The 144,179-nt window shown below is 38.1% G+C and overlaps 1 protein-coding gene and 1 pseudogene across 1 annotated transcript; both read right to left on the reverse strand.

Moving 5' to 3' along the window:
* Positions 1-23,909: 23,909 nt before the first annotated feature.
* On the reverse strand, positions 23,910-28,748 carry LOC149184659 (calcium-dependent protein kinase 16 pseudogene; annotated as a pseudogene).
* Positions 28,749-37,404: 8,656 nt separating this feature from the next.
* On the reverse strand, positions 37,405-111,021 carry LOC149184660 (mitotic checkpoint protein BUB3.1-like). The gene is made up of 9 exons (XM_089417646.1): positions 110,682-111,021; positions 110,438-110,568; positions 65,560-65,642; positions 44,142-44,408; positions 43,000-43,075; positions 38,905-38,982; positions 38,717-38,795; positions 37,878-37,978; positions 37,405-37,657 (listed from the first exon to the last, which is right to left on the reverse strand). Exons 1-9 carry the CDS (start codon positions 110,805-110,807, stop codon positions 37,591-37,593), a joined length of 1,008 nt encoding a protein of 335 aa, XP_089273772.1. The 5' UTR covers positions 110,808-111,021; the 3' UTR covers positions 37,405-37,590.
* Positions 111,022-144,179: the final 33,158 nt, after the last annotated feature.

A 144,179-nucleotide genomic window follows, 5' to 3' on the forward strand; every position in this document is an offset into this window, starting at 1 on the left:
GCACAACAATATTAATAAGGGATACAACTACAATAGTAATGGGGGAATCACTAGTATTATAGGGACCTAACAGACTCCAATTAGAACTACTTTCGTTTGAGATGGCTAGCTCCAACGGGGTTTAAAAGATCCCGTAAACTGTTAAAGGTGTTGAGAGATTGCTTTCTGGAGGAAGACTTCAATTTAAATCAATAAAAGAAATAGCTAACCTATATGTGTCAAATCCTATCTACACTATTTCTAACTACTCTAGTCTAGTCCTAACTATCATAATCTATCCTGCAGGAGCATAACAAAAAGAGGTTAAACATCATATATAGATTCCAAGTTCAAATGAATCAATCATTGGTTCACATAAAAACAAGGTTGTGCTAAATCCTAATTGCGATCTAATTACTTATACATGAATACACATTCCTTTCCATACAAATAAAACTTGCAACTGATGTTTAACAAGGTCTCGAATCAGCAATCGCTCAAGAGTTAACCATGGTAACAAATCATATTTGAACAACCAAGACTAGTCACGAACTGTCTGTTATCAATATGCACGAAACAAATCACATTTATTTCTATGCCAGCAACAACAGTCTGATTCTAAACACATGAAAGAAGAGGCAAATGAATCTAAAAAGGCTCTTTCTCGACCAAACAGTCTTCTTTATTCAAAATAAATCCAAAGTTGTTCTGCCCAAACAAAAGCCCTACTCTCCTATCCGGAGGTAATACTTATGCCACTGGAAATGACTCTCGTTTTTACCTTCCCTTTTCGCCTCCCCGTGTTCTTTTCATTATACAAATCAGAATATACCAACATAGAACAGTCGGTGTAACCGGTGACACGTAGAAGGCATATTTGCTAGAGTGCTTCATTTCCTGGGGAAATGAATAGATGTTGATTAGAAGAGGATGGTTGTGTGTCATCTCTTCATGATGAAACCTGGGACAATTTCACTTTTGGAATACACACGCAACACGTGGAAACCCGACCGAGAACGCCTAAGGCTGGATCTTTAAACGGAACGCATCCGCATACATGAACTCTCTATATCTGCTCATGCATCTTTTACTCCTCGCCTACAGAGATAACCAACATCAGCTATGCTTATGAAAACATGATAAAAATGCTTAAAAACACAAATCTTGCCTTCATTAAAACGTTTATAACATCAAAAGGAACAAGTGTGAAAGAATCACCCTCCGGTTTTTAATTCATGCATTGAATAAGTCCTGCTAGCATAAATCCGATTTACATTGAAAACCGTCGCATAACACAGAACCAGATCCGAAATCCGGACTTGAGATATTATAAACAGGAACCCTATACCCTATCAGGTCCGCGAAACACTATCGCATCACATTGTTTCAGTGGAGAGGACGCGGGCTTATTGGATTGTCGAACTCCGATATTGCGATGGCGGAGGTGGACCCGAAATCATATTATGTTGCGGTTAATAGTCCTGACGAGTCCACAATATAAGACTTCCCTTTGAAAACCCCAGCCCCAACATTTTATCGAAATACACAGGAAAACCCGCGGCCAACCCATAAGGCCGAATTTCAAAAAAAAAATACGGGCGTATAATTATCGTCGGGTCCGCTTAATTGCATCGTGCCTTATGTTTAAACGTTGAACTCTGCCTATTGCGATAAGCGATTGGGGGGGGGGGACCCGAAATATATATGTACCATGGTTAATAAAGCTGACGGGTCCGCCATATCGCATCGCGTTTTATATATAAGCCCTAGCTCCGCCGATTGCGATTTGCGATTGGGCTGCGGACCCGAAAATGTATATGACGTGCTTAATAAAATCGGTGGGTCAGCCATATCGGGGAGCCCCTGGTGTATGGACCGCGGGTTCCGCTGATTTCGATTTGCGACTGGGGAGGCGAACCCGATAAACAAATGTGTTGCGGTTAATAACATCGGAAGGTCCGCCATATTGCATCGTGCTTATGTATATGCCATGGACTCCACCAATTGTGATAAGCGATGTAACGGCGAACCCGATATATATATGGATGCGATTAATCGTATTTGAAGTCCGAAAGGTTCTCGCTTAGTGGATGCGAAAGAGAAAGGCGCAATATAACCGCAGAAATGGAGCAATTGCGATAACAATACAGGCGGGCATTAAGAAATGTATAAACACTAAAAAAAGCGTGGAAAGGGTAAGTTAAGGATGCTTTGAGAAGCGAAAAGGGTTATGATGGGAATAAAGATGCGATGGTAGGTTTTGAGGGGTAACGAGAGTGGTGATTATATGTGCGGGCATAGGGCACCATGAACGTTTATGAGGATTTGAAAGAGTCCCGGTGAAAGATATGAATGAAGGGCTAGACTAGGTTGTGGATGAATCATGCAAAAGAGATTTATTAAAGGGGGGCCTTGACCATTAAGAATTGCATATTTAACTCGGCAAAGAGTTACAATCCCTGCGATAAAACAGATCATTCGGAGAATTGAAGGATCAAACTTCTAGGGGACCCATTCAAATTTTCTACCAAAGCATGTTTTAATAGGGTGGTGGTTGTGGCCACAACAAATGGCGAATCGCCAGGTGAACTAGTGATCTCTGTTTCTGAATAAACCTTGGATCAATAGAACATCAGGGTGTCAAGATAAACTTGAAATGCAAACTGTATAGATGGATAGGCATGGGTTCCACTTCAACATTAATTGCTTCAGGTGGGATAAAGACAAATAGCTTCAACTTACCGATAGGGTTTTGACAGGCATTCTCCAATGGTAGTATTATGGGATTTATTGACCTTCCTTTACCTGTTTTCTACTTTCAAAAATCATTTCGGGGCCATCAGTGGTCTGTCAATACATGTTTAGGTGTGTACCTCAACTCTTTATCACTCATCAAACTTAATGTAGATATGTTTATCTGCACTTTATGTAAGAATTTCAGTGCTATATTTGCGTATGATTGAATGGGGCGCAGTCATGGATCATGCCATATTTTTAAACCACTTAAGTAAGGTTGGGTTTGTTGTGTCAACTGGTACTCTGAGTCCAGCAACGGTCCCTACTCTAACCGACTTCCCAAACAACCTGTCCTTCCAGATTGGCACAAGGACTCAACATTTCATTTTCTTTTACATAAGTCCTTCTAATTTCAGGCACAAGTATTAGAGCACAATTGGACTTGCCACAGGGTATATGACAATGAGCTTAGCTCATGAAAGGAGGTTTACTTGTAGATGACAGGTATTGGAAACTTAGTGTGGTGGACGAGACCGAATGGAGAATAGCTGCAAACCTTACAGGCAAGTATAGGCTAGGTCTGAGTGGGATTTTAAAATGCAGCGTTCCGCCATGCCAATCCAGTTGTGGTTACACATTTTTTTGTTTTATAAAGATGCCCCTACATGCTCCAGGTATCCTGGTTGTCGACAAATCTTACCTAGTTCCCAACAGATGCTAATGAGTGGCTTCGATTTGAATTTCACAGCTAATTTTCAAGTTTTCGTAGGCTCATTGAAAGTTTGTTTGATCTGCAAGGCAACGATGAATCTAAGATCGGCAGACTCACCAACAGGTTAATGAGGGAGGAAAAAGTTGAAGGTGGCAAATGAGGGCAACCTTAAGAGAGTTTATAAAAGTGAAAACAAGAGTGGAGGACTGGAATCCGCTGGCTGAAAAGGGCTAAAAAACAAGGGAAAATAAACTCTGTGGAATTAACAAGAACGGAAATGACGGAAATATAACTAAGCTAACAGAAAAAAACAAAAATAAATCCTAACCTACTCAGGAGGTAACCACCATGTGGTGGTTACTAGAAATATCTCTTAAGATGTTGGCCATTAACAGGGAGTTTTTCAGTTTCTCCTTGTAAAGTTTTCAATATGTAAGTCCCCTGACCAATTTTCTCCTCAATTTGGAACAGGCCCAGCCATAAGTGTTGGAATTTCGTGTGCTTACCTTTTGGCTTCTTAAATTTATCATGCAGGTCATAAAAGTGTTTCAGCTTGACAACTGACTTGGGGATTATATTGGGCTGATCATTTTCCTCATCTTCACTCTCGTTCATAAGCTTGTCATGCTCCTTTTCATCAATGAGTGCATTTTTTAATGTCTTTTCGTAATGCAAGAACTCCATGATTTGTTCATCACCTTCGAACACCTGCCAATTTGACATGTTATCAGGCACGGATGGTCTGAAAATCAATTCAACGTAATATTTATTCTTGTTTAATCTAAGATCAGGCAAAAGTTTTGCAGCCATACCGGCCATCAGATCGGCATCTCGGTTTTTCCCTTGAGGTATGTATGTGATATTGAAAGAATCAAAACTGTCAATTAAGCTCCATACCTCATGTTGGTACCTTACCAGGTGTGGCGAATTGCAATGTATCCTTTTCCTTACCTGGTCTACAATTATCTGTGTGTCACCAACAACTTTAAGACTTTTCACCTCCATATCAATGGCTTTTTTCAGGCCCTACAGCAAGCCTTTGTATTCTGCCGTGTTGTTGGTGCATGCGAACTCCAATCAGCTAGCCATCAGATGTTGGTTCCCTTGTGGGTCAATGAGAATGCTCCCAGATCCTGCACCTTCAAGGCAGTTAGAGCCATCAAAGTAGAGTGTCCAAAATATAGAGTCTAATGTTACATTAAATGACCTGCTTCCTACGCAATTAGTTCTATCATCTACTATATTACAGGATGGTTCATTAGTTGGACTACGGGGAAGAGCTTCCAACTGTGTGTTTATTGCAGTTTCTTCAATTATCTCTGCATGGAATTCCCCAAAACAGGTTTCCGTGGCACAAATATCGAAACTATAATTCCCAAGGATAGAGTTGGTAAACATTACAGGTTCATTGGGGCCATTTAGTTCCGTCACCACATACTTCATGTATCTTTCTCGATCAACTCTCAGCATATCACCCTTCCCCTTCTGAGGCAGCAAGAGATGGGACCAATCAGTTGAGAAATATCCATTGATTTTTGCTGACCAGTCCCTACTAAGCAGCATTCCATAAGCCTCAGGTATGTCGACTACCACTATGTCAATGACTTGTGAATATTGTGGTTTGGTAGCCATCCGAATCAACACATCTTTCAATTCCCCAATTACCTTCACATTCGTTTTGTCCAATTGCATAATTCGAGTTCCAGTTTTCTTGGGTATCGCATGAAGTCTTTTAGTAACAGCGTAAGGCATAACAGTGGACGAAGCATCGGAATCTACCATGCAATTGTGTACGTTCATGTTGAAGATTTCAGATGTGATAAGGAAAGGTGGAGTCATGGCTTTTGATTTCCTTCCTATCATGACCGCACTGACATCTTGGGGGGTTGGATTCATCTTTGACAGAGTGGATTCCATAGCTGATGGTGTTTGGGCTGTACTGGAGCTACTGACATGTCTGGAAACTGACTTCTTGGTTTGGCTGCTCGGGGTGGTGAGGGTTTTGCAATTTCGTTCATTCATAGCTTTCAACAGAAAATCTCTTTGTTGCGTTAACTTCAACAAATCGAAGTATGTGATGTTAGCCCTAAATTTCTTAAGGTCATCCACAATGTTGTAATCAATGTTATAAACAGGGTAGGGTAGGGTAAACATACTGGTTTTTCCATTCTTAGGTGGGAGTTTACCATTTTGAGTCGCCTTTGTCACAGGCGGAGATGTGTTCTCTTTCTCTGGATAGTTTGCAACTGGAGTATTGTTGGAATCATCACTAGGTCTACCCTTCTCAACAAGAACTTTGGGAGCGGATGCCTTCACAAGGCGAACATCTTTCTTTGTCTGGTCTACAGGCTTCATCGCGCCCGCAAGTGGCCCTTTACTTCATGTGTGGATTCATTAGTGTGGATTTCTGTCGTACTATCTCCTTCATCGTCATCGTTCTCATTTGTATAGAAATTCCACAGTACATTGATTTGAGATTCTTCATCCACGGGCTCTTCCACTTGGTATTCTTCCTCATTTTCTTGTTCTGGCTCCAACTCCACTATAGGTTCTTCTTGGTTAAGAAGCGATCCGATAAGAGCCAGCTCTTCTGTATTTAAATTCCCTTCATTGGGTGGAGCAGGCAACGCAAGTTAACCATGACCACCTTCTGTCTTCTTACGATAGAAAGGTTTGAAGGCTTTTCTGTTGTTATACTCTCCTCCATTCCCGCTTGTACTCTCTCCAGAATTCCTTTTCATATCGATGACTGTGTTTTTAGACTTCTTCATGATCCGATGCAAACCTTCCACATCTGCGATATCCTTTTCTTTGATTTCAGCCCCTTTGTTATCACTCCCATTATTCTTCTTGGATGCTTGAGAGGCTTTCTTTTCTCCAGTTGTATGATGGCATGCTGTGAGACTGATCATTTCATTCTCGACTTTTACTGCTTCATCGATAACACCCTGTAAGGTTTGTGCATTACTCCTTTTGACCCACATCGCAATAGGGACAAGGAGAGCAGTGATGTAGAATTCCATGAGCACCTCCTCAGTAGGTCTAGCGTTAGTTGGGATTCTATTAAACAAAGTGTTGAATCGGATGTTAAAATCCTTAACCTTTTCTTTGGTTTCCATTTTCAAACGAGATATTTCTAAAACTAAGGCCGCAGGTGTTTTGTCATCGCCATACTTGTCTAAAAATGACTTTTGAAAGGCAACCCACGAGATGATCGACCCTGTTCTCAAGCTAAAGTACCATGTGGAGGCTGCACCAATCAAAGTAAAAGGGAATAGGCGACATACTATATCTTCATCAGCTACCCCCAACATGAGCACGGCCAGGAAGAAAGAGTGAATATGGTTATCAGCAGTGTCTCCCCACTCAGGGTTGAATTTAGGCAATACTCTTTCTGCATTGTTGGGTAAGGGATGTTGCTGCCCAGGTACCGATATGGCATCCTGAGCGAGCCACGGAGGGAGTGCTCCCGGAGGAGGTGGGAGTTGGTTCCCACCTGGAAGAGGAACGTTAGCCATATTGTGGATAGGGATGTTTTGGTTGAAGGTTTCTTCAAGGCTTTCTTTATTAGGATTTCCCAAATCGGGTCAGGGATTATCTTCAGAGAATGGATCCTCAGGGATTTCTTCCCAAGGAGTGTCGATACTTTGCAAGGAATCTAGCACAATATCTTCAAGAGACGGGGTTGCAGATGTCTCTTCGTTTATGGAACAGATCCTTGGCTTTCTTTTAGTTGTTGAAGGTAAAGAGTGAAAGACGGGGAGTTGAGAAAGGGAACAAGCGTAAGCCCGAGTAAGTATTCTGACTGGTTGTTCCTAAGTGACAGGATACTCCCACAATGTCTCTTCTTCGAAATGAGGCTTTTCCAAATGGGAGGAAGGGTCTTTTCGACCTTCACGATCCATGCATTAATCTTTTCAAGTCCATGCACGAAATTTATAGATGAAATCATAAAAAGCTGTGGACAGCGGTTCAGGCCCTCCTTCTAGCGCCAATTTGTTGACATGGCGAATTTTCGCTATGAAAACAAGGGGAACTAACCCGATCACAGACCCCAATTAGATCTGCTTTCGTTTGGGATGGCCAGCTCCAACGGATTTTAAAGGATCCCATACACTATTAAAGGTGTTGAGAGATTGCTTCCTGGACGAAGACTTCAATTTAAATCAACAAAAGAAACAGCTAACCTATATGTATCAAATCCTATCTACACTACTTCTAACTACTCTAGTCTAGTCCTAACTATCCTAATCTATCTTGCAGGAGCATAACAAAAAGAAGTTAAACATCATATATAGATTCCAAGTTCAAATGAATCAATTACTGGTTCACATAAGAACAAGGTTGTATTAAATCCTAATTGCAATCTAATTACTTATACAGGAATACACATTCATTTCCATACAAATAAAACTTGCAACCGATGTTTAACAAGGTCTCGAATCAGCAATCGCTCAAGAGTTAACCATGGTAACAAATCATATTTGAACAACCAAGACTAGTCACGAACTGTCTGTTATCAATATGCACGAAACAAATCATATTTATTTGTATGCCAGCAACAACAGTCTGATTCTAAACACATGAAAGAAGAGGTAGATGAATCTGAAAAGGCTCTTTCTCGACCAAACAGTCTTCTTTATTCAAAATAAATCCAAAGTTGTTCTGCCCAAACAAAAGCCCTGCTCTCCTATCCGGAAGTAATACTTATACTGCTGGAAATGACTCTCGGTCTTCCCTTCCCTTTTTGCCTCCCCCATGTTCTTTTCAATATACAAGTCAGAATATACCGACATAGAACAGTCGGTGTAACTGCTGACACGTAGAAGGCATATCTGCTGGAGCGCTTCATTTCCTAGGGAAATGAATAGATGTTGATTAGAAGAGGATGGATGTGTGTCATCTCTTCATGGTGAAACCTGGGACAATTTCACTTTTGGGATACACACACAACGCATGGAAACCCGACCGAGAACGCCTAAGGCTAGATATTTAAATGGAACGCATCCGCATATATGAACTCTCCATATCTGCTCATGCGTCTTTTACTCCTCGCCTACAGAGATAACCAACATCAACTATGCTTATGAAAACATGATAAAAATGCTTAAAAACACAAATCTTGCCTTCATTAAAACGTTTATAACATCAAAAGGAACAAGTGTGAAAGAATCGCCCCCTGGTTTTTAATTCATGCATTGAATAAGTCCTGCCAGCGTAAATCCGATTTACATTGAAAACCGTCGCATAACACAGAACCGGATCCGAAATTCGGACTTGAAATATTATAGATGGGAACCCTATACCCTATCGGGTCCACGAAACACTATCGCATCGCATCGTTTCAGTGGAGAGGACCTGGGCTTATTGGACTGTCGAACTCCAATATTGCGATGGTGGAGGCGGACCCGAAATCATATTATGTTGCGGTTAATAGTCCTGGCGGGTCGCAATATAAGACTTCCCTTTGAAAACCCCGGCCCCAACATTTTATCGAAATACACGGGAAAACCCGCGGCCGACCCATAAGGCCGGACTTCAAAAAATATATATATCGGGCGTATAATTATCGTCGGGTCCGCTTAATCGCATCGCGCCTTATGTTTAAATGTTGAACTTTGTCGATTGCGATAAGCGATTTGGGGGGGAGGGGGGGGGGGGGGGGGCCGAAATATATATGTGCCACGGTTAATAATGCCGGCGGGTCCGCCATATCGCATCACGTTTTATATATAAGCCCTGGCTCCGCCGATTGTGACTTGCGATTGGGCTGCGGACCCAAAAATGTATATGACGTGCTTAATAAAATCGGCGGGTCCGCCATATCGAGGAGCGCCTTGTGTATGGACCTCAGGTTCCGCCGATCGCGATTTGCGATTGGGGAGGCAGACCCAATAAACATATGCGTTGCGGTTAATAACATCGGCAGGTCCGCCATATCGCATCATGCTTATGTATATGCCATGGACTCTGCCGATTGCGATAAGCGATGTAACGGCGGACCCGATATATATATGGATGCGATTAATTGTATTTGAAGTCCGAAGGTTCTCGCTTAGCGGATGCGAAAGAGGAAGGCGCAGTATAACCACGGAAATGGAGCAATTGTGATAGCGATAGAGGCAGGCATTGAGAAATGTATAAAGACTAAAAAAGCATGGAAAGGGTAAGTTAAGGATACTTTGCAAAGTGAAAAGGGTTATAATGGGAATAAAGATGCGATGGGAGGTTTTGAGGGGTAACGAGAGGGGTGATTATATGTGCGGGCATAGGGCACCATGAACGTTTATGAGGATTTGAAAGAGTCCCGATGAAGGATATGAATGAAGGGCTAGACTAGGTTGTGGATGAATCATGCAGCAGAGATTTATTAAAGGGGGGGCCTTGACCATTAAGAATTGCAGATTTGACTTGGCAAAGAGTTACAATCCTTGCGATAAAACAGATCATTCGGAGAATTGAAGGATCAAACTTCTAGGGGACCCATTCAAATTTGCTACCAGAGCATGTTTTAATAGGGTGGTGGTTGTGGCCACAACATGTCCTTAAATGTTATAATGGTGTCTCTAGAAACCACCCACCATCTTGAAGCATTTTTTTCTCTTATATTCAATTTCTATTTAGAATCTATTATCTATTTATTTGCTCGATTTCCCTCATTCCTTGACATGGATCAGATTTAACGGTTTATTAAACATAGCCTTGTTATTTGAAAATCGTGTTGAGTCGAATCTTATCATAATTAACTCTAGGATGATCGATTTGTCGTGTAATTGAGTTTGAGATAGATTAGATTTACTAGAAATTTGAAGATTCCTTCCAATATTGATTTTGTTATTATGAATGAACAAAATTATGTTATTTGGCCGCTAGATATAAAAATTGTTTTGAAGAGAAATGGTATCTGGAAGTACACAACAACTATTGTTCCAAATCCAAAGGATGACCAAATTAAGTTTGTTATTGATGGAACTTAAGGATGAGGTTGTCAAGGTCATCGTGACCTATATTTCTCAGGAAATCCATTTTGCATATGAGTGGGATTGACTACCATCATGAGGTCTAGAATAAGTTGAATTTGTTACTTGAAAAAGTTGACAAAAGTCGGTTCATGCAATTAGAAAAAGTATTGATCTCCCTCAATCCGCATTCCTTCAAAAATATTGAATTTCTAGCTCATGTCAAAGAGACGCAGTTGAAGTTGGGTGATTATGGAAAGAACTATCCAAAGAAAGTTGGGAAACTCATTGAACTAGCCCTGATGAATGTGAGGACAACTTATGATGTGTTATGTTCCTCCTTCTCCACCAATTATAGATCACACTAAGAAGATGATTTGGATTACACCTTTTCTACATATTGTGTTTTGTTGATCAAATTGCATAAGAGGTTGCTTGATAAAGGAAAGTGAAAGCTAATGTAGAAGGAAATTTGAAATTGACCTGAGTGTCTCAACCAAAAAACTCAAGGAAAACATGATGGATCTAAATCAACCAATAAGAATCAAAAGAAGAAAACATGTCAATGTTGTGGGAAGGCAGGACATGAAGAGAAAACACGTTTCAATAAGAGAGATCGCTTGGAACAAAAGTTAAAATGTTTTAGCTAAAAAAGAAATCAGTCGATCTATCGAAAACTTTACCTTTTCAGTGAAAACTCAAGTATTGCATGCTCACACTGCAAAGAATGAATGGGTTGTCAATTCTAGTTGTTTCACCCATCATATGGTGAAAGATGTTTCTTTATTTTTCTCCATGGACAAGGATACTAAGAAAAATATCTACCTAATAGAATATTTTTCTCTTAACATTATTGGACACAGTGATTTCCTTTTTCGATGTGGAAAAATACTGAATGTTTATAATGTAGCTAGCCTAAACACAAATATGTTGTCAGTTTCTCAATTGACTAAGACTAGTAAAGTTGTTGAATTATGGCCAAATCAATTCATTGTTAAATATCTCAAGAGGGATCAGTCAATTGTTACCACAAGAATTTTTGACTCAATTGATGGAGTGTATAAGTTTCGCAACATGTCTTGACAGGACTATGAACCAACTACTCTTTTGGCACATAGCAATAATCGGAATCAACTATAATATGAATGACCTAGACATCTGAATTTTCGAAGCATCAAGACAATGGAAACATAGAATATGGCTAATGTCCTACCATAAGTTATTCACATGATGGAATCTATGAGGGATGTGCATTAGGAAAGCATCACAAGACACCTTTTGATCTGGGAAGGCATGTTCGCATAGAAACCACTAGAACTTTTTCATAATGATCTTTGTTCCATAAATAAGACTTTGTTGGTAGAATCAAGGTATACTCTAAACCTTTATTGACGAATTTTCAATATTTTATTGGGTATAATTCTCTTGAAAAATAAGAGTAATGTTTTTAAAATATTCAAAGAAATTTGGGTATTAGTTGAAAAACAATGTGGCCAACCCATTAAATACTTACAATTAGATAATGGTAGAATGTGAATCACCCATTTGTAGATTACCTTACTTAGTTGGGTATCTCTTGGAAGAGGTTTGTTCCTCATACTCCTCGATATAATTGTGTCATTGAGTGAAAGGATTGAAACTTAGTTGAAATTGCTCGACGCCTTTTACAAGCCAAAATAATACCAGCAAAGTTTTGGGCTAAAGTTGTTTACTCTACCAATTATCTTCTTAATCGGATTCTGATATAGTTATTAATTATGTGAATAGTTGAACGTTGGTGTGGCAAGAAGACCTTGGTTATCTCTGAGTTTTTGGATATATCACTTGTGTGCATATTCTTGATGATTATAAAAAGAAATTGGATGCAAAATATCATGCTTGCATTATGATGGAATATTCTGAAGAACGGAAAGTTTATCGATTGTTTTACCTTGTCAAACAAAAAATCATTATCAAAAGAAATGTCTTCTTTCATGAGAATGCTTCCGACATTAATTTATTGAATGCTTCTTCTAGAATGATGAACAATGATCCTATTCCTTTGATCAAAGCCACCATAGCGACTTGACGAAATAGTTACTTCACTTTGGCAAGAGGTGAGACTCCAAAAGGACAATGGTGTATTACAACAACCATCTCAAATTTAAAAATCGAAATTTATCTTTAATTTCTACAATTAGACTGGAAAATTTGTTTGTTGGTTTTACTGTTACATAATTTTAAAAAGACAAAATCTTAAGAACAAGTGTCATAATTGATACATCTAGTTAAGATTTCATACAAGTTTTATCACACATTTGTTTACACTTTATCTAGTTATGTTTGTTACAGGTCTACAGGGTTACAAAGATATACTTCATTTGATATGTTATTTACAACCATCTACAGCAAGTTCTACAGCCATACAAATAAGCCATCTCACTCTAGAACTTTGCATAACTACTCTAATTCTTTTTAAAAGCAATATTTTCAATTTCGTTTAATTTCCAACCAATATTAAGCGTGCAACATAAATCTGGAAATTTTTGGGCATATAAACGCATTGATAATCCACCTAGAAATTTGAAATTTAATTTCGAGTCAGCTGAAAACTAAGTTTCAAAAACGTTTTAGTATAAGGGAGAGGCCCCAAAGGCCTCTACATTAAACTTCTAATCTTTCCACCCCATAGACCAACCCTCTCAAAGTGTCAGGCACTTGTAGGGTGGTTATAACAACTGGTTCAAATTGTCGTCCATGCAACTTATGCAGGCTTTATAGTCTGTCAGATACGACAAGAAGCTGTTATGAGTTGTATCTTCCTAACCAGACACCCAAACTAAAATATAACACCTTTTTTAGTTAGGATTTTCATATTAAACCAAAATCCTTAGGTTGCATGTTATTTATTTATTGAGTTTTGGACACTACTATCTATTGTTTAGAATTATGCTATTACATTGACAATTTTAAAACTAGGCACCAAATACAAAGTGAATACCTTCACCGCTTTTGACTCCATATAAGGCACTAGTCTTCTACTAGAGTTGTTGAGGGTTATTTAGGGACTCCTTCCTTGGTTGTTTAGAAGGTGTTGGACTTAAATAGTGGGGGGCTTGGGACAAGGCAATAGTGGGTACCTACCTTGTGTGTGTCCATCTAGCAAATTTTCTTGGACCTTAACAGTATTGCTAATCTGATTGGTAACATGACCCACTCACGTGCATGTATAAGTAATGCATTCACACACTTTTGCATCTAACTGCATTTTTTCCCAAGAAAAAAAGCGTAATTTTCGTTAGTAAATAAGAAAATTACATATTGTATCATCAGCATGTGTGAAATGGAAAATCACCGGTAAATGGACTAACCATTCTATCCAGTACAGTGTCATATAAGTCCATATTTACAATAAAAGACATAATATTTACACACACACACACACATATATAAAACAACATAGTTTTCCAATTAGAGCATAGAGATAGATCAAAAAGACTGCAAAAATGACGAATGATCAATGCAAATCCATTGATCATTCGGATATAAACCCATCCAATTCAATGAATGGTCGTGGAAAAATTGATAGAACTCTTGATCTCAGAATTCTTGAATCAACCACTGCCCCCTGATTTGTTGTGCGGCCTCATTGGAAAGAAAATCAGCGACCGCATTCCTTTCCCCGTAAATAATTCAGGGTCCCTTGAAAGTGAGCAAGTGACTCGAGCATCAGGAGTCTGGGAGCCCGCTTGTTGAGATGCCTCCACATCCATTCTTTGCCTCGACCGGGGTTCCTCAGTGTTCGGTACAGGAGTTGATTCGGCCTCCGAAGTTGCCTGGGTACCCGCAAAAACAAATCTTCTCGGGGGCTCAGGATGATTCCTGGTGATAAGCAGGAAATCTTTATAAAAGTGTCCCACCTCTTGACACCTCCTGCATCGAAATGGTATCCCCTCATAATCCATAACCTGCCAACGAATAATATCCCCAAGTTGGAGCCGGTAACTCTCCACCAGACCTTCTCTTGTGTCCAAGTGCACTAGTATCCTGGCTATGGCTAGACATCCGGAATCAATGTAGGATCTATCGTGGTCTAGATAGACTCCAAGATCATCCATGATGCGTCTAAAAATTTCCTCAGACCAGAATTGTAACGACAGCCCTGGGAGTCTAACCCAAATCAGTGCCACACCCATTTTTTTCTTCTCTGGGTCGAACAAAGGCGACCACCTCTTGAGAAGCACTGGTGCAATCTCAATATGCAAGTATCTTGTTAGAACCCATCTTACTAGTTCCAGTTGCGTGAAGATGAGTGCAAACCATCCCCTACTCATGGTTATAACCGCTGGCAACTGGTCCATTAAATGACCCTAGATCTCCACAGTCCACCTTTTTAATCGCGCAGGGGTGTAGTTTCAGCCCCAAACTCTTCCAACCAGCACTGTGCTCTCCGTGAAAGCGGCTTGGGCCATGCTGATTCCTTCACCAAAAACCAACAGATGCCCCGTTCGTGCACCTTGGAGCAATTTGATTTTTTATTCCCTCCTGGCCTCTGAGCATGTGTTATCGGTTGTTGCTCGTCCTCCACCTATTGGTTATCATCTGAAGCCCAATTGTCCTCAGGGCCCAATTCTTGTCGAGTGATTCCATCGAAACATCCAGAAATGCGAGCTGCAAGAGCTGGTCTCGAACCTTGGGGATCAACTCCGGATGCACCTGGTACGCTAAATGTCAGATTTACCAAGCCATAAGTGTCATTACCCAAACTGCTCGTGCCTCTGTTTGCCACGAATGATACCCCCTATATATTCGTCACAAAACCTCGTTGCTCGTGTGCCCAATACTGCAGTTATGTTGGCAAAGGGATGTTCAAAAATGGTTGAGCCTGTTCCTCCCTTAGGTTGAGTAAATCCTCATTTACCAACATGCCTAGTTGTGTAAACGTTAAGCCATTTAGGGTAGCCTCCATCTCCTCCATTTCTGAGTTGTAAACTACAACCTGGGCCTCTGGTGAAAGGTATGGTTCCTGTGGAACCCCTTCTTTCGAATGATGTGTCTCTTTTACTCATGTCTGGGATGGCTCCATGGAGTCGGATGAGTAATCCACTAATTCCTCATCCATGCAAATGGTGTTTGTTGCTCACCATTTTATTTTCCATAATTTGTTCTACTCAACCCCCCCCCACCCCCTCGACAAATGTTGGCCCCAACATAACTAACCGACAACCTCCACCCTTTGATTCCCAAGTTGTTGACCCTGATCTCCCGTAGTTCCAATAACTGCCAAAAAAACCGCCGCAGCTGAAATACCTTAACGGTTAGACCTCCCAGCGATTGTCTTCTGTAAACCTCCCTACTTCCATCTAAGTGTTGCCTATGTGTGTATATATCACTCACACACACAAGTGACAACACAATCTCACACAACTGACATGCTCAAGTTTATATTAACAAAAAGAAATAAAGTATAAAATATAAATAAAATAAAATAAAGCTGATAGATTGAAGTTGTGTTTTTACATCTTGTTTAATAAAAGATCGTCAAAATGTTTGAAAAACAATATGTAAAAAAAGTGATCATAAAATTTTCTTTATATAACAGGGGTAGTAAGAGCGAGTGGGGAGGAGGGCACGGGGGGGATAAATTCTTTTCCTAGGAATCAATAAAAACATAGGCATGTTTGTGGTTTAATTCATACTTCCGGCAACGTTGTTGAAGCCTATGCCATATATTAGGGCTAGACGAAAATTATGAATCTGGAAGTTCAGGAGGTGATTATTTTTAGTGATTCCTTGAATATAATTCACCATTTATATTCAGTACCTCTTCCCACAAATACAAAGTTAAGTCAAATTTTCAAGAATATTTATCAATTGTAGTAGTCTATCCTCAAGAAGAAATGTATCTATGTTCTCAGATCAAACAACTCCAAAGCGGATCGAATGGCTAATTTGGGGTCAAGGCTAAACCAAGGTGAACTTTGGTGGCAGGGGAAAGAGGGGTAAAAAGGCATGGATGCCTTGCGAATTTTGTTTTTTGTTAGGTAAATATTAGCAAATGTACAAGTGGAATAATGTAGATATTGTAGCATTTTGTTCAAAAGCTTCAAGGTCATAATTCTATAGATGGTCATTGATACATACTCCATTATGACCATCTCCATTGGTTTCAACTTGATTATGTAAATCATGTATCTAAATTGAGCTTTAGCTCCATGTATTTTAACCTAATAGTTATTCTCAGTTCTTGTTCAAAAAACGAAAAACAAAATACAAAAAAATTATAAAACATATCCATAAAATTCATTCTTTATAGTAATACATTATCATATTTAAGCTTCCAAGATATTACTAATAAGGGATATCATACAAGAAAAAGTTCTGAGCACATTGATAATTCACCCAGAAATCTGAAATTCAATTTCTAACCAACTAAAAATTGAGTTTTTAGACAAATTTTAGTAGAGGGAAGGTCCAAAATGCCTCTACATTAAACTTCTAACCATTCAATCCCCTAGACTAACCCTCTAGGAGTGTTTAGGCACTTGTGGGGTGGTTATGATAATTGATTCAAATTGGTGTCCTTGAAATTTAAACAGGTTTTATTGTGTATCATATAAGACAGCAAAATTTTATGAGTTGTATCTTCATACCTACGCACCCAAACTGAAGGATAACACCTTCAATAATTAGAATTTTCAGAGTAGACCAAGCTCCAAAGACTACATGCTATATCTTTATTAAGTTTTGGCTACTAATATCTATTGTTTTGGATTAAACCGCATATAGTGACTATTGTATAGCTAGGCAACATGTACAAAGTGTATGTCCTCACCCCATTTGACTCCATATAAGGCATCTATCTTGCACCGGAGTTGTTGGGGATTATTGAAGGACTCCTCCCTTAGTCGTTTAGAAGGTACAAGGCCTAAATAGTGGGGGTTGGGCCGAGGTAACAATGGATCCCTACCTTGTGTGTCCATCTTACAAGGTTGCTTGGACCTTAGCAACATTGCTAGTATAGTCGTTAACATGACCCATGCATGCATAAGCAATACACTCACACACTCATGCACCTAAGTGTTGCATGTGTGTTTCTATCACTTACACACAGAAGTGACAATACAATCCCACACAATTGATTTGCTCAAATTTATATTAACAAAAATATAAATAAAGTATAAAATATAAATAAAAAAATTGATACATTGAAGTTAGGTTTTTACATCTTACCTAATTAAAAGTTGTGTTTAAAAAAATTGTACGTAGAAAGAGTGGTCATAAAATTATCTCTATATAGAATATCCATAAAAGTTCTTCTCTTTGATAAAAGACGATATCCTACTTCTAATTCTCAACATATAATTAGATTTACAATTTTGAAGTATATCTTTAAACATCATTTCTAAGCTTCCAAAAGATTACTAACTAGGCATATCATACTAGGAAAATCTCTAGGCATATAAAAGCATTTATAATTCACCCAAAAATATGAAATTCAATTGCTAGCCAACTGAAAATTGAGTTTTCAAGCACATTTTGGTAGAGGCAGAGACCCAAAGACCTCTACATTAAACCTCTAACCTTTCCAGCCCCCAAAATAACCGTTTATAAGTGTCTAGGAACTTGTAGGGTGGTTATAACAGTTGCTTCATATTGTTGTTCCTACAATTTACATAGGTTTTACTGCCTTTCATAGACAACACATTGTTCTAAGTTGTATCTCTCTAATTTGACACCCAAATTGAAAGAAAAAACCTTTGCTGGTTAGGATTTTTTTTTTAACAGGAACAGATAAGCTTTTATTTAGAGATGGAGGGTTGCGTCGAAGCCTAAACAACCTCTATTACATTCCTTTTGTAGTTTGTTCCCAACCCACAGAGCATCAGCGAAAAATCAATGTTGTTGTATTACACAGGACACCTTGCACAGAAATTTAATTTCATTTCACTGTGATGGGGAGGGACGAAGCCTGAAGGCGTCTAGCGACGAGTCCAAGCAACACCGCATCAGCGAATTCGTGTTGTTGTGTTACACAGGCTACCCTACACAGAAGCGTTTAATTTTGAGAAGCGAAACCTGAAGGCATCCAATGACAAATCCATTCCCCGCGTCAACATTGTTCTACGTCTTCCTTCATGGAAATTTTTTGACTAAATCGCTAGTTTATGAACATTCTTGTTTTTGTATGCATAGATAATGCCTTGGGTGAGAAGAAGTAGCCAAACTGAGAGGGACGAACAAGGAATGAGATCCTGTTTGTTATGTTGTAGCAGTGCCAATACATAGGCCGGACAATCACCAGAGATCAGATGTATTGAGTTTTGTTTGTAGCTTGCATTGGAAGAACATGGGGACAGGTGCTTTGCCAATTGGAGGGCTCTGCAAGGAGAACATTGCCGCCATTGTCCTGTTTTTCACAACTCGGGGATCTTCTCTCTTATGGAATAGGTTTCCAGACAGGTGCTTCTTCATTCTTAGAAAGTTCTCCTTGGGCTAAGAGGCAGCCCATGTTTGCCCTTATATCCACTTCCTTGTTTAGATTTCGGAGGATGTGGTAGAAGGAGTTGGTGGTGAAGTTCTGCAACACTTTCCTGATTCTCTGTAGGGTCTTATTAAGCACTGGATTGTTGAGGTAGCCACTTATATTTAGGATTTTTATCAGTATTTCCGAATCCCCAAAGACTTGGATGTTTTTTCCTCCATTCCCTTGAGCAAGCTGGCAAGCTTTGAGCAATCCTAAGGCTTCTGCCTAGTTGTTAGAGCTCTATCCTAGACCCCAACTGAAGCTGTCTTTGTTGTGCCCGTCCAGGGAGTAGATTACTCCCCCTGCTCCTAATATTCCTGGATTTCCTTTGGAGGCTCCGTCGAAGAATATTGTGACTTTGCCTTGTTTCTTCCACCACTTTTGAAAATCCAGTTCAGAGGTCCGGAGCCTCCACTATGGGTTGAAGCAAGGTCGAGAGGGGTTCTTTTTATTGCGAGCACGTCTTAGAGGTCCACATGGCCAGTTAATCTCTTCTAGGAGGAGCTCATTGCCTGACTTATGTGGCCGATTCTCGATAGTTTCCAACATAAATGCTTTTGCTTTGGCAGCCACTACAATGGGGGTGCGCAAACTGTTCTTGAATATGGCTTCATTCCTTGCTAGCCACACTTCCCAACAAATGTATTTTGGTATTGCATACCAGATCTTGTCCCACGTGGATTTTCTCTTCAACGCGTGAGGGGAACGCCCTTTCCAGGAGGCGAATAAGTTAACCACTGTGAGTTGCGTTAGAGTTTGAACTTTGAGCCCGTGCATAGCCTGCGTCCATACTTCTTGGGTGAAGGGGCAGTCAATAAACAGGTGGTCAAGTGTTTCTTGAGCCGAGCAACAAAGAGGGCATCTATGGGGCCCAATAATTCCTCGTTTCGCTAAGTTATCTCCTGTTAGGACCCTTCTGTGCATGAGAACCCAGCAGAAGAAATTTATCTTTGGGAGGCCAAAGGGATCCCAGACGTGCTTCCATAGCGAAGGAGAGTGGATCTGCGGATGTTGTTCTTGAAGTGTTGCAAAGCCCTGTGATGCTGTGTAAGCACCGGTCTTCCCCCAACCCCAAATGTCCTTTGAATGGAGGTGCACAAGAGCCATTCCCGAGATCGCAGCAAGGAAGAGGCGAAGTTGAGGAAGCAACCTATCTGGGAGGCGATGGAGAGCCCATCCGATCCAATTCCCATCAGAGTCCCATGAAGATATATCTGCCAACTTGTGGATGCCTTGTTGAATGAGCCAGTCCCGCAGATCTTCAATTTCAGGGGCGGATTTGAGGGGTTGGAGGCCCATGATCTTGTCTTCCCACAACCCGATTCTTTTCCCATTTCCAGGGATTCTGTACAGGTGATCTTTAAAGAACTCCTAGCCACGGCTACAAAGCTTCCATAGAGTGGTTCCTTTGCAAGAGGCTCCTCCATCCATATTGTTTATTGAGAGTCCACACATATACTTTTTAATGCTAACTTGGCTTAGTGGGTGACGATGATTTGAGATTATTTTCCAAAGAATCCTCCCAAAGCCAGATTGGCCAACCCAGGGTCTCTGACTTGAAGACCACCTTTTAATATTAGCATTTTCACTATGTCCCAGCTAACTAGGTGAATTTTTTTTTATTCCCCTTTCCTCCTTGCCACAGGAAGTTTCGAATTAGCTTTGAAAGTTGCTAAGTGATCATTTTTGGAGCCAATAGAAACAAAGCCTGGTAGATTGGAAGGGAGGAGAGGACAGATTTTACAAGGATAAGCTTCCCGGTTGTGGTGAGCCACTGGCTGCCCCAAGCAATCATTTTTGCCTTGATTTTGCTAATAATTTCCAGCCAATGAGGGGCCTTGCTGGTTCCCAGAGTTACAGGCAGGCCTAAGTACTTGAGTTTATCCCAGGAGGCGAAGCCCATGAAGCCCAAGGATTGAGCAATCCGAAGGACGATGTGCTGATCTATTGCCCAGCCATACACAGCACTTTTCCTTCTATTGACTAGAGCTCCAGAAACTTTGTATAACATCGTTAAACTCCCTTGCTATTTTAATGGAGGGACCTCCCATGAGCAGAGAGTCATCGGCGAACAAGGCATGGTTAATTGAGTTTGTTCCTCTCATCGCCCTGATGCCTGGAAGTGTCCCATTTAACTTCTCTGTTGTCAGCTTTCGGCTTAGGGAATCTACCATCAGAATGTACAGGAAGGGGGACAGTGGGCAGCCTTGCCTAATGCCCCTTGAAGCTTTGAAGTAGTTGGCCAGCCTACCATTTACTAAAGGGGCTATCCATGGCTCTCCAATACATGATTTAATCAATTTTATAAAATCAGAGCTGAAGCCAAAAGTGGAAAGAACTTGGAGGAGGAAAGAGTGCCTTACTCGATCAAAGGCGTTCGCCATGTCCAGCTTTATGAGCATCCCTTGCTCTTTGTGTTGATGGCTGGAATGGATGATTTCCTGCACCATGATCACATTATCCAGGATATGTCTGCCTTTAACAAATCCTCCTTGGTTGGGAGAGATGAGTTTTTCCAGCAGAGGCTTGATTCTATTCGCGAGAAGTTTGGAGAGAATTTTGTAGGATGAATTGCACAGTGAAATTGGCCTAAATCGATCAAAAGCCACCGGGTTGGCTTCTTTTGGGATTAGCGCTAGGAAAGTGGAGTTTGTGCTTCCTCCCACTTTGGCTTTTTGGAGGAAGCCTTTGATCATTCGGAACAAATCAGCCTTGATGATGTCCCAACATATTCTATAGAAATGAATGGAAAACCCATCGGGTCCTGGAGCTTTGTCTGGTTCCATCATCCAGATGACATTGTTGATTTCATCTTCGGTGAAGGGCTTCAGAAGTCTTGAGTTATCCTCCTCATTTACCATTCTTGGAACATGGGAGAGGAAGTCTGTTGATTCCTCATCGTCATTCGAACCTTCTTCTTTGTACAACTGCTGGAAGTGAGAGGTTGCAACCTCTTTTAACAGAGTTGTGCCTTTGAGGACAGTCCCATCAGGGGAGGTAATTTCAGCAATGTGATTTCTAGAAAGACGAGCTTGAATTTGTTTATGGAAGAAGGCAGTATTTTTGTCTCCAGACAGGAGCCATAGATTACGAGATTTGAGCCTCAAGGATTCTTCCTCCACTCTAAAGGAACGAAGAGTGTTGAGTTGGGCTTCTTGCTCATTCTGAATTTCTGAATAGGTAATGTCTTGCTGCTCCATATCCAGTTGCAGATCGAACGGCTGCTAAGACTGGTGGGGGAGTCTGAGGGCTTTTTTATCCATTCTTTCAAGGTTGTTTTGGTGGCCTTTAGTTTTTGTTCCCACACATAGTTGGGTGAACCAAGAACATGGATGGACCAAGCCTTCAAGACTGTGTCCATAAACCCATCCCTTTGTGCCCAGAGGGGGCTGAACCGGAAGGGGATGGGCCCCAGATTTTCCTCTTCTTCGAACATCAAAAGAATGGGTTTGTGATCTGATGTCAACTTTGGCAGAATTTTAGTGGAGATAATCTTCTTTTCAGAGAGGAAGGTGCTTTGTAGTAAAAATTTGTCTAACCGGGCTGAAATGTGCTCCGCCCCAACTCTGTTATTTGACCAAGTGTAGAGCCCTTTTTTTGGCTTGAAATCCAGTAGATCCCATTGTTGAATCAGATCTTCCACGAAGGGAAGGAAATGGTCTCTACTGTTGTTTCCTCCTCTTTTTTCCTTTGGCTCAAGGATTAGATTGTAATCTCCTACTAGAATTATGTTCTTGGGGGAGTAAGCATCTAGAAAATCGGACAGGGTTTGCCAGCAGTCTTTCTTTTCTGCATAGAGGACTGGGACATAGAGATTAAAGAGGGCGAAGGTGATCTTACTTGCAAGGTGACGAAGTTCGGTGTAGATCCAGTGCTGCGTTTGGAAGGAGCTCTCAAGCTGGAATTTGTCTTCCTCCCAGAGGGTGGCAAGCCCACCACATGTACCCCTTGCACTTGCTGCTTTTCCAACTTTTGTTTTCCATTTTGCTTTATAGAGATCGAGAAGGGCATCCCCTTCTATTTTAGTCTCTTGGAGCATGAGGATCTCGGGGGATTCTGATTTCAAAAGGTTCTTCACTACTTCAGCTTTTAAGGGATTCCCCAGGCCTCTGCAATTCCAAGAGACTAATCGCATTATTTACTGGCAGAGGGGGGAGCAGACCCTCCCTTGGGAGGCCTGGTTCTAGTATTTCTGCCGATGGACATCTCAATCGTGGGCTGGCTGCCTTGCATTTTTTGTCTCTCAACCTCTTCTTCCCTTGCCTCCCTGTGAGATTTCCTCCCAACTCTTTTCGAGGGCCTCTCGATTGTCTCATCTTCCAAGGATCTAGAGTTCTTTGGAAGCTTCTTCCTTGTCATATCTGCATAGGGTGGGGAACTAGATGCACCTTTTGGAGGTCCATCTTTTATATGATCTGTTTCCTCCACTCTCTTATCTTCTACCATAGTAATGGGTTGTTATTCAGCCTTTTCTTCGGCTATTGGGACTAGGGGTTCTTCTGATGTGCTGAGAATTTCAAATGGATTGTTGGAGATCTCTACTCTTGGAGGCCTTGTGCTTCCCTCCCCTTGTACCAAGGGAGGTGCTCTGCTCCCCGTGGGCACTCCTTTCCCTTTGGTTCTGTTGTTATGTTTAGCTGGTGTTGTTTTTTGGACCTAGATCCATTTTTCTCCCTTCGAGTTCTCGGCCTCTTCCTCTGTTTTATTTTTGCAATGTCTGGAAAAGTGTCTGTAGTTGTGGCAATGTCTGCATTTAAACGGGAGTTTCTCGTAGTCCATCACTTGAATGTGGGACCAATCAGCAACCGTAAGCTTTATACCTTCAGGGAGGCCTTCCTCCAGATCAACTTCTACACAAATTCTCGCACGGGAGTACTAATCCTTCCTTTCTGCACGATCTATGTATTTGCCGAGCTTATTGCCTATGGTTTCTAGAGATTTCGGGTTCCAGCAGTGTAGAGGTAAGTGAGGCAGGCGTACCCAAACGGGGACAACCGAGGGAACATCCTGAGTCGGGTCAAAATCTGGGGTCCATTGATTCAGGTACAGTCCCTGAGGGCCCATGAAATACGAGCCATTTCTGAATATGAGATTCCTGTCCTCTATCGAGCCGAAGACAAACACGAAGAAGCCCTTGCCTACTAAATGGATTTTGATTCCTTCTTTTACCAGAGATCTCCAGTTCCTTTGCACCCAGGCATCCACAGATTTGGGAGAGGGCCAGAGCCCGGTGAACTGGCCTATGAGCCCTCGTTCTGCTAGGTTTAGAGCCAATCTACATGGTTCTTCAGTCGGTAGGGCAACCGTGGGGATGGTTTCCAACCTTTTGACGAATTTCTGTTGTTGCTCATTGGTTGGGCATTTGTTGCAGGCAGCTACGAGTTTCCTGAATGCCATCAACTCAGGCGGAAGAGGTGGATCGGCCTCGGGGCCCCCTCCTGGGGCCATATCGGCGGAGCAGCACGCGGATGTGCTCTGTAACTGTTCGCCGATGCAAATCGCACGCGCAGCAGCAAAAAAGCCTAAATTTAATATTAACACCAAAAGAAAATTGGTTAGGATTTTTAAAGTAGACCAAAATCCATAAATTGCATGTGCTATGTTCATTAAGTTTTGGCTACTAATATCTATTGTTTAGAAATATGTTATTATAGTGACGATTTACAGGGTAGGCAACAAGTATAAAATGAATAGCTTCACCCCATTTGACTCCATATAAGACACTAATCTTGCATCATAATTGTTGGAGGTTATTTAAGGACTGCTCCCTTAACTATTTAACGATGGTTGGAGATTTCCGAAAGAGAATTGTGTAATTGATTGAGTCCATCCAATGTTTCGGATGATTACTCCATCTATCATCAAGGACCAAAGAGCTTGTGAGTGAACGATTGTTGAAGAACCTTTTTAAAGGAGATAGAGAACCAATTATTCGTTAGAGAATAAACATGGTCGGGTCAAAATGGTAATAAATTAGTAAAAATAATCGTTTAGAAAACCGATTTTTTACTTAATTGATATTTAAGTAATTAAAGGAATAAATTAAAATAACAATTTAAGTTTTAATTTGACCAAAATCACAAAAATAGAATAAAATAATTTTGAAAATATGGAATATGAATTAATTAAAAATACTTATTAATAATAATTTAAGGAATAATCAAAAAAATGAATTAATAATTAATAATCAAATAATATTTAAGAAATTAAATGAATAAATTAAGTTGACAGTTTAAGTTTGAATTTGAGCAAAATCAAAAATTTCAAACTTAAACTGTGAATTTAATTTATTCCTTTAATTTCTTAAATATTATTTGATTTTTAACTCTTAATCCAATTTTTTTATTATTCCTTAAATTATTATTAATTATTACTTTTAATTAATTCATGTTTCATATTTTCAAAATTAATTAATACTCCTTTATGATTTTGGTCAAATTATAACTTAAACTGTCATTTTAATATATTTCTTTAATTGCTTAAATATCAATTAAGTCAAAAATCAGTGTACTGAACAATTATTTGTGCTAATTTGTTACCATTTTGACCCTGACCATGTTGATTCTCTAACAAATTCTTGGTTCTCTATCTCCTATAAAAAGGCTCTTCAACACTCGTTCATTCACAAGCCCTTTGGTCCCTAATGATGGATAGAGTACCACCTGAAACTTTGGATGGACTAAATCAATTACAAAGTTCTCTTCCGGAAATCTCCAACAATATGAATAATTGTCGAAAGTCTCTGATCACTTATGTTTAGAAGATGTTGGACCTGAATAGCAAGAGCTTGGTGCGAGGTAATGGTGGGCCCTTGCCCTATGTGTGTCGATCTAGCAAAGCTGCTTCGACCTTGACAACATTGTTAATATAATCAATAACATGACCAACTTTCGTGCATGTATAAGCAACGCATTTACACACTCGTGCAACTAAATGTTTCCTATGTTTGTATCTATCACTCATACATAAGTGATTCCTATGTGTGTATCTATCACTTACATAAGTGAACATAATCTCACACAACTGATGTGCTCAAGTTTATATTAACAAAGAGATAAATAAGGAATAAAACGTAAATAAATAATAATAATAATAATAATAATAATGAATTGAAGTTGTGTTTTTACATCTCATTTAACAAAAATTGTCAAAATGTTTTAAAAATAGTATATAAAAAAAGTGGTCATAAAATTATCTCTATATAACATATCAATAAAATTCCTTTCCTATAATAAAAGACAATATCTTACTTCTAGAGCTCAATATATAGCTAGATTTACAATTTTGAAATGTATTTTTAAACATCACTAAACTTCCAGAAGATTACTAACTAGGGGTATTATACTTTTGAAAAATATTTTTTTTTGTAAATGTGAAAACTACTAACACCAAATGACTTCAAACATCTTACAAAACATAAAGAATATTGTATTTTCCTCCTTCCACCATTCAAAATCCTAATCCAAATTGTAGAAACCATATTCAACATGTTTTCAAGATACCATTCTAATATATCGTCTACATGACTTTAAATTATATTCCATTTACATATTAAAGAGTACAACCTAAACATCAACAAAATTTAACATTAATAGGAATTACCAATCAATCAAATATTATTTGTTGTACTCAATTGGGTAGGTTTAAAATTGATCATGATTCATTCAAATACAATTTAAGTCTAAACACAATCCAATTTGGTGTTTTTAACCATTTTCAACAAATACTTAGAGAAATGCAATTATAATTTATATAAACTTTGTGAAGACTTACTCAAAAATTTAAAAAGACAACACAAGTAATCTATAAATAGAATTATATTGAAAATTTTACGCAATGGATAAAAAAACGATGATACTTGTATACAATAAAATATATATATATATATAGGTGGTGACCCATTAGAAATGAATAATCCAACGCCCAAACATAGATATCAATTAAGAGACTACCCAAAAGCCAAGATATGAAATGGAAAGTAAGAAATCTACCAACAACTATCTACCTCAACCCAAACCCACACACAATGCTACAAAGTTCAATGAAAATTGAATATCCGCTATGAATCTTCATGCATCTACACATCACTTGATCTTCCCTTTGGACACCTTCCTCTCAACCATTCTCTAAACCTCAAGGAACCCTTATTATATTGATGCTCCCTCTAGAATCCCTCATTTACCAAGTTAGTAGTTCAAGCAGGAAGATTATTATGCACAAATAATTACATTAGAGATGGTTGTCTATTGATACAACTATTGGAGTTTCTCAATAAAGAAAACCATTCGCAAATCCAACAAATTTTGGCTCTCTTGCAGCCCAAAGTAGTTATGATTCACTTTGCATAACCATCCTTCCCAAACTTAAAAATCTCTATTCCTCTAAGACATCATACTCCAACCAAAATTCTCTCAACATAAAACACATGGTACAACATAATATCAACATACAAATGGTAACATCCATGAATACAAATACAACACAGGCACAAACATACATAAAGAGTGATGGAAGACCTCCTCTCTTTAAAGGAAATGAAAGCGCAAAGGACAAGATTAAATAGTATCCATGTTAGGAGAATAACATAGGAACTCCACTAACTAACAGAACCACAACTTAGAAGTACAAATATGATATGTCCCACTTTTCCACTGACTACACTCAGTTCGCCGCTACAAATTCATTAAAATCTACAAGGCCATCTATGTTGTTGTCCATCACTTAGAATCTCAAGGACATGTGACTCCTTTAAGGTCCGAGGTTGATCTTTTGCAAGTGCAAGTTTGATTTCTCCTAGAGTTATTGATCCACTCGTCTATATCGATTGCATCACACTGATCTCAAAGACCTGCAAGCTCTTCTTGTGCTAGTGTAGATGCCAATGCCCTAGGTGCAAGCTGCTTTAGGTGGATGTATTTAACAAAATCACACATTTGGCACATTGATATATCCAGTGGGATTTCTGAAGCAAATCCTCCTCTCACCCATGGATGTGATAGTGCTTGAGTTGCAGCAAGCCTAGCACGAGGATCCTTTACAACAATTTCTTGACAAAATCCTTAGCGCTATTGCTAAATTTTTCCATGGCTTTCCACGAAATTCAGATTTCTTCCTTAGAATCTCTTTAAATATGTCATCCTCTATCTTGTCCCAAAATGGACGCCTCCCACAAAGTGAAATGTATGTTATCACACCAATACTCCAAACATCATATTCAAGCCTAGATTTGTGTTTTAGAACTTCTAATGCAACATAATACACATTACCTACAATGTCTTGAAATTTTGTGCCTAGTTTTATAAAATCTAAGAGGTGAATCTTCCTGTGTATACTTAGAAAGAACAATTTGAGGTTTCATGTCCTAATGGACGACATATAAATGATATTGAGGGAAAACTTTTAGCATTTGTCATACAAATCTTGTTGCATATTTTCCACTCTACCTACTATCCTTCTTTAACAATATATGATCTAGGAGTTCCCCTCCCTCACATAACTCCATTACAATGTAAACAAAATCACCATTCTCAAATGCATTGTAAAACTAAACCATATTCTCATGCCCAATCAAGGCTTGCAATAGGCTTCACCTCTCTCTTAACATCTTCGATAGTAATGGGAAAACCCATCTTTTGCTTTTCAATTCTCTTACAATTGTAACTATTTTGTTTGTAGCCTTGTCTGTAGCGACATAAATGTAGCTAAATTAACCATGCCCAAGCAATTTCCCAATCTAATATTTGCTCTCAAAATCCCTCTCATAACCAAAATAGGTTTGCTTCCCTAGCGAGGCAATCCCACCATTATTGTTCACCTTCTCCTTCACTTTCTCCTTCTTCTTCTCCTTTTGCACCATTAACACAACAAAATCCTATTACCTTCACTTCCTTAACAAGTTGTCTTTCAAACAACATATTCTTAATTTTCCCTTCATCCTTAAGGGGCAATAAAATGACTTTAGATCCATCCTTCCAAAATGTATTTGTATTTTGCTAACCATCATGCATGACTCTTCTCTCATATTGGCATGGCCTTCCCAACAACATATGGCATGCATCCATTGGGATGACATCACGCTATATAGAAAACTTGACCAAACAACTTTTGTCAACAATGAATCCATTCCCCTTTTTAAACTGTGAAATTCGATAAGGATGGGGAAGTTTATCACAGTGTAGGTTCAATTTATCTACCATCTCTCTAGAAACCATCTTCTCACAACTACCACTATCAACAATAACTTGACATACCTTTCCCTCAAAGTGCACCTAGTTGGAAAGATATTCATCTGAAGACAAGAATGTCCATCGCTGCCAGCCTGTCATTATTCCTATTCTAGAACCACCCTTGCTCTCCTCATCATGAGATTCTCCCCCACGTCTGGTGGAACTTGACATTCAACTCCTCCATTCTCAACTTGGACAAAGTTCAATCTTGGTTGCTTTCCTTGTTCATGCTCTTGCATGTTATAATTTGGGCATTCACATGCTATATGACCCTCTTCACCACACCTAAAAGAAACAAAGTGTCTTTGTTGGTTTCCCAATCCTTTTCCACCATTGTAACCTCCACCCCTTCGAAATACTCTTCCTCTTTGTTGATTTGGGTTATTTTATTGAGCATCTTTTGATTTCTCTACTCCTTGAGATGGTTCTCCTTTAATATAGTTTGAACCCACCTGGCAACAAAGATGATGTACCCCTCATTACTCCCCTATTCCTTTGAAACTATTTTCAGTTTTGTTTTTCCTCAACCTTTAAGGCTAACTAGTATTCCTCTTCCATGTTCCTAACTTGTGCATGCTCAATTCATCTTGGATAGAAAAAATTAGGAAGATCACATACCTTGCAACCAATTGCCCATCAATGTCTTGGTGATCCACATGAATGGACAATTCATAAAACAACTTCTTAAGATCTTCCATGGCAGGTTGGTTTTACTTCAAATTTTGAATTCTACGAAAAAGGGTTTGGGAATAGTCCCGAGGAAGAAATTTCTATTTCAACTTATTCTCCATCTTATTCCATATCCTAATTTTGTCTTTTACCTTTTTTGTTCTTTCTTTCCATATCCAGATCATTACATGAGCTTTCAACTTGGTGCATGCGAATTTTACATTCTTTTCATTTGTCATAGGTTTCCTTTCAAAAGAAAAATCCCATGTTCTTCAACAAATCTATTAACTCCTCTACATGCATACTCTCAAACTTCCATTTAGATCCTATCACTTTTTTCTTCTGGAGCCTCGAGTAATCTCTCTTGAAAGGGCAAGTGCTCTAACTGTTCTTCTTCAAGTTTTGCAAGTTCATCTACATATTTTTGGTTTATCTATTCATTAGATGCATCTCCTCTTGGAATCATTCCTTGATTTGCCAACATGTTTGTAAGACCTACTACTTGTCATTAGGGATTATGCATATCTCTACACACCTAAGCAAGACTTGCTCTCCTCTCCCAACCATCTTCCTACTATGATACCAGACGATGTAACTAAAAAATTGGACTACAATTTCTATGTGATTGAACAAACTAGAACAAATTCTATTAATGAAAATTTCTATGTATATATTTCCATAATCCTCCTTTCTCCTTGCCCTAATTACATAATTATAGCCTTCCCTTCTACACTAGTCACCCTCCTCTGACCTCTCCTTTCTCCATCCCCATGCATCATTTTGTCATCCTTACCCACTGACACTTGTGGAACATGACAAGCATGTTCCACTCATGTACATAATTTCATGTCGTTATCTTCCCCTATTATTCTTTCAGCATACAATGATTAAATAGTATCCACATTAAAGAATAACATGGGAACTCCACTAGCTAAAAGAACAGTAGCTTAGAAGTACAAATCTAATATGTCCCATTTTCCCACCAACTACACTCAATTAAAAACATAAGTTTATGATATTATGAGAGTTCATCTAACTCAACAATCATGGACACAAAAATATTGCATACTTTTGTCACTCTTAACCATTACCACACAAGTGGAAAATGACAAACAAATTTTACTCGTGTACATCATTTCATGTCACTATCTTCCTCTATTAATGTCATTATCCCCACTCTTTGTTTGTTACCCTTACCAACTACCATACAAGTGGAAAATGAGAAACATGTTCCACTCATGTACACCATTTCATGCCATTATCTTCCGCTATTATTGTTTCATTATATACTAACACCTTCCTCGCCCCCGCCCTTTTCTTTTGAGATGAGCATTTTCCCTTATAATAATTATTTGTAATTTATCTAAGGAGAATTTGATACATAACACTATAAACCTCTATTTTAAAAGAAAAATAACTTAAAAACACACACTCTAAAACTTGCCCCTATTTATTTAAACCTTAACCTCATTATCCACTAACACCTTCCTCGCCCCCCGCCTTTTTCGTTTGAGCAAGTATTTACCATGAGCATTTTCCCTTTAAATAATTATTTGTAATTTATCTTAAAAGAATTTGATACATAACACTATAAACCTTTTGTTGACTTGAGGCTTTTGTGATCCATATCAAGTTATTTTTTTTTAACACTTTGACTTATTCTAATATTTATATTTATATATTTTTATTAAATAATTAATACTTTTTATAACTAACTATTAACTTAATAATCATTTAAAATTAATTTAATATATATATATATATATATATATATATATATATATATATTTAAAACCCCTAAGAAAATTCATATGTCCCTTTTGACTTTTAATTTAATAATAATATAACTAACTAGCAATAAAATTAACTTATTTTTATGCCCCTGGTCCGTCTAACTGTTCCCCAGTCATATTTAGCCGTTACTCAATATAGTCATTGCTTGGTCAAAAATTGTAGCCGTTGGAGGTTCTACCCGGACTATTTAGCATGCAATGCTTAATCTGATTCTTCAACTTGTCCTAACGATGACCCACACTGGTTAGTTCGAAACGCGTCGACAAATGACATATCATGTGATTTACGCCAAAAAATCTCTCATAAACTATAAACCTCTATTTTAAAATAAAAACAACTTACACACACTCTAAAACTTGCCCCTATTTATTTGAACCTTAACCTTTCATTTTACATCGAGAATGAATGAAATCCCCCGTAATCAACAATGGCATTGTTTATGACATATTACATAATCTATTGTATTACAATGTTTTTGTTTTTCTTTTGGTTAATACAATGAATTTAGGTCATATTAACCCCTCTTTTGGGTCCAAATTGACAACATTGTCATTATCACAAAACATTATTTTTGTTACATTGTCATTAATTATACAACAATGATAAATCAAGGAACTTACTTTAACAATTCAACGATAAAATCATTATAAAGATGATGATAAAAGTCATTTACAGCTATGCTTCTTAAACTCAACCTATTCATAATCCTTTTATTACTTCGTTACAAGACACTATTGCACAATTGTAAAAATACAATGGCAATGTTCATGAACACATTCTGCATGCCAAAATCCAATCACCATCAAACACAAATGCTAATAGTTGTGTTCATGGACATGATGTCCTTCATGTCAATTCCAATCATCATCCATCATAGAAACTAAGGGTCCTCAACAACAACAAGAGCACATAAATCTCAAATGATGAGCATTTATACAAAAAGGAAATCCATCTTAAGATTTCCAAGGATAATAGTTACAAAGAACATCAAGTAATGAAAGCTATCCAAAATGCATGTTAAACGCATCTAGTAAAAATTGAACTTGAAGGCACCTCTGCAGTGTATTTATACTCTGTTTGAGAGACTACTCATATGATTTTCTAAATTTTTTAAAAGAATATTATTGTGAATACTCTTAAACCTCAGTTTTTTAAAAGAATATTATTGTGAATACTCTTAAACCTCAGTTTTTTAAAAGAATATTATTGCGAATACTCTTAAACCTCTAACAACAAGGAATTTCCATTTCCTCAAGTTTGTTAAGGATTCCATCAATCTGACGGAACAAAAGGTGTTTACATGTTTCTTGTCCACGTCTGACAAAACAAAGGGTGTTTACATTTTTCTTGTCCATGTGATTCACACTATATTGATGAAATGGGTTATTCCATCAACATCAAAGTAAAAAAATTCACATGATCAGCATTAATCACAACCATGATCATGCTTCAACCTTCACTAACACTCAAACAAGACCATGTACCAATTTACATTGAAGATACCAAGGTCTTAGCCAACATCAACACTACTCGAAATGTAAATCTAGAAAGGCTATTGAGATTGAAAAACATGACAATAACATAACATGTACCATTATACTTGCTGAAAAACCAACAAAAACTACATTCCAACATTACACCATGCAAGTGAGTCATATTAGGTATCATAATTGTAATGTGAAATTATAATTATGAATATAATTTTAAAAATAATAATAATAAAAGTTTTAAAAATAAATAATATTATTATTACTACATGTAAAAATTAAAATTAAAATCAAAGCTAAACTTAAAATTTAAGATAAAAAATAAAAAACCATTAATTAAACCAACCTTGAGTTTAGAAAATTTAATTAATCCAACTTTCATTATAGATGAAAATTCTAGTTAATCACATATTAATACAAACTTTCACTGGATTTTCTTTTCAAGAATCATACTTAGTGATGGCACACTAGACTGAAATGTTGAATTTAAAAAATAAATACAACATATCCAAAAAAAAATCCCATAAACATTGACGCTACCCCCAAATGTCTCTGTTTTTATTTTTTCTTTAATAAAACAGATTTAAATTATTACAATCACACTATGAAACCGGATTCGTTCCCCAAGCCCCATGTGTCCCGAATCTGGTGAATCGGACACGGATCGGGCGGATTCGTGTCCGAAAATCAGGACACTTCAAATCCAGAACGTGTCCCGATCAGGACACTTCGAATCCGGAACGTGCCCAGATTTTCGAACAAGAATCTGGAAATCAAGAACCCATGCAGCGTTATAAAAGCGTATTTCCCCATTCTATTTGCACATTCACTTGTTTAGTTTGTTGTGGGTTTGTTGTGGGTGTTTGGGAGCAAGGAGCAAAGGGTGTGGGACCATTTTCAAGGAGATTCAAGCAACAAGTGCGTGCTAGATCCTGTCAGATTTGATGATGGTGATACTATAGAGGGGTCATCCTCCACACCAGTAGATGCAGAGATGACTTTGGATACAGAGGAGGAGGATGCAGCAGAGGAGAGCAGTGGTGACCATGATGATGAGGACAGTGATGCTGATTTTGATGATGACAATGAGGATTGATGACTCATGAGTCACGAGCTACCTACTGCCTTGAGGCTTGTAGACTTGTAGTTGTGGTTGTTTTGTATTTGCTATTTCTATTTGCCATTGGCATTGCACTACCTATGTAAACAGTAACACATTTTGATTTTGATGACTTAATGAGAAAACTACAATATCTTTATCTTACTATCTTGTCTTTCTCCTATTGGATCATTGATGAATTGAATATGTATTATAAATTTATAATTTATCATTTATCATTTATGTCACAATTGTATTTGTAATTTTATATGCATAATGTTACTTTGTAAAACTGTTAAAATTGGCAACTAGGGCCAAACTCCATGTGGGTCTTATTTATGGCAGCTCATATTTTTCTTGGATCCCTCTCATCGAGAGTTGTAGGATTGATCTAAAGATCATCCGATTCCGATAAGTATTCATGGAGATGTGAATTTATTTGTGTTATTGGACAAATCGTCAAGGTCGGCCAGCAACCAAATAAACCCCACAAGTGCTCAACGTTTTAGTATAAAAGGAGATGACTTGAGAGTCATTTCACACACTCATCTCTTGTGATCTCTCTCCACTCGTTTGGGTTTAGGTGGAAAGAGAGGTCTAGAAAGGAAAGAGCCCTAGCCGCAGTCCTAAAGGAAGGAGACCTAGTCGCAGATGAAGAGGAGGATATGACCGCAATCCTAGATTGGAGATCTAGCCCTAGCCACAGTCAAAGAAAGCAGCCCTAGCTGCAGTCAAAGGGAGCTCCAATTCACAGCCAAAAGGAGTCCTAATCCGCTGTCGAAAGGAGGCCTAAAACGCAGTCTAGAGAGACCTAATCTAAGGTCATCTATCCGCTGTCAAGAGGCCCTATTCGCTGTCAAAAAGGAGGCCATAATTCCGTAGCAAGGAAAGGCCACATCTGCTGCAAGAGGAAAGGTAGAAGAAGCCCTTAACTGCAGCTAAAGCAAGCCCTAGCCGCAGCAAGGAGAAGTCTGGACAGCGAGGTCATTTGAGGGCTATTTCAGGGGTCCGTTTAGAGGACAGAGTGACTGTTCTTGGAGGCCGAGGCAAGGAGGGTTTGCTGGAGGGTGCAACAACTATTTTAGGGTGACAAGTCCATACGTTGGGCTTGGAACTGCCCTCAAGGAGCAGCGTGGAGGGCAGCATCCTATTTAAGGATAGCCGCAGCAAGAGGAAGCAATTATGGGTTAGCTTGCGGGTTGTTAAGGACTGTGGTTGGTTGCCCTAACCAGTCCAGAATTGCAGCAGCCTAATTACCCTAGAACAGTGAGCTAGTGCACACATCTTGGAATGAATCTTGTATGTGTTGAGTCAGTTTGATGGTTGTAAAGTGCAGCCATAATCCGCAGCAAAGGGAGGGTTGATCAGCAGTGGAATATAAGCTTTATATACAGTTTGAAGGCAGCCCCAATCCGCTGTTAAGAGAGGTCCATTATCAGTCTTGTAAAGACTCTTATTCACTGCCCAAAGAGACCTAGTTGCAGTCACTTTAACTGCTGTCATAATACCACATTGTTGTAGGTGACAGCATGGCCTAATTGTAGACTATTTGGGCATGTTGGTGTAGACTCTATAACTCAGTGTTGCTGGACATATTATGGGACAGCAGCATAGTACATGGGACAGCTGCAATGACACTAGGACAGCTGCAACATGGGACAGCTGCAAGCATGAAGAATCATGGACAGCAGTAGCATGGAAAAGCATGGACAGCAGTAAGCATGGTGCAACAGTGGCACTATGTACAGCAGTGTTAAACACTGGGACAGCAGCAGCATGAGGTCCAGCATTGTGATGATGGTTGCAGCATGGTGCAGCACGGTGAGGTGCAGCATGATGATGAGATGCAACACGGTGAGATGCAGCACGGTGAGGTGCAGCATGATGATGAGATGCAGCACTATGATAGGTGAAGGAGTCACCTTGGAGAATCAGTTGAAGCAGCTTGTCTTCAACTGATCTCATGTATCATCATCCTAGAAGATGATCTATGCTCTTATCTAGATAAGTCAAAGTGTTGACTTCTGTTGTAAATGTACTATCTCTCTCTCTTTGCTGAACTATTGAAGAATTGATCAAGGGTTTCCCGACATTGGGGTTTGTCCCTGGCTAGCGCCACATCTTGTGTCCTCTTGTCTTGGCTTGTCTTCTACGATTTATATTTATGTTCTATCTGCAGTTTACTTTAACGCTGATGTGATTGCTAATCTCGAAAAGATATTGAGCTAACTGTGAAAATTGAAATAAATTGCCCTAGCATAGAACATACCTAAAGTTAACAAAAACTTACATCTAGATGAAGATCTATGTTGGAATCAATGAATTTGTATCATGAATGAAAATTTGTGTAAGAAATATCTAATTTTTAATATTTATATATAACGTATCCGAACGTATCGTGTTCCGAGGGATCAGCGTGTCCGTATCCGACACTCGAATCCCTGTACCCGTCGAATCCCGAATCCCCGTGTCAGGTGACTTAGCAATCACACACTATAGAAAAGGATATGAATGATACAAAAACACCAGCATGCTGCACAATTGTTTAGTATACACTTTAGTAGAATCTGCACAGATAGTGAATGTATTATTTCCGTCAGCAACAGCCTGCTAGACCTATTCCAAGGCTTTGGTTCACCTTACATCAAGGCATGCGTTCAAAGAGAATGAACCCAATAGACAGGTAGCTATGAAAACTAATCAAACAAAACAGATTTGCAGATGAACCTATATCACAATAAAGCACTTTACTTCACTACAGAAAACAGGGCAGGCTTAATCGGTATTAGGTTGAAATAAAGGTTACCTTGACATTGTTACCCTATTTGAACTTGTCAATTTAAATCCCCACGTGACCCATCTAATCCCTGCAAGCTAAAACCTTTCTCGGCTTTCTACAACAATCTGTCATTTAGCCATCGTTTGCTGTTAAAACCTAAAATGCCACCATATATTCGTTTTCCATAATCTTATAAGGATTTCGGATAAACCAGCATGCTCTTTCTAAAAAGAAATGTACGTTACCTTTCCAGCCATAAGTATTAGGCCTCTCTCTTGATTCACAAGCTTTTTATTTCAATGGTAACTTTGACTGACACTTGGGATTTATTTAAATGTAAAAGACGCTTGAAGGTACAAAAATTCAACTGTACAATTTAGTACAAACAAAAACCCTAAAAAAAGTGAGGCATCCCACACAAGCTGTTAGAGAGATGCTCAGTCATGTCCGCAAGGTAGTAGTTTAGAATCAAGAGATTAATCCATAGTATTAAACGATAAAAGAAACACCATAGCAGCCAACAAAAGCAAAGAATCTCGTATCTTATATACCCAACACAGTAACAATGTAACAATCAAGTACATCAGGAAGACAAGGACAGATGTACTAGAAAGCATACTCTACAAAAGAAAGCATAATGGAAATCATTTGGGCTTTGGTTTCACTTCAGCTTCATTTACACTTAGTACAAAAATGGCATCTGGCTCATGCCTGCAAAAGGGAAATTTATTCTGTAAGACAACTTTGTTGAAACTCACTTATTCCAGTGAGTCATGTCACAAAAATATAGAAAATGAAGTTCAGTAGTGAAGAATAAAGCACAATGTAACAAGAACTTTAAAAAGTTATTAGACTGGGTAATTCAAGACATTTGCCACAGAAATCAACCATCTGACGGGAAATTTAAAAGATAAAGGGATTTAGAAATTACGGTTTTTCACCCTCCTCAAATGTGTAGCTTGATGCCACAGCCAACAAATGACCATCTCTACTAAATGATAAAGCAGCAATGCTCGTAGGATATTTTGAATACTGATCAAAACAATCAAAAACCTGTCAGTTGGATTGAATACCCTGGTGAATTCACAAACATTTCCAAAAAAAATGTAAATAATATTTAACTGCTTAGCATAACCATAAAAGCTCTTCTCCTCTAGCAAAACATAATGTAAAAGCCCGTAAGTGTGAATAGAGTTTCAAGAATTGTGCATTTTGACCCTAAATGTAAATATACATATATCCATGGATGCAAAAGAGGTTTCTAATTTATGAATCCTGTCTAGATCATAAGTATAAAGGGGCTTCAAGATATATTTTAATAAAGCATACAGGTGGGTCTTTATTCTAGGCCTTGTGTATCTCAAAAAATTCAGTACACCCTTAAGCAAAAACACAGTAATTGGATTGCATAATCAATAGTACACTGGCTAATACTAACCAGACAGCATGTTTCCTCTTTACAAAGGATGGACCCCAATGCCAAAAACCTAAAGAAATGGAGCCATTGACAGAATCTGACAGGTATAAATGCTAAAAAAAATCATCTAGTGTACGGCATGTACACCATTTGTAACATCCTATCACACCTTCTATCAAATTTGTAACATCGGGATCAAAGGTTGATAAAGCAAAAACTATATGTGCCAGTGACATTTTTATATACAACAGTCAATGTCAAATAACAAGTTACAGATATAGTGCACATACAATTTGATAAAGGCAGAATAATTTACAGGCACCAAACAGAGAAAACAAAACAGAAAGAATTACCTGGTATATCCTCTTTTTGTTGTTGCCATCCCATACATTAACATAGCCATCACAGCCCCCAGTGGCGAAAGTACCATAGCTGCAAAAACATTATAAAACTAACATTCTTACAAGAAATTAAAATACAACTAAAAAAGCAAGCAATAGGCATTAGGGGAGGGAGAAGCTAAAACTATTAAGCAACTTACATGGGATGAAAGGCAATTGCGTTTACTGGATAAGAATCTCCGCCAGCCTCTGACTTTGGATGACATGGAAAGGCATATCTGATATTTCCACATCGATGTCTTGTCAGTAAATTAACATGAAGAAATTGAGTGGCTTATATAGGTTATGATGGAAAATAATAACATTTCAATATTCAATGGTGTACAGCCATAATGCTAGGTTTAATGTTTGCCACTGATTATCCAGGACTTGAAGTTATGTTTAATCAATGTTGTTTAACTCTTATATAGAACCTGAGGCAATCATATAAACGTATTATCATAAATTTGAAAACAGTAATACACATTCCGGAGCTTTACATAATTGCATTACCATAGATGTTAGATTTATTTCAGTAAATGCTTATGTATACCAATGGCTCTAAGACAATGATTTTGGACAAAAAATTATTAAAAGTAGGTTTATAACAAATCATACTATATAGCATAGCGGAGGCAGGAGGAGGAAAGGTTATCTATCGCCCAGATAAAGAAATAGAGATACAATATGCATGCAGCTTGGGGAATGCTACTTAAATCAAGCTGAATTACTAGCTTTGTGGCAGGGATTAGAATTTGCTATCTCAAGGAAAATTGGGCAGTTAACAGTGTATGGAGACTCGATGATTGTCGTTCAACAAGTGCGTAAACTCAAAGAGAATCCACACCAGGTCCAATCCTCTATTCTGCAAGGAATAAGCTTACAATAGCAAAATTTGAGGCTGTTGAGATCTACCATGTCAAGAGGCATCTCAGCTCAAAAGCGGATGCATTAGCAAATAAAGGAGCCTCCTTTGAACAAGGGATCTTGGCTCACGACGATATAAGTGTTGTGTATAAATGGTTACCATGAAAATTCTAAGCATAAATCAGAGTTTAGGTGCTTTAAATTTTTCAAGTAGTTAAAAAGGGAGAATTATTTGGGTGGCGGTCTGATGGCCTTATGACTGACCACAGCCATGTATTTCGAATTTCCAAACTCTTCCCTCGGCATATTGGCAGCCTCTGCTTGCTGACAAGATCCGGGTCCGTGCCTACACCTGGCCTGTCCATGTGAGATCACATGCAAGTCCTGGGGCAGATGGATGTTTGCTCAAAACTTCAATAAATGTGGGAGGATGCGAAGGAGCGTTGTTTCCAAATCCAAGGAGAGGCGGGCATGCTCAGGGTACAGAGGTTTAATGGCGATGGAAAGAATTTACAATGAATTTAAAACAGATTTTGGATGTCTGAGTCTGAAAATGTACAGGGCAGTTAGTTGCATTAAAGATGGCAAGAGATTTGATGACATGGTGGGGGCAGAGATCTCTGGTTATAAGTCGCAGGCATTCAACACCATTTCATCCGCAGTTCAGGTCTGGTTCATCAAAGTCTCTGCAGGGAAGGAGGATTGTTGCATTGGCGTCAACATGAAAAGGTTGTCTGGCTGTGAAAAGGATGATTTTGGTCAGCACCTGGACAATCGCACAGAAACAATGGAATACATTTTGACTTTGTTAACCAGGCAGGGGGAAATGGGGGCCGTCGAGGTTCAAGCTCAATTTGCTCCACTAAATCAGAAAATTGGCCTGGTACAGACCAAGATAGACAGACTGCAGTCAGAAGCTGATCTACTGGAGCTTCATTTGGCAACAATGGAACCCTCCTGTCAAAATGGTGCAGCTACAGTAGGAGTGGAAGAGGTCAGCATGTAGCACTGGAGGCACAGCAGGTCATAGTCGCAGGTATGCTGAAGAGGGATGCTGAGGTGGCGAAAGAGGTCCAGGATCCTGCTCCATTGCAACCAAGGCAGTCTGAAGAGAAAAATGAAGAATTTAACCATGAATCTGATTCAAACAGTGCAGGCTAGTTTGTCTTTTGTGTTAATTCATGTATTGCAAATATGTATTAATTTTAGGAGTCTTTTGTAGGGTTTATAGGCAATATCAGTTTACTATTTAGTAGTGCTATATGTAGACATTGTAGGAAGAAAGCAAGTCCTTTTTGGACGTTTTTGAATTTAGTAGATGAAGATACTGTTGCAGATGTTAGGTTCTGACCTTGAAACCAGATTGAAATTAATAGAAAAAACCTAACCGTTTCATTTAAAAATAAAAATAAAAACAAATCATAATATAACAGAGTCAAATACCAGGATGCGGGTGTTACTGTTGCGCATTAATGAGGATTTATTCCTCGCAGGCAGCTGTCCCTGCACCTGGCTCGCGGACGAGGATCGCACATTTCAATGGCATGCGATATCAATTGGACAGAGGACGGAATTATGGTCGCACAGTTCGTCTTCAATGCGCGCTTGGTTCGAGGGACTATGTTCGAGGTTTTATTCATGGCCTGGTGTCTGGTTTACGCCATTGCCCTCGGCTCTTTCCACCTCCGCCTGATTTTCTTCCCGCACCCCTGTTTCGTTCAGGTGGTTTGGATGCTCGCTTGGGTTCTAAGTCTTGTCTGGTTCGTCTGCGCTCAGTCCTTCCCCCTTCGGCTCTGCCATTTTCCCTTACCTGGTTGCTCTGATAATTCGAAGATGCCTCGCCGTCGTGGAGTCTCTCGCCGTGGAGGAAATACTGGTAATCGAGGCAGGGCCTCTCAGTCTGCTCCTCAGAACATTGTTCCTATTGCTTCTGCCTCCCCGTCCTCTCCGCCCTCTGGCCACGCTAGACCTCTCCCGCACAACTCTTTTCAAACAACCCACTTCACCTTCCACAGCAGGCTCAATAGGCCAGTGTTGTCAGCCAACATCACTGTAATTCTTGCTGAGGAGGAGGATAAGCCCAGTAGCTCGGCCCACACCACCACCTCTCAGTCTCAGGATGACAGTGTCCTTCAAGGGGAGATGGTTGGGGTCATGTTCAATGAAGACAACATACAGGAAGACGGCATTGTTCTTGAGGCTCCTCAGCCTCCGGCAGAATCCAGTCAGCGCGAGGTGCTTGCTTGCGAGCCGGTTCATCATCCAGGTAGCATCTTGAATCTGGTAATTCCTCCAGAGGGCGACATCGAGGGGAATGCAGACAATGAATTCGTCACTTGGATTGCAATCCTTGCACTAGGAAGCGCAAGCCCCTCCAGGACCTTGGGAACAGTGGTAAACTTAGGGACTTTCATTTAATTTGACCGTACACAACCCGAATATATGCATTTGTTACCCGAATATATATAAATAGGGCAGGCGAATCACTTCATTACACCATTTTTATGCTCTTCCTACCCTCCTACCCATCATTTGCTTGTTACCCGGCCTACGGTTACCTAGTCTCTTCTTCCTCTATACCCGGGTACTGGAATGGCCGCTTTCACTGGTTATTTCTCGGACTAACTAAATTACCCCGCATATATTCCTCTTCCAGCCAGGTGGACAAGGATGCGCCCGACTCTCCGCAACATGTCTAAAGATTCTAGTTCAATGCCTACGGGTGGCACTCTTGCCTCTGCTCTGTTTTATTTTATGCTATGTATCTATGTTTTGGGTCTCTGGTTACTGTTCTTGTCTCAGTTCTTGTTTTGTATCGGTACGAGCCAATATAATCCAATGAGCAGCAACAAATCATGGCTCGGCAAGCCTTGTTTTTGCTTTAATTTTGTTCATGGCGGGTATGACAGAATGATTATCAGCAAAGCCATAGTAGGTGATAGTAATGCTGTGCTAGACTCAGAACTGGATTATTTTCTTGTATGTCAGGGTCTTACAAATCATGTTTCGAAGTCTCTCAATCCTGAAAGGGCGGATAGAAGGATCTGTATGTCTCAGAATCTCTGGTTGAGGGCTGGCTTCTGCCCCCTCTGAGGTCTCGACCTCCATGTACATATTTTTTCTCTTTTTAATAGAATTAGTCTTTACGCAGAAAAAAAAAATATAACAGAGTCAAATGCCGCAGATTACTCTAAATATGGCACTTATCAGACAATTCAAATTTATAATCCTATTTTTCCAAAAGAGTACTAAAAAGGCAACAGCTCGTCAAAGCTTCCAATATGGCAAAATAATGTAACCATTCTTTAAAAAAATAAAAAATAAAAATAACCTCTACACTGTGAAAAAGGTGGAAAAACTGTGAAAAAGGTGGAAAAAAGAATACCTACTTTTTAGCTTGACCAGCTTCAGATAAATCAAAAAACTCCATAGCCACGCGACCTTCCACAGAACCAAGGGCAAAACCTGTAACAATGTTCTTTCAGTTTAATGTTCTATGAGACACCCAGTATTCAAATCTTGCATTGTTTACTTATCCTTGAAAAAGACTAAACACCAAGATCAAAACAGGCCCATATACAAATCCCAAGTAACCAAGCCTCTTACTATGAAGTGGAGCGTGAGTCAGATGCAAGGGGCTATACTTTAGATGGCATTTTACTGAAACTATGAGAATCACAATTGAATAATATGTAGAACAACAAAATAACGCAAAGGAAGAACAAAAACTTATGTAGAAATGTTTTTATTAACATTGTTATTTGAGCTTTATTCATACTAGGCATGCAGTTCATAACTTCATACTTTGTCCTCAAGGAATATATTAAACATACATACATAGAAGCAACTAATACTTAAATCAGCTAGAAATTTAAAGCGTTTTCAAGAAACCATGAGGTGTTATTTATGGCCTTACTAGAAGAACCATAAACGAGCATGCAATTTTCATTTTAAATCATCATTGAATGTATATTCAAATTTCAGACTGATGGGAAGACAAAAGAAACTCAAATCTGTATCTGAACATTGCTAAATACTGTAAATGCACAATTTTTAATACTTTGCTTGCATCCACTTCTTTGATGTTAAAGACAATAGAAAATACCATATGAACTATATGAACTACAAGTCCAATAAAAACCAGTATCCATGCATGATCTTTAAGACCATAATCATGGAATTTAATAAATATGTCACAAGAAATCAACTCAGATATATGGCTACCTACTATTAAATAAAGATGTAAGATAAATTCTAACTTTTAATAGTTTCATTTTAAGTTTTTATGCATGTGCTTGAAAGACAGTAAAGTTGGGAATTCTGTATCACCATACCAGTTGAAATTTAAATACAAAGCAATATCCAGACATGATATTTTATAGACTTCACATAATTTGAACACTGCTTCAGATCTTCCAACATTTATTTTTAAAACCATATCGAATACATTAACATAACCACATCATTTTGACTTATACCCAGGAAAAGGATGAGATTCTTACAGATCGAAGTCCATCCAAAGTATATTCACCTGTTCCATTTGGATGGCAACGCACACATCTAGTTTGATACTTCAAGGATGATTCCCTTCGTTGTTCAGGTTGTGACATGTTACGGAGATCATAAACATTTATATGCCTGCCAGCTGTGGCTACCACCAACCGGAGATGAACTAGTGACATAGAATACACGCGCTCCGGTTGTGAATATGTACCAACAAGAGTCTTCTCCTGCCCACTTGCACCTCTAGGGTCCCAACATTTCAATGTCTTGTCCCAACTCCCCGTTATCACTTGCCCTAGAAAAAATACAAATTTTGAGATTATTTAAAAATCTTCAATTCATAAAATGTTACAAAAAATGAAGTAATTTCCCCACTTTGTTTTCAATTTTCAAACATACATGTTCAAAAAATTCCAAACAAAAAAGTATAAGTTAGACAGTTTGAACTTTGAAGCCATTGTTTAGATAGCATATGTTCAATGCATCAATCCCTTTGAGAACCTCAAGCATCAACAAAATGAATAAATCAAGACGTAAAAATTACAGGTATTGATGACAACATAAACAAAAATATGATGCCAAGGATAACAAAGCCGTCAAACAAAATGGGTGCACACTGCACATCTACAAGAACCATACGAGAATGGACAACAGAGTATAAGGAAACATGAAGTGTAGAACCTAGACCATAAGCTAGAAAAATGGATAATCATTAACAATGCTATGGAAAGCTGAAGATGTTACCGGAGATATGTTCAGAATCAGCATTCAGTGCTTCAGGGACAACTTCATTGTCACGCAACTATTTTTGGTGACTCAGGGATCCTTAGTCACTTCATGGGCATCTGGCACTGTTTTCAGATTGCAGCCTTATTGCAATCTGGAAACTAAGATGCAAGTATGCTTTTTCTGATGAGGATAGTTCAACCCAATATTTTTGTCACTTTTGGCAAAGGCTATCCCTTGGTTAAAAATGCGAAAGAGTTAGATACTTTAGCCTAATCTCAGTTTATTGTTTCCCTAGTTGCTCTTATGCTGAGGATACAAGGTACCATTGTATATATCCTTCCATTTTCATTTTTTGGTTTGTACACCATATATTATATGCGGTGTCCAAGGACCAGTTCATGACACCTTGCAAGATGACACCCATGGACTTGCTATGAATGGTCTGTAAACTGCCATGGATATTCCATTGGACAATTCATCACAATAGATCTATTAAAATAAACTGAAACCTATACTATGCAAGGAATAATTCCTTTTAAATTCCAGATTTGTTATTCCAGATTTTGCTTATAAAACAGGTAAACATGATGACTCACAAACCACAATGAACACCACGATATGCTCTTGGAAATCCATACGGGAGAAAACCCAGCTATAAGGTGAGGCTGCTCCACTCTCCTCTTTCTAGAATGGAAATGATGCAAGTACAAAGGAGAAGGCATTCTCTATGGAGTTGCCTGAGACTTGTGGCCCATGGGCTGCTACAAAACACAAACTCCCTCTATTATGCTCTCTCTCTCTATCTACATTCAACTACTCTACTTTACTATGGGACAAAATGCAAGCACATAGAACGGAACTCCTTTTCCTCCTAGTACCTTGACATATCACAACTCAATAACCAACTTGACCCTTCCAGAATCTTCTTCAAAGTACCCGCATGGCTTGCCCCTTTTCCACGAGTGATAGGGGCTAACGTGATATCCTCTCAAATTATGGTAGTCAATCATGATAGATCAGCTTCCATGAGGCATAACTTTTCCATTTGAACTCTGATTGACATGATTCTTCCATCATTGGAAAGGTCTTCACATATAGAACATCAGAAGTTTTGATGCTTAAGCAGGAAAGTTTTAACCCCCCAAAAAAGGTCGTTTAAGGCCTCAAACTGGCCCCAAAAGGTTTCAAACCCCAATCCTCCAAACAGGGCCCCACCAATAAAATTGCTCACGTAAACTGATTCCTTCAATTTTTCCACTTTGAAAGCATCAAGGTGGATGAAAAATTATATAGTGATCCAATCTCAATCAATGAATCAGTTATAGATCTAGGGGGCTTTGTTATTGCACATGTTATTTTGTGTTACCTCCATTGTTTAAGTAACCCTTCGCCAACCTAGGTGACATTGCTATGAGATCACTTGGCAGTATCATTTTTTCATGCTACTTTGCTCACTTCTACTTATCAAATTTATTAGACATATATTGTACCATTAGTGGAGGTTGCATTAATGGTGAATCATGTAAACATAACTATTGTTGATTTTCCAGATTTCCTACACTGATAATAACTTCCAACGATTTTATGCATTAATTTATCTCATATTCATCATTAAGTAATTACATGTAGAAAATCTTCAACAGTAAACAATAACACCGATAAGATCAAGAAGAGAGCCAAACAAGAGGACACAAAATTTACCGTGGGAAAACCCACATGGGGGGAACCCAAACAACCTTTACTGTAAAGAAATTTGTCCATTCAAAAAGGAATACATCTATTCTTTCTAGTCAAAATAAGAAACAGGAATAATCAAAATCAAGCCCCAAGTCAAGATTGGTCAACCAACATAAGAGTAGCCTCAGAAAATTTGTCCTTCTTTCCATTCCTAAATTAGGCCTCAGATTCATCCTTCTTTCCAACCCTAGATTAAGCCTCAGATTAGCCCGAAATTCTGCCTCAGATTGGTCTGAATTTTGTCACAAAAGTGATCTGAATTCTTGCTCTGTTGAGAAAAACAAATGGCCTATATATAGGCATTTCAAGAGCCTGAATGGGTGTTTCCCTTCACTAGGGCCGACTTTACATTTTAGAGGCAAAATTCATGTTTTTGAAATTCAAATTTTCTTCTTATGAAGCCGACTTGAAGTACATTTGTATTTGTCAATTTTGGAGGGCTAATACAAATTATGAAGACCAACCGAAGCTACAAAAACTCCAACACTCCCTCTTAGCTAGGGAGGTATTCTTAATGACTTCCACAAATGTTCTCTTGTTGAAAAAATTCTCTAAGGAAAGGTTGAATGAGCTAGCTATGTTGATGTGTCAATCCACTATCTTTGGAAACCATCCTGCATTAGCATCATGTTCAACAAGTCATCACTTGGAGCAATTCACCAATAATCTCGGTGGTCACTTGGAACTTTGTAACGACCACTAGTCGTATACGCAGTGGAAATATTAAAATACTTCGAAGACAAATACATCCATCATAGGATAGTAAGTGTAAATTGTATATTGTATTAAAGAATTGATATAGGATGATTACAATTGAGAATGGGGGTCTTGTATATATAGCCAGGTAAGTACCCTTTCACGAACAGGCATGTACCTAAGACATGCCTTTCCATTATTAACTAACCATTAGTTAATTTACTTATTATTTATTATTATATTTATATTATTATGATTATTATTTATTATCTATTTTTACATAATATATCTTCATAAAATTGCCTTCTCCTTCAAAAAAGCTTTGTCCTTAAAGCTTACTGATCAAGAATCGGATCCCTTCTGTCTTCGTTATATCTTCTTGTTTCTGAGCTTTTATCTTTGTTGATACAAGACGACATGATGTTCTGAGCAATCGACAGAATTGTCGTACTAAAAACGGATCAGACCATCCTAGATTAATCTTCTGGGGAATCTTCGGATCCTTGGAGAAGTGTGGTGAATAATTATCATATGACCGGATTGAGCTCACTTCAATATCCATTGGAACATAAGTTTGTTTATGTTCTGCGTGATATAGATTTGTAGATTGATTAAGGTGTCTTCTCTTGTGATTCGGATGTATATAACAAATTTTTCTTGTTTGAACTTCCTTAAACGTTTTTATGACAATTTCCTGATTTCCATCAGGCATTGTTGTTGTTGACTTAACTACTAAATCCTTATTTGGTGTCTCCTCTGTTTGAACGACAAACTCTGAGTACATTTTTACTTCAATAGGGTTTGGATTTGCCTAAACTACGAGATTAGTGTTATTGATGTTTGTTTCTTCAGTTTGGATTGTTAATCTAGAGATTTTGATACTTCCTTTGCGACAAGTTCTTTGCACCTATTCGTCAATGATTTCTTTTCGTCCTTAAATTTTTTAATCTGTTTGAGCAGATTTTGTTTATGATTTTTGAGACGTAAGCATTCCTCATTCTCTGAGTCAACTTTATTTTGGCCTTCACACTTTTCGTCTTTTAAACACTTGATTTGTTCTACTAATGTTTGGTTAAGGCTCTTTAAACGTAAAAAAAATTCTTCTTGTTCTAATAAACGCTCCTTGAGTTCATTCTTTGATGTTTTAGCTTTCTTGACTTGTTCGAGTAGTTTTTCTTGGTGATCTCTGAGGCGCGAAATTTCTTTGTCTTTGCCGCAGATGACTTCTTCAAGCTCTTTTTGCTTCTTTGATATAGTTTTTTCGTTAGCTCTAGAATTAATAGTTGATTTGCCAAGTTGATGTTGGCGACATTAACTTCTCTTCCTTGGATACTTCCTTTTAATGTAATTACTCTGTGATTTGTAACTGAAAGACCATTATAGGAAAACCTTTCTTCCTTCGTCATTTTAGAATTGAGCTCCATCATTTTTTTCAATGATTTGATCACATTTTATTTTGTCGAGATGACTTTAGGTATATATTTAAAGTACCTTTGGACTTTGTACTTCAAGCCTCCTTTAAAAGTGCATTTTTAATATATTTTTTCTATAATTCTTCAAAACTCTTCTAATCCAATTTCCTATTATCCTTAATATTTCAAAACTCCTTTGTATTCTTTTTATATATTTCTACTTGCGTTTTTTTTTCCTTTTGTACGGTCAAAGACCTGGATCGAAGAACACAACGCTGTGCAGCGGTTGAGCGACCAAAGGATCAAACAGCTCTGATATCAATGTAATGACCACTAGTTGTATACGCAGTGGAAATATTAAAATACTTTGTAGACAAATACATCCATTGTAGGATAGTAAGTGTAAATTGTATATTGTATTAAAGAATTGATGTAGGATGATTACAATTGAGAATGAGGGTCTTGTATATATAGCCAGGTAAGTACCCTTTCACGAATAGGCATGTCTCTAAGACATGCCTTTTCATTATTAACTAACTAACCATTAGTTAATTTACTTATTATTTATTATTATATTTATATGATTATAACTATTATTTATTATCTATTTTTATCTATTTTTACATAATTTATGTTCATTAAAAAAAAATGTAAATATTAAATAATCAAGTAATGATTATGTTAAGTAGTCATTACTTAAGTGAAAAGGCATGTCTAAAAGACGTGCCCAGTCACGAAAGGACACCTTCTTAGGTATATATGCATATCCTCATTGTAACATTTTATATCACTTGTATATATATACACCTCTTGTGTATTTTATGTTTGAGTCAGCAAGCTATAGGTTTTGTTGCTTAAGTGGTGTCAGAGCCATGGCGCACAACATTATCATGCGAGTCTTTGAACGTTGTGCGACACACAATATGCCATTTCATTCACGTCCTGAATTCATGGAGCAGTTTAGTAAAATTAAAAAAGCATTTCAGCGTTTAAAAAAATCATTTGCAGAAGTTAAAGCATGTCGAAAGGAAATTGATAATAAGGAAAATAATAGTGATAGTGAAGAAATGAAACAAGGTGAAGCAGGAGAAGAAGATTTTGATCAGAATGATGAATATGAAAATAATACAAATCAAGATGAGAATCCAGATGAAGTTGATCTTAATGTGGATGAAGTTGCGGGTGTAGTGGATAGTCTTGACCATAATGAAATTTGCAGTGGTTCAGATTCCCCTAGCTCTTTCTCATCGTGTACATTGTCTGGTCAAGTAGTTAGAGTAAATGCATCAGAGATGAGTCCAACTCAATTTTGGCCCTGTTACCCAAAACACTCTGCCCAGAATTTCGGCCCTACTGCCCAGAAAATGTTGCCCAAAAGTTTGACTTGTGTCCTAGAAACTACCCAGAAAGTCACATGTCTAAAGTCAAGAGAGAGAGAGAGAGAGATACATGCTAGAGATGAATGTGTCCTCCTCTGTCCTTCTTCTTCGCTAAGATGCCTAAAATATTACTTGTCTTGTGTGAAGTAGAAAGGTGTCTTACGGAGGAGGTTGAATGCTCTATATATGGTTTTTTCATGTCTGAATGGATGTGTCTCTTAACTGCAGCCTAAGTCACTGGGTTCAGCGAATTTAATCCTTCGAATTCGAAATTCGTCGAACCTCAAAACAATTCGAACAAATTCATTTATGTTCGCCGAACTTTATGCCGAACACGAACACGAACTTTATGTTGAACATGAACTTTATGTTGAACACGAACACGAACAAATTCCATGAAATTCGCCAAAAATACGTTGAAGTACATTTCAGGGTTTTGCGGTTCGACCATTTTCCATCATTTATAATTAAAAAAAAATGGTAAGTTTGGTAACCCTAATGAACTTGAGGCTAAAACTTGGCGACACGCAAAAATCTAACTCACTCACAGTCACACTCGCTCACCCCACCACCAACCATTGAAATAATCAGGCCTTTGGGAGTTGGATAATTAGCCACCGAGAAGTTGGATAACTAGGTTGTTGGGCCACTGGGGCATTTGGAATCATTGAAAAAACAAGAAAGGTTTTTGATCCAATTAACAAACTTTTCTAATGGGAACGATAATCAATATTCTTCATTGATGTTTTTGTCAACCAACACATTAAGAGGGTTGAATCATCAAGATGAATAATGAATTTTTTTCTAGTTCAGTTAATAGAATTCACCAACTAAAACAACAATTTTTTTTTGTCAATTTATAGCTCTGTTAATCAGCATATAATTCCATTGTCATGTATTGTCGGCGAAATAAATGTATTGTTTGGTAACCCTAATGAACTTGAGGCTAAAACTTGGCGACATGCAAAAATCTACCTCACTCACAGTCACACTCGCTCACCCCACCACCAACCGTTGAATTAATCAGGCCTTTAGGAGTTGGATAACTAGCCACCGAGAAGTTGGATAACTAGGTCGCTCGGCCACTAGGGCATTTGGAATCATTGAAAAAACGAGAAAGGTTTCTGATCCAATTAACAAACTTTTCTAATGGGAACAATAATCAATCTTCTTCATTGATGTTTTTGTCAACCAACACATTGAGAGGGTTGAATCATCGAGATGAATAATGAATTTTTGTCTAGTTCAGTTAATAGAATTCACCAACTAAAACAACAATTTTTTTTTGTGAATTTATAGTTCTATTAATCAGCATATAATTCCATTGTGATGTATTGTCGACGAAATAAATTGTAATTGTTTGTATGGATTTAGTGAAAGTTAATGGTGAATTTTTTCTTTTTATGGGATTAATCTACATGATTTATTTGAGAACTATGGCTAAATGTGTTTTTCAGCCTGCTTAAACTTAAATTTCATATAATATTTCAAATTTTATATGTGGAATTTTATGCTGAATTTTATCAACAAAATTTTAAGCGTTGAACTTTATTCGAATTTCAAGGTTACCGAACTCAAACAAGAACACGAACGCGGTGACTTAGACTGCAACAAACTTGACTTGAAGGAGGGCCGACTTAACAAATTTCAAGGGCTAATCAATGAAAATTACATGAAGAACTTGTCTTACAATGACATAACATATTCCAAGGGCTAAAATATAAATTATGAAGACCGACCATAGCTACAAAAATTCAACACTGTCGCTTAGATAGGGAAGTATTCATAATGACTAGGTAGTTGTTCTTTTGTTGACAAAATTCTCTCAGAAAAGGTTATAACAAATCATCACCATAATTAGGTCAACAAAAATGTGACACATGGTAAACCAGTAGCATCAATCAATTACCATAATCTAGTAGAACAACTTTGACACATGGTAAGTCAACAACATCAACAAGTTACCATAATTCAGGTCGGTACCGACCTATGGTATATCCTCACAATAGTCTTAGTTGGTACTTCAAACACATGGAACATAATTTAGCATCAACTTGTCAACATAATAAGGGTCAGTACCATACACTTTGTATCCAAACTACTCTCAGTTCACCATCATTCGAGTCAATATCTTTGGCACATGGTGAATCTCCAAAGGCCACACTCTAACTTAGTAATTTGAGGCATGATGCTAAACGAACTTGATGCTCTAGGACCATTCTTCCTCATTCGGGTCAACATGCTAGACACGGGAAGAATGATTGTCCTCTACCAATCCATTCTCCCTAATTCGGGTCAATATGATTAACACAAGGAGAGTGTCAGTGCATGATGCTAACTCATCAACACTCCCTCTCACTAAGAGAGGCATTCTCAACAAGTCCAAGCTTGTCCCTGAAGTATACAAATTTCGCTCTGGACAGAGGCTTTGTAAGAATATTTGTTATTTGCTCATCAATAGAAACATACCAGAGCTTCACTGATCCCTTCTACACCATATCAAATATGAAGTGGTACTTGATCTCGATGTGCTTCAACCTGACATGGAAAACTAGATTCTTTGTCAGCTTCACACAGCTTTGATTGTCACAATATATCTTGGTCGGTTCTAACACCTAATCAAATAGTCTTGCGAGTAAAATATGAAACCATACTACTTCAAAACTTGTTAAATTGGCTGCAATATAATTTGTCTCAGCAGTGTTGAGTGCGATAAATGTATGCTTCTTATTCATCCATGAAATCAGAGGGAGCCCAAACTAAAGCAACCTCTGGATGTACTCTCTCCGTCTTTAACACTCCCTACCCAATCTGCATTTGTATAACCCTGCAGTTGTATATCATCATTTGAGACATATTCAAACCATAACCATTTGTACCATGTAAATATCTCAATACATGCCTTGTTGCAATCCAATGATCATGTCTGGGTTCCACCTGGAACTAGCTTAGAGTATTTTCTGCAAAGCAAACAAGTCCAAGCTTGTCTCTGAAGTATACAAACTTTGCTTTGCACATAGGTTTTGTAAGAATATCACCGATTTTCTCATCAGTAGAAACATACCGAAGCTTCACCACTCCCTTCTACACCATGTCACGGATGAAGTGGTATTTGATCTCGATGTGCTTCAACTTGCCATGGAAAACTAGATTCTTTGTCAGCTTCACACAACTTTGATTGTCACAATATAGCATGGTCAGTTCTAGCACCTAATTAAATAGTCTTGCGAGTAAAGTTTGAAACCATACTACTTCAAAACTTGCTAATTTGGTTGCAATATACTCTGTCTCAGCAGTGTTGAGTGTGATAAATGTGTGTTTCCTACTCATCCACAAAAGCATAACAGAGCCCAAACTAAAGCAACCTCTGGACGTACCCTTTCCGTCTTAAACACTCCCTGCCCAATCTGCATATGTATAACCCTACAATTGTACACCATCGTTTGAGACATATCTCAAACCATAACTAATTGTACCACGCAAATATCTTAATACATGCCTTGCTGCAATCCAATGATCATGTCTTGGCTAATGTCTTGGTTCCACCAAGAACTGGGTTAGAGTATTTATTGCAAAGCAAATATCCGGCTTGGTATTAACCAAATACATTAGTGAACCAATCAGCTATCTGTACATGGATGGATCTAACAAATCTGACTTAGAGTCTACATTCTCAAATTTGTCACCATGGGAGTTGCCATCGATTTACAGTCTATCATCCCAATCTTCTGCAGGATCTTGACAATATATTTTCCTTGACCAAGGAAGATTTTGCCAAGCTTATGCCATACTTCTAGCCCCAAATAATAGTGCATCAAACCAAGATTATTCATATCGAATTTAGAGGACAACCTCCTCTTAAACCGAATAATGAGATGCTCCACTCCTATCAAAAATAAGTCATCAACATACAATAATAGAATCACATGTTCATTCTTCTCAACCTTGATATATAAGTTTGAATCGGCATCACTTTTGGGGAAACCAAGTCTTGTCAGGTAGTTGTGAATTCAAGAGAACCAAGCTCTAGGTGCTTGCCTAAGTCCATACAAGGCTTTCTTCAATTTGTAGACATGAGATTCTCTTCCATGATGTTGAGAAATCTAGGGGCAGTTAGATTAGGTGATTTCTCTTTCTTTGATAACTGCTTGTGATGTATTTTTGCTTAACTTGATTAACTTATTCTTTCACTTGATTATTATTAGTGTTCTCTATCAACAAATAGCTACCAAACAATGAAGATCAATGAGACAAGAGGACACAAAATGTAGGTTGCTAGCCAAGGTCGTAACCTCTCCTTTTGAGAGGAAAACCCACAAGAATTCTTCTCTTCTTATAGAACCTTCAAATGACCCAAGACGCTTGACAAAGACCCCTCCAAGGCCAAGTCAACCTTCCTTCTTGATGAGCTTTCCTTACACAACTTACAACAACAAACTTTGACCTTTCCAGCAACAACTTCGACCCCGGCAACTTCGATCCTAACAACTTTTCCAGCAACTTTAACTTGCCCAGCAATTTTGACTTGCTCAACAACTTCCAGCAACTTTGACTTACCCAAAAACTTCCAGTAACTTGCAACAACTTCGACTTGCCCAACAACTTTAGAAACCCTAACAAAAGAGAGAGAGAGAGGTCTAGAACTTCGATCTTTCTTATTTTCTTCTTATCCTTCATCTCTGTCCTTTTCTTTTGGTCTTGCTACTTCTTTCTTCTGGAGATCGAACTTGCTTGTTGTGTGTCCAAATGAGGTCGAGTTCTTTCTTATATATAGGCTTTCCAAGGGTACGAATTGACTCCATGAGGCTGACTTGATCTTTCATGTAGGTTGATTTGTTGCAACTCGTTGACAAGGTCTTGGAGGGTCTTTTATGACTCAAATAAATTTCTTTTACATAATACAAGATGCCCAAAGGGGTCTTATAGGTATGACAATGACTCTTTTGACTTCATAATTCCATGACAAGCCTAGAAGCACTCAATGGGTGCTTGACCTACAAATATATTTAACTTGAGCATGAAACTCGTGCATCAAGAAGGAAATAATAAATTTATTTTTCTCTTTTCATCAAATACATAAAATCATGATTATAATAGCCATTATGAAGACCGAACCTAGTTACACATTTGAACACTCCCTCTTAACTAGGGAGGTATTCATAATCCATACATGGTACTTGGACATACTCATACTGATGAATTCTCATAAGAGTCGTCAAATTGGTAAGCCATCGCATAAGCTATTATTTCAACTTATCTCATTGCATCTCATCATACCAACCAGCATTATCACTTAGCAAGGCCTTGACTAACAGCTCTATCTCTCCATAATATTCGAGCACAATGCTGGTGAGAAAATGACTGATAGACACCATAATCATTATCTCTCAAAGCACATACCCCATCCAAATGTTCACAAGGTATGTCCTTCTAGAACAATTCATGTCTTGGAATAACACATCCTCAAGGAATTTCCTCTTCAACTACTCTTACCTATTGGATGCCCTACCACATCCTCAAAGAGTATCGGAAACCAAATGCTTACCCAATACTCCATTCTTTCTTCATAACATGAAGGCAAAAATGATGTCAATCTCTTCCACATGGTCTTCACTAAGACTTACGGTTGTTAGTCTTGGTCTAGTGCATGACACATGAAGTAGAGAGCCATATACGTCACTCCCTCTCAACCAAGGAGGATCTAATCATTCCTATAAAAGGAATATACTCAAGCTCCCTCTTATCGAGGGACTTGTTACCAACAGCAATTATCTTCTATTCGATGGAGATCATGGTCCTATCATCTGCTTGTAGGGCTCCTCCTTTCATCATCATGTCATGAACTTCATCTTCTTCATCATGGAGCCTTCTTCATAATCACTTTATCGTAGGGCAACAACCATCTTTTTCATCACTTTCCCTTCAATGAACCATAGTGTTGAACCAATAGTCATTTCATCCTTCTCTTCATTGGAAAGTGATCTTCTAGTCCACATCTAGCTTTTATTTACACAGTTACCTCTTCCAAGTCATGTTTATTTCAGGATCTTCCATCCAATCACATGAGTATTAGTTGTAGGTGACTTCTACAACCTTCTTTTGGTAGCCATGTAACAACCCAACCAAATGTTTTCAAAAAATCAAATTGAACATCAAGTCAAACTTACCTTTTTATGATGGCATTTCGTCATGACATCAGTTTCTTGCCACATCAACATCCTACACACGTAGGAATCTATCTCCAAGACACATATTACCAAGGTTTTCTTTTTCCAACATATCTATCAAGGTCTTCATACCTTCTTCTACTATGCAGATGTCATAGGTAATTCTTTTTGTTCTGGGATGTTGATCAATTATCTCATCTATAGTTGCATCTTTCATGAACTCTCCTTCCTTTCTTCACATATTGCTCACCTTAGGATCTTCATCATAGGAACCATGATTGTCAACCACCTCATATTCCATATGAGGTCATATTATGCTCATTTTATCTTATCGATATGAAGAGTTCAAGGTACCTTGTGTATATGCCTTAATGCATCATTCTAATGGAGGAGATCCTTCTTATTCGATCATGCTCATGAGATAAAGCATTCAACCATGTTATTTGGAACTATATGATGACATGACTTTATTTATTAAGTATATACATACCTCTTCCTCCTTTTGGTCATTTATACTTCCTTCTAGCAACTTCCTTTTCTTGCTTGAAGATGAAATTTCTTCAACCAATTTGACACGCTGCACTCCTATGTCACCATATCATCATTCTTCTAAACAATGGATCCCACAAAAGGTGAAATGTAGACAATAAGTGAGACACTTGCTTCTTCCAAGTAGAGGTGAACCTTCTCATAAAGATTCCAGTGGAGGATCTCGATGACCCTCATTCTACAAATGCTCCTTTCTAATAATGATGATGATGACCTTTCTTTATCCTTCATCTTGCTAGATGACTTTCTTCCAACCATATGTACTTCTAGTTCGGTTGTCCTTATATGCTTTCAATGGAGATGACATGAGCTACTTCCTTTCTATTAGGATGACTGCTAAACCATGTCGACTTTCTACTTCAGCTATCCTTCCATGCTTCTATGATGATGTCATCCCTTTCTTGCTATAATACACCCTATCATACTTGTGATGCTTTCTATCATCTTCTATAACTGAAAAGAACTAAGTGAAGAAGATTATCTCATTCATAGTAGAGATCTTTCACTTCCTCCATGATTTCTTCTTTTCTATTTCTTCCATTTCATCGGTAACACGGGCTTCATTTTTTCCTTTCTCTTCTTATTGTCCTTTTTGAGTTCGCGACAATTCCTTTTATAGTGCCCATATTCATTACACTCATAGCATTGTATCTTTGACATATCGATTTTCTTATTTTTATGAGGACCAAACTTTCCTTTTCTCCTGGTCATGGCAGCATATGTTTGAACTTGTTCCTTTAAACCAACATCGCTCTTTGCCTTCAATCTAGTTTCTTCAATCTTACATAATGACCAAAGTTCACTGAATGGAGTGGCTTGCTTCTTTCCATATATACTTGGTACAAAGTTGCCCCATTAATCAGGTAGTGCATTGAGCACAACAGTGGTCATCTCTTTATCAAACATTATTTCTCCTAGTTCTTGTAGTCGATCTCTTATTTGTGACACCCTCATAAGGTATGAGGTTATCCCTTCTTCCTTTGATACCTTAATCTTGCATAAATTGGTTCTCAACAATATAACTTCTGCTGCAGTGCTTATAGAAAACAATTCTACCAACTTTCCATAGATATCCTTTGATTTCTCCAACTATGCTACATAAGGGATGAGTGAATCCTTTATTGATTCTATGAAGATTCTTTGAGCCCTTATTTCCCCTTTCATATACTTCGATAATGCTTGAGCTTGTTCTTGAGCAGGTTTAGTGATGGAGCCCTATACATATTCAATAGCTTCATTCTCTATGAGGATCAAATCTATCCTCTTCATCCATGCAAGGAAATTTGATGACCCAACCAGTTTATTGCTTTCCTTGCAGAATGAAGTCATTTTGGTAGTAGATTCAGATATAATTATAAAGATACTTACTTGTCAAGAGAAGATGCTCCTTGATGATGATATCTTCAACTAGATGCCTTCTTGATGATGTTGATAATAAAATATGCCTTATTGATGAAGATGGCTTCCTTCAAGTATGCTTGAAATGTGATCCATTCTTCAATGAGAGGGAGATCACCTTGACTTCTTTGATGATGATGGCAATGCTTCCTCTTGCTTTCTTTGGATGTAGAAATGTAGAGTATGGAGACTTCAAATGCTTCAAAAGTGCAGTCCTCCTTTCTTTGAGTGGAGGTAGGGTCCTTGAGGTCTTCTTCTCCTTGTGACGATGTGATCTTTGAGATGAGTACTTATCCTTGGTGCTTCTTAGTCCTCCTTAATGATTTCCTTGTGCTCGGTCCTTATGTATCCTTCTTCAATGATGTGATCTTCAAACTGCCTTTCCTTGTTGTCAATTTAGCTCTAATACCATGTTGAGAAATCTAGGGGCAACTAGATTAGGTGATTTCTCTTTTTTTGATAATGTGATGTATTTTTACTTAACTTAATTAACTTCTTCTTTCACATGATTATTATAGTGTTCTCTATCATCAAACAACTACTAAACAATGAAGATCAATGAGATGAGAACACAAAATGTTGGTTTCTAGCCAGGTCCAAAACCTCTCCTTTTGAGAAGAAAACGCACAAGAATTCTTCTCTTCTTATCGAATCTCCAAATGACGAATTCCAAGACCTAGGACTCTTGACAAAGTCCCCTCCAAGACCAAGTCAACCTTCCTTCTTGATGAGCTTTCCTTACATAGCTTACAGCGACAAACTTTGACCTTTCCATCAACAGCTTTGACCCCAACAACTTCGACCCGAGCAACTTTTCCAGCAACTTCGACTTGCCCAACAACTTCCAGCAATTTCGACTTGCCCAACAACTTCCAACAACTTTGACTTGCCCAACAACTTCCAACAATTTCCTTGCCCAGCAAACTTCTAACAACTTCAACAACTTTACAAACCCTAACACAAGGGAGAGAGGTCCAGAACTTCGATCTTGCTTCCTTTGTTCTTATCCTTCATTTTCATCCTTCTAGTCTTGCTGCTTCTTTCTTCTAGAGATCGAATTTGCTTGTTGTGTGTCCAAACGAGGTGGAGTTCTTTCTTATATATAGGCTTTTCGGGTGTACGAATTGCCTCCATGTGGCAAACTTGATCTTTCATATAGGTCGACTTGTTGCAGCTCGTTGACAAGGTCTTAGAGGGTCTTTTATGACTCAAATAAAAAAAATTACATAATACAAGATGCCCAATGGGGTCATGTATGACAATAACTCTTTTGACTTCATAGTTCTATGACAAACCTAAAAGCACTCAATGGGTGCTTGACCTACAAATAAATTTACCTTGAGCATGAAACCCATGCATCGGGAATGAAATAATAAATTTATTTTTTTCTTTTCATCAAATACATAAAATCATGATTATAATAGACATTATGAAGATCGAACACGATTACACATATCAACACATGAAACTCAAAACCTTTAGGTTGTTCTATGTACACTTCTTCCTCAATCACACCAATGAGGAAAGAGGTCTTTACATCCATCTGATGTAAATTCCAAACTATAGAAAAAGGAATAGAAATAATGGATCTAATGGTAGTGTACGTGGCAACTGAGCAAATGTCTGATCGTAATACTCTCCCTCTTTCTGGGAAAACTCTCCATCCACAAATCTCGCCTTGTATTTGTCAATACTTCCATCCACTGCATTGGAGGTTACCAAAAAATTCCCTTAAGGTCTCGGCACAATTTCCCATACATCATTCTTCATAAACGAATGGTATTCTTCCAATATCGCTTCCTTCCAAAATTGTTGGTTAGTTTGATTCTTCAAAGGTGGAAGGTTTAGAATCAATGAGATTAGTCATCAACGTTGCATATCTAGAATACCTCTTTGGTCTCTTGCTTTCCTTGAAGGTGCCACGGGGTGTTGCATGTCCTTTTGCTTCTCGCAAAGTGGATCTAAGCAAGGTTGGCCTTTTCCTAATTTCAGGAACAACAACTGGGTCCAACGAATCACTAGACACTTTTGGCTCTTCTTGATGATCTACAACATGTTCTGAAGAATTGGATGGACCAGAACCTTCTTCCTTGGGGCCTTCATGTTCTTTGTCCTCACCAAAATCCATAGGAACTTCTTTGGATTTCCAATAGGCAACATTTTCATAAAAAATAACATCCTTGTTGACTTCAACTTATTTTTGTCCTACACGATAGATTCTATAGGGATTTGATGACTCATTGTATCCAACTAACATTCCTTTCTTTCCTGAAGGCTCTAGCTTGTTTCTCATATCTTTGGGTATGTGAATATAAACTAGACAAGCAAATATTCTCAAATGTCCAACCTATGGTTTCTATTCAATGAACGCTTCTTTAGGAGTCTTGTTTTCCAAAACTTGACGACGACTTATGTTTTGAATATAGACGGTTTTCATAGATGCTTCACTCCATAGAAACATAGGCAAGTCTTAATCATGCATCATTGTCTTTACAGATTCTTCAATGGTTTTGTTCTTTCTTTCATTAACTCCATTTTGTTGTGGACTTAAGGAACTATCAACTCCCTCTTAATCCCAACTTCTTTACAAAATGCAACGAACTCCTTGGATGTATATTCTCCTCCATTATCAAATCTCAAGATCTTGATTTTTTTTTCCCTTCGAATTTTCCACTTCAGCCTTAAATTTTTGAAACTTGTTGAAGACTTCATCCTTTGTCTTCATGAAGTAAATCCATGTCTTGCAAGAGAAGTCATCAATAAAGGCTACATAGTACAAAGAGCCTCCAAGAGATTTCATTGGCATTGGTCCACACACATCAAAATGAACTAGATCTAAAATTTCCTTGGTCCTACTTTCGCCGCTTGGAAAGGGCTCTTAACATTCATCCCCAGTGCACAACCTTTACAAACTTCTTCATGTTCTACCTGCAAATCTGGAACACCTATAACCATATGTTTTAAAGCAAGAAAAGCTCATAGTGGGGGTGTGCATATCTTATATGCCAAAGTTCACATGGATTGATGTCAATATGCACTAATGCTTACACTGGTTGTTTCAAGAGTCTATACAACCTTTCTTCACGGACTCCAATCATTCTAGCAAAATCTATACTTAAGCCCTTGGGCCTGTTGAAATTCAAGTGCAAACTAGAATTTCTAATCAAGATAATTACTTGTGACTATTTTTATGTCTTTCATTTAGCACTTATTTCATTCATTAGGTCATCAAGCAATTGTACAGGTATAATGCACAAAAAGACGAGATACCAAAAATTAAGCCAGAGGCTAGGGAAAAACCCACAAGGGGAAAATCCAGCAATCCTTTTCTTATAGAATCTTTAGTCAACAAGAGAAATCCAAGTCAAACCAACCAGTAACCCAAGTGCCATGTCAGCCCTCCATCTGTCCATAATATTGTTCACTAGACTGTCCACAAATCTGTCATTAGGATGAAATATATCACTGAAACAGAGTGCCTCAGGAACTTCGCTCAAGCCCAGAGAATATATTTCAGGAACTTTGTACTTCATCACATAAATACCAGCTTCAAAGCTCAGGTCTGTGTCTCAGGATCTGCCACACGAAGCTCGCATAATTATAGAGAGAAGGTGCCACAGAAAACTCGCATTAACCAAAAGAATGTGCCTCAGATTTGTATGCCACAGCCCTGAATTCTTTTCCACAGAAGAGAGACTGAATTGTTTGCCAAATGGCGGAGAATAGATGCCAATATATAGTTGTTTCCATGTCCGAAAAGATGTCTCTTAATATTGAGTCGAATTGTCCTCTGGAGGGCCGACTTGGCTGTTCGAATTTGACCAAAAAGTACATAAAAAATTAATTTTTCGTTTTCTTTTACATCTCAAATAAATTATTTTTTATTCTTTACAACATCATACATTATGAAGACTGAACCTAGTTACAAAATTCAACACTCCCTCTTAACTGGGGAGGTATTCATAATGACTATCAGGATGTTCTCAAGTTGAAGACTTGTATAAGAAATGATCATCAAGATTACAATAAGTATCATCACAATATCATCAATGGCATCAACCACATTGCCATAACCCAGTCAGTATCCCCGATGTATGGCACAAATGCATCGTTTGATAAGCAAGCTTACTCTAGAAAGAGATCAAAGCACAATGCTGGGAGGTTACAGCCTCTAGGACCATTCTCTCTAATCAGGTCAAAGTGACACAGGGATAACCTCCCTAATCAGATCACTATACAATGACAGAGAGAATGATTATCCTCGGCCGAACCAATTGTCCTATACAGGTCAAAATGACACAGGGACTACAGCCCTAATCAGGTCACTATACAATGACAGAAGAAAATGTTTGTCCACAGGACCATTCTTCCTAATTAGATCAAAGTGACACGGGGACTTACAGCCCGATTGGAGTACAATGCTCGAACAGTATGCCCAATCTAATGACAATCTAATGTAACAGTAACAATAACACAAGTGACCAATTAAAAAATAGAGATCAATTAATCATATGGACTCGACTATCTAGCCAAAGAAATAAAGGACGATCAATCCCATTGTATCAGCTGACTTCATTGTAATAAAGGCAAATATTTTACATAAGTCTGTTTCTTATGACGTTTCCGCTTTTCTTATATGCTCAAAAGTTTAGCATTCTGTGAGAGGTATAAACTTTCAACAGTAAGATCTTGAGTTCAGGATAACTGTGATTGTGACACTAAGGTTCACAAAGAGACATGAATTCATAAGGCAATCATCTTGAAAAAAAAAAAAACTTTTACCTATTGAAGAACAGTTTTTTAAATCTTAGGAAGCCATATACTTTAAAGATTTTTATTAAGAGAAAAGTTAAAACATCACAAAGAAGGAAAAGGATTCTCATTGCCATCGCAGAAAGAAAGAGAGATGTTGAAGACTAAGGAAGAATTTGTGATGCCATCAAAGACAGAGAAGTAGCAGAAGCCACCAACCCAACACCAGAAGAGGAGTATCAAAGACAGGGAGCTAGCAGTTGTAACTTAGCCAACTCTGGAAGAGGAAGAGGATTATAATAAATAGACAAATAGTAAGTGTGAAACCAAAGGCATGGAATGGTAAAAGCGTGAATAGCTCTAGTGTCTCCCCCCTGGCTCGTCCTGGTTTAAGCGATTAGTAAGGGCCATGACTGACTCGTGCTATAGTAATTAAAACCCACAACATCATGCCTGCCCAGTCTTGGTGAGATAGTGAAAAAAGAAATGAGGAAATTTGAGAAGCTTCTAGCAGAAAATGGCTGACACATTTTGAAGCAGAGAATAGTGTTCTACAGCAAACCATTCAGGTACACCTATTCCAGCACATTCAGACATTCAACTCGTAGAAAATAGGACACAGTGAGCAAGGATGACAAAGCCATCGAGCAATGACAAGAACACAAAAGATGGCTCCCTCTATTCATTGACATTGATAAAGGGATGGCCTGCAGCCCACAAAACAGTAACACTATTGCACCTGAATAGCAGAAGCAATACAAAAGAAAATTCTTTAATGAAGATGCAAGAGCTAAGGTGTTTTTCTTGTGATTGCTGTGAGATTATATGAAAAGAGCATAAGCTGTCATACAGAGAAATTTTATTTCCGGATCCAGAATTAAAGCACACAAGCATATGTGGCCTTATGCCTGCGGTCACTCATAAGTAGATCATAGTTAAGTACAAGGATATTACAATCAACTAGTTGGTTGTGATCATAGTTGTGCATTTTAGAATTTGAATGGGTTGTGTGTTGCAGTTTAGCCTGTCAAGGGTCACTTTCCTTCACACGTCCAAGGGAGATCCTGATATGATGCTGCCAATGGGCACTGAGCTTGTGATGGATGGGTTCTACTGCACAATTGCTTCTTTGCATTGTTGGTTTTACTTGTTTTACTAAAAATGGCTGACACATTTTGAAGCAGAGAAGTATGCTGCAGCAACCCATTCAGGTACACCTATTCCAGCACATTCAGACATTCAACTCATAGAAAATAGAACGCGGTGAGCAAGGACGACAAAGACGTCAAGCAATGACAAGAACACAAAAAATGGCTCCCTCTATTCATTGACATTGATAAAGGGATGGCCTGCAGCCCAGAAAACAGTAACACTATTGCACCTGAATAGCCCAAGCAATACAAAAGAAAATTCTTTAATGAAGATGCAAGCGCTAAGGTGTTTTTCTTGTGATTGCTGTGAGATTATTTGAAAAGAGCATAAGCTGTCATACAGAGAAATTTTATTTCCGGATCCAGAATTAAAGCACACAAGCATATGTGAGCTTAAAGCACACAAGAATAGTTGGTTGTGATCATAGTTGTGCATTTTAGAATTTGAATGGGTTGTGTGTTGCACTTTAGCCTGTCAAGGGTCACTTTTGTTCACATGTCCAAGGGAGATCCTGATATGATGCTGCCAATGGACACTGAGCTTTTGATGGATGGGTTCTACTGTACAATTGCTTCTTTGCAATGTTGGTTTTAACTTTTACTTGTTTTACTGAAAATGGCTGACACATTTTAAAGCAAAGAAGTGTCCTGCAGCAACCCATTCAGGTACACCTATTCCAGCACATTCAGACATTCAACTCATAGAAAATAGAACACGGTCAGCAAGGACGACAAAGCCGTCGAGCAAGGACGACAAAGCCATCGATCAATGACAAGAACACAAAAATGGGTCCCTGTATTCACTGACATTGATAAAGGGATGGCCTGCAGCCCAGAAAACAGTAACACTATTGCACCTGAATAGCAGAAGCAATACAAAAGAAAATTCTCTAATGAAGATGCAAGCGCTAAGGTGTTTTTCTTGTGATTGCCATGAGATTATATGAAAAAAGCATAAGCTGTTGTACCGAGAAATTTTATTTCCGGATCCAGAATTGAAGCACACAAGCATATGTGGGCTTATGCTTGCGGTCACTCATAAGTAGTAAGTACAAGGATATTACAATCAAAAAGTTGGTTGTGATTATAGTTGTGCAGTTTAGAATTTGAATGGGTTGTGTGTTGCAGTTTAACCTATCAAGGGTCACTTCCCTTCACATTTCCAAGGGAGATGCTGATATGATGCTGCCAATGGGCATTGAGCTTGTGATGGATGGGTTCTACTGTACAATTGCTTCTTTGCATTGTTGGTTTTACTTGTTTTACTGGTTTTAGTGAATTGTAAAGTAGAAAATTGCATATCTGAAATCAGAACGCAAGTCTCAGGATATCATTTACATTAAATAGTGAATATTCAGTCTTTATGCCAGTTCAATCATGCCTTTATTCAACTGTTACATACTTGAATGTAAATGATATTTTTAACAAACTTTAAATCTAAAGTAGAAGCAAGGTAAAGCCATGGGCTTTTCTTACCTGCTGCATATGAATATTCAACACAACGAACAGGAGCTTCATGCCTGCCCAATATATCCTCCTTCCTGGTGCTGAAATCATACCTGATCATTTAACAGCATGTTAAATAATACCTTCTTATTCTGTTAGATTCTACTCAGATCAAATAAAAATTCGATTCTTTGATCTCTGCTCTTTGCTCCTATGATTGTACTAACCTACTGGTAATGAAAATGCATGACATCACCAATATGTGACACAATGTGAAGTCTGTTAGGTACACCAGAGAAAGAAACAATCTATAGTAAGCAACAATCTTGTAGAAGACAAACTTGAAATGCTAAGAGAGAAGATACAAGTAGGGAAAACCATTCATAATCACTATAACAGATGTATGCAATACAATCAGAAAGCGAAACAAACATGCTACAACTGAAATGCTTTCAAAGTATGGATTGATAAAAGTAATATCATCTAAGATATTATCTTTAAAATACTACCCTTATTATCACATTTACGCTAACTCGTCGGATTTGCAATCATGTTCAAGATTGGTGACAACCATTTTTGGAAAAAAATGTTGCATGCTTCTAGCCAAAGCTCATAATTATTAAGATTTGCTTCCAACCCAAATTTCTCTTGCCCATCAAATAGTATCACCTATAGAGCTCACACTCATGATGGCGATGTTGTAGGTTCTAAGAGTACCCCCAACCAATCTAAAAAGTTCATTCCCAAGATATGCCAAAACGATATCAATCTCACTCTCACATTGAACCTCCAACCATCATAGGTGTTAAGAAATATAATGTTGCGCAAATTAAACAAATCCAATGTACCCTACTCAATTACTCTGTAAGAATGATTTCCTATGAAAACATGATTACAACATGCATGAAGGATCTATTAAATCCAAATGGTTCACTTTTCTGGGGAATTTGGAACCTTTACCAAGAGCTTTTGCTTGGCCACTTTTTAGGATCCTAATACAAGTCTCACAATTGTCAACCGTGATCAATGGGTATGCCATAACACCTTTGTAATTTTCTCCCATTATGTAGAAGACTTTTCTACAAAAATGTTGATTGTGTTCGACAATCCATTCTTGGTTTAGTTTTTCCTTCTTTTCTTTCTAAGCATTTATATTTAGTTACCAAGCCTAACCATTCTTGATTGTAGTCCATGCCTAAAAAAAATTACAACTCCAAGCCACATATGAGAATATATGGGAAATTCGATTTATCCCCAAAAGACTACAAGGTTTCTTTGGGGGGGAGATGTTGTTTATATTAATATATTAAAAACACCATAATACAACAAAAGAATATAAACTAAAAGTACTTCAAACAACTTAAGGAGAAAGAATATCTCTCGTCTATATTAAGCCAAGTAATCAAAATAAAGCATTTTCCAAGCAAAAGAATAGAGAAGTTAGACCTTATAAATACAACTTCACACCTAATCTTTCAAATATCATATATGATATAAGGTAGTGTATATAATCCAATGCCACATTGCATGGAAGTGAGAAGAAGCGACAAGGTCAATAACACCTAACTAGCTAGCATTCTATAAAATATTCTTATACAAAATTCTAACACTATTAAGAATGCTTACAATTCTAAACAATGTCGCAAACCATTTCTATCCTCCCAAAATGCAAGCATGAAGGATCAATAAACTTAGCACTCAACAATCTCTCCTTCGAGAGTCGTCCATAATAAAACAACACACATGGAACATTGGAAATCTCTTGAATCAACAAGAGAATCTAAAACATAACAATGCCCCTAGACAATCAACCCAATTAGCTTTTTCATCTGTAAGGCCCCATCTCTTGCTAACTGTTCCTTTAAAAGGCATATTTCATGCAAAGAGATTCATACAATCTATGAGAGTTGTAAATCCAAATGGGTTAATCCTAAAACGATATCCAATCTAGCCAATGGAGTATAAAGTGCAGTTATTAAAACATATGTTTAACCAACTAGAATGCTTAGCAAGAGGAAAAGTGTCCTTCCTAGCCATCATCCCACAAATCCTTCCAAGAAAATAGTCCCTTCCTATACAGTATCTGAGGAAGGAAACTATTGATGTGAGAAGCAACAAAATTCTAAACCTTCCAATCCCTTGCTAAATAAAAAGGGATATCAACAACCCACTCAAGCCTAGACCACTAGCAAGAAATATATGATATAGTTATTTTCCAAGCTTGCCAAATACTTTGAGAAAGGGTGAGCATCCAATCTTAAAATCATCTAGTGTATTCATCGCATTGCAAATCTGAAATGGCCCTCAAATACTAGGCTTATGTCTCCCATGGACAATTATATGCCTAATGAACACTTTACACAGTTCATCACCAAAAACATTGAACAATCCATTTCACTGTGAAGATAGGACCTTGTCGACTAAGATCAATCAAGCCCAAGCAACCATCCTGCTTCGGAAAAGTATAGACACTCCAAGGGGCAAAGAAAAGTGATCTATCACCATCAAAGCAATAGCCAATGAAAACCCCCTTTGAAGTCTTTCCAAGGGGCAAACTAGCAAGTACAAGAAATCCAAGGGTTTGACTAGTGACTATTTCCCTACAAATAGAAGAAACTTGTACTTCCACCTTTGAACTTTTTGTAGAAAATTGTTAGGTCCCTATAACCCCTCTGATTTCAATTAGTTTTACTCATCATTGTTTAATGCCCAACCCCATGGTTCATTTGCACATTAAAACATGAATATAAAATTGCAACTGAAACATTACTAGGCTACCACTACTCTTTCATTTCACATTCAGCTGATAAGAAACACAAGCATGCACACAAATGAACACTTGACTTTGGTCAATCTCAGAGCCTAGAAAAACCCCTATGGGGAAAAACAATTTGAAGAGGAGTTGACACAAAAGTAAATACACTTCATATACTTATCTCTCCCTTGAAGTTTGTGTCAACTTTCTAGTAATTTGCTCCCCACCCACCCCGCAGCCCAACCGGCCCAGGGTGGCGAGGGGCCGATTCCCGAAATTTGCCCCTGGTCACCCCGGGCCGATTGGGCCCTATGCCTTTGTTATGACCTCTAAACTTCAAATTGTGTGCCATTGCCAAACCTCTACTGCTAAGAAAATCGTGTCACCTTCAACAAACTAACCCCTTGATTTCAACGTTGTCAGATGAGGAATCTCTCCTCAAACTGTGTGCCACAAGTCTGCTAATATCACCCCAAAATTTGGGCTTCCAAATGAGGAATCTCTCCTCAAACTTCGAACTGACAAACTTTAGTATTCTCCTTGGTACCTTTTTCAACACTCTTGGCGCAACTTTTGGAGGCACGACTCCCACATGTAGCCAAGGGATACATCAACTCCAAATAAGATTGCAAGATATATAACAATATCTAAATTCCTCATACACTCCCAAGGAAAACTAAGCCATTCCAATTTCCCATCTATCATGATCTACAAAAAAATTGAATTGTAGTCACTCACAACAACCCTAGCCAAAGAGCAAAACACATCCAAAAAATCTAGTGTCACCACAACAAATACTTGAGAAACTTCAAGAGAGTAAAAAAGTCCATCTACAAAATGGTTGTTCAATATCCTCCACCCCCACAACCCCGCCCCGCCCCCACACCACCCCACCATGTAAAGCAATTCCTCTTACCCATCTATACATTTTTTATGCATCAAGGAGGTAACAAAGGGTATTTGCAACTAGGACATATAAATAGGAGCAATAGGTCAACTCTCTGATTTTGTTTGGATATCTAGACACTAGGAAATAGTTAATGTCAACTTGGTCTAATTTAATGTTAGGATAAAGTATGATTTTAGTGTATTTCACTGGTGTGCTTTAGTACTTTACTAATCCTACTGCCATAATCATGTCCTACACATAAGTGATTTGATGATTCAAACATCTCCTCAATCTTACCAACACTTGACCCATAGCTTAGCACCTAATTAGTCCATTATATATGTTTAAAGAGCATAGAAGGTAAATTGTTGTTGATCCATATAAAGATATATTCATGTAATTTATTCATTTTCTTGCATTAAGGTATTGCCTCAAGTGGTTGTGTTAATTGGGACCATGGACTATTTTCTTCTTTGAGGGTTTTAAGAAATAAAAACATTAATGTAGTTATCTCTAATCAAAGAACAATGTCTAAATGTGTTCCATGTTAGTTTTTCCAAAGACCCTAGAACCCAGCAAACCATTAAACTAGAAGATTACAAATCTATTGAATTAATTGCAAAGCTAGGTTCCTAAGAGACTATATATATATATATATAGACACACACACGTATGTGTGTGTGTGTGTTCCATGTTAGTTTTTCCTACGAACCTAGAACCCAGCGAACCATTAACCTAGAAGACTACAAATCTGTTGAATTAATTGCAAAGCTAGCTTCCTAAGAAACTATCTATATATATATATATATATATAAAAGACAAAAATTTCATATCGCCATTCATATTTTAGAATCTGGATTCTATATTTAAAAATACATAATCATCATCATGAATTCAACATAAACAGTGTCATCATCATCAATGATTATTATAACATTCAACAATTATCAAACTTATGTTTTAAATTTCAATCATCAACATCATCACCAAAATTAATAATGCACACTAAATTGTACATACTACAAATTACAAAATGAACTATGATTGGCAATCTACAATGATATGACATATTATGGTATTCAATGTTCACATATCATCAAATATGTCTTCATCCATGTAATTAAGATCCACATCAACATTTGAGCCCTCTCCGGGATGGGAGCATTGTTGCCATGTCCACTTGAAGATGCAATTATTGGTGAATCCTCATCAAACAAAGTCATATTGGACATGGCATTCAATATCATATCCAAGTCAGGCAGCTCTCACTCCACATCCCATAGTTTGGTGGACGAAAATTTGTATTTGTCACTCTTGTTTGACAGAAGGCGAAGGTTCGAATGAACACACACTAGTTCCTCAACCTTCTTGGAGCCCAACCAATTTCGCTTCACCTAATCGATGAAGCCATATGCACTCCAATTTCTCTTTGCTGAAAAGGACCTAGCCACTTGTGACAAGATCCTTATGGCCAAAATTTTTGGATATGCAGAAGTTCCCCACCATAGTAGTTCCACCAATTAATTGGACTTTATATGGTCTTGTCTCACATAGAATCAAGATCTGCAACCAAACCCTCTGATCCCACAAAATGAGCAAACTCTAAACGAATTTGAATCCCAATATCAAGATCTACAAATAGCTTTCTAAAATCTTTCTTAAATCCTTGTGAGACTTCTAGGTCTTGTTTGGTAAGGTTCTTTCTAGATTACTTAGCAACTCTACAAAATAATATTTTGGATTCATTGCATAGGCCAAAAGGTGCAATGGGTTGGTCATCTTGCTCCACCTTTTGGTCAATATATCTTTTACTTCTTTGTAAAAAACTTCATCTGGGTCATTCCCCTTGGCATTTATAACCACCCTTATCTTCTCTATCATGCAGTCAATGCCCTCATACACCTCTCCCAAATTAGGCATATATGTGTCAAACATGTGTAGCAAATCCACAATTGGCTTAGTAAATGCCACGTTGTACTCTATCCTACCCACCATTCATCTTCAAAACCCAACCTTTTCATTGCTTGTGCTTTTCTTGTTTGGGATTGCCTCCATTGATTCCAAAGAGAATTGCATAGCATTGATTGTAATGCTTCTTTCACCTGCATAAGCCTTGTTAAAACTATGTTGTGACAAGCAAAACAAGTCTCAGCAACTTGAAGTGCCTATGTTTCAATAAATTAAAAATCATCATTGATTGAATACCTATTCTAATTCACGAATCATGACTTATTTGAGAATCCAATTTACATATTTGAATTTAGAGTCATAGAAATTAGAATTTATGAAATAAACTTTAAAGTTTAGGTACCTTCAGGAGCTCCAACTTCGGAAATTCCATAAATATGTTTCCGGAAATCCAGATATGTATCACTATTTTTGTATCCAAAACATATACAAAATTATTAAAGAATGGCCCGAAACATTTCTAAACAGAGATTTGTCGTTTCCAAAAAAATGAAACGCCCAGGAAATCTATTTTTGACATTTCAATGTTGAATCGTACAAGTATTTGCTTCTAAAACGTTGAACAATGTTTCTGGGGGTTGGGAGGAACGTTTCTGAGATCCTAGATGTCAACTCAACCGCTCGCTTCTACCTACATGGGCTGCTAGCACTCTCTCTAACCAGACTAACGCACTTGTGGATAGTCTTTGTGCTCTAAAATCTTGTTGTCTAATCCATTGACTTGGGCTCTTGTAAGGTAATGTTGTAGTGTCCACCGAGTCAGTCAACCGTGGTTGGCGGCTCCAGGATGGGTCGCCTAGTGGCGAGCCTAACAGCCGCCAACCCTCTTTATATTTTTTTCTTTACCTTTTTGTTTAAATGAACTTTTACACAAGCCAAATCATTTTTTTTAATTTTTAGACTTTTGCTTAAAGCTTCTACATTGTACTTCATATGGCCTTCTTGGCCTGCGAAAAGTAAATTTGTGTTCATACATTGGTACGAATTTCCTCTAAAAAAAATTGCTTCGTACAATCATGGTCAATCCTAGCCCCAACGATCCTATACAACACTAGCACCTCAATATTCATTCCTAACATTAATTAACAGAAGCAAAACAGCAAAAGAGCCATTAACCTAGTAGATTACAAATCTACTAAATGAATTGCATAGCTAGGTTCCTAACATTAATTAGAGGAAGTAAAACATAACCAATCCCACAAAATAAATGACACAACCTATTCTACCCAATCAAATCAATTCGCCATTAAATTGATACAGAACCTACATGGGCTCTAGTCCTAAGATAATGGCCCAACTGAAAAAATACATGTACAACACTGAATCTAATCCAAGGAATAAAGCCTTCCTTGGTTGGTCTGGATCTCTTTGTTTCCTCCCTTTTACGCCCCCAACACACTAGAGAATTACATGCCTCACTAAGATGCCTCTCTTAGACTTGTATTGTTGTATGGTGTCTCTTCTCCCTCTCCTTAACCTTTTGCTTTTACAACTTTACATTGAACTAAATCCCTAACCCTAATCTCAAAGGTGATTCACAACCAAGATTAGATCTCACCTCACTTGAGATCACGGGCAAAGATTAAAAACATAATGACTAAAGTAAATACTTTATTTTTTCTAATGTTTCTTTAGCTCAATTAGCAAAGATAACAATGATGTGCTTCTCTTAACTTAGACTTAGGCTAAGTTACAAGTGCAATTTGCTCACACTAGAGCAAGTGTCTAAGGAGACTTTGGGAAACTTCTGTGAAAAATCCTAAGCTGGAATCCCTACTATAGCAAATTGATGTTACTTCTCCTACTTGATTAAATCATACAAGTTATTTACCGTCTTCTACGGTAAATTTCAAAGTAAATACATCTACAACCTTCACTTAATTTACATATATGCAGAACAAAACACTGAGCAAGAAAGAAAATACAACACATAGAACACAGTTATTTTTGGACAAATAATCCCTAGAAAAACCCAATGCGGGAAAATTGATGCAACAACTCTGAGGGTTTTTTATTATGTAGGAGAAAATTCAAAGTACAATTCTTAGGATGTTGAACTAGTAATCCAATACAGAGAGAATATTGAAATGATCTCACCCTGTCACTGGAGAATCAGTAACTAATCCTTCAGCTCTAGAGGCTCTGTGTCACCCTCTGCATGGCTTTTGCACAAAACTACGTTACCCTAGGCAGCTCCTATGTCACCCCTCTTAGGTATTATGTTGCCTCTATGCTCTGGATCCTCTGTTGGCTGAGATATCAACTTTCCGGCCTCCCAAACTCACACCCTTGCTTCCGGCAACTCAACTTCAACTTCCCTCAGCAGAAACTCGACTTCCCCTCACTGACTTCACTACCTCTACGTAAGCCAGCGTCAACCTTCCTCTGGACATCTTTCTATCCTCTCTCTGCCTTGTACTCTCCAGAAATTCCTTCTCCCGGTTTCTCACTGCCCCTCTGTTACAAGATCTTCTCAATTGATTTTCCTCCTGAGAACTTCTCACTTCAGAAAATTGATTTTCTCAATCTTTTTGTGTGTTTTCCAAATGACCCTCAAGCCCCTTCTTATATCTTCCTGTTGGACAACCAACGGCCTAGATTAAAACATAATCAAAGGCTCTGATCGTTTTGACTTGATCCATGGATTTTTCTAGAAGTTTCACCCCTGATTAGATTAATACCCATTAATATTTTAATTTTCGTAAGTTTAGACTTAGGAACCCCATTAAAAATATTAATTATTTTAATAAAATCATTTTGGGTGGAATTTCCCATAATGCTTTTTGGGTTCTCTGGAATACTTGTGCCCAAGCCTCCCTGAAAAATTTGAGGCTTAGAGGGCATCCGATGCTACCCCAAATCAACAAATTCCACATGCCTAGACTCTTGGGCATGTGCAAAAGTACATGCCCGAGCTATAAACATCAAAATTCCACCTATATGAATATGCCCTATTTTTCAAACACGGCACCAAAGTTACTTTTGCTTACCTTTTCTACTAGCTCTTTTTATTTGGACAATCAATTTCTAATTTAAAATCATATTATTTACAAATTGTACAATGGCCAAAACATGTGAGATCTTCTTTATAAACATAATTTATTTCACCTGAAAATCCAATATGGAGATTTCATTGGGAAGGAACTTTATCAAGCCACCTTGGGAACAAAAGTAGTCCCCATTGATGCATTAAAGACAGCTAAGAGTGGTTCACATAAAAATTAAGGATCCAGTGGACGAATAATAAGATAAGAAAACTTTATTTAAGTCTAACAAATGAACGTAAATAGGCCAATCAATCTACTAAGTACAAATGTATCGACACATTAGGAGTCTAAGGTCACTCTTATAAAAGCTAGAATCAAATTTAATCTAAGATCTCGAGTCTATAAACAAGGGTAAAAATGCTACTAGAAAATTTGTACAAATACAAGAATTGATAAGGATTCAAGGTAAAAAAAATCATTAGAGAGATGTCAAGAAGGGTAGAAGAAGATCAATCACCCCTAACCCTATCAATAAAAGAAAAGAAGCCAACCTAGCTTTGTAGGTTATCCACCTTTGTATATGTATCTCTGAAAGCATCAAAGGTCGAAAAGAAGAAACACCCAATAGAGGATTGTCCAGAGGTGCTAAAAGAAGAATCAAATCTACTAAATGTCTCATTGTCTCGAGGAAGGGGCTTGTTACTATTGTTTAGAATCAAATGGTTATATATAGAAAGGATGACCCCTATTCTAAGATCTGAGAAAATAGCTCCAAATGGGTCTTGTTGAAGGGGGTAAAACACCTCCCTATTTAATTTTCTTAGGGCTAGATTGTTCTTTGTTGTAGATAATTGCATTTTAAACGTTTTCATCATTTACTTATCGCATTCACCCCATAACATCTTAACATCATTAACAATTATGTAGAAAGAAAAACAACATCAACAATGCGGCGGAACAATAAAGGACAGTAGAAGAAATGCATACACAAGAGACACTAGGAGTTAGATCAGAGACCAGGGCAAAACCCCACAAGGGGGAAAACCCAACTAGATTCTTCTTCTATTAGATATTCATCAATTGTTCAGCTGAGATACAAAGAACATCCATAACAAGATTCATCAACTACATCAGTTCACCTAGGGCCAACCCAAGCCAGTTCACAACTTAGTTTCTGAACTGAACGAAATTAATCTGAGAGAGTTGTTATCACATCATCGTCTAGAGTGGCATCAGAAGTAACATCATGATTGTTCAATGTCATCATCTATCATGGAGTAAGAGCATTGTCCAAGGTCACTACCATCATTTAAGTGCAAGGTTATTGTCACATGAGTCATATCATAATCACTGCCATATGAACCATAGAAGACCTCTATCATATGTATCAAAGAACATTGTCATATGAACCACAAGACTAGGGTCATTGTATCATACTTGACTAGGGTCATCGTTACATGTATTACAGCAATCATTGATACACACCAAAGTCATTGTATCATATGCATGAAGATCTTTGTTATGTCCATCAAAGGGTTTGTTACCATAGGTCACGACCATATTCAAAATCACTGACACATCACCATTGTAGTTATGGTGTCACTATCATATTGTCAACTAGGTCACTGAGGCATTGTTCACAAGATCGCTATTATGTAACAAATTCAGTGCCATACCAAAAATATTAGTGTTGTTATATCATATATCACAATACATAGTTATCAAGAATCCAGAGGGACATATATCGAACCTCAAACCACAGAAATATCTGTGAGTCTCATACATGAACTAAAGTTGACTCACGATAAAGAACAAGTTATGCAATCAAGTTCTTATGTAATCAAGTCAAACCACATGGGAGATAGAACCAATCCATTGTAATGTGAGCCATAGAACAAGCCACACATCATTGTAATGCTCTGACTCATACATCACCGTAATAATCAGTCACTGTAATGATATATCATTGTAATATGTTACTCTACGTCACTGTAATGATCTGTCATTGTAATATGCTACTGCAAATCACTATAATGATTTGTCACTGTAATTACCCAAGTTGTTCATCCCTCTAATAATCCAATACATCATGTAATATGTGCGCACCATAGAGCAGAAATAGTGGATCATTGTACCATAGAGATTATGTATATAGTGAGTCAAACTAGTCATGCAAGCTCAAGAATATATGTGTGAGCCAACCCGAAAATGTAATGCGGGCTTCAACAAAGATGTGACCCATAGAAGTTATGCGAGCTTTAGAAATGATTATACGAGCCACTACAAATAAAAGTGGGCCACAAAACAGAGTATACGAGTTATACGTGCCACTGTGTTCGATCTACAACAAACCATAGATAGATGTTACCTTAGACAAATGTGAACCTTAGATGTACATGCAAGCTCAAAAAATAAGAGTTACTAATGAGCGAGCCACAAAGAGAACAGTGCATGCCTCGGAAAATTATGTGATCCTCCATAGTATTACATCGAGCCATACGAATCGCAGAGAGATGTACTCGAGTGTTTTTCCTTCAAATGTGGCACATCGATGGGGATTTTATAGTTGATCTTCATATGGATGGAGGCATACCTTGGGGCAAGCCAACATTATAAAGTCGACTCGTGGAGGGAAATTCAAATTCCCTTTTCAATAGTTTTCCCTTTTAAAAATTGGAGCCGACTTTAGCATCATCAATATTTCTTTTGCCTAATTAAATTTCAAGATCAAATGCAAGAAGGGGCTCAATGGGAATTTCTCCCTGGCTGTTGATTTCAACACTCCCTCTTAGCTAGAGAGGAATTTCCATCTGAATCATAAATTTTATCTCGAATATCCAGGTCAACAGCAACATGTCTCGACTCATCTCATCTTGTCTCATCTCATAGAACAAGAGTAGTCCATCAATCCTCCAAATCCTACTAGTCTCAAAGTCAAATCTAATGACCTTCATCTCAGTTATATCAACAAGCCATCCATCTCATCATATCTCAACATAACTTGGTTCCTTTGATCATCAGTTGAACAATGATGTCTCGATCTAAAGAAGAAGAATCATCGTAGGTGAGATTCAACTACCACCCTATACCCAAGGACAATAGGTGAGATCCACTTATCACACAAGTAAGGATCACACTCTATCCTATTAACCTATGACAATAGGCAAGATCTACTTACCATGAGAGATGATCACACTCTGTCCTATTGCATGTTGATCCTTCCCACATAGACCCTCAAGAGTCAAGTGGTAGAACACCTGCATCCATCACTTGAGTGAGATACTACTTACCATAAGTGGTAAGGATCACACCCTATCTCAAGTAACCTCAACCCATTGGCCAGATGGGGAGGAACAATCCCAACAAGCCCAGCTTCAGGGTAGGATGCCAAACGGGGTATACTCTGCCAAGTCCTAGACTTGATCGTAGGGGGAGAAACCCACTTGTCATTAATGACAAGGATCACACACACGCCCTACAATGACAATAGGCGAGATCTATCTACCATCAAGGTAAGGATCACAACCCATCCTATTATCCATAGTTCCCTCAACCCCAAGAATTCTAAGGCTCAATTCATCGCCCTGGGAACTCAAATAGGCGGGAAGAGCATATCTCAGTGTTCTCGATCAGTCGGGACCCTTTCCTCTCATTAGTGCCTTCACAAGGCTTACAGCTGTTAGTCCTAGCCATAGTGCATGACACTTAGAGAATATCAAGTCAACCACAACCTTACATGTTGCAACACAAGGATCCAATTGTCTGCCTGCTCATTAATCAAAATGTCAAGTCTCATTGCTACTTTCTTCACCATATCTCTGATATAGTGATATCTGATCTCAATGTGCTAGAATCTGTCATGAAACACGGGATTCTTTGAATGTCGGATCTCATAATATGACACAATATATCATAGTCGTGCCCAGTGTATGCTCAAACAAATCTCCAAAGAGCTTTCTCAACCATATTGTCTCGCAATCAGCCATGTTAGCAACAGTGCACACTGCCTCTCAAAGCAACAAATTTCTACATCGAGAAATCATCCAAGAAACCAGGGCAGATCTAAGACAACACTCAGATGTGCTTTTTCGGTCAACAGCATTCTCAGCATCAATGTATCCATAAAGTCTCACGTATATGCCAGTGTGTCCCAGTTCATGAAAGACTACATTGTCTAGGTATCCAAATACCATTTGTGCAACATTCCAATATACATATCCATCCACTGTATGGCTCAAAGAACATACTAGAAATCAAGAATCCATCTAGTTGTCGGCTCATCATGGGATTCCATCAAAACTGTATCTGAAGAGGAAGCTCACTCAACTGCTTAAGTGTAAACCATCCCTGACAGCATGCTTCCTTTGACAAGGAAGTCCTTATCATCTCTTTGTTATACTTCTAATGTCAGGAAGTGGATCATCAAGGGTTAACTACCTTTGGCACTAAATGTTGAAATAATCTTAAACTTGTCAGAATAATTTGTTAGCTTATAAAACCAAATATCAAATGCATACCTTCAATAAGAGAGATCGAAGGTCGCATCAAATGTTCATCATTCTAGCCTACCACACTCAGGGAACTTGCTAGAGTCTAGGTGGGGGTTTCCTCAATCTGCAATTGTGAGTCCTCTATTCATGCACCTTAAAGTTCTACAAGTACATCATAAAGGAAGGTCACTTTACATATATATCTAAGGTACCACGCAATAGGAGCTAGGATAGCCTTCTTTCTCTGAGAGCATATTACTTATCATAGTTTGAACCATATCGCAAAAGCATCAAAGACTGCTACATCTCAGATTGTTGGAAATAATACTAAGAGGGGGGGTGAATCAGTATTATCAAGTTCTTTTAATAAATCTTCCTTATTTATTCTTTGAATTATTTTTGCATGTCAGTACCATAAAATAATGAGCATGAACAAAGAAAACAGATAGTCACACCAAAGAACACAAGATGTAAGGTGGAAACCCAATGTGGGTGAAAACCACCTGCTGCAATATGTCTCTATCTTCTTTCAAATTAGAAACTCCTTTTACAATGGTTTTGTACTGGTGCAGTCCTTTACCAGTACGCAGGCTGCAACCTGCAGAGAGCTACAACTCTCTCTCGTTTTCCAGTCTCTCCTGGAAGGGAGCTACAACCCCCTACTTCTTTTCTTTCAAGGACCACTTTTCATAAATTTTCAAACTGGATCCAAGAACATCAAAAACCCATCAACTACACTTGCATCATCAATCTCTGATTTCACCAAAGCCAACCCGCATACAGATCTGCAAATATTTCCTTATAACTTTGCAGTTGTTACATTAGACATACCCAGATCATAACATGTGTAAAATAAAACATGCATCAATAATTCAGACCCAGATTATTAGATTTATAGATCAAGCGTATGCCACATATCACAGATCAAAATCATATAGAGATACCACTATTCCAGCCTTAAGATTTTGACCCATCAATAGAACTTATCCTTCTCCTTACGCTCAGGTTCCTTCTTCATTCAGATCCAGATCTGCACCAAAACCCAATCACAATATTCCAGATCTAGCACTTTATCAGATATTCGATAATTCAGAAGATGCTTTGCCAAATGATCTCCTTCCTCTTTTATAGTCTTAGGCCTTTCACAATACCACGGGCCAAAACCATAGGATCAAAACACTGTTGGACTAATACCATGAACCAACCATGAAAGTACGTGAGATCAACACTTTTGGATGCAATACCACGGGCCAAAACCATAGGATCAAAAACTGTCGGACTAATACCATGAACCAACCATGAAATTGCGTGAGATCAACACTTTTGACGAGGTACCATGGTCCAAAACCATAGGTTCAAATACCAAGGACTAACTACCATGGACCAAAGGTAAGTTCTCCAACATATACACGCTTTTCCTTGCATGAAAGTGCGTACCAAGGTCCAAAAACAAATACCAAGGACTAACTACCATGGACCAAAGGTAAGTTCTCCAACATATACGCGCTTTTCCTCATAGGTTCAAATACCAAGGACTAACTACCATGGACCAAAGGTAAGTTCTCCAACATATATGCGTTTTTCCTCATAGGTTCAAATACCAAGGACTAACTACCATGGACCAAAGGTAAGTTCTCCAACATATACGCACTTTTCCTTGCATGAAAGTGCGCGAACTTTTTCTCTACATGAAATAAACTTTTCTCTGCATAAAAGTGCGTGAACTTTTCTCTACATGAAATAAACTTTTCTCTGCATAAAAGTGCATGAACTTTTCTCTACATGAAATAAACTTTTCTCTGCATATAAGTGCGTGAACTTTTCTCTACACTATAATTTATTATCTGAGATGAGTGGGTTGCCATCAAGTACAACATATGTATCATAATGCCAACACAGATATCAAGAATAGTACTTTCATGAAGGACATATTGCTCTCAGCATCATATCATATTGTTGCCCTCAATCTACTCCCTCTAAATAGGAAGCTTCTTCAATCAACCAATGAGACTACAATCCTTCCTTTGAGGTCTTGAGCTCTTGACCATTTCATAAGTCATGGGATGGCTTTATATCATCCTCAATCTTTAATATGGAAAGCTTGATCCTCACGTCCATTAAATGTACCTGTGACCCCAAAACAAGAGCAAGAGCAATAATGGCAAAGTAAATAATCATAATGAAAGTGTACCTCGTGATGAGGCAAGATTGTGTTTCTTTTCTAGATGTAAAGAGTGGCTCCTTCATTTTCCGCCACCAACCCCCTTTTGAAGTTTACTCTTCCCGCACCATCTCCCTCTTGGAGCTAACAATTCCTACAATGCTCTTGAGAGGGATCTACTTTCCTTGATCTCGTCCAATAGATTAGTGAAAGAAGCATTCAAATAATCATGCAAGAAGAATAAACAATAGTTTTAAATGATGAATCTAAACAAGAGCAAAACTAACATGTCTTCAAAGTACTTATCTTTAATGAGGATTATTGACTCCCTATTGATCTTGCACCACGGACTATCATCCATGTGTCAATATCATTTGCAAAAGAAGAAATGCTTCACTTGTATCCTTGATTTTTACAATGGCAACCAAGCTCAACTATCAATGTATATGATGACCATTGAATTTGCATCACACCCTCTCTTAGGGTTTCTATGAATCTATCATGGGCTTCTCACCAATCATGTCATACTAGGATTTCTATGAGTCTATCAAGTACTTGAATAATTGAATGGCATCTTAAAGTTCATATCATATCATTAATAATTATGAATCATACCAGGCCTCTTTCATAGGAAGGCCACTCCTAGGGTTTCTCCCAAACCCCACCTGTAATTGCAAGATCAAAAAGTCTCCCTAGGGTTTCCTTCAAACCTTAGCATTCTTTTAGGTCTCAGCGATCTTCATCTGCTTCCATCATCGGTGTCTTTAAGGGGGTGTTCTCAAGGACTTTTCTATAGCCCAACTATGATCCCATGTTAATTTTCTTAGGGTTGGATTGTTCTTTGTTGTAAATAATCACATTTGAAACTTTTTATTCATTTACTTATCACATTCACCCCTAACATCTTAACATCATTAGCAATTATGTAGAAAGAACAATAACATGAACAATGCAGCGAAACAATAAAGGACAGTAGAAGAAAAACATACACAAATAGAGACACTGGGAGTTAGGTCAAAGACGAGGACAAAACCCCACAAGGGGGGAAACCCAACCAGATTCTTCTTTTATTAGATATTCATCAATTGTTTAGCTGAGATACATAATATATCCATAACAAGATTCATCAACTACATCAGGCCTCCCAGGGCCAACCCAAGTCGGTTCACAACTTCATTTGTGAACTAGACGAAACAAGTCCAAGAGAGTATTGTTACCACATCATTGTCTAGAGTGGCATCATACGTAACATCACCATTGTGCATTGTCATCATCTATCATGGAGTAAGAGCATTGTCCAAGGTCACTACCATCACATAAGTGCAAGGTTACTATCACATGATTCATATCATAATCACTGCCATATGAAACATAAAAGACCTTTGTCATATGTATCGAAGAACATTTTCATATGAATCACAAGACTAAGAGCGTTGGCATCATATCTCATAAGAGCGGATCATTATATCATACCTCACTAAGGTCAATGTTACATGTATTACATCAATCATTGATACAGAGCAAAGTCATTGTATCATATGCATGAAGATCTTTGTTATGTTCATCACAAGGTCTATTACTATAGGTCACGACCATATTCAAAATCACTGACACATCACCATTGTAGTTATGGTGCCGTTGTCACACTGTCAACTAGGTCACTGACGCATTGTTCATAAGATCACTATTATGTAACAAATTGACTGCAATACCAAGAACATTAGTTTTATTATATCATATATCTTGATACATAGTTATCAAGAGTCCATAGGGACATATATTGAACCTCAAACCACAGAAATATATGTGAGTCTCATACATGAACTAAAATTGACTCGCAATAAAGAACGAGCTATGTAATCAAGTCAAACCATATGCATGATAGAACTAATTCACTGTAATGGGAGCCATAGAACAAGCCACACATCACTGTAATGATCTAACTCATACATCATTGTAATAATCAATCACTGTAATGATTTGTCACTGTAATAATATGTCACTGTAATATGTTACTATAAGTCATTATACTGTGTTACTGTAATGATCTGTCACTGTAATGATCTATCATTTGAGTTATTCGTCCCTGTAATGATCTGACCCATACGTTATGCAATATGTGTGCACCATAGAGCAAAAATAGTGAATCATTGTACGAAAGAGATTATATATATAGCAAGTCAGAACTAGTCATGCGAGCTCAAGAATAGCCAACACTGAAAATGTAATGCAGGCTTCAAGAAAGTTGTGACCCACAAAAGTTATTCCAGCTTCAGAAATGATTATACGAGCCACTACAAATAAAAGTGAGCCATAAAACAGAGTATACGGGCTCTACATGCCACTGTGTTCGATCCACAACAAACCATAGATAGATGTTACCTTAGAGAAATGTGAACCTTAGATGTACATGCGAGCTCAGAAAATAAGAGAGCCACTAATGAGCAAGCCACAAAGAGAACAGCGCGTGCCTCAGAAAATTATGCAAGCCTCCACAACACTATATCGAGCCATACGAATCACAGAGAGATGTATGCCACTATTTTTCTTCAAATGAGGCACATCAATGGAGATTTTAAAGTTGATCTTTCATATAGAGGGAAACCTTGGAGCAAGCTGACATTATAAAGTCGACTTGTGGAGGGAAATTCAAATTCCCTTTTTTTAAGTTTCCCTTTTAAAATTGGAGTCGACTTTAGCATCATCAATATTTCTTTGGACTAATTAAATTTCCAGATCAAATGCAGGAAGGGGCTCAATGGGAATTTCTCCCTGTTTGTCAATTTTAACACTCACAAGGTCTCCTGAAACCCATCATCCTTGGCTCTATACTCTTTAATACTCCCATCAACAACTCTAGAATCTATCTTAGCATCATCCTCTTCAACATATCAAACCTCTCTTCCAATGAACAACTAGAAGACTCATGTAGCATACCTAACCACCAAGGACATTTTACGAAGGTGGCCTGTGAAAAAAAAGTATTTTTTTACCATCTCCAATCTTCTTTCTAAGATCATTGTCCTCATATACTAATGAAGAACTTTCGAACAATATAAATATTACATCATTTCAAGCTCTGGTAACAAATTTAGGCTCTCAAAAGATTGCAACTATATGCCACATTAGCATCTATGAAGTTGACATGTGGCAATCCTCCCTACGTGTCACTCCATACTATGCCATGTCATCATCTTGACATGTGGTCTACATGAACCCACGTCACCCCTACATTATGCCACCTCTACAGGACAAGCACATGAGCTGCCAAGTCACATCCAAATCCATGTTAGGCCCCTTTTACAAAAGTTTTGAACCTCTGGTATTCTGGATTTCCAAAAATCTGGATACCTCTAAATCCAAGCTCGCGTTCAATCAATAGTCAACTTTCAAATTTGAGATCGCTCAGAAAGTCCCCTTTCTATAAAATACCAAATTTTTGGATCCCAGACTCACCCCTACATTATGCCACCTCTACAGGACAAGCACATGAGCTGCCAAGTCACATCCAAATCCATGTTAGGCCCCTTTTACAAAAGTTTTGAACCTCTGGTATTCCGGATTTCCAAAAATCTGGATACCTCTGAATCCAAGCTCGCGTTCAATTAATAGTCAACTTTCAAATTTGAGATCTCTCAAAAAGTCCCCTTTCTATAAAATACCAATTTTTTTTATCCCAGACTCCGCATCATACTTGAAGTCAGATCTATGTCATCAACATGTAGATTGTGTCACACCACATCATCCACTATGTCAAATCCACATCAAACTTTCCACATCACTAATATGCCACAATCATCGAAAAATTCAGACTTCAATTCATCCAAATTCATTTGAAAATCCTCCTGGTTGGGCCTCCTTCTTGGGAGCATGTCGCTCCTCTTATGTTGCACCCTGCTCATGCTCCAAGGACTTCCTGAGAGCCCTCTCTTCCTTGAACTTCACATCACATCTGATCATTGTCTTCCTGAGTGCTGGGATATAAACCCTGTATGCCTTAGATGACTTACCATAGCTCACAAAAATGCCCTTCTTTGTTGTGGCTCCAACTTCTTTCAGTTATCAGAAGACACATGGCAGTAAAAAAGGCTACAAAAGAACCAAAAGTGAGACACGTCAAGCTTCTCGCCTGTGGAAGCCTCCTCTAGAGGGATTTTGCCTAGCACTCTGTGTGGACTCTTGTTCTACAAAAAGACTGCAGTGTTATATGCCTCTGCCCAAAGAAACATAGGTAGCCCTTGGTCATGCAATATAGCCCTAGTCGCTCCAACAATGCTCTAGTTCTCGCGCTCAGCCACCCCATTCTGTTGGGGGTTATGAGGTGTCGTGAGCTCTCCTGATGCCCTCCTTGGCACACAAGTCTCTAAAGAAGTTAGAGATGTACTCCCCAACATTGTCTGACTCCTCCTACCAATCTGGTTCTCCACCAAGGCCTTGAACTCCACGAACTTCAAGAAGACCTAATCTTTCTTCTTCATGAAGAAGATCCATGTCTTTCTCAAGTGGTCATCAATAAAGGTGACATAGTATCTGTACTCCATTATGGATGGAGAGGAAAATGGTCTGCATACATTTGAATGTACCAACTCCAAGATGCTCTTGGCCCTGCTGTCTCTACTAGAAAAGGATGTCTTGGCGTACTTGCCTAGTGTTCAGCCCTTGCACACATCATGTTGATCTACGATGTACTGTGGTAACCTTGTGGCAATCTCCCTCAAAAGCTTCAACGCTCCATGGTGTAAGTGTCCCATATGCCTATGCCAAAGTTCTCCAAGGTCGGATCCATGCACATTGATCTTTGTACTGCTCAAAGTTGCTTTTGTCTCACATTATAACTTGTAGAGGTTCTTCACACTAACTCCAATCTACTTCATAGCTCCAGAATTTACGGGCCTAAGGAAGGCCTTTCCTCTGCTGAAAATAACCTCATAACTATGCCTTAGCTTCACTTGTGGATTCCACTGCCAAATTTAGCTCACAACTAAATTTAGCAAAACCTTCCATCTCTAACTTCAATTAACAACAATTTCCTTTCATGCACTTTAATTTCCGATAATTTACCTGTAAACATTTCTTTTACAATGCAAGTTGTGATGGATATGAATATTTTCTTGGGCAAGTTCATTAGTCAATTTTAGGCTATAAGATAGGTTCTAATGTCTCTAAATAACAACAAGATCTATTGTTAAGCATTTAAAATTGTAGTTTGGGAAGCACACATGCAAGGATAACAGAGACTTTGCAAGGCTACTCATTGAGGTTAAGACTAGCCTTATTAGAGGTCCATGTAACCATTGTTGGTACCTTTTCAAGTAGTATTGCATTAGACACACCTGAACACAGACATTACTTCCACATAACTTGAGTGCATCAAAAGTTCCCCTAAGTATCCTAAAACTATCCATTCGGTCATCAAACCATTATAGTGCATCGAAAATAACACTCAAAAAGATTACCCTCTCGTACCATGGTGATAGATTAGTATGGCCAAGGGTATGGTCTAATCTCCTTGCTTGGTGCTTTGAGAGATTGGGCCAAGTACTATTGTTCATGCCATGTCGATATACTTGAGGGTTGTAGCACCAGGCATACCTTTTGACTGAAAGCCATTTTCTTTTCGTGTATTGCCCAGGCACCCTCATTCTACAAGTACTTGAATATGCATGACCTTGGAAACAATGCTTAAGGGTTAATCTTTTTACTCATACCTATTGAAAACTACCATTTGAGGCATTCAAATTAATAAATATTTAGGTCAACTCCCTTTATATAATCAAATATTAGCCACCTTCACTCACTTGTATTAAAATAGTAGGCTTAGGATTTAGTCTAGGGAATCCCCCTTAGGTAGGAAACCACCTAAAAGTGAGGGGCAAGGCTACCAAGGTGACAGTGGGCAGCATGCATGTTGTGTCCTTAAGTTTCTTTTGTATCAGGAGAATCCGAGAGATAATGAGTAGGAAAGGGAGGTTTGCGCAAATAAGGAAGGGCAGGGAATGAAGCACAAGGATAAGGATAGGAGTGGGAGAAAGGAGAAAGGGACGAGGCAACATGGGAGTTAGGGTCGTGGATTGGGAAGGGAAGAAGGGGGAGAAGATAAGTGGGAAGCGGTCATAGAGAAATAGAGGGAGGATTGTCAAGCTACAAAGAAGAGGGTGCAATGTCAGAATAAGATGCAAGTGTGAGGAGAATCCTTGCATAAGAACCGTGCAAAAGTTCATGTTAGCAAGAGAAGGGGGTTCATGTTAGCAAGAGAAGGGGGATGTACAAGTAACCATGCACAAAAGGGCACATAGTCACGTGCAAGGAGGTAAGAATCCATAAGTAAGGGAGAACCTTCAGCATAGACATTAGCGAGGAGCTAAGCTCACACAAGCATGGAACCCACATGGGCAAGGAAGGAATAGAAAGAGAAAAGGTAGTGAAGATATACTTTAGTTTTGGCTCTCCATGAAGTAAGAATCAAACTCTAAGACTCCCTAAAGAAGCAATAGAACCATCACTCGATCTCAAAGTAGAAAAGGCATTGTTACCACACAATCTAGCAAGGGCCTTAAGAGGGGTACCTAAGGGACAACTATTAGGCCAAGTGACAACAACAGGACAAAGACCCACTGTCACCTCACTCAGTGTCCCCTACTCCTTACGGACTTTCACCGATGGGAGGAGTCCCGATATGATGGAAATCATCAACAATCATATAATCAATAACAAATTATGATGTGATTTCCAAGGCCCTTTCATAGGAGAAGTTCAAATAAAGCCTCAATGCTTCAAGAGAAGCAAAAGGGCTCTCCAAGAAAGACCTATGAGGACACCTAGACCTAGGGCTTATGATATTCAATGATGAGAAGAAGACCTAAATTCAAGGCTCCAAATATGATAGGGGCCTTTCAAGAAGCTTTGTAAGATGGTTATATCCCTTTACATAAGTTTACGCTATTCTTGAGAAGGACCTAGAATAGGACCACACGAAACCTATGGCTTATGTATAATCTTGGGAGAAGACTCTTCAAAGCACACTCTAGGTCAAGGTGGGATGAAAGAAAGGGTTTGAATGATTTATTCCACCGACTACTATGCGCCAAAACCCTCAAGAAAGCCAACACACTTAAACGTTCAAGATGAGTTTCCAAGGTTAGAGCTAGGGCTTTTGATTTCTTGCAAATGAACTGTGGAAATTTCATGAAACCTTGAGGAATCCTAAGGGAGACACCAACGTAGTACTTTATCCAAGTGGATGTGAAAAATTCCTTCAATAAAGAATTTCACAATAAGCCCTAGCTAGGTCATAAGGTTTGGAGGCCGAAACATTTGGAGGAGAAAAAGAGAAGGGAAGAAGGGGTGATCACCAAATTTACTTAGATTAGTGCCTTGTCCTTGGGCTATGGAGTCTATGTGATTCAAAATTTGGCCAAAATTGCCTTCAAGGAGGCAAGAAAATGATGCCCTAGCAAGCACTTTCTAGCATTTACCCACCCAAGATTTATGGATTTTCATGGAAAGAAAACAAGTTCTACTCCACTAGGAACATTCATCTACTTGTTATCAATGAGTAACATGTATAAATTTGCAATCTAACAATCCCTTACAATGATATTCAATTATTAGGACACAAGAGAAAGATCTAGTTACAAAATTTCCACACATTAGACATTTTTCATGTAAACATCTTCAACAAGATTACTTACAAGAAAACAAGAGATATATCCAATCCAAGATCAAGAAGATGGTTCCAAGAGAACGAAATTTCAACTCCAAAAATATCGAAATGCATCAAGAGATCTCCAATAGACAACCAAAAAGTAAGTGTGGAATTCTCAAAAAGAGATATCTAAGTTCAAGTGATGATGATCCAAATGAATGAGGATTAGCTCTATTTATATGAGCCTCTTCAAGTTAGAATCAACCTAAGAATTCCCCTAATATTATTTTAGTGTGCAAAAATAACATGTCTTTGGTGACAAGCCCACCAAATAGCTCAAAAAGTGAATGATAAGCCATCCAAAACTAGTCGCAATGATGAAACAATGGGGTAGGAGGGTCGTTGGACAACCTAAATGAGTCCTCAAAGTGCTATAATGAAGAAAAGGGCTTCAAGAATGATGATCAAGGGGTGGCCCCTTAATTTCCAAGCAAAACATCATGTGGTTCTCCAAATGGCTCTAGGGCAAAAGCAATGGGCTAATGCATCTCCTAAGGCTCATAATCAAGTCGATGCTCAATCAATGAGGGCTAGAAGAGAACACATGCCCTCCTATGTCTCCGCAGAAAAGACAAACCTCCTCTAGGCCCTGGATTAGTTGCCATGTGTTGGGTACAATGTGTAGTCTACTAGGCAACATGATCCAAGTGCATCATCATCTCTGTATAACTAGGGCACGAACAAGCAATGTGGTGGTGCTAAAGAAGACCATGGTGTGTCAATCAATGCTATGCATGGTTGGAGAACCTTAGCTCTCAACTTTCACCCTACAAGTGCCATTATGACCATCTGGAGGGCTTGGATCCCGTATAGGGAGACCAAGTCCAGGATGAAAATCCACCTGCAATCCTGTATAAGATCCAATGTGTCTCCTCACCCTCCAACACAATTCACTAGTGCAATCGATTAAATAAGCTTGTTAATCAAGAGCAGAAGTTTACACTTCATAGTGGCATGCCCTTTCAAATTTGGGCTTTGAGCATGTATTAATGTTACCATCCTGGTAGGAGTGGTTAATGAACGACCCTATTAGGAGATTTCAACCTCTAAGGGAGTGACAGGTCCATGGTACATCCATCAAATGGCAGGTGTCATGTGAAATAGTGATGGAACAAAGTGGGGGCAAAAGGAGAGGCTCCAAGCCACATGCCATGGTTCAAGGGTAACTATGATGAAGGAGGCCCACACCTTGGGTGTATGAAGGCAAGGAGGGAGCAATCGTGGTGCATGAGTTACCTCGACCTTTGTTTTTACACCCTTCTTCATTCGCCTTTTGCCTTTTATTGATTTTTCTTCATTTTACTGCTCGAGGCTGACCGTTCAAACAGAGCAGTTTAACAGACTATAACAAGATGAAGCGATAATATATAGAACTTACGATACAAATTTGGGGATGACCGTTCAAACAGAGCAGTTTAACAGACTATAACAAGATGAAGCGATAGTATATAGAACTTACTTTTTACATCTCGCAGCTTTCTGGAAATAAGAGTCTGACTCTCTAGTTCTTCTTCTCAGGGAACATGCACGAGTCTTTACACGACCTCTCTCCACGGGTCTTCACTCCAGCGCCTTACAGTTCAACCTCTTTCGAAAACAGAAACTATCCTCAGACGTGCAGAACTGTCCTCAGACAGACGGCCCAGTAGGCTTCGATATTAAAAAGCAAGAACAAAATACAAAGCTTATTACAACAGAAATGTCTCAGAGTTCATTACAACACGCATGCTCTCAGTCGAACGATGCCTTGAACTCATGAAGACCCTTTCTTAAATAGACCTAAAACGAATCTAAACTTAGCTAAGACATGACATAAGATAGAAATAATTGAGGGTCCTGTCGGTATCTTTTTCCACCGACGGTGTCTACTCAATCTTTCTTTTGTACAAAAGATTCCTGTCACAACATGTAACCAACATTATTACATTGCTGACAAGAGATTCTTATCCCACGATCTTCTTTTACCAAGGTCCTGTCGGACTCCTTGTCTCCCATAAATCTTCTTCGGACGATCCGGCAGATGGCTCGTACTCATCAATGAGTTGTCGATGGTACCTATTCATAAGTCGGTTATACTGTTCTTCGATTCCCTCATTTGGATCTTGTGCATCTGTCATTTCTCCTTTTTCTTTTGGCGATCTTGTAGTACTGTGAGATGCTGCAGATGACGATTCTCCTTTTATGATATTTGTTTTTATTCTGTGAAGTCCTGGTTGTAGTGGTGTATGCATTAACTCCTGTTTTTCCCACTTGTTTAAAAAAGGAAGAGCACTTATTTCAATATCCAAAAAAGAATCTTTAAAAGCATTTCGTGCTGCTGGTGATCTTTGTACTGCCAATTCTATCCCATCTAATGATTCCCACTTAAATATCTGAAACATATTAGTGGAGCTTTCAATAGAGTGTTGTACCCATAATCTGCAGTTTTCGTTCAAACAGTCTCTTTGTTGCCATCCTAATTCGAAAATCACTGACGTGCATATCTTTTTAGATATCATTAAGCTAATGATGTGGATGACATTATTGTTCCAATTTGGAGACATAATTGAGATGGTGATTAATGCCTTTTGGTTAATTGCAAATTTTAAAACTTTTGGTTGTCCTTGCAGGCTATCCATTTTGTTAAGAATTTGAATTTTTTCAACCAACCTCAAATTTCCAAACTCATGGAACCATTCAGCATGCTGTTTGATTAACTCTTGATTGTTACCAGTATCAGAATTACCAATCCTTTCATGACTGAAAATTTGAGAAAAAGGATTAGGTTCTATGCTATCTCTCATTCTCAAACTATGAAAATCCCACTGATAAGCATATGTCTTCAAATACTGGAGGGATCTCTGTATGCATTGAGATACTCTGGTAACTTGAACTTTTCTGCATTTTCCTTCTTGAATTCTCCAATCTGCAAACTTCTCAAAAATTTCATACTGAGGAAAAGTATCAGTATTTGCATAATTGTCATCAATCCTTTGAAGGAAAGAGGATTCTAGTTCCTCAAATATATCTGGAATTCTTAGAGAAAGCAGATATTTTACCATTTCTTCTTTTATGGGAATTTCTTCTAGATCCAGAATTTTGGCACCTGTGAAAATACTAAGGGCAAAGTCAACACTGCCTATGATCTGATAGTAATTCAAGACTCTGAGTGTCCAGATCATTTCGTCTGTGTATATGCTAGACCATAAATCAGATAAGCTTCTGAAGAAAAGCTTAACTTTCATATTTGGTAAAGAAAATACTTTCACCAAGTTTTCATCAAGGCCTAGAGATATGCCCAGATTTTTTGACTGCCATGCTTGGCATTTTCTGATCCACCAATTCCTTCTTAATCTAAAACCAACCAATTTCTTGATTTCATCTGTGACAAAACTTGCATAATTTTCTAAGATTCGAAATCTATCTACAAAGGTGGCAAAACTATCATCTGAAGGGCCTTTACCTGGAATCTCAAAAACTGAATATTTACAAGTTAGGAACATTTTGCTCATGTCTCTGGTCAGAACGTCTGTCAAGAAATTTGAGTTACCTGGTATCCACTCGACGTCAAATTCAAATTGCTGAAACCAGATCTGCCAGGCTAAAATCCTGCCCTTTGCAAGTTGTCTTGAAATCTTTGCTGTCAGAAAATATTTAAAATTCTTGGAGTCTGTTCTGATTAAAAACTTAACCGGGGTTAGATATACCTCAAACCGCTGAATCCCGTTGAAGATAGCTAATGTTTCCTTTTCAGCTATAAAGTAGTTTTTCTGACTTGCTGTAAACTCCCCGGAAGCATATCCACACAGATTTTCTTCAATCTCTCCTTTGCTATTTCTTCTTTGTTCTAATAATACAGCTGACCAAAAATCAAGAGATGCATCAGTTTGTAAAATTAATAAACCATCACCTGGTGGTTGAAGCTTTGGCAAATGTTGACATTCTTCTTTGAGTTTCTTTACTGCTTCAGTGGCTTCTTCTGACCATCCTCCGTCACTGTGTCTTCTTATAGGAGCTGTCTTTTGTGAGAGATTTGGAATGTATTTGTGCAAGTAGTTCAGAACTCCAATAAACCTTTGGATTGCCTTTTTGTCCTTCAGTTCATCAGGAAACTGTGTCAATTTTGTTAACACATGGGGCTGCATTTGAATAGAACCATTTGCTACATTTATCCCCAAAAAATCAATGCTATCCTGAAATAAGGACATCTTAGTATTTGACAAAACTATGCCATGTTTTTTAACTTCTTCAAGGAAAATCTCTAGATGTTTCAAATGAGTATGTACATCTGGACTATGGATCAAAATATCATCAATGTATGTAACTATAAAATCATATTTGGCAAAAATATAATCCATCCTTCTTTGGAAGAAGGCTGGAGCGTTCTTCAACCCAAATGGAACAACTTTCCACTGATAAAATCCTGCTGGACATATGAAAGTTGTTTTGTGTCTGTCTTCTGGCTGAATCTGTATCTGATAATAACCAGACTTCATATCAAATTTACTGAACACCTTACTATGTTGAATCTTCTGCATAATTACTTCTGGTCTTGGCAATGGGTAATTAAAATTCTGAGTAATTGCATTAAGAGGTTTGTAGTTGATAACCATCCGCGGTTTACCTCTTACTATCTCAGAATGGTTTCTAACTAAAAATGCAGAACATGCATAATGAGATTCACTGATTTCTATCAGCTGCATCTTTAGTAGTTCTTGAATTTGATTCCTCATTTCTTGTTCATCAGATGGTGTGCATGGAATCACTTTACCCTTTACTCCATTGTCATGTAAGGTGACTATTTCTTGCATTGGACTTTCAGTTTCCCAAAACTGTTGTGGGTTGTCCGAACAGCTTTTCAGAAGCCTCTGGTAGATATCTTTTTGTTCTGTAGACCAATTTTCTTCAATGCATGCTGATTGTTTATTTATCTTTTCTGCTCTGGCTTCATAAATTTGTAGGACCTCTTGCCAATCATTTGAATCTTTAGTCGGCCTTCTAGTTCCTACTTTCTTTTGACTATTCTCGCGCCTAGCTTCAGAGTTTGCAATACTTAGCCTCGGCACAGATATAGCTTTTTTCTTCAGATTTATTATCAGCTTATCTTGGCTGATAGTTACTGGAAGCACAGAATTTATGAATGGCATGCCTAACATCAAACTTGCTGAAGGGTCATAGTGCTGAATTGCTGAGATTTTTACAATACTCCCTCCAACTTTTAAAGAAATATTGTCTACATAATGTGTAAGCTGGACAGATCCTCCAATTGTTTCTGAAACTAGTATATTCTTTAAAGGTTTCCAGAGAGATTTGAACAAAGATGGTCGAGCTAGATTATTTGATCCTCCAGTGTCTACAAATGCATCTACTGAAATCCATTCATTTCTGACTTGAACTTCTACTGGAATATAAATCAAGCTCTCTGTTTTCACAATCTTTTTTAACAAAGTATTTTGTTCATTTCTTGTAATCTCTGGCAGAGGTATACTAGTTGATGGTGCAACTTTCTTCTCAAATGGGCATAAAGAATTGAATTGAGGTAAAGATGATGCGATTTGTTTACCTCTATTTGTCTTTTCTGATACTTCTGTTTCTTCTGATTCTTCTTCAGAAATGGATTCTGAATCTGAATCATCTTCTGTCTCACTTGATGACTCAATAGTTGAAGAACTCTCTATATCACTATAATGCTGTTCACTATAAAAATCATCATCAGAACAATTTGTACAAATATTCATTTTCTGTACAGGTTCTTCATCTTCATTATCTGAAACTTCTGTAAGAATATATACATCAGAAATTTCTTCATCTGATTCTACTACAGACCAATCATCTTGAAATTCTTCAATATCTATACAAGCTTTAAGTTTACTAGATGATTTCTGAGGACACTTTCTGGCAAAATGTCCTTCCTTTTTACAAATGAAACAACAATTGTTGTTTCTTGGAGCTGTTCTCTTTTTCAAATATCTGAATTTTCTGAAAGGTCTCTTCGGGTTCGATACTCTTTTGGGCTTGTATCTACCATACCTTTTGTATTTTTTCTTCTTTGATTTAAAAGGTGTCCATGGTAATACAGTTTTGCAGACATCTGAACTTGGAGTGATGTCATGCGCCTTCTTCTGCCAACACAAATATTTGACCTTTTCTGACACTCTAAACAGAAGATCAACCCAATAAACTTGTTCTAAACTTTTCATTTGAACCTCAAGATCTTTCATAATCAGATCTCCTAAGTTTCCTGGCAACTTTGACAAGAAAGAAACTTTTTGAGCAATATCATTAAACAGATTAGCTTTAAAGACTTTAGCCATAAATTCTTTACCGAATTGATCTAAATATTTTAGATCTTTTAGTTCCATGCGGCTAAGGTCAGTCAATAGCTGTTTCTTTTCATCTTTTGGTTCTGGCATAAACTGGGTTTTTAACAGCATTTCAAATGTAGCTAAACCTGCTTCCATGACTGCTATTCTCTCTGCTTCTGTTCCTCCCATCCACCAATCAAACACTATTCCTGCCATCCTTTTTTCTGCTAAAATCATGATAGACACATTGTCTAATCTTGTTGTGACCTGCATTTGATATAAGGCTCCTATCCAGATTCTAATAGACTCACCAGGATTGGATGAGTTATCTAGATCTAGAATGTAACCACTAGAGTTTGTAGCAAACAGATCTTCTTCAACTCTAGGGTATTTAGCTTCTCTCAGGATGTGAGCTTTGTTTTGATTCTTTATTGATGGCATAATAAAGGATGGAAACTTTATTGCAGCTTGTTCTAAAGACATGACTTCCTTCTTAGATTCAAAAGGTTTTTCTGCTTTAAACGTTCTAGAAGATCCACTGGTTAATTTTCCAGTGTCTCTGGAAGTCCCTTCTCCATCACTTGTTTCTGGTGCTTCTTCTTCTAAATCCCAGTAATTTGGGGCTGTCATATCTACATGAAATTTTGGGATTTTCTTACCCTTCTTCTTCATTTTTCTTTTTCTTCTCTCCTCTCTTTCTCTCTTTTCTTCCTGTTGCTCTTCATACAACAGTTTTAAATTTTCATTTATCAAATCTGCTTGTTGTCCTAGATTGTCTAGAACATTTTCAGCATGAGAACACCAAGTAGTCAAATAATTTCCTACTTGATATACTTGTTCCAAATCATTGGGCTCTTGTGATTCATGTTCTAAGAGAGGTGCACAATCTGCTCTTGTAGCAGGCTGTTTGGACATTGATGAAGAGACACAAAATTTTGTTTTTGGTGGCCATTTTCCTCCTCTGACAAATCTTTTATTTGCATATCTATATTCCTCCATAGGTGGATAATTCTGTACATGAGTTCTAAACATTTTATTTACAGCTAGAAAAGGTTTTTCTTCAGGTATATACAATTGTTTTTCAGACCGGGGTGTACTGGTGGAAGTAGACGGCTGTTCTTCTGGTATAGATAACTGTCTGTAAAAGGACCTTCTTCCACTTTGGACTGGACTTTCTACTGGTAATACATGTTTCTCTGGCAAGACTATTGGCCTAGGAATTCTAGGGTAAATAGATTGATTTGGAATGATCTTTACCCCTCCATCTTCAAGTGCCAATCTTTTAATTTTTCTGCTTGCATCATCTGAAGCCAAAGACTTATATTGGATATACCAGTGATCGGGTAATGTTTCTTTGTCATAATGCACACCTTCAATCTGTGCATTTCCGATCCCTACAGTCACACAGTCTTTCAACACCGGCTGTTTTAGTTTAGGATGTACTGTATTTGTTAACTGAAAGGAAGTTTGAACAATTACAGACAAGAATTCACTCTCATCTGCCATAGACAGTCCTTGTACTCCTATCAAGGCTTTCCAGCATTCTTTAAGATGCATGTCTGTCAGACTAATAGCATAATCAGGATAAATTGTTCCATACTGACAACCAGACATCAAATTTCCCAGTATTGTTCCTATTCTGGCATGATCATATTCATTGTGCCTTGAATCAAACAATTCTGCTATGCAGGGAGTATTTAAACCATGTCTAAATAGAGGAGCCAAACCAATCCTTATAGCTCCGAAATGTAAATAATGAAATCTTCCTTCCTTAGCATACTTCCTAAACTTTTTTATTTCATCTTCTGAGAATATGTTAAGTCCTATTATCTGCACATGTGGACCTTTAATTCTGATCTTAACTTCAACTTCTTTGAAGTAATATTTCTTCGAAAGCTTAAACATCAATGGAACCGGATAAACTTCTTTAGTGTCTAATGCAGGGGGGTTCCAGCTTTCTGGATCTTCTACTTGTTCATGTTCATTTACTTCAGACTCAACAGATCTATTTTCTACTTCAGATATTGATCTTTTATCTATGGTAGAGAAAGATCTTAAAAATTTGGCCATTTTGGAAAGATATAATTCTATTCCAGAAATTGACTGATAAAGCTTTTATTTACTCAGCACAATGATCAACAGAGATGCTTTTCAAAGGCTCCTGGCTCTTCTCAGGTTCTGTCTATAGAATTATACAGGGTCGTTTTCAAGGCTCTGATACCAAATTTGGGGATGACCGTTCAAACAGAGCAGTTTAACAGACTATAACAAGATGAAGCGATAGTATATAGAACTTACTTTTTACATCTCACAAATTTGGGGATGACCGTTCAAACAGAGCAGTTTAACAGACTATAACAAGATGAAGCGATAGTATATAGAACTTACTTTTTACATCAAGGGGATGAGAGAATGATGTGTAAGGTATAGTGGCAATTACCCCCTTAAGGTGGGGTAGTTCATCGCCCACAAGGGGTTGGGACATTCATGGCTTCCTTAATGATACAAGGACCGCTCATAGGGGCCCTAGGAACCAAGGTGATGGCCATAATGATAAGGGCTAAAGCTCATGTTTGGCTTTTGTCCACGTGCTAAATTTTATTGTCCCGACCATCTTTTGCATTTTGTGGTACATTTCTTGTAGTATGTGACCATATTATGCGTTTAGCTTTCTTTTTAGCTGCATCAACCTTTGGGGCATCGTTCCAAGCCCAACCCAAAGTGTGGACAAGGGGAGAGGAGGCTAACAACTTGTGGACCCAATGGACAAATTGTGACCCAGGTGGGGAAAATGTGAAAAGGGCCTGTAATGGTATCGAGAAGTGGGACCATGCAAAATTAGGGTTTCCCATGTAATGCCACTCCTAAAGCTAATAGCCAATAAAAGAGATCCCATGGGACTAGGATACAAAATTAACCCCTAGGTGGAGGTAAGGGAATAAGAGTACATTCAAAGTTTGTTCTTTCCACCGAATCCCCCCACTAATTCATGCCCAAATGTGCCCAAGAAAAGCAAACATAAGCACCCAATTACATAATGAAAGATCGTACCTTCGGGGTTGGATGTCCCACCTTCAAACATACAATCATAACAGATGAGCGAGGGTGCACAATGGTTGGCTCAGGTGGCGAAGAATAGTAGCACATCGAGCTCTCAGGTGGAAAAATACAAGAGTTGTATTTCTCTTCATCTCAAGCATCCTAGTACATGTGTAATACGGACCTATTGAACAAAATGTCTAAGACATACCTAGATCCATACAACCACTTGGAATATTTCCAACATTGAGCAAATTACCATCCTATTCAACTTCTTAGTGAAAATCAACCTTCAAGCTACCATCATTTCACGTGACCTCACAAGATGCTTCTTCAATTTCCAACCTAAGATTTGATGCAAGTGAACTTGTCTAATAAAAGGCCAAAGACTCAACCGTTGGAAACAAAATTTCCCAAGAGGAAGAGCATGTTGTGTCTCCAAAAACACCAATTTTGTTATTAAAACAAAATCATATGTAAATGAGCTATTGTTAATAAGCTCATTATTTTTAATGCAGGGTCATAGGTCATGGGCACTGTGTGCTTAACATGTTGTATTATAAATTTGTACAACGGTTTGCATTCATATTTAAATTCGATAACAACGAAATTCATATATATATAATGGAAAAATCTATGAAAAAAATTGTCATTAAGGTCATCATGATAACTATTTCAAAACTTTGAAATTTTAAAAACATATATTGTTACCATTCAAGGTTACTCTAAAAGTCCCAACCCCTAATGAGTGCAGCAAGATCCTTTTTGATATGTCTCCCTTTTAGATGCAAGGTCGCGGCAGAGAACGCAGCAGTGACTACAGAGAAGAAAATAAAGGCCCTTAGTGCTAACAGTGTCGACTGAACTCAATCTGCTGGTCTCTTTTTGGAGTCAACAACAATATTGGTCTCTATTTGTCTACCTTGTTCTAATCATTGTAATTCTCAAAGCAAACAGAGCTTCTTTTTTGTTAAGTCTCAATGTCTGTCAATTTAACTGTTAGAATCGCCAGGGTCATTGGTTCTTGTGCTGGAGAGATAGTCTCGCACAAACCAACTTTTGTAGATACCTCTTCTATTCAGTAATATAACTTATCTTATTTACAAAAAAAGGTCACTCTAAAAGTCATGTTTATACCATGTTTCAGGATACTTCATGAGAGGAAGGGTGCATAGTGTATGGTTAACCCTTGATGTTTCATGATGGAATTATATAATGGAGGTGGCTAACCCTTGAGTTGCTAGATGCTAGATCTTTTATGGATGCTTGTATGACATTTTTCCTAAGAACGTTGGAGACTTAAGTAGTTTGAAGACTTTTATTTTGCTAGCACATGGAGGAAGGCTACCTACTTGGAGAACACCTTTCACTGGAGGAGTGTTAAGGATACCAAAGGTGAGAGTTCGGCCCTAGACAACATGGGGTAGCTTGACTTCTTGCATGGAGGCTTGCACTAGATTTGAGGATGCTTGGGTTGAGGAGGATGCTTGGGTTGAGGAAGTGGACATGTAGGTGTGTTGGTCCCCAAGGAAGCACATGATCTTGGAGATCCATGGAGCTTTAGAACCTTAGAGGAAGTGAGTTGAACCTTGGGGAGTGGCACTCATGCCTTGGAGCCTTACTTATTCATATTCATTAATGTATTGACCTACTTGTGTCTTGTTATGTTATGAATATAGTATATATAAAAATAATGTAAATATAAATACTAATAAACAATCATAATAGTGATTAATTGGTGATTAGAATACAAGAAGCATGTCTCTAAGGACATGACCATTCATGAAGGGGCACCTGCCTAGGTATATAAGTGGGCCCTCTTTGTAACAATCTCATCATCATATTCTCACTCATACAATATATATATATATATATATATCCTCAACGGACATCTTCATATTCCAAGTGTTCTGGAGTATTTTACTTGTTGTCCCTCAAAATAGAAACAACAAACTTATGTTCCAAAGAACATTGATGTCTGCATAACCCACTCTTCTTATAACAATTTATCCCAACTATCAAATAATTGCAAAGTTCCACAGAATATTGATTTAGGATGGTCAAATCCCTTCTCATTGTGACAATTTTGTTTATCACTCGGAGGATCCTATCATCTTCTTAAAATTTCCATGAAACTCTGCAACTACTTAGATGAATAACTGAAAATTGAAACTAGTCAACTTTCACCAAGATATAGAGTTTCTTGATATGTCTCCCTTTTAGATGCAAGGTCGCGGCAGAGAACGCATCAGTGACTACAGAGAAGAAAATAAAGGCCCTTAGTGCTAACAGTGTCGACTGAACTCAATCTGCTGGTCTCTTTTTGGAGTCAACAACAATATTGGTCTCTATTTGTCTACCTTGTTCTAATCATTGTAATTCTCAAAGCAAACAGAGCTTCTTTTTTGTTAAGTCTCAATGTCTGTCAATTTAACTGTTAGAATCGCCAGGGTCATTGGTTCTTGTGCTGGAGAGATAGTCTCGCACAAACCAACTTTTGTAGATACCTCTTCTATTCAGTAATATAACTTATCTTATTTACAAAAAAAGGTCACTCTAAAAGTCATGTTTATACCATGTTTCAGGATACTTCATGAGAGGAAGGGTGCATAGTGTATGGTTAACCCTTGATGTTTCATGATGGAATTATATAATGGAGGTAGCTAACCCTTGAGTTGCTAGATGCTAGATCTTTTATGGATGCTTGTATGACATTTTTCCTAAGAACGTTGGAGACTTAAGTAGTTTGAAGACTTTTATTTTGCTAGCACATGGAGGAAGGCTACCTACTTGGAGAACACCTTTCACTGGAGGAGTGTTAAGGATACCAAAGGTGAGAGTTCGGCCCTAGACAACATGGGGTAGCTTGACTTCTTGCATGGAGGCTTGCACTAGATTTGAGGATGCTTGGGTTGAGGAAGTGGACATGTAGGTGTGTTGGTCCCCAAGGAAGCACATGATCTTGGAGATCCATGGAGTTTTAGAACCTTAGAGGAAGTGAGTTGAACCTTGGGGAGTGGCACTCATGCCTTGGAGCCTTACTTACTCATATCCATTAATGTATTGACCTACTTGTGTCTTGTTATGTTATGAATATAGTATATATAAAAATAATGTAAATATAAATACTAATAAACAATCATAATAATGATTAATTGGTGATTAGAATACAAGAAGCATGTCTCTAAGGACATGACCATTCATGAAGGGGCACCTGCCTAGGTATATAAGTGGGCCCTCATTTGTAACAATCTCATCATCATATTCTCACTCATACAATATATATATATATATATATCCTCAATGGACATCTTCATATTCCAAGTGTTCTGGAGTATTTAACTTGTTGTCCCTCAAAATAGAAACAACAAACTTATGTTCCAAAGAACATTGATGTCTGCATAACCCACTCTTCTTATAACAATTTATCCCAGCTATCAAATAATTGCAAAGTTCCACAGAATACTGATTTAGGATGGTCAAATCCCTTCTCATTGTGACAATTTTGTTTATCACTCGGAGGATCCTATCATCTTCTTAAAATTTCCATGAAACTCTGCAACTACTTAGATGAATAACTGAAAATTGAAACTAGTCAACTTTCACCAAGATATAGAGTTTCTTAGCAATTCATATGCAACAGAATAAAAACACAGAGATAAAAACACATCACACAAATTGACATACTTTTCTCAGGAAAACCTGCTTGCGTGATGTGGTTATTTTATTGATTGTTCTTGGAGCAATTGAATCTATTACAAAGCAATTTATCTCTCTGAGAGAGCATTCTGCTTCTCACACAATTCTCAATTGATACAATCTTTGGCTAGACTTGATCCTGCTTGATCTCGGCCCTCTAGCACACAATTGTTCCTTTATTGCCTGCTTGACTTGCTCTGCAAATCCTACTTTATTCAACTTGATCTTTGTTCACTAGAGACTCCTTAATCCTTGTGCACTAGGTCCCTATTTCGTAACACACATGAGCCCTATTCTCTAGCACAGATCAACTCCTATTCTATAAGGAAAATCCCTATATATCGTTGTGCACTTCCTGCCTCTTATTCTTAGGACCTGACTCCTCTTCTTTGTGCACAATCAATCTCCTATTTTCTAGCGCACTTGTGTTCCTATTCTTTAGGACGCAATTCTTGCACTCCACAATCAAGGCTCTCTCACACTATTTCTTGAGCTCCGTCTTGTCACAATCCTTCGTGCACAAAACAATTGTATTTTCCTTGTGTCTTCGTCCTTCTTTTATAGATTTGATCCATGCTAAATTAGGGTAGTTCAAATTTAGAACTCAAGCTCTAATAGCGAGTTAATTAAGAGTGCTAATCCCTCTCCTTCCAATAATCATTGCAATTGTTAACTTGTGCTCTCTCTAATCAACACTAGAGATCTAACTCGCTCTTCCTTCAATCAAGACTGAAGACTAACTCGTTCTAACTAAACTGTTAATTGCCACCTCATTTTGGAGACAAACTGATGAAGACTCCACTTAACTAAAGCTCTGACTCTATGCATGTTCACTTGATGATTATTCTAGTAAACTGGAAATAACTCATCGTAACTAAAGTCTAACTCCTAAGGATAATTCAAGGTCTTCATTGTCTGAGGCACAAGCCAAAAGACCTTGCTCGCTACATTTTCAACACATCTTGTATCATTGAAGATGACAACTCAAAAAAATCTGAAAAATGTGAATAGATTACAATACAAAGAAACAAATGACAAGTCTTATCAGCAATAAGCTTTGAAGACAAAGTTTTCTAGAAAGGAAGGCAATGTTATAAATATAATATATATAAATAATGTAAATATAAATAACAATAAACAATCATAATAATGATTAATTAGTGATTAGTATAGAAGAGGCATGTCTCTAAGGACGTGACCATTCATGAAGGGATGTATGCCTAGGTATATAAGCGGGCCCTCATTGTGACACTCTCATCATCATATTCTCATATATATATATATATATCTTCAACAGACATCTTCATATTCCAAGTGTTCTGGGGTATTCAACTTGTGAGTACAAACTTTGTTTGTAACATGTTGGTTGCTTGTAGTGGGCTACATCCACTTGTCATTATAGACATCCCTTACCTCTTGTATAAATAGAGGAGTAAAAAGAGTCTTTATCATATACAATCATTCACTTATGGTTATTATTTTTCACAGTTGGGTTAGATATGTAAGAGGATCATTAATCTCTCTCTCTCTCTCTCTCTCTCTCTCTCTCTCTCTCGCACACACACACACACACACACAAATCTTATTTGTACTTTAACAATCTTTATCTGAAGTCTAGGGCTAGGTTTTAATCCCTAAGAAGGCATTGGAGTTAGAGATTGGTCATAGACCCTTGCTGAGGAAGAGAAATGAAGATGCCTTACATGAGGCCAAGGAGGACTTGTTGTAGATGATTCTAGCTTGTTGAAGTATCTATAACGAAACTAGGGTTTTTCTTAGTTTTCCCTAGCTAGGGTTTTGGAGAGCTTGAATTGCCATGCCAATTTGGGATAAGCTAAGAATATGTATTTAAAAGCCCAAGCTAAGAGGATGTATTTGAACTTCATCTCTTATGAAGCTTTCAGCGATCCAAATTGTCTTATCATAGATTTGAGTTTTGGCTATCATTGTCTTCATGGTTTGGTAATTTCCAACACTTGTATGTTTTGTTGATGTAACATTAGCAAAGGTTAAAATTGTTAGAGAATTTAACATTGATATTGAACAATAATAGGACAAATTTACTGATGTAAATCTGCATTAATTGCAGAGATTTCAGATTTGGCTTATACATGAAAAGATTGTCTTAAAGGGTTGAAACTTGAAACTTGTTGACAATGGGCTGATAACTCACAGGTATTGGGTTCATGGAACCTCTAAAGAGGTAAAATTTCTAAGTTTGAAAAGAAACCTAATATGATATTCTACACATGATATAACTTTAAGATAGAATCCAATCGTGAAAAGAGATTATTTCTTGCAGAAGAGTCATGGGTCAAGTGCAAAACAGTTTGTCCAAACTCATATGAATTATGCAACCTGCAGAAGTTAGAATAACCGTGCCCCTTGTTGAGGACTGGGCACATGTTGGCTGCAACACACATAACACAAACTGCAACTCAAATAGTCAAGGCTCAAGCATGAAGGTTGCAGGCCGCAACAGTATCAAGAGTCTTTAATAGCATGGCATCAAGCAAAGTCACCAAGCTGCAAGTATATGGTTAAATCCTCAAGAAAATGGCAAGCCATGGGATGCAATGGTGAATACAACTTAGGGATTTATAATAACATACAATTATTTTGTCGTGTTTTGATATTTTTTCAATACTAAAAGAAAACTATTTAAAGTAACTAAAAATTGAGAGTTAAATAAAAAAAATTGGCAAATTTAATTAACAATCATTGATTCTTTTATAGTTCTATAAAATTTGCATGGTATAAATTCATGCAAAAAAAAAATTGATGGATTATTTTCTGAAGAATGGATAATTAATCTGTTTAGAACAAAGGACTAATTGCCCCATAAAGGTAGCTTGGGCCATAAGTTAAGGCTTGAACACTCTATTTTGTATTGGGATTTGCCCCTCATTGTTTCGATTTTATCTACCAATCAATCAATGAAATCTACTTTTGACTCTTCATTGAGATCTCTTAGAAAACTCGGCCTCCAATACTTGGATTTGCAAGTGCAATCTACTTCAATGTGCAAGTACCCCAACCCTTCTGCAATTTGTATGCATGATCCGGGATTTAAACAGGAACGCAACAAATTACAAAGATAACCATAAACACAGAGATGCAACGGAAATAATACTTCATTTCATTAATGTAAAATACTGAAATATGCTTACAAACAGGAATGGAAATAACCCAGCTAGCGCGATGGTAGCTTATCTCTGAGAAGAGATGTGGCAGCTACATGCCTCTAAACTGCCTGACAATGAGGCTCAAGGGCCTTTTTATTATTGAATAATAAGAGCAAACCCTAAACAACCAAAACACTAACCCGAGGAGATGTAAAACCAAGAGTTTATGGGCCCCATTGGGGTGAGTTGGACAGCGAACTTCCCGGGGTCGCAACTTGGTCATATTATCTCTGTTTGACGCGCATGATAGCCCGTTGGAAAGATCTCTCTGAGGACTACGACGAAAAAGACGATTTTAGACAAAAAATCATTGGCGGTAGATTTCCAAAAAACGTCGTTTAGGGCCTCAAAACAGCTCCGGAAGTTTAGGACCCGAAAAACTGCTAAAAATAGTAAATTGTGCTACAATTAAGGAAACTGAAAAACTGAAAGAAGCAATGGTGGGGGTCCAAGTGGAATTGACGGGTGGCCACCAATATCCACCTGGATCATTCCTCCCCCCTTAGGAAGAAATGGTCCCCATTGCGTTGAGTTCCTCCATGAGATGAGGGAACTTCTGCTGAACTTGGTCCCTGGTGAGTCACTTGCCCTGGTGAAGGAGTTGGCCTGCTTTGACAACTCGATACAGTTGGATATTCTGCTGGCGAGTGTGCTTGATCTGTGTGTCCATGATCTGATCAGTTGCAACTTGTTCCATGCAATCTGGATTTAACTCTGTGGGTGTGAGCTGTTCTGCAATGTCAGATGTGTCTAGTAATGATGGAAAGTATGGCCAAAGGCGGTCCACATTGAACACTGGGTGCAAGCCAAGGAATGGGGGAACGTTGAGCTCAAATGCATTGTCTCCCATAGCCTTGGTAATAGTGTAAGGACCATATCGGAGTGGTCTGAGTTTTCGATAGGCTCCGGTAAGGCGTTCCTTTTGCAAATGCAACCAGACTTTGTTTCCCACCTGAAACTTGTGTGGCACCCGATGTTGATCATGTCGCTGCTTGTACTTCGCATTTGATTTCTCCAGAATGTCATGGACCTGCTAGCGAATATGTTGGATGTGCTCAATGAAGTTGTTTGCCTTATCTGTTTCCGACTGGACATGAGCCGAATCCGGAATGAGCTGTTTATGGGCCCCATTGGCATGGCCACATCAATGGGACATAGTAGCTGGAATCCCAAGCCCACCTGAAAAGAGTTGTGGCCAGTTGAATTGTGGAGAGCCTGATTGTAGCTGTGCTGAACATAGGGGAGGCTCTCGTCCCATGTAGGTGGATGCTTTGAGTTGTACATGGGCAGAATGTGTACAATCATCATGTTGACAACCTCTGTCTGGTCATCAATTTGAGGATGGAAGGCTATGGACTTAATGAGTTTGGTGTCCAGCATCGACCAGAGACTAGACCAAAATGCACTGAGGAACCTACTGTCCCGATCTGAGATGATAGGTTGTGGGATCCCAAAGTATACCCACACTCGTTCAAAGAAGAGTTTAGCAGTGGCTTCTACTGTGATATTCTTCTTGCAGGCCGCCATAATGGCCATCTTCGTGAATCTGTAGACGACCACAAAAACAGTCATTTCCATGCTTAGTGGAAGGAAGGCCTGACATGTAATCCATGGAGATGGATTCCCAAGGTCAACTAGGGGTAAGCAGCGGGGTATAGAGACCTTGCTTTTTGATGGTCGGTTTGACAATGGTGCAGGCAGTGCATGATCTGATGTACTTCCCAACATCCTATCGAAGATTCGGCGAATAGAAATACTTTTGCAGTACTCCCACCGTTTTCTCAACCCTAGTGGCATAACAGGGCATCCTGGAGGTGAAAATCTGGAACATGCTAACCCTCCAAGAGTGTCTGGTATGTTGGACCGCCCCGCCTTGGCTTTGTCCTTGTTCTGCAGTTTGGGGGCACCTTTCCCTTGCTTCGGATTCGCAGATCCAAAGTCTCGCTTCTTCTATTTAAACTTTTACTCGACCTTGACAGCATATTGGTATGTCGTGCCAAGCGAGGGGATGTTCAGGAATTCTATTTCTTCCTAGATGTACTTGTGCAAGCAGTGGCGGTATTTGAGTACCAAATGCTGCTCTGAATCCTTAATACCCAACTTTGTGTGAAGGGTATGGAAAACATTGGTAAACTCAGACACGTCTTGGTCCCTTCCCTGCCACAGCGTGGTCCACTTTATGTATTGATCCTCGTAGCTTCCGACAGAGTAGTACTACACCTTGATGGCATCCCGGAATGAATTCCAAGTGGGTGCGGCTGAAAATAGTGAGCCTATACTTTCATCCTTCTACTCGCAGTAGGTTTCCCACCAATCCTTGACATGGGGGGCTACTTTGAGAAGAGTGAAAATAATCTTTTCCCAACTGGAAAAATCATGAACAGAAAAATAACCCTCTAGCACATTTAACCATTTATTGACAGCATCTACGTCTATCTGACCCTCGAATATGGGCATTTCAAAATTAACTTGTACCTTAAACGGTGTGGCGTTTCTAGAGTAACTATTGGAAGCCAATGCGTCGCCCCTAGGTAACCGCTGAAGGATCTGAGCAAAGTTGTCCATCATCGCGTTCCTTTGTCGCTCAAGGGCTTCTTCGAGCAAGATTTTGATAGGATCTCCTGCCCCTTCGTCTTACTTTTCATCCACCATGGGAGGCCGTCGGGATTTGCGAGGCTAGTCTTGCAAAAGTTCGACCAATTCAATCCATAACTCCTTATATCCCGACCTCATTGAGGACATGTAAAGAAAAACAGAGAAGAAAAGCAAACCGCTCTAATACCATTGATCAGGATTTAAACAGGAACGCAACAAATTACAGAGATAACCATAAACACAGAGATGCAGCGGAAATAATACTTCATTTCATTAATGTGAAATACTGATATATGCTTACAAACAGGAATGGAAATAAACCAGCTAGGGCGATAGTAGCTTATCTCTGAGAAGAGATGTGACGGCTACATGCCTCTGAACTGCCTTACAATGAGGCTCAAGGACCTTTTTATTATTGAACAATAAGAGCAAACCCTAAACAACCAAAACCCTAACCCGAGGAGATGTAACGCCAAGAGTTTATGGGCCCCATTGGAATGAGTTGGACAACCAACTTCTCGGCGTCGCAACTTGGTCATATTATCTCCGTTTGACGCGCATGATAGCCTATTGGAAAGATCTCTCAAGGGACTACGACGGAAAAAACGATTTTCAACAAAAAATCGTTGGCGGTAGATTTCCAAAAAAAACCCATTTAGGGCCTCAAAACGGCTCCGGAAGTTTAGGACCCAAAAACTGCTAAAAATAGTAAATTTTGCTACAATTAAGGAAACTGAAAAATTGAAAGAAGCAATGGTGGGGGTACAAGTGGAATTGGCAGGTGGCCACCAATATCCACCTGGATCAATGCATTAGATAAATATCTCCTTCTTTTATTTCATCTGAGTTTATTTTTGCTATCATTTCATATTCAAGTCAATAATTTGCAGAAGTGGTGTCTATTGCAAGGTTGCATGGAGCGGGGACATTTTTGAGAACAAAAGCATCGAAAATGTCATTTTCCAAAAACATTATATATATATATATATATATATATATATATATATATATACAATGGGGAAAAAACATCCAAAATTTCAAACTAGTTGCACAATATATGAAAACATGTGTATTTCTACATAAGTTAGGACCAAAGAAATGACAACAGAATTCACATGTTCATCATAAATGATGCAGTAACAGAGTTAAGACCCCAAAACCAGATGAAACAGTGTGTCAAGTTACTCAATGCTTCACTAGATGATGTGATCATGTGTTATGTGCAGCGTTAAGGTGAAATATCATACCAGTAACCATAGTGATGAACTCAGATCTGAAATAGTAAACTTGAACCTGGACGTCAAACTTCAGATGAATTTAGGTGCTAAGAATGCAATCAGTTTCGCCCAAACATTAGGTCGTTCACCTGCCTTTAGCATCATGAGATGTTGCAGATCATAACATAGCCTAAACATTGCAATACTGAACCAGGGAGCGTCTTAATTTCAAGGGACCGTGGTCCCAAAGTTTGGAACCACAGACTCAAGAGTGGTTCTGTCCAGAGTAAGGTTCCAGGCTCCAGAACTAGAACAGGCAGGGGGAGGGGGGTAGTGGGGGGAGGACCAAGGGTGTAGTTCCTGCAACATAGGTCTATTGTACTTTACAGACACTATATTGTTATACAAAATTCTCGGCATGCATTAATTAGAACACGTGTTTAACCCTGTACATGCTTAAATTTGAAAGAATGTGCCTATGCAAATGTCTAACACTTCAATATAGTGAGCTATGAAAAAAAAGAGAACACCTTTTCTTATGGTGATGAAAAACTTGAATGCTGAAAACTATTGGTGTGATGGAATCTATACAATTCAGAGGGGTTTTTTGCTGGATAGAATTCAATCATTGCCACAAAATGCAACGATTCTAAAATGCCAGAACAAGTATTCGCATTAACTGCTTGTGACCACAAACTCTCTTGATGATTATAGTAAAAGGCACAAGCTCTCAACTAAGAGTGTCCTAGTATACATGTGAATACTTGCTTAGAGAAGGAGCCACTAAATACTCTTCTTGAGCATTAGACAAGTGTTCTAACAAGAATACAATGGTTAAATGTCAAATCACACAAATTATCTGTTTGGTTAGACAAATGGAATGGCATATTGTCAACACAGGTGGAACTAGTTTTATAGTACGTGCACATGAAAGTTTGAGCAGCCAACTGAAATGAAGCTGTTACAGCATATCCGTTCCACTTCTAGACATAAGATGGAGTGGCACAGCAGCTAGGCTGGCCATTTCCAAATGTGACTTCAGTTTCTGCCATTACAAGGAATTAGTGTAGTTATAGATCATCATTTAATACCATGCATTTGGAAGTGAAGTATGTTGAAACAAGAAAATTGTCTGCAGTTGAGTTATTCATTAATCAAATGCAGCTAGTTTTGTCACATTGTGGAAAAACAGCGCTGGTTGACAAAGAAAGAATGTCATTAGGCTGTACGCTGTAATGAAAAAGAAAAAGGAACATTTGTAGCTACAAATTACGTGGCTTATACTATATTTTAATTAACAATGTTTGAGTTCCGTGCAGTAGTTACCACTCGCCTGCAAATGGTAGTCAACTAGTTAAGTGATGATGAAATTGCCAATATAATTACAGCAACACTATGCCATTGCCAACAGATGCATTTTAAACTGCACAAGGAATTGTGCTCAGGGACGCGTACACACACACGCACACAGTGCGATCAGGCTAAACTTGGATGAAAACACCGACGCCGTGCCTATGAGCAAACCGAGCTCGGTAATTAAAGCTCTGTGGTAGACATACAATCACCAAGATGACCTAGGAAAACATCGCCAAATTGTCGAGTGGATGTTACCAAAAACCCTAAACTTCACATAAGCCTTCAAAGAAACTTGCCAAAATACCCAAAATTTAATTCAATTTGAACCTAAGGACCTTAAATGTACTTAAAGCTCTGTGGTAGACGTACAGCCACCAGGATAACCTGGAGAACTTCGGCACATTCTTTAGCGGAATTGCTCAAAAACCCTAAGCTTCGCTAAAACCCTCGCGGAACATGCTGAAATACCCTAACTTTATTTAAATCTGGGCATTGCATTTGTGTCTAAATAACCACTGAAATTTCCCTAGTATCCCTCGAGGACGAGAAAGAAACAACACGAAGCTGAATAGCCATACCTTCTCACAGTGTTGTCAGCACTTCCACTGAAACCCGATGCGTCATCGTGAAAACAGCAATCTAAAACCGGACCTCCGTGTACGAATAGACCCTTTAACGAATTCGCGCTTGCATCATATAATTGCACCTTCTGTCAAATCTAAAAATAAAAGGGTTAATGATAATAAAAATGTGAGTTTCTTGTAGGTACCGATAATGCGGGAAGGCAGCAATTGAAGAAGAAGAATAAAACGATTTACTCACTCTGTCCCATGAGGAGACGAGCAAATGGTCGCTGCGATCGGAAAATCTCAAGTTAGAAATGCCGTCAGTGGGAAGATTAGCGAGCTCCCATCTCGAGCCGGCACCAACGGGAGACGTTGCCGCCATGATTTCCTCCCGCTTTCCGCCTGAGGTTAAATCGACGCTTCTTCTAGTAGACTTTGATCGCTGGCCAATATAAGCCGAACTGTTTTGAATATTTAAAAAAGTGATTTTTAACACTGTAGCTCCATCTCAAGTTAGAAATGCCGTCAGTGGGAAGATTAGCGAGCTCCCATCTCGAGCCGGCACCAACGGGAGACGTTGCCGCCATGGTTTCCTCCCGCTTTCCGCCTGAGGTTAAATCGACGCTTCTTCTACTAGACTTTGATCGCTGGCCAATATAAGCCGGACTGTTTTAAATATTTAAAAAAGTGATTTTTAACACTGTAGCTCCAGTTTTGATACCCTCGGACCTTGCTCATGTATCAACAAATGGCGAGCCTGCTAGCTCACCAATTTGAATACGAACCCACTTCCCCCATTACCCAGCAGAATGATGTGTTTTCGATATAAGTATTTATTTAATTTATTTTCTTTCGGCCATCTAGGGGAGTTTAAGATTTTGCTAGGATTTGGTTTAAAAATCTGAATGTATTGTAATTTAAAAATTATCAAGTGTAGTGAAGAAACAAATTTCAATTGAATTTATTGAAATGTAAATCTTGCGTAAAAAGTTAAAAAATAATAATAACTATTTATCTTGGTAAAGATTTCTATAATTTGGCATTTTGTAAAGAGTAAAAATTAAGAAGTCTAAAACAAATTGTTTTCGGGTGAATGCTTGGTTTGATGAGGAATGCAAAAAGGCAAGGAGAATGTGGAAAGAACCAAATAAGGATAACATAAAACTCAAAGCTTATAAGTAGATATTAAGAAAGAAGAAGGTCAATTTCATCGTTTCAAGGAGGGAAGAACTAATCATCCTTTGGAAAAATAATCCCAAATTATTTTGGAATGAGCTCCAACCAAGAAAGATGCAAACTGAAAATAGTATTACAACTTCGAAATGGTTTGACTATGCAAGACAACTCTATGAGGAGGATCCCAAGGTTGACCCTCCCCTCTTGGTCAACATTGATATTGAACTTTTCATGGTGCAAGAGGTAGAGATGGGTATCAAGAAGTTGGATGCTGGAAAAACAAAAAAAAATCAGTAACATCATACAACAGGGTTTTCCATAGATTGGACAACTATTCTAGCAATACCTCTTTTCAAGAGCGGTGACGTCAATAATCCCTCCAATTATAGGACCATAATGCTAAACCCTTTGTTTGCAAAGCTATTTGGAAGCATGCCAAAAAATAAAATCAGCAAGTGGGCAGAAAAAAGAGATAAATGTCCTAAAGGGCAAGCAGGTTTTAGACCTAAACATTCCACAGTTGACCATTGTATAACTTTAAGGCACATCATTGAAAATGTTTGGGAGAAAAAAAGGAAGAAGTCTTTTGTTGCCTTGTTGATTTCAGAAAAGCGTTTGACACAGTTCCTAGGGATAAGCTTCGGCACAAAATGGAGGAATTCCTAAACATTTGAGAGCAATTGTGCATAGGTTGTATGAAGAAGTGAAAGTCAAAATTAAAACTTCAATAGGCATTTCTGAAAGTTTTAGCAGTGATATCGGGGTCAAGCAAGGTTGCCCACTGTCTCCTACCCTTTTTGGTTTATATATCAACAAGCTTTAGGAGTGGTTAAATTTGCAAGGGGGTGATGGTATCTATTTGGGCAAGTTTGTTATAAGGCTTCTTTTGAATGCAAATGACCTTATTCTGATTGCTAAATCTGCTCGTGGTTTACAAGAGCACTTACTATCCCTTAATCATTTTTGTAAAAGGGCGGGGATGCAAGTCAATATTTGTAGTGGTTTTCTCTAAAAAAAGAAAACATAACCAGCATAAGTTATACTTTAGAGGCAGCATTTTGGAAGAAGTTGCGAATTAAAAATACCTCGGAATTGACTTCAACAAAAATCTAAGTTGGGATGGATGTAGAAAGAAAAAAACTTTGGGGGGGTGGAAAGCATTTTGTGTTTTTCAAAATAGGTGTAGAGAGGCAGAGTTATGGGACTGGAAAACCACTTAAACTCTTTTTTGGGCTTCTAGTGATTCTGGTGATTCTTTATGGTTGTGAACGGTGGGCTAACAGTACATCTGACATGTAGTGGAAACAAATTGAGAAAATTTAAAAGTGTTTGATTACAAATAAATTCAAAATTAAAAGTCCAGTTCCTTATGCTATCTTGTTAAGTGAAACAAGGGTTGCTCCTATTGAAGCAATTGCTATGGTGTGAGTCATAAGATATTGAAAAAAAAAATTGAGCAAATGGAAGAGGGAAGATGGCCCAAGGTGGTCTTTAATGACATATTGTGCAAAAGAAAAAAGACTTGGATGCAGCAAAATAACAAATGGTTTAGTAAATGGGGTATTTGCTTGAACACGTGTCCCATAAACAGTAAAAGGATAAAAGCTTTTGTTATGGATAAGTTCCACAAGCGTACTTGGGATAAGGAGTTGGGGAGAAAGAAAAAGTACTATATTGAAGTGTTTAATCCCACTCATAGTCATCGACAAAAAGCATTCATAGAGGTCAATATTTCTTGGAGAGCCAAAATTCTTATTGCTCAATTAAGGACTAATTCTCATCAACTCCGTTGTGAAACAGGGTGTTGGAAAAGGCCAAAAGAAGTGTGGGAGGAAAGAGTGTGTATTTTTTGTTCTTCCGGAAAAATGGAAACAAAAACTCATTTCATTTTAGAATGTGAGGCCTTTAAAGACAACAGGGAAAGTTATGTAGATATTATGGCAACTAGCTCTTGGGATAATCTATTTAGCGAGGGGTTTGTCGAAAAGTTGGGAGCACTTATTGTGAGGCTTCATGGGGAAAGAGCCAAATAGATCAACGAGATGAAGAAGTAATCTGTCCAATAGACTATCTTTAGCATCGTGGACGTTAAAATAATTTTATTTCTTTCTTTCTTATTCAATGACGAAACTTTTAATTTTGCCTAGCGTTATTTCATTTTTGATAATCTATTTATTACGTCCATGAGAACAAAAAAAATGGTTGTTTATCTTCTTAATCACAAATTTTATGATTAAAGTTAGCGTATAAATACTATATAATCATTATAGCTCATAATAAGTAAGTAGAATTAACTGTGATGGGTGTTGAATTTGTTTGAAATAAAATTTAAAATGTATTAATATTTATATTTATTATAATTTAGAATAATTTTTAATATATAATATTGTCTTTCTTAATTTGACATTTTCTATAATTTTGAATGAAACTTTTAACTCTTAGAGATCCTTGTTTTTCAAGTTTTATTTGTTAATTTTAGTGGTAAGAAATAAAATTTCCATGAAAATAAAATTTGATATTTCTTGTAAATATGTGCAAATCCTCTAACAGTTAGAGACAGTTATTTTATTTTTGAAATTATATTTATTACTTTCAAATATAATAAATAGAACATTTATTGCAATAAAAATGAGTAATTTTTCATTGTTCACTTTAGAAAGATTTATGTGGGAATGATATATATCGATTCTGGTATTATTAGTTTTTAAATTTTCGAATATTTCTTGTTTGTCAATGCATAAGCTAAAAAGAAACCCGAAAATATTTAACCTATGTATATATGTAAGATAAGTACTAGCCCCAAGGGTTAGTGCTTTGATACTGTTGATAGTTGTTGTTGATTACTAGTTTGAGAGGGTTAGTGCTTTGATATTGTCGATAGTTGTTGTTGATTACTAGTTTGAGAGGGTTAGTGCCTTGATATTGTTGATAGTTGTTGTTGATTATTAGTTTGAGTCTCTTCAATTCCCTTGGGGCGAGGCTCTATAATCAAGGCCGACAATTTATCCAATTTAGCATCCACGAAATGTGGTGAAGTACTCCCTACTTCATTTACTTTCATTCCATTTGTGTGTGAGAGATAAATACTTAAAAAAAATATTGATATTCAATACTATTCTAGTTATCTAGAATAAAACTCTTTAATATTCCCCTCCACAATACATAAACTAAAAAAACCCTAAAATAATTAATGTATGTATTATAGATAAAATATAAATACTCAAAAGGAAAGTATTATTCAAACACGTTTCTAGTTATAGAGAAAATAACAATTTGTAAACACTAAATAATCTTGAAGAAAGTTAATGTGTGTGATATAGATTTAAAATACATATTCAAAAATAGTATTCGAAAACTTGTGTATATAGATAAAGGGATATTTCATTCCCTTCAACTGTTTTCCATTTCATAAGCTCACTTCGGCAATATCCAGGCGTTATTGTATTTTTTATATTCTATTTATTACGTCCATGTTCCATGAGAACAAAAAAGATTTTGTTGTTTATTTTCTTTATCACAAAGTTTATTATTAATATAAGTGTATAAATACTAAGATTTTGTTGTTTATTTTCTTTATCACAAAATTTATTATTAATATAAGTGTAGCAGGGGCTTCTCACACAAGCTTGCTTCTCCGTTGGCCTTGTTGTGCCTCTTCACTTATCTTCAACTATCTTCCTTTACATGAACCCAACGTGAACCCATACACGAACCTACTTGGATATTTCACGCTCTGTCGACCTTTCACACGGCTTCCCTCACCTTTTAATGGTCTGGCGTCCCTTCTATCCTTTGGCGAACCTCTGGCGAACTTTTGGCGAACTTCAAGGCAAAGATAAATAGAAAACAACTACTACACAGCAGAACATTTATGTAAGCTCACATGTACTCAGATGCGGAATGAAGGGTAACACTCTTCTTATATTATTTCTAAAAATGAAACTGATTACAAAGTATCCCTTCCAGAGATTGACTGTGTTTGCATTTATCGGACTTTCGGCTTCTCATAGAGGAGAAAGCACTATCGAAGGCTTCCTGGCAACACATAGACTCTGTCTTAGGATATACAGACTCAAGACTCTAAAACTCCACTAGATCAGGCCACTTTAGGTTCTTACCAGTGCCGAGCACACTGATCCATAAGCTTCTCAGATCTCTAAGACTCTAAGACTCTCAAACTCTCAAACTCTAAGACTCTAAGACTCTCAAACTCCGAATGCCTAGAATGAGCCTTACTCCTTTCTTATATAGAAAAAGGAGGGGACAAGCATCCAGACATTTGGGCAACAAACTTTTGTAACGATATTCTGTCAGTCATGGAGATGTGGCTCAAAGCGCACCAAAAGTCGGAGAAGTGCTCCGAGTCTCGTGACTGAAGAATCTTTGTACTGGAAAACACTGTGGATGATTTATCAAATCCCACGGAAAATATTCTGACAAAATATTTACAAGGTGGATGCTTTTGTACAGAAAAGCCCACGAGAAAATTGGTCATGAATAGTCCTCATGACTAGACATCATTATTTTACAAAGTGGAACCTTTTAAGGACAGGCCCACGGGAACCTTTAAAAGACTGTGATTTCGGGGAACCGAAATCTTTTATATAGATTTTCATCCCATGCTTTAGTAAAAATCCTCCTGACAATCATGGGTTTATTTAAAATAACTTGATGTTTTATTTTTGTCAGGACAAGCCATTCATAATGCCTTCCCATATATTCTCTTAAGATTTCATTATCAGAGAGTGGCATTATATCTTTAACAGTGTTGTAGGGAGAGTGAAAGCAAGCAGGAATATTATGTTCAAAACATATGTTGCAACCCAGCCTCATGTATGCCTCATGGTACATTGGATCAATAGTTGTTCTATTAACCCCGTAATCTGTCCACCATTTTTGGAACCATTCACACTGTTGATTTCTTTGCATGATCCCAGTTGTCCCAAATTTTAATTTGGTGTAGTGGGTTTCGTCTTTTCCGTCAACATTTAGCATGTCCCACCAGAGCTTCTTATATCCTGCAAAGTCATAGACTGTGTCAGGAAAAATAAGCTTAGGATCATTTCCGGGCCATAAGGCTGCATTATGTGTCATTATTGGCCAGGAAAGATTTCTAGTGCGATTTATACTGATATATCTGTTATAGATTCCTCTTTGAATTCCACCATGGGACCAGATCATAGTGATGTCGTGGAAATCACTTTTAAGGGCATCTTCTGCAAGGAGTGCATCTGTTCTACTTTTTGTATAGACCATGTCATGGATCCATTTCCTACCTTTAGGGTACACTTTCCTTTCGGGTACTAGATGCAAAATATTTATATGTGCTTGCAAGTTCGCATCTAATATTTTTGTATTTCTCAGTTGCTAGGTTGGCTTCCAATTTTCCCTATATTCAAACCAACTCTGATTTTCAGGGATTGTTCTCAGGGTTTCCTGTTTTTTAAATTAATCCCATTCTGTAACAATCACCATCACATGTTCATGTTACTAGATATATTCTCTGCTAAGAAAATCTGGCGAACAGTTTTCTACCCCTTTGATGTGATCAACTTCAAAATCAAAATTGGTAAATAGGGCTTGCCATCTAGCGAACTTAGCTTCTCCTGGATTTTTAATGTCTTTGGTTAACACCTTTTTTAAATCCGAGGCATCGGTCCTTAGTAGAAACTTATTGTTAACTAGATGGACTTCAAACTTATCTATACAATTCCACGCAACTTTAACTTCTTTTTCTATGGTGGAATAGTTTCGTTTTGTAGGGTTCCATGTTCCTGAAGAAAATTGAACAATTTTCTCTCTTCCTTCCTTTATTTGTTTAAGGATGCCTCCCCATCCAATGTCACTGGCATCAGATTCAACAATCTTGAAAGCATCATCATCAGCAACATACAAAATAGGGAGTGTTTTTACCTTGGCCTTGATTTGTCAGACTGCTCTGGTGTGTTCTTCTGACCACTGAGGTGGTTCTTTCTTCAATCTTTGATTCAACAAGCTCTCGTGTGTTTCTACTTTACTACCATCTAAAGTAGTCCAAGAATGTTTGGCTGATGAGGAGGATGTTGTACCAGTCATCAACACATTTTCTGACTGAGCATTTCTTTTCCAAACATAGAAAGAAATCCAGGAATTTGTTTTATCCATATACTTTTTCCAATCCTGAGATAACTTAATTTTTTCCTCAACTGTATGACTGAGACCAAATTGTTCTGCCTCAGGGTGAGTGTAGATATCCCAATTCAACATCTCTTTCATCCACTAGGATTCTATTTTGGTCTTTTTGCAACCATCCATTAAGGTAAAGAATTTATGCATCTCTGGTACAGAGGGATTTTTGTAGTCAGGTGGTAGAGAGCAAAATCTAGACTCTGGAATGAGGTCGTTCATCTGTTCTAGATATCCTAGGCCATATCTAGGCATGTTGCCTGGCCTCATCTTGCTGAACATTTCTGTCAGCCTTGGATCTTCTAGAGTGGGTAGTTCATGCATCATGAGAACATGGTCAGACTCGTGTGGAAATGGAATATCTGAACATTTTGGATTTGGACATGGATTTATGGATGTGGAAGGAGGTGCTTCACCAGTCCGAGGATGATGGTTCTCCTGTATAGCCAACTTAGCAAGAGTGCTTAGATTTATAGATGACTCACACTCAGGACATTTTACTTCTAATGAAGAAAAGATTACAATCTGTGCAAATTCTAATGAAATATGGCGGCAATGATTTAAAACAGAACTGGAACAAGCTCTATCTACAATGCTTGGATCACGATAGTATGATGAGCTTCTATAGGCTTCTTCAATTCTTCTACGGTCTATTGTGGATCTTATAGGAAAAGATAGGATGACAGAGGATTGATTTTCTTGGATATCTGCAGAAGTTATTTTCCTCAAAGCATGAGGCTTGGGATTTGAAACGACCCAGTGTTCTGGGAAAGTGAGATCTTCCCAACGGATGGTTTGGTGTTCGATTTTCTGATTTTTTGAGTCAGTTAAAATAACGACACTATAATTATTATAGCACATAATAAGTAAGTGGTTTTTTTATTTTATTTTTATTCTTTTTCTTTTTTTGGTGGTTCACGGACACCCGTGGTCATTGGGTGGCCGCTACGTCCATGGAAATACCTGAGCTTGATCAAGGGTATCAAGCCCCGCAGCCAATAGCTAGGCCTAACCCCAAGGGCTTCGGGGAGAATTGACCCTATGACCTCCCGAATGGTGAGGCACTTATTTGACCAGTTGAGCTAACCCTTGGGGCATAATAAGTAAGTGAAATTATTGGGATTGGTATTGAATTTGTTTTAAATAAAATTTAAAATGTTTTAATATTTATATTCATTATAATTTATAGTAAGTTTTAATGTGTATATATATATATATATATATATTGATATTTTCTATAATTTTGGGTGAAACTTTTAATGGTTAGTAGGTTTTTTTTTTTTTTTTTTGATCGGTAAGAAATAAAATTTCTATGAAAATAACACATTTGATATTTCTTATAAATCTGTGCAAATCATCTAGTTGTTAGAGACGGTTATTTTATTTTTTAAATTATATGTGTTATTTTTAGTTATAATAAATAGAATATTTATTGCAATAAAAATGCTTAATTTTTGGTTGTTCATGTTAGAGAGATTTGTGTGGGAATGATATCTATCAATATTCTAGCATTAATAGTTTTTAAATTTTCAAATATTTCTTGTTCATCAATGCATAAGCTAAAAATAAACCCGAAAATATTAACCCATGTATATATATAAGTACTAGCCCCAAGGGTTAGTGCTTTGATATTGTTGCTAGTTGTTGTTGATTACTAGTTTTAGTCTCTTCAATTCCCTTGGGGTGAGGCTCTGTAATCAGGGCCGACACTTTACCCAGTTTACCATCCACGAAATGTGGGGAAGTACTCCATATTTCATGTGCTTTCATTCCATGTGTGTGAGAGAGAGAGAGAGATAAGTACTTGAAGGGATAGTGATATTCAATACTATTCTAGTTGCCTAGAATGAAACTCATTAATACTCCCCTCCACAATGCACAAGCTAGAGAAACCCTAAAATAATTAATGTATGTATTGTAGATGCAATATAAGTACTCAAGGGGAGAGTGTAATTCGAGCACTTTTCTAGTTATAGAGAAGATAACAATTTGTAACCTCAAAAGAAACTTGAATAGAGTTAATGTGTGTAATACAGTTGTAAGATATATACTAAAAAATAGTAGAGTATTTGAACACTTGTGTATATAGATAGAGTTATATTTCATCCCCCTTAAATGTTTTCTATTACATAAGCTCACTACGGCAATATCCAAGCTTTGTCCCAAGGCCTTCTATGTGCTCTACCAAGTGAATTGCATTAATATATGTGCACATGACATGACTTGTCTTTATTATTATTATTATTATTTAATTAAGCCACTTTGTTTTTATTTTCATTTTTTAATGTAAAATTGGGTTATAGAGCATCTCTCGGTGCAAAAAATTGTATATGTTTAACGATGTACTTTCTTGCACTAAATTTTCTTATATCATTCTAGAGTTTTTTTTTAGGAAATAGAAGTGAGTAAGTAGACATGTATACATGGTTTTCTCTCAAATTTCCCTTTTTCAAGGATGGTAATTACATGATTTCATCTTAAATTTCCATTTTTTTCTACATATATTATTTTCCCATTTTCTATATTTCCTTCATCTAGATGGGATGTCATCTACTAAGAAAAGGAAAAGTCTTACATTTCTCAAGGAGTCCAATGCACATGAAAATTAATGTTTGAGGTGTAGTGTTATGGATGAGTAGGAGGATAGGGGGTATCAATGCAAAGCAATCTCATCAATCTTTCAGTTTCTAACATAATTATGCTTACATGCCGACCTCAAACATTATCATGTAATAAATAAGGCTTTGGTTCTTCTAGCCCTCTCAAATTGCAAAAACAAAAGGTCAATGGAAGGGTGTGGGGTGATTGGATTCAGTAGTGGTGATGGTCCCTTCCCCATGTTTGAAGTTAGCTAGACTTAATACTTGCTACATGGCTCAACCTTTCCTAGTTCTATAATTTATGCTTCACATATGCAAATTGTTGAGATTAAGAATGGCATATTAGTTTTCTCCATGTCATAACTCCTCCTAGGCCTTAATCCTTCCCTCTTGTGCACTAACTCTTTATTTTGTCCCTTTTCATTACCTCCCTTTCACCGTTCCTATCATGTTTTTGCATTTAACAAAGTAAAAAACAAGTAATGACATCGGTCAAAAGTCCAATAAAAGGGAGTTCATATGGAAGGCTAAGCAAAATGCCCAAATTTTCATTTCCGAGAAGCCTCCTCAATGTATAACCAAAGCCCACAAGGATACCACGAAGGCAACTAGTGTTTACCAAAAACAATTTTCCTTTGAAGTGAAGGATGAGACATTCAAGATGCAAAACTTAGTTCTACAGAAAAGAAATAAGCTTTCCAAAGACCATATGGATGTTGAATTTGAGAGTTGGGCTTTGTTACCCACCACCTATGGGTAGTATCCATAGGAGAATTGTTTTCTCCTAGATGGTCCTCAACCGGAAGCTAAGAACCCCTTGCAACCACGAGTTAGCTCAATATGCCACTATCTTTGCCACCTTAGCTAGCCATATGCTCCCTCACCCATCTATTATGATCATGTGTTTGAAGGTGGGCATTCCAACCCCAAAGGTATGGAATTTCATTATGTAGTTGGGTAGTTTTGTTTACTTATCATGGACACTTCTAGGCATGGATTAATGTGGGGATTTGGCAGAAAGAGTGGGCTTGGTTTTTACTCTTGTCTCCTTTGTCAAATTTGATGGTTAACCTTGTATCCTAGTCCTGCGGGATCTCCTTTATTAGCTACTAGATTTGGGGGTGGCACTACATGGGAAACCCTGATTTTTGTTGCATGGTCCCACTTCCCGACACCATAGACATCACTCACCCCTACTCGTTATAACCCCATTCACCATATTTCCCATCTGGGTCCACATTTGTCCATTGAGTCCAGAAGGAGTTAGCCTCCCCTTCCCCTTGTCCACACTCTAGGTTGGGCCTAGAATGATGACCTAGAGGTTGAGGCAGCTAAAGGAAAAGAAAAAGCATAATTTTGCAACTCTCAATAGGAAATGTACCATAAAATGCAAAAGATGGCAGGGACATACAAATTTAGCACATGGGAAAAAGCTAAACATGAGCCCTACCTCTATCATTGTGATCATCACCCTGGTTCTTAGGGCCCCTCATATTGGCACCTTACATCATTAAAGAACCACGATTGTACCGACCCCTGGTGGGCGACGAACTGCCCCACCTTAAGGGGGTATTCATTTTATATATTACATATCATTCTCTCATCCCCTAGAGCCCCGAGCAGTTACAAAAGGAAAATATATAAAAAGCAAAGGCATAAGAAAAAGGGTGGAAAAACAATGGTTGGGGTAAATCATGTACCACGATTGCTCCCTCCTACATTCATGTACCTAAGTATGGGCTTCCCTTATTTTAGCTACCCTTGTACTATGGAATGTGTCTTGGAGCCTTCTCCTAATGCCCCACTCCATTCCATCATTATTTCACATACCATCTGCCATTTGATGGATGTACCATGGACATGTCACCCCACCTTAGAGGTTGAAACCACTTAATAAGGTCCTTGGTTAACCTTCTTCTTGAACTTGGAGACACTTGTACGTTCTAAAGCCCACTATGGAAGGCCATGCCACTAGAAAGTGTCCACTTGGATCCATGATTTCTAAGCTCATTTACTCCATTGCACTAATGTTTGGTTGTATTGGAAGGTGAGGGGATGCATTGGATCTTATACATGGTTGCAAGTGGGTCTTCGTCTAGGGTTTGGTCTCCCTATACAGATTCCAAGCCCTCCAGAGGGTCATATTAGAATTTGTAGGGTGAGCGTTGAGAGCCAAGGGTCTCCACCACAACAGAGAGAAGATATCCACTTCATGGGATTCTTCAGTTCCACTTATTCCTTGCTCATGTTCCACCTATTGGACAATGACAATGCACCTGGACCACCTTGCCCAATCGGCTCCACTCTTGCACCACACACTTGGCTGCTGATCCAAGGCCCATATGAGGATGTGTCTCACCATGAGAGACAATGGGAGAGCTTGTATCATTATTCAAGCCCTTGTAGATGGGATAGAGGCATGTTCGATCCATTTGGAGATCCATGAGGATGTTTTGTGCCCCATAGTCACTTGGGGGCACCACAGGTCATTTGCTTGGATATCAAGGGGCTAACCCCTCTATCACTATGTTTAGAGCTCACTCATTCATCTTCGCACACATTGGACTCCAATAGGTCTCCTCAATGGCCCTTTGACTTATTGTATCTATTATTTTTCCCTCTTGAGAGGCCTATTGTTGTATTATGGAGCTATCTTGGTGGGCTTGTCACTAAGTTATGTTATTTTTGCACATTATTTTATTATTTGAGGCACTAGTAGGCCTAATTAGGCAAATTGAACCCCTTAGGGAGGATATATATTGATGTGATGATCATTTCATTTGATCATCACTTGGTTTTGGATCTTTATCGCTTGTTGAGAATTTTGCTAGCCTTATTTATGGACGAATTGGAATCTTAATGCATTTTTATGTTTCAAAAGATCTTTTCGTTAATTTTGGAGCTTTGATTTTTGCCTAGTGATGATTGGAATATTTTCGCTATACTTGTAAGTATATTTTTCATGGTCTATTTCGCATTTTGTCACTTGTATAATATATGAAGAAATTTCACTCATGAAGTTGGTGAAACTACATTAATGAAATGTGAATTTGTTAATCTTGTCTTTGTGAGGGATTTTTCATATGTTTATTGCAAAGTATAGTGAATTAATATCCTAGGGGCATATGATTTTTCATAATCACCTTGATAAGTCATTAATTACAGCATCAAAGAAGTATAAATTTTCCTAGTAACTTAGTTGTTTCCTCTGAGCCATGCAAAGTTGTTGGGGAATTCCTTGGTTGGGTGCAAACATCTCTAAACATTGAATTATATTGACTCCATTCTCCCAATAGGCTAGGCACTGGTCTAGTCCTAGGTGATCACCAAAATGAAGATATTCTCCACCTCTTTCTTCTTTTTCTAAGCCTTAACCATAGTAGGCTTACTAGGGCATCACATAACATCAATTGTAGGCATCCAAAATTAGTGAAACTTGGTCAAGGGTTGTGATGGTTTGTCCTTGAGAGGTCCTTTAATTTTCAAGCCATTTGGACAGTGGAATTTCAATTTATCCCAAGCCCTAACTCAAGAACCATTTCTCCCAAGGTTTCCTTTAGTTATGGGCTTCATTAAGGATCATTGCATTGAAAATCCTAGTCAATCCTATCTCTTTGATCCTTTTCTCCTCCCTCACTTGGTTAAGTCCATTTGTTTGAAGTTTTATCCCAAACCCTCAACCTCGTTTAGGTCCACTAGGGCTTCTTCATGGTCTCGTAACCTTGTCACTCCAATTTCACAAAGATTGCTTGGAAACCCTATTCTTATATGATTTTGTGGTCTAAGGCACTTCACACTAAGAAATACCCCTCAACCCTAATCCTAGGTCTCCTTCCATCACTTCTTGGAGAGTCATTCACCTTGCTTATAAAGGAAGCAATCCCCATCATTAGAGTCTCTCCTTTGAATATGCCTTTGAAATCATTACCCAAACACCATTGATATATTTCTCCTGGTGGTTTCCCTAATACTGGAACCCCTACCATCAGTGTTAGTCTATAAAGAGCAGGGAATTTTAGTTGAGGTGATAGTGGGCTATTGCTCCATTGTTTCTACTTGACCTAGTAGTTTCTCTATAGGAACCCCTCCTAGGACCATTGCTAGTTTGAGAGTTAACATTTTGGTGTTGTTTCTGTTAAACACACATGGACAGCAAAGACAATGTGAAAGATAAATCATGCAATGCAATTTTATTAACAAGAGATTTACATTTATAGTACATTATGTGACCGTTGGGATTCACATCCCAAGGTCTCTTGGACTCCTTTTGTCCATTCGACTTCCACACTAACCCATTTAGGATTAGGTGTCCAACATTCCCCCCCTTAATCCGAAGGGTTATGTATGAGTCCAAGAAGAGAGCTGTAATACAAAATGTGCAAAAAATGCATGGCAGCACTAGGCTGAATGTGCTCTATGAAATGTTGGTAAAAGAGGGCGGTGGTTTAAGGATGACCACCAACACTGGAACGCTTAGTGCAGTTCCCGGAACTCTTCCAAAACTGGCAAGAAACTGAAGTTTTCTGCTAGAGGAAGTGATCCTATTGTTTTAAAGAGGGAAACCTTCAACCATAAAAGGGAGGTCTCACCCCACATAAAAGGTAAAACTTCAACCTGGAAAGGGAAGTCTCAACCTGTGATGGTTTAAGGATGACCAACAACTTTGGAATGCTTAATGCAATTCCTGGAACTCTTCCAAAACTGACAAGAAGCTGGAGTCTTCTGCTAGAGGAAGTGTTCTCAATTGTGTTCTTGGAATTCTTCCAAAACTGGCAAGAAGCTGAAGTCTTTTGCTAGAGGAAGTGTCCCAGATTGCCAACTGAAGGCATGTTCACGGGCATCTTTGTCTCTGGCTACAACTCTGAAACTGGTGTGGCAGGTTGTGGCTCAGGCTCGCTTGATGTGGCTTTGAAGCTTGTAGATGACCATCATTTCCCCCCCTGTCAGATACAAGGTGAGATGATGGAGAAAACTCAGCTGCAAGATTGTTCAATACTTCGGAACAAGTTCTGACATGTGGAATATCTTCTTGGCTGTTGATGCCCATTGCCAAGAAGCGATCCATCCAAGATGAATCTTTGTTCTTGCAGGACGTTTGTTTCTGAAGCATCTGTGTGAAGAATGACTGGTTTTATGACAGTGCTCACATGGATGAAGATCAAAACAGTGATCTTTCAGATGGCCAACTCGGTCACAATGTTGGCATTTTATGATCTGTTGTTGTTGTTGTTGTTGCTGTTGATGTGGAAGAGGGGCAGAGTCTGGAACAGCTGAAGCTTAACTGTCATGAGGAGCAGTTGAACTGTCATGAATGAATCCAACACTCTGAAACTGAATGGGCTTGGCATAGTCTGGAATATGAAAGGACAAGTCCTTGTCATATCCAAGACCAGTTCTGTGCTTGTTGTGGACAAGCTGTTCCCAAGGTCTGATGATGGGCTTGGGAAGTGCAGACTGAGTTTCTGCATCTGCATATACAACTGCTGCTTTATTTGATTCTGGATCTGATTCAACCTTAATCTTACTAATTTCACCACTTGCTGGTTTAACCTTGAACAACATATTGTTTTGAGCAGAAAACAATTTGGAATGACAAATCTGTTGAAGCTCATCTTGCTGGAACTGAGATTCTAGTTGCAAAAAATCAATATTTTCTTGTGCATCATGCAGGCAGCTCTGAATGTCACAAAGAGTTTCTTTGCTAACATTTACCTTCCCACCAATAGTGGAGTGTATTAGTGTATTCAGTAACTCTAATACATCATCAAATCTAGCCATTGTCTCAACAAAGAAATGAACACTCAACAATCCTAGTGGAGACTATAGCAAGTCTAGACAAACCCCAGCTATTGAAGATTAAGAATATTAGTTTGAAAAATACATTGTCCTTCCAACACAGATACAATAGATATGTTTCACCCTTAAAATGCTCAGGTATACCAAGATACGCTTTGTATGGATGCACAACTAGATGACTTCTTCCTTCTTTGAAATTCGAACTTCAACTACAGGAATGGATTACATATACTTCTGATATATTAACTCTAATAATAACAGAGATCTGAAGTAGAATATACCAGCAAATGTTAGGAAGAGCAGTGGCTGTAGATAAGTGTTATAACATCAAAGAAGCTCCATCATTACAGAGAAAACACCACAGTGATAATATATGCAACGTATTTAGCTCCAAGACAGAGAAATAAATATGGAGTGTCTTCAGTATATTCACAGCCACACATCCAATGAGATGAGAAAGTTTGAGACCCTCTATAGCAGAGGTACATCACCAAACATCACTTCCAATAGTCTATACTCATTAAGATTTGAAGCACAGGTACAGTGATATGCTGCTCAACTGAAACAACCACAGAAAATACAAGTTTGTAGCCTTGGGGCTAGATCATTCTTTATGCTTTACAGCCTTGGGGCTAGATCATTCTTTATGCTTCTGCTCAACTGAAACAACCACAGAAAATACACGATAATACAAGCAATATACTACATATTATTGCATCAAGCCACGAAGAAAAGTTTCATGATATACTACGATGCACCATAAATCTCATATTCTCCACGATTCTGCACAGTGATAGCTTCTTTAACTTTACCCAGAATAAGGCATCTAAAAATTTATTTAGTCAGCTGCCCACCTTGCAGTAATGAGTAGCCTGCATAGTTCTCAAGTCAATAATCAATAAAAATGAGAAGCCAGCACACTCTAGCACGGAGCTTTGATTTAGGAGCAACTTGACCCGTTAAATTCTTCTCCCCAGATGAACTATAGGTACGACATGCCCGGCCACAAACTATAATATATTGAATACTAAAATACAACGTGATGCACAAATTTGGCCTCTTGATTATTGTATGATCCAGGTTCTTTCTCCAGCAAGGCACATTCAGCTCAGTAATCTTTTTGAGAGCAGCAGCCTTTATACACCAACAGAATAAGCCAGATTTGGTTTTTAGAATGGTACGCAGTCCAGAAGTGGCATTACAGCAGCCTCCAGTACAATTAAGAACTCCATTGAGAGGAACGCTCTCCTACTGAGTCAGCCCATATACATCCCAGGCACATCCAATAAAAAAATAAGAAGACCACTTATATTTATTTATATATCAGTCATATAATGAGTAACACGTTACCCCTTTTCCTCCAAATACTTCAGACGCAGATGATAAAGACTTATGTCATGCCCAACAAGAATAAGTCGAGTCTCTCCAAGTCCAATGTTTTCCACTATAAGCAAAGGCTATTTTGGCAATATTCACGCTCTGGAAATAACAGGAATGCTTGGCACATACAGTTAGTAGCAATACGGCCAACTTTAGATTGTGAATTAGGCCCTGGCAGCGTATATGTTCAACCCAGCATCCAGTACGTAGCCCAGAAAATGCAGACTACGTCCAATAACAACAGGAAACTCATATAGCAAGAGAAATGATGGTTTTGGGTTCTGATCCTGCTGTTTACAACAAAAGCTTCTCACACATCCACTCGGTTTGGACCATTGAATCGGGCATAGAGAAAAGAAATACTCGAGAGAAGACAACTTCTCTTCTTCCTTTGGAAATGAAACGACATGTTACAATAACCAGAAGAGTTTAAACTTCATATCTACCATAAACGAGATTGAAAGGAAGGATAGCACCGTGCCTTGGAAAGTAAAGGATGTACGCACGTGGAAATGCAATCAAGATACCTGGGGACGGCTATCTTCTCCAATAGCGACCAGTTAAACTGTGCATGTTTGAAGGGTCAGAGTTGACAAACTTAATTTTTTATTCAGCTCCACGCATACCATGTTAACATATAAGCTTGAATCAAGCTCTGGGCAGCACGAGACTGTTCAGGGGTGCCTGATATTTCAATAACACGTTCTGAAGCACCAGTAATAGGGTCACGCAACTTTACAGAAGCTCCAGATATCTCCCGTATGTGTGAAATATTACTTCCACCTCTAATACCAAATGTCCTCGTTGGAGCATATGCTGTTAAATATGGTTGAAGAGATGCATAGTCGAGATGCTTCGAGTCGAGGTGCTACGTTGAACCTTTTGAACAAATGCTCTAACCCCTTAAACGGCTGCTCTCGGGACAGGAAGAAAAACAAGATTGGGAGTATCTTTTCTATGCCACAGGGAACTTTGTTTCGGTCGGACTCTAGATTTGGTGAAAGGACAATATTTCAAGGAGTTTTTACTCTTGAACTCGGTCGATCCCTTCAAATTTATCTATCTGTTGGAGTATCCGTCTTTTGCGATGTCCAAAACAACTGAAAATAAATCGCCCGGCTGTTCCCTGTTTCAGACCTTTGAAATGGAAAACAGAACTTCTATAAAGCTTGAGCAGAGTCCATCCCATGCAGAAATGCAGGTTGCTACGGCGATTCCAGCACATCCAGTCATTAATTTCTATGCGTTATTGTGCAGAGCAGAATGATATGATGTCCAGCTTTTAAACAAATGAAGCTGAAACAAGAAGTGTCCACCGTTCAAACTAGGTCAGGATGACCAGCATGCCAGCGCAACCGTTTCAAACCAGGTCAGGACAGTAAAACACAGAGGGTGCAGGTAAAGAATGGCACAAATAGCGTTGGGTGAAGGAGCGTTTCGTATGCAGAGAGCAGCGTATTAAATGCAGGTGGAGCAGCTACAGGAGCAGCGTAATTATCATGAAACGCTTGGCAGTCAGGACAGCCAATAATAGTAAATCGCAGATGGATCAGCGCTTTTAAATGGGGCATTTATGGACAGAGCGCAGTGGTGACAGAGGCGTTATAAGGCAGCGCTTGAAAAGAATATGGCAGAGGGCCAGGACTGCTCACAACAGAGGAATGGCAGCGCTGATAGAGGTAACATCCTCTATTCTAAGAAATGCTCAGCAAAAATATAATCAAGAGGAGAGCATTGGTTTACAAAGGCCACAGAAACAGGTGGCTCACAATGGAGCAGGGCAGGAGATCGCCCGCTCTGATACCATGTTAAACACACATGGACAACAAAGACAATGTGAAAGATAAATCATGCAATGCAATTTTATTAACAAGAGATTTACATTTATAGTACATTATGTGACCGTTGGGATTCACATCCCAAGGTCTCTTGGACTCCTTTTGTCCATTCGACTTCCACACTAACCCATTTAGGATTAGGTGTCCAACAGTTTCCAAGGAGGAAGCAGGTCTCCCTCCCTAGTGAATCATTAAGGGATTGATTATGTTGTCATTGCAACAACAACCCTCCTATTTTTTTTCCTAGGTCAATTTTGGAGCCTACATGAACTATCGTTTCAAGGCCCTTAGTGTTATCACTTTGTTTGATTTGTTACTTATATGTTTTCTCTAAGTGTCACATCCTCCTAAGTCAATGTTTCCTAAGTGTCGTCACCTAACCCTTACAAGTGCTTGTGTTATCTAGCCCATGGTAAGGTGAACTCATAGCTTTTATTGACTTAGAAACTAGCCTTTATCGCCATGTACACACATAAAAAAATACACAAAAGCTCACAAAAGCAAACAAAAGCAAGAAAAGAACCCTTTAAGGCAAAAGTGCACTTCAAGTTAACGAAGGCTTTCTCTTGTGTTGAGCACACTCCTTTAGGCTAAAGAGGTGTGCCCTCCTTGAGTGCACTCCTTGCTTAGCAAGTGCTCCTTCCTTGAGTGCATTCCTTTGGCATGAAGACATGCACCCTTCTAGAATTCATGCATGAGTTTCCTTGTTGCATGTGGGTGCACTCCTAGAAAATAAGAGCCCACTTCTCTTCTCTTAACTAGCTTAGTCACTTGTTGACAAGTGGCGAGCATGCATGAGATTGATTTGCATGTAATATATTTCAAAATTAACTAGTTAATCATTCATTCTCATAATCATTCTTGGGTGCACATATTTGCATCAAGAAACTCTTCGTCAATCTTCATTCCAAGTAAGTTTTGCATGTCAAATTTGTTTGTTGCCTTTCATGTTTTTGTTGTTAATCTTGCTTTCCTTGTTGGCATTTATTTTCATTTCACTTTATTTACTGGCATTTATTATCATTCTTTCCTCTACAAGTGTTAATTTGTTGTTGCGTGTTGTGGCTCTACATTTTCCTTAACTCTTCACATTCTATTCATATTTATAACAATGCCCATCAAAACTTGTAGATATTTCTTCTCCACATTTCTATAATGCAATATTGTTGTTGGACTTATCCTTGAGCCATTCCATGATAGAGCACACTTCTAGATCCCAAAACCCAACTAGGTCATAAAATTGTACCCATAAAAGACAAGTTTGCCTCTTAAGCACACTCATTCATCACAAAGAAGTGTGCCCTCCTTGAGCAAATGAGCGCACCCCGAAGGCTTGAATGTTTTCCCTTTGTCCCTTCAACATGTGGCAGTGCACCCTTCTTGTCCATGAGTGCGTGGACGCACCTTGAAAACCTAAAGGCTCAAAGCTTCATTCATTCATCTCTTTGAAGTGCGCAAGTGCGCCCTCTCAGTCTCCTTGAGCACGTGAGCACACTTTGAGGACCTAAATGTTTCCCCTTCATGCTTCACCAGTGCACCCTGCGCCCTTGATGTTTTCCCTCTCTTGCTTGAGTGCACTTCAAAGCCCTGCATGACCCTTGAACTCCTTTCATGCTTTGGAAATTTTCCCTCTTTGTTTTCATGCATATTTCATTCCCATGCAAGTAACCTTGTCTCGTCATTGATAGGCTTAATTTCTCAGTTAGGATATTTCATAAAGTTAATCATTGTCGCCATGAGTGTGCTTCCATAAACAAGTATTCGAGGTACAAATATTGTTACTCTTTCATCATCTATTGGAACCATGCCTTCTGCTACACGTAAAGTTGCCTCCAATGAAGCTTCAGAGGCAAGCATTGAGGAAGCAATTGAAGTGACAAAGCCTACCATTCCCATATATGAAGATATGCAGTGCTTCATAGATAAGTCTATGGAGCTCACATGGAAAAATATAAAAGACACATTCATGTAGAAATAATTTGTTGAAAACTCGGAAGATTAACAAGCATACACAAATATCAAGCAATTCAGGATGCATAGGATCACATGCAAATTCCGAGTAATCCCTTGTGCAAAAGTGACTGAGTGGTTTATTACACACATGGATGATTCTCATCCCACACTTCATAGTGAAAGCGGTGGTCAAATCACCACCTCTTATGGAGAGGACATGCAAACTTACTACAAGATGCAAAGGCTCGCAGAATATGTAAATAATGACTTCTACACCATATGGGTTGATCTCGACACAAGTGACATCATCAAATCTTGGTGTCGCGATCTTACTAAGTTCCATCGCTACCCATCCACAATTTATCTTACTAGGATTCTCAGGGATGCATATCGATATCTTATTGTTATGTGTTGTCGGTTGCATGGGTGAAAGAACGTTGATGTGCTTGAGGAAAATTGGATATGTACGCTCAACATAGTGGTTACTTGTGGTAAGATCTTCAATTGGACAAATATATTGTCATTTGAGTTACAATGTCGCGTGGGGTAGGTAAAGGCATATTTGAGGGCAAACTAAACACCACAATTCTATATGTCTGCATTTCTATTAGATGGATATGTGCATGATATGCTTTTCTAGGAATTTACTGGAACTGATCCCTCATAACAAGTTTCTAGTCTATTTCCCCTACAAAGTGTTGTCAGAATCAAGCTTCAGAGGCGCATATGACAGGTTAGCAATGCACTTCTTCGCATTCATATTCCATATGATATATGAGATCGATCCTCCTTGCATGATTGATCAAGTGAAGGAGTCACTACAAAATATTGCAGATTCATTTACAGCACCTTAGGGCACATATATAAGGTGTTTTGGATGTCATATCTCCCCTCAATTCATGTCGCAATATGTGACCAATAAGGTAGTCTTGTAAGAAGTAGCATATCAGTTGGATACAGATTTTTTAGGAGTCCTTCACAGAAGGAGAAGGAAGAAAGCCTCTTGTCCCACCTTCCCTCTTGGGATCAGATTGTATGAATTGAAGAGCCACAAGGAAAAAACTGTAAAAATATAAGAGTTGGATCGCTTGCACTTCGCAGTTAAGGACTTTCATGGATATGATCCCAAGAGTGTGTAGGAAACATTGTGAAAGGATCAATTTCAATTGGGGATATTCATCGACGTCTACCGTAAAAGACAAGAAGGTGAAGAACTGGTACAATGAAGTTAGAAAGATACATTCAATAATGGATACTGATTCACCCCAAGATCCATGAGCTTAAGATATGCAGGTACAGGAGGCAGAGAAGATAACCTCTGAAGTAAAGAGTGTAACTCATAGGAAAAGGATCAAGTATGATCTGACAAGAGAAAGTAACAGGAAATGGAAAGTTGATCCTTTGAACACATGAGCTATTCAAGTTGAATACAACATGAGAGAATTAGAAGAAGAGGAAAAGAGGAAGCAATATTATTTGCTTAGGAAGAAATTGAAAGAAGAAGAGGAAAGAAGGGGAAGGGGAAGAGGATACCATCCAAGCCATTGATGATGAACCAGGTTATCCAGAAGAACCTCCTCTCACAGGTGGTCATCTCCCATTTAGAGAAATGGGAATCACTCCTCCACCTCAATACAAAGTCATAAATGTGTGCAATGTCACATTTGATCAGCTCAAGAAGAGGATCATGCAACAAAGGTGAAGATACTTCCCGAATGATCCTCAGAACCTAGTCTTAGTATCTACAGAACAGGTGATAACTGCCAATACTAGAAGGAATCTTAGGGTAATCATGGGGGAAAATGTTGCTTTTTATACAGCAATGCAGGACAACTTTGAATATATATTGAACGAGAATGTTAGATTAAGAAAAGAGTTAGTTGTAGTGAAGCTACATGCAGAACACCTTCTTGCAGAAAATCAATGGTTATCTTCACACAAATTTAGTACAATAGAATGGTAGTCAGCCATGTAAGAGGAAATGGGGCAAATGGAGGACACCATGGCATAGTTATATGATGAGATGATACTTCTACAACAAGTGGTGGCTCCGCTCATTGGAATTCAGAAGAAAGTGCGAGAAGTCTTGAAGCTCCTAAAAGTGGCAAGTAGCACAGTTGACCAACTTCAGGAATGGGTTGCCAAGTAGCTGAATTTTCTGCAATATTTGGTTACAAAGGACAAGATTATCGTTGAAATGAACCGAGTGCACTTGAGACTCCATCATCATAATTCAATAGCCTTGGAGAATAAGCGACTAACAACATTGTCACTTACCGTTGTTTGCACAACGATTTCAAGTCTCTAGCACATAAACATGGGATGTCTTTAGTAGGATCACTTGAAAAAATCAAAGGCAGGGAAATCATCTTCCAGGAAATCAGACAATACATAGAATAGATCAAGAAAGCATCAAAACAGGAAGGCTTAGAGATCACCAAATGCATTATTATACGTTATGCCATTGCGCCAGTCAAAGCTCACGTGAAACTATCATGTCTATGGAATAATGTACAATCAAGATCCAAGACCATATTGACAGAGGCACTAGAGGTGAATATGCGATATGCAACGAACTTGCCAGTTTAGGTTAAATTCATCTCTATGGAGTTCAGAGCATGGCACACATACATCACCAATGAGATCCATGAGGAAGCAAATGATTTGTCAATTTGATAAGACTTTGTCCTATTATCAATTTTGTCTCATATAAACACCGTCTCATATGTAATTTTTATTTTGTAATAAGTTGCATGTAATGAATTCCAAGAGACACATGTGGAATATGAAAAGCCACATATGGTATGTAAAGAGTCATGCATAGAATATGAAAAGTCATGGGAGTTGAAGAGACATGAGGAAGCTCAAAGGTCATTGTCATTTGTTATAAATAGCTCCTCATAGCTCAAGGGCTTGGATTCTTGGAGTCTTTCCTTGGCTTCTCTTATAGTACATAACAAATAGATCATTCTTTGGAGAAGCAAGTTGTGGCTTCATGTTCCACTATTGGATTTAGTATTTCATCTATGTAACAGTGCACTTGGCATCTTTCATTCATAATCAAAAGCTTTATGAGCCGACACTTCTTCATACATGTATCGTGGATGTAGTAGGACTATTCTTGTTATTTTTATGGTATATGTCGGTTTAATTCATGCTAAGGCTAATGAACTATTTCGTTACTTAGATATTGTTATTATTGAAAAGGTGTTGCTATGTTTTCATGATTGTTGTTTATTATGTGGACTAATATGTAGGTAATCAACAAGCCTTTCTCTTCGTTGCCGAGTCCCCCTTTAGGATAGTACTGTTACTTTCCTAACCGAAGGCTTATTTTCCTTTACCAACTATGGAAGTTCCATGTGCACCTTACATTTGGTGTCTCGCAAAGATTACATATATGTTGTACCAAAGAGGTGTTGTGATCTCTTATGTGTGTTTTGTAACCAAGGCACATCTTTGAAACCTTTCCAATAGTGGTCGAACCATATAGCTGAATGGGACTCCTACACCAAACTGTGTGAGGTCTAATTGAGACTTTACATTGGGGAGATCCCCTTACATGTTGGTGGCATCCAACACCGTCAACATTTTGGTGCTAGAAGGAGGGCCATATGACAAGCTGATCCTGTGAAGTATGTTTGAATCTCTTACCTTTAATGGCTTCATCCTAGATCATAATCCCAAGGTGTTTTTCTGAAGTTTTAGATCTTTCGATCCCCACATAATTTTTACATAACTTGTCATATTTGAAATTCGATGGAAAGGGTACAACAACCATCCTTGATTACATAATTGAGTTTGTTCAATTTTGTTTTTCAAGTGGTGTTTATTTTGAAGAAATCCTCGCAAGGTTGTTTACCCTTACATTGGATGGTCATGCTAAGCAATGGTGTTATTCTTTACCCACTACTTCTATCTCATATTTTAAGCATTTGGTTAATGAGCTTTGTCACGTTTTTTACAAATATGAATATCAAGATGTCCTTAATGAAATTGATCAGCTTAGAATGGAATCGAATGAATCACTTGAACATTTTGCTAATAGATTCCTTCATCTTTGTTATGAATTTCTGGATGAGGATGTGGACTGGCAATTTTTGGATGAAAAGTTTTGTTTCTTAGTCAGGATGTCAAGAAAATATTTTGAATCAAATTCATCATGTTCTCTTATTCAAAAGGAACTTCAACATCTTGAAGAAGAATATACTATTCCTTTTATTTCTTGTCCACCTCCTTTTGATGTTCCATGTTTTGGACCTGAACTGATCAGTAAATCAGAAGGTCAATTTGTTTATGAAGAATTGATTTTTCTTTCACATCTTTCCCTTGATGATGATTGGTCTTATCAATCAATCATATTTGAGTCTTGATATTTCTCATGCAGACCCTCAACCTGTTCATCAAGTTGAATCCTTGGACAACCATGAGCCTGATGATTTCCTTTTTCTGAATTGTGTGGTGATGATTATTCAAGTCTCATGGATGAATCTTTGTTCCCACAAGAAGGTTCAAATTCGCAAAAATCTCAAATAGAATTGATGCGATTATTGAAGATTTTGTTTTAGGTATACCTCCTTTTGATAAAGAAGATGGCATGTTTATCTTTGAGGATTTTTGTATTAATCTTGAAAATCTATATAATCAACCTCGATTCCCTTATGAATCTCATGATTTGAATAATGATGCTTGTTTAGAGAAGTAGTTGACCATGTTTTCTCAGTGTATTTTTCAATATTGTCGGAATTCAAAGTTAAGTCAGGTTAGTAGGAGACTTCAACCTACGTTGATGGTTATGTCAGGTTCCTTTCACCTAGACATTATTTGTGATTTTGGTCAGTTCAATATTTCCTCACAAAATGTTGTCATAAATTTCATCTCATGGGATGCTGACTCTCTCTTGAGGGATCATCAATTTTGGCACATTAAAATTTTAAACCCTCAAGGAAGAAAGTTTAATTTGATTGTTGAACTTCAATTGCTACATCCCACCTCAAGCATATATTTATTTTGCAATGTGGAAATAAAGAGCGGTCTTAATGAGTGTCAAATATTTTGATCTAACCTACCACTTGCATCATCCATTGAAAAGTTTAACTTGCATGAAAATGTGGATTGTGGTCAACCTGTTGATCTTGCTTATGATATGGATTTATCTTTGATCAAACTTTCTTGTCAAAGTTTGCTAAAAGGTTCTTTTCATGATCCTATTATAGATTCCCTTGAAAAATCTTATCAATCAGGACCCGTGTCTCATGTCCTGTACTTGCATGCGTTTAATCAAGTCTTGTATGGTTGTGAACCTAGTAGTTCCTGTTTACTTGCATGCGTTTAATCAAGTCTTGTATGGTTGTGAACCTAGTAGTTCTTGTTGTGGAAGATTTTTTCATGAAGATTATTGCAATAAGTGGAAGATTATTGCACTTTTTGCTTTTATATGTCAATGCAGATGTTTGTGTTGTTTATATTTCTCACTGCAATGTAGCTTACTTTGGTTTTACACGATCACATATTTCACCCCAAAGGTCGGGAGAAGCTTCTATGGCTACAATGGAAGTTCCATTTCACATGACCTGACGATGTACTATTTAGTTTAGGATAAGATAAGTTGCATTAGTTAGATGCATTGCATTCTTGTTTTCCTTTTCTTTTCCTTGCTTTATTTTTTAGTTTCATTAGTCTTTGAATAAAGTTGGTTTTTAGCTTCAAGATGATGTGGTTAATCTTTTATGAAAGGAAAGTTGTGGTAACATTTAACCCTTGGCTTATCTGTTACCCTCTCCTTTTATTTGGTTTATATCTTTCAAGTCGATGATTTTCAGATGGAAAACATCGTCCTTCAACCGGGAAGCTATAAGAAAACCTTGATGCCCACATCTATTTAGGATTATCATTCATGTTCTTGTTCTTGTTTATTAATGATGTGCTCTTGGCTATCTATCTAACTAGAGTAGGTTTAGAGGAAAACTTTTCGCAATCAAAGCGTTAGAGGTATTAAACTTGTCTTTGAAGGAGCAACCTTTTATTCTCTCAATAAGTCAGGATCCCTCTTCAACCTTGGTTAAAAACAAGTTTCTAAGCACAATTCTATGAAAAGAAAGAAAAGAAAAGGTGAAATAAGACAAATGCTTCCTACGTAGGGAGGTGAAGCAAGCGACTTTGTTGGGGTACTCTACAGGCTTGCTGGCAACGAAGCAATGCATATGTTCCTAAAGTGACTCTGTTAGGTATTGTCCAGGTCTGTTGGCAGTGGAGCAACACCAGACATGTAAAACTCATACTTTGATTGTTTTTAACTCGTTGTGCTATATTACTTATACTTTCGTCGAAAGGATCATAATATGCCTTGCTTTATGATGTGTTATGTTGAGTGATGAATGCATGAGACTATATCTTTAATTCGGTAAAGTGGGGAGCTAAAGTGACTCATTGTTTGAATCAATACTTCCTGGAGAATTGAAACTTTGTACATAAATGAAACCTCAGGGAAGTTGAGGTTCTCCTAGTGTGTCGCCAAGTGTTGTCCCTGCGACAACTACCCTCTAAAATTTGTCCTAAGTCGATTTTGGAGCCTACATGAACTGTTATTTCAAGCCCCTTAGTGTCGTCACATTGTTTGATTTGTTATTTTTATGTTTTCTCTAAGTGTCGCATCCTCCTAAGTTAATGTTTCCTAAGTTTCATCACCTAACCCTTAGAAGCGCTTGTGTTATTTAGCCATGGTTAAGTGAACTCATAACTTTTCTTGACTTAGAAACTAGCCTTTGTCTCCATGCCCACACATGAAAAGCTCGTAAAAGTTCACAAAGGCAAACAAAAGCAAGAAAAGCACCCTTTAAGGCAAATGCGTACTTCAAGTTGACGAAGGCATGCTCTTGTGTTGAGCGCACTCCTTCAGGATGAAGAAGTGCACCCTCCTTGAGAACATTCTTTTAACATGAAGACATGCACCCATCTAGAATGCATGCATGAGCTTCCTTGTTGCATGTGGGCCCACTACTAGAAAATAGGAGCCAACTTTTCTTCTCTTAACTAATTTAGTCACTTGTTGACAAGTGGCGAGCATGGATGAACTGATTTGCATGTAATATATTTTAAATTAACCAGTTAATCATTCATTCTCATAATCATTCTTGGGTGCACATCTTTGGATCAAGGAACTCTTTGTCGATATGCATTCCAAGTAAGTTTCGCATGTCAAATTTGTTGGTTGTCTTTTATGTTTTTTATGTCAATCTTGCTTTCCATGCTAGTGTTTCTTTTCTTTTCAATTTATTCACTGGTGTTTATGATCATTCTTGCCTCTACAAGTGTTAATTTTTTGTCACATGTTATGACTCTGCATTTTCCTTAACTCTCACATCCTAATCATCATTATAATAACACCCATAAAAAATTGTAGATCTTTCCTCTCCACATTTCTATCATTCAATCTTACTGTTGATCTTGGCCTTGAGGCATTCTCTAACATAGCTTACTTCTAGAACCCAAAGCCTAACTAGCTCATAAAACTACACCCAAAAAAGATAAGCTTGCCTCTTCAGTGCACTCCTTCATCACGAAAAAATTGTGCCCTCCTTGAGTGCACCGCGAAGGCTTAAATTTTTTCCCTTCATCACTTCAGAATGCACAAGTGCGTCCTCCTTGTCCATGAGCGCATGGGTGCACCTTGAAGGCCTGAAGTCGTGAAGCTTCATTCCTTCATCTCTTCAGAGTGCACCAGTGCACCCTCTTAGTCTCCTTGAGCGCATGACGCACCTTGAAAGCCTGAATGTTTCCCCTTCGTGCTTCATCAGTTCACCCTGTGCCCTTGATTTTTTCCCTCTCTTACTTGAGCACATGAGCCCACTTCAAAGCTCTGAATGACTCTTAAACTCCCTTCGTGCTTTGGAAGTGCACCCTCCCTATTTGCATGCATATTTATTACTCATGCAAGTAGCCTTGTGTCATCATTGATAGGCTTACTTACTTAGTTGAATTTAATGGTTCTTTGAATATGATTTGCTAAGTTGTTGCTTGTAATAGTTAGGATATTTCATAAAGCTAATCATTGTCGCCATGATTGTGCTTCCACAAACATGTGTTCGAGGTACAAGTATTATTACTCTTTCATCGTTTGTTGGAACCATGCCTCACACTACACGTAAATTGACCTCCAAAGAAGCTTCAAAGGAAAGCACCAAGGAAGCAGTTGAAGTGACAAATTATACCATTCCAATATATGTAGATACATAGTGCTTCATAGATAAGTCTATTGAGGTCACATGGAACGACAAAAAGACACATTCATGCGGAAAAAGGTTTGCTGAAAACTTAGAAGATTTGCAAGCATGCGTTAATATTAAGTTGTCTAGGATGCGTAGGATCGCATGCAGATTCCCATTCATCCCTTGTACATAATTGATATGAGTGGATTATTACACACATGGATGATTCTCATATCGTGCTTGATAGTGAAAGTAGTGGTCAACTCACCACCTATTATGGAGAGGACGTGCAAACTTACTACAAGATGCAAAGTCCCACAAAATATGGAAATAATGACCTCTACACAAGATGGGCCAATCTCGACATAAGTGACATAATCAAATCTTGATGTCGAGAGCCTCCTAAGTTTTTTCGTTGCCCATCCGTAGCTTATGTGACCAGGATTATTAGGGATGTATATCAGTATCTTATTGCTATGTGTTGTTGGTTGCATGGGCGAAAGAACACTGAGGTATTTGAGGAAAACTAGATATATATGCTCAACATGGTGGTTACCCATGGTAAGATCTTCAATTGGGTAGATATATTGTCATTTGAGTTGCAGCGTCATGTGGGGCAAGAAAAGGCATCTTTGAGGGAAAACTAGGCACCATAAGTTTTATATGTCTGCATTTTTATTAGATGGAATCTGTGCATGATATGCTTTCCCAGGAATGTACTAGAACTGGACCCCTCAGAACAAGTTTATAATCTATTTCCACTGTAGGGTGTTGTCAGAATCAAGCTTCAGAGGCACATACGACATGTTAGCAGAGAACTTCTTCATAGTCATATTCCATATGATATATGAGATTGATCCTCCTTGCATGACCGATCAGGTGAAGGAGTCACTACAAGATATCGTGGATTGGTTTGCAGCGCCTGAGGGCACATATATTAGGTGTTTTGGATGTCAGATCTCCCCTCACCTCATGTCGCGATATGTGACCAATAAGGTGGTCTTGCAAGAAGTAGCATATCAGTTGGACAAAGGGTTGTCAGGAGTCCTTCACAAAAGGAAGAAATCCCCTTGGCCCACCTTCCCTTTGAGGATCAAATTGTATGAACTGAAGAGCCACAAGGTGGCAACTGCAGAAATACAAGAGTTGGATCACTTGCACTTCGCAGTTATGGAATTTCATGGATATGATCCCAGGAGAAGGTGAAAAAATAATACAATGCAGTTAGAAAGATACATCCATGAATGGAGACGGGTTCACCCCAAGATCCACCAGATCAAGATATGTAGGTACATGAGGCAGAGCAGATAACCCCTCAAGCAAAGAGTGTAGCTCCTAGGAAACGGATTAAGTATGATTCGACAAGAAAAAGAAACAAGAAATGGGAAGTCGATCCTTTGAACACATGAGCTATTCAAGTTGAACATGACATGAGGGAATTAGAAGAAGATGAGAAGAGAAAGCAATATGATTTGCTTAGGAAGTAAGAAGAAGAAGAAGAGGAGAAGAGGAAGTAAGATTTTTTGCTTAGGAAGAAAGAAGAAGAAGAAGAGGAGAAGAGGAAGTAAGATTTTTTGCTTAGGAAGAAAGAAGAAGAAGAAGAGGAACATCAAAGGCAGTCCCGGGAGGAAGAAGCAACACAGAGAATTGATGAAGATCAATTCTATCAAGAAATAGAGGAATATTTGGAGGAAGAGGATACCATCCAACCCACTGATGATGAACCAGGTTCTCCAGAAGAACCTCCTCAGATGGTCATCTCCCATTTGGAGAAATGGGATTCACACCTCCACTTGAAGACAAAGTCATGGATGTGTGCAATGTCACGTTTGATCAGCCTAATAAGAGGATCACACAACAAAGGCAAAGATACTTTCCGAATTATCCTTAGAACCCAGTCTCAGTATCTACAAAGAAGGTGAGAACTACCAATACCAGAACGAATGTCAGGGCAATCATTGCGGCAATTGTTTCTTTTGCTACAACAATGTAGGACAAGTCTGAATATCTATTGAATGAGAATGCTAGATTAAGAAGAGATTTAACTACAGTGAAGCAACATCTGGAACACCTTACTGCAAAAAATAAATGGTTATCTTCACACAACTTTAGTACAGTAGAATGGAAATTAGCCATGTAGGAGAAATTGGGGCCAGTGGATAATACCATGGAACAGTTATATGATGAGATGAAAAGTGGTGCCTCCCCTCGTTGGCATTCAAAAGAAAGTGCAAGAAGTCTTGAAGCTTCTAAAAGTGGCAAGCAAAGCAATTGACCAACGTCAAGAATTCCAAGTATTTAAATGTTCCACTACAGTTGGTTAGAAAGGACATGATTACTGCTAAAATGGACTGAGTGTAGTTGAGACTCCATCATCATAATTACAACAATCTTAGAGAATAGGCAACTAACACCATTTATGCTTATGGACACCTGCACAACAATTTCGAGTCTCTAGCACAAAAACATGGGATGCCTTTAGTAGGATTACTTGAAGAAATTAGAGGCAAATAATTTTTATTCCAGGAGATCACATAGTACATAGAACATATGAAGCAAGCATCAAAACAAAAAGGCTTGGAGATCACCAAAGATATTATTCTACAATATGCCATCACGTCAACCAAAGCTCTACAATCAAGCTCCAAGACCATATTAACAGAGGCACTAAAGGTGAAGATGGGATATGCAACAGACTTGTCGGTTCGGGTCAAAGTCATCTCTATGGAGTTCAGAGCATAACAAACATACATCACCAATGAGCTCCATGAGGAAGCAAATGATTTGTAAATTTGATAAGACTTTGTCCCATTATTAGTTTTATCTCATATAACCATTGTCTCATATGTAATTTGTCTTTTGTGATAAGTTGTATGTAATGAAGTCTAGGAGACACATGTGGAATATGAAAAGCCACATCTGGAATGTAAAACATCATGTATAGAATATGAAAAGTCATGGGAGTTGAAGAGTCAAGAGGAAGCTCAAAGGTCATTATCATTTGTTATAAATAACTCATCATAACTCAAGCAAAGGTCTTGGATTCTTGGAGTTTTGCCTTATATTCTCTTGTAGTACATAGGAGATAGATCATTCTTTAGAGAATCAAGTTGTGGCTTCATGTTCCACTACTAGATCTAGTGTTTCATCTATTTAACAATGTACTTGGGATCTTTCATTCACAATCAGAATCTCTATGCGACGACACTTCTTCATACATGTATCGTGGATGTAGTAGGAATACTCATGTTATGTTTACGATATATGTTGGTTTAATTACATACTAAGGCTAATGAACTATTTTGTTACTTAGATATGGTTATTATTGAATAGGTGTTGTTATGTTTTCATGATTATTATTTATTATGTGGACTAATTTGCAGGTAATCAACAAGCCTTTCTCTTCGTTTCCAGGTCCCCCTTTAGGATAGTACTATTACTTTCCTAACTGAAGGGTTGTTTTCCTTTACCAAGTCTGGAATTTCCTTACACACCTTACATTTGGTGTCTCATAAAGCTTACATACTTGCTGCCCCAAAGAGGTGTTGCGATATCTTGTGTATGTTTTGTAACCAAGGAACATCTTTGAAACCTTTCCAATGGTGGTCATACCATATAGTCGAATGGGACTCTTACACCAAATAGTGTGAGGTCTAATTGGTACTTCACATCAGGGAGATCCCCTTACATGTTGGCAGCATATAAGACCATCAACAAATTCATAAATGATCATTCAAGTATTCCTCAGGCGACTCTATTCATTGTCCAATCCCCGGGTTTTCTTGAAGATGACAACATTCCTCCTTTGACTAGGGTTGTTGCAAGAAGGGGAGAACGAACTCCATCGCCTATTAGAACTAGCTTTCTCCCTGAATTTGAAGAAGTTGGTGATCCCACCCCCAAGATGACAACAAACTATAGGACCAACCAAAATCAAGACCAACCCAAGGTCCCACGAAGTAAAAGGAATTTGGATAGTGTCTTTAGGCCTTTGAATTTGAGTGGCAATCCTAAGCTTCTACCTGAAAATTGCAATGATTGTTTACCCAGGTTGAAAGGTGATGCCACCAAGAGTGCTCGTGATCACGTTGAAGACTTATATTGGGAAATATATGCTAAGTTATTATTCGACGAAGATAGGATCATGATGTTATTTGCCGTATATTTTGAAGGACAAGCTAGGGAATGATGCCTTAGTCTCCCTCCAAGATGCATAGAAAACTCTAACTAATTTGAAGATGTTTTTTTATGAAAAGATGGTCATTCGATACCCACGGGGCTTTCAACATTGAAAAGTTTTACCAAATAAGTAGGGGAAGGGAAGACATCAAATAATTCATCCCGAAGTTTGATAGGATAGTTAGGGATATCCCTGACCATTTTAGACCCCCTGATGCTAACATACTTGATAAATTCGTTAAGGTTGTGGGTGGTTATCTGACATACGCATTGAGAGATAAGAAACCTAAAAGCCTGGTTGAGGCTAAAGAAATAGTTATGAAAGTTGAAAAAAACCTGAGAATTTCCAAAATGGATGTAGATGAACGTCCTAAAACTAAGGTTGAGGTCAAGAAAAGTAAATCCAAATACTAAAATGAGGAAACCCTTTTATTCCTCCTCAGGAAGGTTGATAAGATAT

Source organism: Pinus tabuliformis, chromosome 3_2 (assembly GCF_031772625.1).
Source record: "Pinus tabuliformis cultivar Carrire ecotype Pingquan chromosome 3_2, CPIR1, whole genome shotgun sequence".
NCBI lineage: Eukaryota > Viridiplantae > Streptophyta > Pinopsida > Pinales > Pinaceae > Pinus > Pinus tabuliformis.

Bases quoted from the DNA above. Each gene is read 5' to 3' on its own strand.
- LOC149184660 (XM_089417646.1), bottom strand. From the start codon at position 110,807: ATGGCGGCAACGTCTCCCGTTGGTGCCGGCTCGAGATGGGAGCTCGCT. The intron at 37,979-38,716 runs GTAATTCTTTCT...TGTTTTGATCAG, and splicing joins ACAAAAAGAGGATATACCAG to TATTCAAAATATCCTACGAG. The intron at 37,658-37,877 runs GTAATTTCTAAA...TCCCTTTTGCAG, and splicing joins TTTGAGGAGGGTGAAAAACC to GCATGAGCCAGATGCCATTT.